General features: G+C 37.2%; 5 protein-coding genes and 1 long non-coding RNA gene across 10 annotated transcripts in view; 5 read left to right on the top strand and 1 right to left on the bottom strand.

Moving 5' to 3' along the window:
* Positions 1 to 4397: 4397 nt before the first annotated feature.
* Positions 4398 to 10603, top strand: LOC132632249 (TOM1-like protein 1). 3 transcript variants are annotated; one of them, XM_060348104.1, is made up of 4 exons: positions 4398 to 4735; positions 5235 to 5848; positions 6629 to 6874; positions 9921 to 10603. In XM_060348104.1, exons 2-4 carry the CDS (start codon positions 5327 to 5329, stop codon positions 10341 to 10343), a joined length of 1191 nt encoding a protein of 396 aa, XP_060204087.1. In that variant the 5' UTR covers positions 4398 to 4735; positions 5235 to 5326; the 3' UTR covers positions 10344 to 10603. The 3 variants fall into 3 exon arrangements, with proteins under 3 accessions (XP_060204087.1, XP_060204085.1, XP_060204086.1); XM_060348102.1 differs by having other exon boundaries at positions 4399 to 4617; XM_060348103.1 differs by having other exon boundaries at positions 4620 to 4758.
* Positions 10604 to 18745: 8142 nt separating this feature from the next.
* On the bottom strand, positions 18746 to 21020 carry LOC132634108 (uncharacterized). Its single transcript, XR_009580042.1, has 3 exons — positions 20836 to 21020; positions 19791 to 19914; positions 18746 to 19073 (listed from the first exon to the last, which is right to left on the bottom strand). It is a non-coding gene; the product is annotated as an uncharacterized LOC132634108 (long non-coding RNA).
* Positions 21021 to 42882: 21862 nt separating this feature from the next.
* Positions 42883 to 48890, top strand: LOC132632248 (probable arabinosyltransferase ARAD1). Its single transcript, XM_060348101.1, has 9 exons — positions 42883 to 43558; positions 43783 to 43956; positions 44972 to 45129; positions 45215 to 45356; positions 46288 to 46403; positions 46509 to 46647; positions 47351 to 47461; positions 47647 to 47715; positions 48504 to 48890. The coding sequence occupies exons 1-9, from the start codon at positions 43067 to 43069 to the stop codon at positions 48630 to 48632; spliced, it is 1530 nt and encodes a 509-aa protein (XP_060204084.1). The 5' UTR covers positions 42883 to 43066; the 3' UTR covers positions 48633 to 48890.
* A 3928-nt stretch (positions 48891 to 52818) lies between these two features.
* On the top strand, positions 52819 to 58569 carry LOC132632247 (cellulose synthase-like protein D3). Of its 3 annotated transcripts, none has more exons than XM_060348098.1 (4): positions 52819 to 53335; positions 53919 to 54823; positions 55400 to 56207; positions 56396 to 58569. In XM_060348098.1, the coding sequence occupies exons 2-4, from the start codon at positions 53952 to 53954 to the stop codon at positions 58145 to 58147; spliced, it is 3432 nt and encodes a 1143-aa protein (XP_060204081.1). In that variant the 5' UTR covers positions 52819 to 53335; positions 53919 to 53951; the 3' UTR covers positions 58148 to 58569. The 3 variants fall into 3 exon arrangements, with proteins under 3 accessions (XP_060204081.1, XP_060204083.1, XP_060204082.1); XM_060348100.1 differs by having other exon boundaries at positions 53898 to 54823; XM_060348099.1 differs by having other exon boundaries at positions 53887 to 54823.
* A 2276-nt stretch (positions 58570 to 60845) lies between these two features.
* On the top strand, positions 60846 to 64977 carry LOC132632246 (uncharacterized). The gene is made up of 4 exons (XM_060348097.1): positions 60846 to 62347; positions 62429 to 62575; positions 62822 to 63649; positions 64193 to 64977. The coding sequence occupies exons 1-4, from the start codon at positions 61157 to 61159 to the stop codon at positions 64865 to 64867; spliced, it is 2841 nt and encodes a 946-aa protein (XP_060204080.1). The 5' UTR covers positions 60846 to 61156; the 3' UTR covers positions 64868 to 64977.
* A 31537-nt stretch (positions 64978 to 96514) lies between these two features.
* Positions 96515 to 101353, top strand: part of LOC132631272 (zinc finger BED domain-containing protein RICESLEEPER 2-like) — a 7417-nt gene continuing 2578 nt past the window's right edge. Inside the window, exons 1-3 of the mRNA XM_060346866.1 lie at positions 96515 to 96685; positions 96800 to 96851; positions 100925 to 100990. Of these exons, the coding sequence (XP_060202849.1) occupies positions 96515 to 96685; positions 96800 to 96851; positions 100925 to 100990 (289 nt within the window). The remainder of the gene's footprint in view (positions 96686 to 96799; positions 96852 to 100924; positions 100991 to 101353) is intronic.

Genomic DNA, 101353 nt, shown 5'->3' with positions numbered 1-101353 from the left:
ATCATAGACATTAATGTTTATATTTTATACTTGCGTTATTATTTATACAGGTATTAATTAACTATATTTTAGTACAGTCTAACAGTGCACAGAAAATCGGAGTAATTAATTTTTTAACGCAGAGTAAAATCGGATCAAGTCAAGGTTTCATCATTTTGTTTTAAAAAGGGATTAAGGTAAGCATTGAGGAGACAAAAGGGTGCAATCTTCTATTCTTTGGACAAAACAGGGGCCATTTTGAATAATTATGAATAATTATGCTCTGCATCAGAATCCGACAAACACTTAAAAGAGTGTCTTTGTACTGCAGCTACAATTAATCGAATAGTTATGGCCGATGAAGAAATTTCCGTCGATTTCTAAGGCCTTCCATGTACAAAGACGGATTTTTATTTTAAGTTTATTCATTATTTTTAATTCATCCGATAATTATTTATTTTCTTACTAACATTTTTTATTAAGTCTCATGCAGGTATCTGAAGTTATTTTTTGGGAGATGGCACTCAAAAGAAGTTCAAATAGCTTCTTAAATTCTTTGTTTATATATATATTGTTTTTACATTTTTAAATTATGCAAGCATAAAATATAGTGAAACTTTACTTTTTAGGGTGTAGGCTAGTGGTATTTATTTATGATCTGCTTAGGTGATTTAAATTTTATGTGTTTTAGATAAATTAATATTAGACAGTTATTATTTTTGTAGTTAATATTCTTATAGTTATCATGTTTCGCTAGAGTTTTAATTTAGTAGCTTAGCACACTTAAGTAAATAAATAGGGTGATTTGCCTCAATATTTAGGTTTTAAAATGTATTCTCATAATTAATTGATTACGTGTACATACTTAGCTAGTTAAATTAGTTAACTCACCTTGAGTGCAAAATAATTTCATGTCCATTCCTTATACCCTTTTCACATACCCAAGCTTCTAAGTTGCACATAACTTTTTTTTTAATAATTATTATAACACATATGTATAAAATACGTATTGCATGATTATTTATGTGAATATTCATATTATTCTTTAGTCTAAATTCTATTAATTTTTGTAAATAATAAAGCCTTTTTACACATCCCTCGTATAGTTAAATTGGTCCAGCCGGGAACCACATTTGTGGATTCTGAAGGATGCCTAACACATTCCCTTCGGAATAATTTGAACCCTTACCTAGAATCTCACTTATTTTCGTAGATCATGTTAAGCTGCATATATTAATAATTTATAGGTACCCTAGTATACCTTAAATGCTAGGTGGCGACTCTGTACATAATTAACTATTTCAGAGCTCCATAAGTTGTGCTTTGTTTAGCCTTTGGTAAAAATGGGGTGCAACAGCTACTACACGACTCCTAAGTGGCTAGTTGCTCTCTTACCGTTAGATTAAACCTCAGGACTTGGGAGTACTCCTCCACCCCTATCTTTTGTTTCTTCATCTCCTCCTGATTTTTAGTAGGCATTTGGCCATGCCATGGTTTGAAACCAGCGTTTAGACATGCGTTTGAAACGATGGTTTGCGTTTGAAACCATGGTTTCAAACCCCAAATCATTCAAAAAGGCATGATTTGGGGTTTGAAACTATGGTTTCAACTTTTTTAAATATAAATTTAACCTGTAAGTTTATATTTTGTAAAAAAAGACTCATAAGTTGGTAGATATTTTTAACAATTACCCCCATCATCATTTACCAATCTCTTTAACTTCCACTAAATTTTATTTATGTCTACCAACCTTTTAATTTTGTAAAAAAAGACGCATAGTTTAATTTTATTTATTGAACTAAAATTTGGTCAATTGATATTGTATTTTTAGAAAGGTCTTCTAGTATTAATTTTGAGCCGGTTGTTATGAATTAGCGTATTAATTTTGTTATGAACTATGACTTGCTCATTTGGTAAGATTGTATTAGAATTGAGAATGTTTTGATTGTTTTCACAACTTGTGGTTTTTTTTTTATGGTTATAAGAGAAAATACTTCTTAAAATATCCAAATTGCATGTCCAAACGTGGTTTCAAACCATGTCCAAACGGGGCCTTATATTTTTAAGTTTTGTTTAATTAATTAGACAGATAAATCAAAATAGATGAAGTAGTATTATTTTCGGAAAAATTATTAAAAAAAAAAGGTGATAATTTTTAAAGTAGACGGTGATATCAGGTTGGCACTTGGCAGTGTGATTTGGTCTATTCTCGTGACGTGTGCAATGATATTGGAGGTCAATTCATGAAGTGGGAATATCCTTTCTTTTAAATATAAAACTGAAATAAATAGATCATTCCAATTTCGAACCATCTCAATGAATCAGAACTCATATTTGTTTTAATCTTCATTTTACTGAGATTAAGAAAGGCCGAGATAAACGAAATTAAAACAGGAAATAAATTGCTTAACTGTTCCCTCAAATTATATTTGTATGTGAAGTAAAACTTCCCTTCCAGAAGCCAATGCAAGTCATCCCTTCCAGAAGCCAATGCAAGTCATGCTCATTTTGAAATTATAAACAAATTTGATTGCCGTCGAGGCTGGGGTTGATTGAAAATGAAATATCACAAATTTGGCATCTAAAACTAAGAAATATGGACAAAATAGAGCAAAAGTCACAAAGACGCAAAATATGACCATCCCTTACGTTGAGGACCAATGAGGCAATACGCTCCAATTGAAGATTGCCGGCTTAACTCATTTTGTTTTCATTACGATTAAAATGTTTGAATTTGAATATTAAAAATTCAAAAATAAATAAATCAAGATAATTTATTTTGTCAATATTTAATATATAAAATTTGTTCTCCTTTAATAATTAATAAAAATAAAATATTACTAAATCTAATATTATACAAATTAAATATCATGGTGGTAATAGCTATGGTGGTCATCGTGAATCTTCATTGATTATGGTAATTGGTGGGAGGATAGCTGATAACGGTGATTGTGAGTAGTAGCTGACTGAAGTGATTGACGGTGATGATTAAGGGTTATCATTGGTTGTGGTATGATGGCGACAAATAATAGTAGTCGACTATATATATATATATATATATATATATGGGGTTTAGTGACGGATGGTGTTGATTAGTGGTAGTTATGGTATCCTAAATTGGGACATGCCTGGAGTTTTATGAAATATTGAGACTGATTCGTATAATTAAAGAAGATGACATATTTTATGTGGTTAACCTACCTACAAGATAGAAACTTGAGTTCACGCACAAATTTTATTTCAAAATTTGGACCAAAAGTGTCTAATAGCAACACTTTATGATGTGTTCAAGTACTTAATTGGAACAAGCTGTAGTTCGAGTGTCTAACTGAAATTTACTGGCAAGTTTGAGGAGGCTGTCAATGTACTGAGCCTTTTTGTAATTTCTTTTAAATAAATCACATCTTAATATCCATTAAGCTCTCGTTATAAATCTTAATCATTCAGATATATTTCATACCCTTTTTAGACAAAGATACCTTTTTCACTCTTTTCGGATGATAAACCTTTCTCAAAACATGGAATGTGAATCAAACCCATGTTTGAATTGAAATTGAGATGTTGATGCAAATTCTTCCCTTCTTAATCAAATAGATTCATATTTGAAAGAGGCTGACAATAATTTCTTGTAAAAGAAAAAAAATGCACTTAATAATTGACATACGAATGATTAAGATTCAGCACAAAAAGACAAACACACTAACCACAAAATTTAAATAATTAGGTTCAGACCTTCACTAAGTGTAAAATAAACGAGACCTAAAACAATTACACACATGCTTGTAAAAATCAAATGATATGAATAATACTTTAAAGAATATAGTAGTTCAAAATTTATCTATAATAAATTCGTACATCTATTGATAATAAAAATACATAAAAATTATAAATTTATTTCCGAGCTCCGACTATTATGTCATTAACAGAAAATTTTACTCTAAAAGAAAGAAATATGCAAGTACAAGATGCTTAATTGATTTTTTTTTTAATTTTCTACCAGATGTTCTATATCTGCGTTGAAGCATAATAAATTATTTGCATTGTTTGAATTAGTCTAAATATTTTGGTGAAACAAAAGAAGATCAAACGAATTGTAAAAAAAAAAAAAAAGAGGCTTAATTGCTTAAATGCATAAGCGACATTTTATTCCAAAAAAAATCACACAGGGAGAAGGAAAAAACCCATTGGGAGCCTGCCCCCAAAATGAACCGTCTAATGTGCCATCTGAATTTAGTCGGGTTCCATGCGGGCACCCGACACCCGTGAAAAAACAAAAAAAAAACAAATATATAGGGTGAGGGAAGAGTAAACAGCTCCACGGGGGGACCCTGTAGCGGTGTCGCATGATAAACAATCCCAAGAAATCGTATTTAAAGCTTAGTTGATAACGAAAATACGAAAAAGAATACGAAAATACAATAGTAACGCAATAAGCAATAGTGGAGTAGGTATAAAAGGCAAAGTAGATTATTACTTTAATAGTCGCCATAACCGAGGAACATCGGAAGACTCCTTCTTTCCATCTAGTCGAAAAGTCAGTCGCGTTTACGCGTCGTCTTCTCATAAACACGCAATCGAACGAACATTCTTCCATCTTAACTTTTTCAATTTCAATCCTTTCCCTCTCTTTCCTGATCGGTATATTCTCTTTTTTTCTTTCCTTCTCCTTTTATTATGCGATCTTGTTGCTGAATTTGTTCCTTTAATACATATAATTTTGAAGTGATATCGGAAAATTCATCTGTCTACCAGGAATGTTAGTTCAGCTCGCTGAAACTTGTATAAATTTGACCTTTTTTTTTTCAACTAGACTGCCCTTTGAATTGCTTTTCTTTTTTACAGTTATATTTCCTGTAGTTTCTCTCATGATAAAAAAAATAAATTCCCAGTGATATTGTCTACATGCCGGATATGCCTTTTGTTTGTTTTAAGTTTCGTGGATTTTTTGTTTCCTTATTGATTTCTCCATTTTTTTTTCATAAGTAAACCCTAGCAATTGACTATATCGGGTATTTGTGAAATCGTAGTAGTAGTTAGGTTCATCCATATGGATCATTAGCCAATCAATCAATCCTAAACTAGTTAGGTTCAACCATGTGGATCAAATGTCAAATTTACTCTACTCTACTCTAATCATGAAAGTTTTGGAGAAACTTATCTACTGTTTTTTTTCTTCTTCTTCTAACAAGAATAAAACTTATATACTGTTGTTGAGTTTGATCATTTCTGATTTTTACTTTTGTTTTCCTTTTCAGGATAACTCTGTGCCTGTTTAGCTGGAGAGAGTGTAGAGGCAAGGATTTGACGAATTTAACATAGGAGTGAGTTGCAGAAGATTTAATCCAAAATGAGTGACAATAATTTGTTGGATAAAGTCAGTGCTTTTGGGGAGAAATTGAAGATTGGAGGCACGGAGGTTGGGCAAAAGATCACTGCTGGAATGAGCTCGATGAGTTTCAAGATGAAGGAGCTTTTCCAAGGTCCAAATCAGGCTGATAAGCTTGTCGAGGAAGCCACAGCTGAAACTCTGGAGGAACCTGATTGGGCTATGAATCTTGAGCTTTGTGACATGATCAATCACGAAAGAATCAACAGTGTTGAACTGATACGGGGCGTGAAGAAAAGATTAATGTTGAAGAGCCCCAGGATTCAGTACTTAGGGTTGGTCTTGCTTGAAACTATTGCAAAGAACTGCGAGAGGGCATTCTCAGAGATTGCAGCTGAGAGGGTTCTCGATGAGATGGTGAAGTTGATTGATGATCCTCAGACTGTTATTAACAATCGAAACAAGGCCCTGGTGTTAATTGAAGCTTGGGGAGAATCATCGAGTGAGCTTCGCTATTTACCTGTGTATGAAGAGACTTACAAGGTATCATTTACAGGTTCTCAGTCTCACATTTAGTTCATAAAATTTTAAGAAGTCAATTGTGTCAGTTGTTTCTGTTGGACCATGATGAAACATGGGAATGCAAAATAATTTGGTCCCATACAATATTTAATTTTCTTTGATGATGTTTCTCGGTTCAGTGTTTATTTTTGGTAAGAGGGGAAAGGGATGGAGGACATCAGGGGGAGTGGAGAATGGGCCCAAAGCAAACATGTTTATCAGTCTATATCAATCGAGCTTTTCAGTTGATCCCAGTCTTAAAAGAACATTTACGTGCTCCATTATCTTTCGTTTTCCAAGGCAAGCATGCACATCACTACAGTCTTTTCCAATCGAGCTGGTCAGTTTAGCTAGTTTCCTAAAGAATTGACATGCCTCATTTTTCTTCCTAAAAGAAAAACTTCAGTAATTTCACTTCTCAATTGGTGTCTTGATCATTCTCTCTTTTGAATTCTGGACAATGCTTGTCAGGTCCTAAGAAATGTTTATTAACTACCTAATTGAAAATTTTGTTGTGGATGTTGGTCAGATTGTAGAATTATGTTTTGTTGACTTGGAAAAATACATTATAGCCTGGACTTTCCTCAAATATACATCTCCTACTTACAAACTACTACAATTTACACAAGGGCATTTTAGTAAATACATGCACGATGTCAATATGAATGATTCTTTCAACAATGGAAGATCAGATACATACTTGCTGATGTTCATTTCTTCACATTCATGTTTCATACATCCGTATTTTTGTTTTTGTTTTAGAGTTTGAGAGCAAGAGGGGTACGTTTTCCTGGTCGTGACCATGAAAGCCTAGCTCCGATCTTCACTCCTCCAAGAACAGTGTCAGCTTCAGAACCAAATGTTACTCTGGAGCAGCAAATGCAACATGAAATTCCACGGCAGAACTTTTCAGCTGAGCAGACGAAGGAGGCATTTGATGTGGCTAGAAACAGTGTAGAGCTTCTGACAACTGTTCTATCCTCTTCACCTCAGCAGGATGCTCTACAGGTACTTCTGTTTTATTATTGTCATCACATGTCAATCTCAGGAGCTGAAGTTATCGTCTTAATAAATCCTCAGGGTACAAGTGTGGATATCAGGTTCTAGGATTGATAATATTTGTGATCGAATGTTGTTCCATTAAGTTATTGATATGACAGTTTTCATTAACTTTACCTTATCAAAAAAAGAGTTATTCATTTGCCAGTTTTCATCTTGAAAGGTTATTAAGATAGGGGCTATAAATGAGCCGAGCTTTGTGCTCCATAACTCAGGCTTGAGCAAAATCTTATTTTTGTAGCTTAGCTTGTTCTTATATGTTATTGGAAATGTAAATTGATTAGTATTCTCTGGGGGAAAAATTGGGGTCTTTCGTTGATTTTTATATTTCAGTGAAATGGAATACGAGGAAATATTTGTACTGAGAGGAGAAAATGTGGGCCTCCTAAAACTTTAATGTCATATTCGGACTTGGGACACCATTTGAGGCTGATCACAAAGGGATGTAGGACTGTTTTATTGGGACTGATTAAGAAGCATACTATTGATTAAATCTTTCGAGTTATATAGCATGAGTTATCTAAGGGTTTTAAGAGAGGTTTATGAAGGTCTTCATCAAAAGAGAGGTTTATAAAGGTTTTGTGCTACTCCACCCATTGCTTTCATGTTTGGATGCTCAGCTTTTTCTTTCTCATGGTATCAGAGTGGCAGAGCCAAACCTTCAACAAGTCATTGTCACACTCGTAGTCTGTATTAAGAGTTCATATGTGAACCCAAATTTGGATTGTCTGACACGTCTGAGGGATCCCAAAGAAGTTTACAAATATTTTGGGTTCCTCCACGTATTGATTTAAGATTTTTGTTGGATGTTCATATTCCTTTTCTTTTCTTGATGACCGAGATATTTCCGGAGGCAAGTGTCACACAGTTTTGGATTCAGTGGGTAATGAGCCCCTCCCTCTACCTTTTTTCACTTAAATATCAGGCTTTTATATGTGGCATGATATGAACCTGTGATGTGTGCCTAACCCAAACCGCCAAACATTATACGTTGCACTCTTACTACTAGACCAAAGCCCGCTCATATTATTTCACAAATTCAAAATAGATTTTTGAAGTTGTTAGTGCCAAAGTTCTTAATAGTTTGAAGTGTGATTCTAAAATTGTTGGAATAAACATGTAGTTTGACTGTAAGGTGCTTCTACCATTCCTAGCCAAGCTTGAGCTCAAAGCAGAATTTATATAAGGTTCAGAATTTGTAGTCTGAACCTTCATTAGTGTTCCACTGAAAACTATTGTAGAGGTATTGGCTGAAGAAGGCGGTGCTAGTCCTAGGTAAAGGGAAACTTCAGTATTGTGGTGCCCAAGGGCTTGGTTTGTCGCCCACTGTGCGTACTCTAGATTGTTTGCATAAGTGTTCTTATCATTTCTTTTCATTTGTTTCCTTTTCTTCTTCCACATTTTGCTTTCTTTTTGATAGGAAGCGAGCAAATGATTCTTGGTAATTTCTTCAGAGGACATGGCTCTAGGTGTGTCATAGTGATTTTGCTGGCAAGTGAGTGCTCACTTTTGAGTGTTAGATATTACAATCTCTCTCGTTTGCAGTTGCATAGGTTGGACTGAAATATGGCAAGATGTAGCAAAAAGATAGTAATTACTCCCTCCGTTCCAGTTTATGTGACCCTATTTCCTTTTAGTCCGTTTCAAAGAGAATGACCTCCTAAGTTTGAAAGTAATTTTACTTAAACTTCCTGTTTTACTCTTAATGAGAAATTTTTATATCCTCACAAATGTTATGGGATGTTTAAGACCACAAGTTTCAAATTGTTTATAGCCACACAAATGTTGTGGCACTCTGTGCCCAGTCAACTAGGTTCACATAAATTGGAATGCAGGAAGTAATGTGTTTCTTTTATCATTGAGGTGTTCGATTCGTTTCTTATAAACTCCATCCTGAGTTGATTGTCTGGTTTAATTTTACGCTATTGTGAGGGTAAGAGTTGACATGTTGTTTAAGAATTTGTTTGGTAGGCGAATATGCTATATCCGGTTTTGGTGTTTATGGAATAGAATAAGATAAAAGACCTTATTGAGAAGAGTAAAAGTAGGACGCGTGTAGCTATTGGTGCAAAATAATTAGTGAGCCCAATGGCTTTTTTCTTAACATGGACGTTTATCAATTGTATGAATTGGACGAATTCCAGTGTTGTCTGAAGTTCATATCGCCTTCCATCACTTTGTGGCAATGTTTATGTTAAGTGGGCCATTGGCTATGCCCTTTTCTTGAAGTGCTGTAGACTTCTTAAAACTAAGTTCCCTAAACTCTAAAGTGCTATAGACCTGTGTGGACATTTCAAACAGCTGAATTTTAAATTAGTGATACGAGTAAATATTTAAGATTAATCATAGAAGCTACCCTGCAAGCCAAGAAAGACACACTAGTCATGTCTGTTATTCTCAGAGAAGGGGCTATCAGCATGAGCTGGGTTGTGGTCGTAAAGATGTAGTAGGCTAGATCTTTGTCAAGTAAATACTTATTTTGCTTAATATTGGAATTTTCTTTATTTTAATCCCTTCTACTATTCTGTTTGGTCTGCATCAGCATGCACATCTTTTCTGTCTCCGATTTTGCTTTCATGTTTCTCACCCACTTTAGGAGTTGGTTGTTGACTTTTACTGTTTCTTTTAATAGTTTAAGCAGAATTTGTCAAGGCCTTTATGGTTTTTGATTTTTTGGATTACTTAACTGGCCAGATCTTGAAATGTTTTTGGTATATGTTTTCGTAAAAGGAGTTTTCTCAAAAAAGGCCCACAGCTGGATGGAAAATGATTTTCGTGCCACCCCTTGTCACATTGTCTAATGCATGATAGAGCAATCTTCTTGCAGAAATTCACGATTGTGGATTTAGCCTCATGAATACTGGGGTCGTATTCCTCCGAACCTTTTCCTTTTCTCTTGATGAAACTGGTCCAATTCTCCTTGCAGCGCCATTACAAGCCCTTATAGTTTCCCTTTTTATTTTAATATTCTCCTCTCATTTTTGTTTATTTGCAGGATGACTTGACAACTACGCTAGCACAACAGTGTCGCCAGTCCCTCAATACTGTTCAGCGAATCATCGAGACTGTTGGAGATAATGAGGCTCTCCTTTTTGAAGCCCTGAATATAAATGATGAAGTCCAAAAGGCCCTATCGAAGTACGACGAAATGAGGAAACCTGCAGTTGTTTCATCAGAGCCAGAACCTGCCATGATTCCAGTTGCAGTGGAGCCCGATGAGTCACCCCGTGCCGGAAAAGAAGATGCTCTGATCAGAAAACCAGCAGGCTCCCGATCTGCAGTCCAGGGAGGTGGTAATGATGACATGATGGATGATCTTGATGAGATGATTTTTGGTAAAAAAGTGGGTGGCACATCTGAATCAGGAAATGACACAAAGAAGCAGCAATCACCAAAAGATGATCTCATCTCATTTTGAATTCCTTTCGGTGCGCGGGACAAATACTGGAAATGGACACTGGCTTTGGTGATGTTAATATCAGGCTTTTTCACATTCTATCCACTCTAGTGCTCATGATTGAACCTTCATAAATGAATGTAGAAACTTCGTTGATTTGTTCTCCACCATATACCTGAATTACTTACAGTTTTATTGTTTTAATTTTTGGGATTTAATTGCTTGGAAAGGGATCCTGCATGTTTTTCATGGATATTGGATGATATTTGTTCTTGATCTTACGTCAGTGCCTTGAGACGTGTCTGTGGTGGCTCCATTTCGGTTGTCTGGGTGCTGTTGTGTCATGTCTGTGATGTTGCTGCTTAAATTCAGTTTGAGAATTTGGAGAATGTTGTTATTTTACTTTCTTTTTTTGGTTGCAAATGCTTGCCTTTAGTTTATTGAGTTTCAAAGGTGTTTAGACCAAATTAATGGATGCATAACATGTATTTGAATACTTACAACTATCACTTAATCATGATTAAGTAACGTATATATTTGCTTTATAAAATTACTTAACCATTGAAAAATGCATTGGTTTGGTGTGAATACGAGGCGCGGGTAAGTTTATCCAACATCTGGCTTTGATTCCGGAAATCAACTGGTTTTTAGATCAGGAGCTTCCAGTTTTAGCTTCAACTACACAACTAGTAGCGTTTGCTTCCTGTTTAGTCTATGGATTTTTTGAAAACCAAACTGAGCTCTCTAAATTGTAAAGATTCCAAAGATGTATTTTTTAAAAAGATGGTCGTTCTACGGTTGAGATTGGAACGTCACTTTTAAGGGGTGGACTCTCGGTATTTCTAAAGTTCTGTAATTAGTAAGAAAACGATAATTTGATTTTCGACAAGATATATTCATAATTTGTCCAATATTTTGACATGTTAGCCTTTATAAAATTTCCACTCTCAAATCCTAATATTATGAATTTGGCGTCACGTGTCAATCAAGACATCCAACTCACTTTGTTAACGTTACCCACACTGGTGGATTCAATATTTTTACTAATGGGGTTTAAAAATATAAAAAAGTAACACAAAAAAATCAAGGGGGTTTAACTTCGTGTATAGGTATAAAAAAATAGTTTTAACCTTGTATATAGAGCCGTCAATGTGGGCTAAGGCCCGTGGGCTGACCCAGCCCAGTCCGTGATTTGATAGGGTTGGGCTTGAATTTTTGGAGCCCATTTAAGATCGAAGCTTTTTAGCTCAGCCTGAGTAAGCCCATTGGCCTATGGGCTTGAGCGGGTTTTAATTTAATATAGAAAAATAGAAAGAAAGTGAATATGTTAAGACAACCTTGTCACAAGCAGATTCAGATGTGCTTGATGAAGATGATGTGCTGATGTTGGATACGTCATAAGTGGAGCCCAAGACTTTTCTAACCCAAAAATAAATTTTTGGAACCAAAATAACCCATTAAAAAAAAAAAAAAACCTAAATAGGTTTTACACACAGATTATTGTGCGTAAAAGGACCAAAGTGTAGTTTTACACTTTAAGTCCTTTTACGAACAGAATCTGTGCGTAAAAGAGGTCGAGCCCCCCACCCCACCCTTTATTCTTTGGAAATCAAACTCAAAATTAAGCTTTTTTTCATACTTTGACTGAAAATTAGTCACGTTTCAAAACACCGGAATATAAATATTTTATATAGAACTTAATATCTTTTTTAGCGTACAATAATGTCAGCTCATTACATCAGGTATACATATATGTTTGGATCGTCGTTTTAGGGGTTGTAAAGTGCTCCGAAGTAAGTTTGGAAACTTGTTATCTTTAAGTTTTTTTTTTGGTACTTTGACCGAAGATTAGTCACGTTTCAAAACGTCAGAATATAAATATTTTATATAGAACTTAATAATTTTTTTTAGCATACAATAATGTCGTCTCATTACATCAAGTATACGTATATGTTTGGATCGTCGTTTTAGGGGTTGTAAAATGCTCTGAAGTAAGTTTGGAAACTTGTTATCTATAGGTTTAATTGTCATATTTTATAGGGTTTTAATTAATCTAGGACGTCGCATGAGTTATTAATAATCGACAATAAATACTAAAATGACTAATTATCATTAAAAAAAAATAATACCCAAAAATATATATAATATTAACATAAAATGTACATTTTATTTACAAATACATAATCTCCTAACGCCTAAGGCCAACCCCACCACCCTCACTATCAGAGGATCCTCTCTCCACCTCTTAATGACAGGATGATCTATGCCATGATCATCCTTTCTTCCCTTCTTCAGGCCCTGGGTGAAAATATGCTTCCTGTGGGAGACGGCGGCGGTCTCCACCTAAGATGCCTCAGGAGATGACTCAATCGGAGGAGACTGGACCACAGGCGCAGAAGAATGAACCTATAATACATGTAAATAATTTAGTTTAAATTAATAAAATAATTAATTAATACATTATTTTATTGTAAAAAAACAAACCTGTGTGTCGACGGGCTCCTGAGATGGCATGTGAGAGGGCTCCTAAGCGTCCCGCGGAGCCGGAGATGCAGATGGTGCCGTAGGCCCGGCTGTAGAACGAAGAAAGAAGTCATCGAAAATAATATCCAAGTCCTCATCTCCGCCTCCCATATATAGATCACCAACTGGCAACTGTGGAAATGATGACCAAGGATCATAACCTGGCGTATATCCAGGTCTCTGTGAAGTCGACGGCCTGGACGAAGAAGGGGTATCTGTAGCCGACGGAGCCTGACGGGCTATATCGTCAGGCTTATCTACTAGACCTCTGCCAGCCCAACCACCTCTGCCAGCCCGACTACTTCTGCCAGCCAGATCACCTCTGCCAGCCCGACCACCTCTATTAGCCCGCCTACCTCTATCAGCCCTACCACCCTCAGGAACACCCTCTGGTACATCCTCATCGACACGATGCCACTCCCGTGCCTGTGTCATACCAGTGTCGGTAAGATGAACTATCCGTGCTGCATATGCCGCTATCCCGGGGTCGGTGGACTCCGTAAGGGGAATGCTCTCATGGCGTATCATCAGAGTCATCTGTAGCTGCATATATTTGTAAATTTTAAGAATTGAATAAATTCATAAAGTTATACATAATAAGATGACGATTGAATAAACTTACTAGCGCCTCATACGCTCCCGAGAGTGATGCATATCCTAGGCCATAAGGACGTGGCGTCGAGGGGTTGACAATCAACGAGTGAGTGATATGCATGTACCACGTCATGTACTCATGGACCGGAGTGTCATGTCCGACCGCCGCTAGAGTCGTCATCCTCGCGTTTCATGCATTGACTTCCTGGTGCATACGCGCCCGCCATGCCGTACTATCGATCGAACGCTCGTCCCTGGTGTAGTGGTACTGCTCTCAATGTGTAGCCGCGGGTATGTTCTGCACATGTCCAAACTGCCGTAATACGTGGTCGGGTGCGTGATTCTCAACGATGTCCATATGGATCAATGGACACCGTGCAGTCCACATGTGCTCACCAGCCCTACAAAACGCCGGCAGCTGATCCAAAATTTGATCATACGGCGTCCATATGAAATCATATAAAGGAATTCAACTAGTTAACAATAAAAAACTAACAAAAATAACAAACTAATGTTAAATAAAAAAAACTTACCTCGGACGCCGTCATGCGATCTAACTGATCCCTAAACGGGAGAATGACATGGTGCGTCTCCACACCTCTGGTACGGCCTCTCGACTATCTCCGCGCGTATGGCATATCCTCGACAACATAGTCATCGGGAGGGTGAGTAGCTATGGGCTGAAAAGGTCTCAACCTAGTCCACAACCATATCTGTCATAGTGATAAAAAAAAAAATTATCAGTCGTCATTTTGAAAAAATATATTTAGTGTTTTATCTACACACATTTAAATATATTACCTGAAGAAGAGGGCTAAATGTAGCGACCTCAACCCTCTCGCCCATAGAGGCTCGATCAAATCCTCTGTACATGTAAGCCAGGACAGCGGCGCCCCAACTATAACATCCCAGCTGGTCTAGGTCCTCAATAAAGAGCAGATACCTAATGCTCATATCCGCACTTGACGTGTTCGGGAACATGATGCCCCCGAATATGATGAGAAGATATAAGCGAGCACGTCAGTCAACATCAACCTGAGGCGTCGCCTCGCCAATCGGATGTTGCAGATCTACGAGGCGCAAGTGAGCATGGAGGGAGGACCGCAACAACCGATTCCGTCCACGCATATCCCTCTGTAGAGGCTCGAAACCAGTGAGCCTAGCCATCTCCTGGCGATACGGCAGCATCCCCGGAGGCTCCACTCTATACAATGCCTGTCTATCAATCTGTAGACCATAAATCACCTCGACATCCTGCAGGGTGATGGTAGCCTCGCCAGTGCGGAGATGAAATGTATGGGTCTCCGGTCGCCAGCGCTCAATTATAGCCGTCACTATAGCCCTATCGTGCACAAGCCGACCAACCTCGATGCACCGGTAGATACCGCCCCGACGTAGTATATCTATGGCACGGGAATGTGGGGGGAATAGCCTCTAGAATATCCCATGATGACTCCCCCAAACGGGTACAGACCACTCTACTAGAGGATACCGGTGCATCCTATACATACTGGGACCTATGCTCATGCTGTAGATAAAGTACCTCTCTGTTGTCGACGGGTCCCGGCTCCATGGTGGTGTCCTATCTATTTTAGGCATTTTAAATTAATCATTAATACATGAAGTAAAGATTAAAGTGGTATATTTTTTACGCATTTTAAATTAATCATTATTTTTTTAATTAATCTCTAATACGTAGTATTAGTTATGTAATATTTTACCGAGAAATTATACAAATGATTGAATCCTAAACTAAGGATTTTCAATTTCTAATTAGCAAATAAATAAATTAACAATTAAAGATATAAAGATTAATAATTAACAAATCAAAAAATTAACAATTAGCTAGCAAACAATTAGCATATAATTAGTAAATAAACAATCAACTAACTAATCAAATAATAAAAAAATTAATTAGCATATAACTATTAAATAAAGCGAAAAGCTAACTAATCAAATAATTAACAAATTATTAACAAATAAACAATTGGCTTAGCAAAAACTAAATAAATAATTAGCTAGTCTAACAAATGAAATAACTAATCTTACAATTACCAAATACTAAATAAGCAACTAATAAACAATTAACAAATTAACAACAACTAAACAAATAAAACAAATTAAAAAAAAAAAAACGGGCTGAAAACAGCCCTTTTGCGGACAAAAAAAGTGCGTAATTTTTTTTTTTGTCCATATTCACACAATAGTAATGCTTAGGTTAATAAATAAACAATTAACAACAAATGAAGAAAAAAAATTAAAAAATGAAAAAACGGGCTGAAAACAGCCCTTTTGCGCACAAAAAAAGTGTGTAAAAGTATTTTTTTTGTCCACATTCCCACAATAGTAATGCTTAGGTTAATAATGTAATAGAAAAATCGTAGTGAAATACCTAGATTGAAGCTTTGATTTTGAGTTTTTGAATTGAATGATACGCCGCTTTATTGCGAAGAAACTTATTCCTAGAAAACGATATTTTTGATCGCGTGGGGCCTCGGAAAGGGACCTTTAATGGCTGATTTTCATTTTTTTTTTCGAATTCGGGGGGACCAATGGGGAAGAAGAAGGGCCCGATATATTTGGCTATTTTACGCACAGATTCTGTGCGTAAAAGGACTTAAAGCGTAAAACTACACTTTGGTCCTTTTATGCACATAATCTGTGCGTAAAGCCTATTTAGGCTCTTTTTTTTTTTAATGGGTTATTTTGGTTCCAAAAATTTATTTTTAGGTTAGAAAAATCTTGGGCTCTCATAAGTGCCATGGTAGTTTCTTTTTCTTTGAGAAGTTTATTTTTACTTTATGGAGGGAATATTGTCATTTTCATTTTCGTTTTGTTTAGATCTATTGGAAGAAAGCTAGGTAAATATTCCTATTTAACTAGTTGTATTGCTACTCATTAACTGTTTAGTTTGCTATTAATATCTCTATTCGGTTCGAATGATATCAGTTATTAATATGTTAAGCGTTAACAATGTCAAAAGTTATTCAGTTTCGCAGAAGGTTTGGTCTACAAGATCGTTTTCTTGTTCAGTTGTACCCAAAATATTTGCATTTACACCGAAGTCATACAATCAAATTTTTACTTGAAGCCAAACCTAATAAACACTATTAGAATTATTTTATTTGTGGATTTGAGACTTGATTAGCAAGTAAACACCATGTAAATATTGTTGTAAATATTTATGTTAGCATTTTTATATTATATTTTCAATTAAAGAATTATGAAAAATCTGTTTTTTTTAAAAGGTAGGGTGGCTTGTCTAGGCCTGCAGCCCACATAGTGATGGGTTGGGCTTGTTATTTAAAGGCCAATCAAAATGGTGGGCCAGGGCTGGCCCGTCAAATTCCAAAGGCCGTGTGGGTTGGGTCAGCCGGTTTTGATAGCTTTACTTATATATAGTTGGGACAACTACATATATATACATCTTAAGGAGAAATATTTACGAAACGTGGCGATAGTTTTATATTTACAAAACATAACATTACAAACCTTATACAAAACATGCTTTTTAAAAATAAAAAAAATTAAATATTTTTTTATTTAAAAATATATTTTTATATTTTTTATATATATTTTTCGCTCAAAATTTTATGTATGAAAGTTGTATGAAATGTGTATATATCTCGCTCAAGGCTTAAAAAGCTCGCTCAAAATTTAGTGTATGAAAAAGGTATGAAAAATGTATGAAATGTTTATATCTCATTCAAGGCTTTAAAAATCCTCTCAAAATTGTGTGTATGAAAACAGTATGAAATTTGTATCTCGCTCAAGTCTTAAAATTTCGCTCACATTTTTGCGTATAAAGTTCACATTAGATTTCTGTAAAATTAATACAACTACAACAATATTGTATACAACTTTGATACAACATTCAAGACTTAAAATAATCACTCAAATTTTTGTGTATGAAATGTGTATATCTTACTCAAGGCTTAAAAAGTTCACTCAAATTTTATGTATGAAGTGTGTATATCTCATCAAGGCTTAAACATTACACTCAAAATTTTATGCATGAGAATGGTATAACATGTGTATATCTTGCTCAAGACTTAGAATTTTATTCACATTTTTCGTATGTAATGTTCATATTAGGTTTCTGAAAAATTAATACAACTACAACAACATTGTAACAACTTTCATACAATATTCAAGGCTTAAAGTTTTCGCTTACAATTTTGTGTATGAAAATTATATTAAAAATTTCGCTCATACATACACATTTCATACAGCTTTCATACACAAAAATTTGAGGTAATTTTTTCAGCCTTTGAGCAAAAACATTTAAAAAAATATAAAATTATTTTAAAAAAAATATAAAATTATTTTAAAAAAAATATTTTTTAAATATATTTTTTAAAAATAATATATTTTCTGAAAAACAAAAACTAAAAATATATGAAAATCCGTCATGTTTCGTAATATATCGTTATGTTTTGTAAATAAAGAAAACTATCGTCACGTTTCGTAAATATTTCTCCTAAATATGTATATATATATATATATATATATATATAAGCCCCATAAAGGGACGAACACAGCTGCCCATGGTTGTACCATGGGCTTTAAAAATTGTACCCGCATTAAATTCTTGTACCGTGAGCTATAAAATTTGTACACTTTATCCAACTATTTTTATATCCCGTGTAGACATGTGTCATAGTACTTAATATTTATTACTTTCTCATGTATAGACGTATGCACTTTAAATTTAATTATCCGAAACATTTATTTTCTCCGTGAACTTTTACGTGTTCACTTTTGACTTTTCGTGTTCTAGCTGAATATTTATTCTCTTCTCATGTATAGACATATGCAGTTCAATTTTAATTCTCCTACGCAAATTTATTTCCTCCATACACTTTAATTTGTTCACTTTTGACTTTTCATATTCTTTGAGAATTAATAAATCCCACGCGGATATATGTCATAGCACTGAATATTTATTCTCTTCTCATGTATACACGTGTTGTAGCACCCCCCTTTGGGAGGACACTATTACTTAACAAAAGCTAATTTTACACTTACGTCGTTTATAAAAAAACTTATGCCGAAAGATATTCACAAATATATTTAATAGCGGAAAAGGCCCATGCGGAAAAATTTGGAAGTACGGCATTTTTTTTATTTATTTATTATTATTATTATTATTATTTTTCCACGGCGCCCTCGGAAAATTTTCTTAGATGAAATACAATAGCAGAGTATCATTTTAAAATGGTAATTCCCTTCTCAAATGGTCAACACATTTAAGAAGCTTCGTTTTGAAATTTTATTTCCAAATTAACACCATTACGGGTCCATAAGATGCACAAAACTCAAACTAGTGATTTTCACAAAACTATTATCATCCTTTGTACATAATTATAGGACAAAATACAAATTCAGTATATGGCATGACTTGGGTTAAAACACACCCTAAAATAGCAAAACCAGTCATCAAGTTTAAGTTACAAGCACATGGTCTTGTTTTCCACAAGCCTTCAAAATTTCATACGTAAGTGCCACACATGTATCATGTACAAGTCCCCAAAAATTTACAAAAACTAGATGCATATGCAGATGTGATCTTCACAAGGGCTCCCAAAAAGTCTACTCCAAATGGCCATCTTCATACCTCATCTCGCGCATTACCTACGATAGAAAACAACTATCGCTAAGCATGAAGCTTAGTGGTGTATAAACTTTGGGCTTGGAGCCATTAAATTCTCCAATTCCCTTGTTCGCCGTAGGTGGCTCAATACGGTAACAATAAGCCCAAGCGAACAAGTATATCAAAGTATCGAATACAAACCTTGGAGAGTTTCAAAATATCAATACTAATATTCTAAGGCTCAAGTATCAAGAAAGCTTATAATTCAATTCAAGAGAGTTGTCAAATAATCAATTTCGCCCAATATGTACGTCATGCCATCACACTAAGCACAATTAATATCAAGATGGGCCGAAGCCCCGAAATCAAGAAGGACCGAAGCCCATATCAAGAAGGGTCGTCACCCAATATCAAGAGAATCAAGAACCATGTTGAAAGTGGCTTTCCACTCGTACTCGAAAATGGACGAAAATCCATCGTCAAGACGAAATGTAAATCCAAAGTCAAGATGGGCAAGATCCGAATCGAGGGGCATGCCAATATAGATGACTAGTCACCATAACAAGAAGGACAAAGTCCCAACAAGAATGCAAAATGATCAAGCAATTCGTACAAGTGGGCGATTTAGCAAAAGTCTTGCAATACTTGAGATAATAACCATACAATAATATAAGATGAAGAGTAAAGAAATAACTCATCAAGATACTTCAAAATTCCAGAAAAATAAAGGTATTTTAAGTTCAAGTTTATACACAAACCTTGGCGTTTTACCACACAACAAGTTCTACCACAACTCGAGGAGTTCAAATCATCTACGCCATAGACCAATCAAAGTCCACTTCGTCAAATAATTCCTCTTAGCTTGTACAAGAGCATATATACCTTAAATACACAAATAAATATATACTTAAGTTCAAAAGTCCCAGCACATCACAACTAAACACGAAATCAACGGAAATCAGCCCAAACTATCAAAACAGAAATTCTGGACAGCGCTACTGTCTTGTATTGTTGCTCAGTTTCGAAGGGGTAAATGGAAAAACTGGACTTTGTGTCCTCAATGAAAGTTGTAGATATATGTTTTAGGGTCTCATAGAAATTCGAATCACCCCTACAGAAATTTTGTACAAAAAGATATGCTCAAAATACTAACAGCAGTCCATGTAGAATGTTCAAAACAGAAATCTGGACAGCACCTCCCCCTGCACTTCATCACCCCTTTTCGGGTAGCTAAAGGCAAAACTGGGTTTTACAGCCTTGATGAAAGTTTTAGGTCTATGAAATAGCTTTCCAGAACATCTTGAATCACTCAAAACGGAGCTGTATACAAGGAGTTATGCTAAAAACACTAACAGCAATCCCAATCCAAAAACGGGTTTGCAAAACAAAAATCTGGGCAGCAACTCCCTTGATATTCCATCCCACAAAACAATTCAAAACAACCACCAACCAGTCCCAAAATATTATCATAAACAGCCACAAAAAAAATCATATCAACTGCCCCAAAATATTATCACAAAACAGCCATAAAAATCATACAAAACAGCCCAGTATACGCTTTGTATACGATATTTTCATACACTTTCTTCTCCCAATTTCGAAAACAGCAACTTATCAACAACATCAACAATCATTATACATCATAACTCAACCAATTCCACCCATCTAAATCCAACAAAACAGCCCCCCAATCCATAAATTGCAATAAGGCAACAAACAAGTTTATAACGCTATTTCATCCGTTCTAATCCGTTAAATCTCTAAACAAACTTGTTAACAATGAAAAGGAGACCTCAATCTTACCTTAAGTATGCAGCAACCAAGTCACCACTCTCCTTCTTAGCTGATTTTTGGCTCAAAATGAAGGCAATGCAACGCACAACACTTTTCTCTTCACGAGCTTCGGAATTCGGGGCTCCGATTTTGGTCAAATCTTGTTTTTTTTTGTCTCTACTCTCTTCTCTCTCTTTCTCTAATATTTTGGAAGTTCCTAGATGTAAAATGATAAGCAATTTACTGAATTTTCCAGATATGTTAACATTAATGGGCCTCATGGGTCAAAATATACTCATGGGCCGAAATGTAAATGCTTGGGTTGGGTCTCAAGTTGCTGTTCCGCCAGCCCAACTTTCATCGTCCATATCTCCTTATCCAGATGTCATCTATAAGCCCATAATATATGGTTGGAAAGGTATTTCAATTATCTACAACTTTCATTTTATGAGTTTTCCCAAATTCCCAAATTCGGATGAGGTTACGACCTCCCGAAGTCAGGTCACCCGAAACATAACTAAAAAAAATATATATTTTTTTTTTCTAAAAAATTTGAGGTGTTACTTTCAAAAAAGAAAATTTTGGGGTGTTACACGTGTGCACTTCTATTTTAATTTTCTGACACATATTTATTTCCTCCGTGCACTTTTACTTGTTCATTTTGACTTTTCACGCTATTTAACAATTAATAAATGAAGTACTCCTTCCGTCCCATATTACTTGGCCACATTACTATATTTGACTTTTCACGTTCTTTAAGAATTAATAAAAATGAAGTACTCCCTTCGTCCATATTAACGTAGACATGTGTCATAGTACTTAATAATTATTCTCTTCTCATGTATAGACGTATGCACTTCAAATTTAATTCTCCGACACATTTATTTCCTCCGTGCACTTTTACTTGTTCACTTTTGATTTTTCATGATCTAGCTGAATATTTATTCTCTTCTCATGTATAAACATATATAGACATATGCAGTTCAATTTTAATTCTCCTACACAAATATATTTCCTCCGTGCAGTTTAATTTGTTCATTTTTTACTTTTCACATTCTTTGAGAATTAATAAATCTCACGTGGATATATGTCATAGTACTAAATATTTATTCTCTTCTCATGTATACACGTGTGCACTTCTATTTTAATTCTTTGACACGTATTTATTTCCTCCGTGCACTTTTACTTGTTCACTTTTGACTTTTCATGTTATTTAAGAATTAATAAATGAAGTGTTCCTTCCGTCCCATATTACTTGGCCACATTACTATACTTGACTTTTCACGTTCTTTAAGAATTAATAAAAATGAAGTACTCCCTTCGTCCATATTACTTGGCCACATTACTAAAAATATATGTCTAATTTTCTATTCTATATTTATCTTCTTTTCTATTTCTATTATCCCCATTTTCCTTCTTTGTTAATACTTTAAACGTGAAAAGAAGACGAACAATAGCAATGCAAATTTGTATCAAAAGTTATTTTAATACTCCTACACATAACTTGTTCACTTTTGACTTTTCACGTTCTTTGAAAATTAATAAATAAAGTATATATTATATCATAATATCCATACTTATTAGTATATAGTCTCAATAGCCTCAGAAAATGATTTGAAAATGAATAATTAATGTGAAGGGTAAAATAAAAAGAAGAATTTTTTTCCTTGATATGTTAACGTCGACAAGTAAAAGTAAAGGGAGGGAGTGACATTTATCCCCGTTTTCCTTCATTGTCAATACTTTACTTATTTACTTTCAATTGCAGTCTCTGATTATTGTTTCTTTACATTATAAAATGTATTACTTTATATTTTCATTTCAGAATTAAAATTTCTTGATTAATCATATAATATATATCTTTCTAATTTTGATTTATTTGTAACAATTAATATAAAAAATTATAGTATATTTTTTAATTAATTTAATAAAAATATTTTAATCCAATATATACAACAAAATGGTTCTTATGTTTGGATCTGAACAGTTACTTAATTGAAATGGATATTAACCTGTCGGTATACATATAAAATATTAAAGAATTTAAAAGAAAAAATTTAGAATCAAAATATTAATTTTCCCTCATATTCTTACTAATTTTCTTTTACATCAATGAGCAACTTTCATTGTCGTGATAATGATAAAAAAGTCCGACTCTTTCTATCTCAAAGACTTTTAATTACAACTAAAGTAATGGTACCTAAAATACATTTTGTATATATAACAACAATTAGAATGTTTTTACAAGTTATTTTCAAGATACAACCTTAAAAACTGGCTAATTAAAGTGAATAGACATGTTCGGCCTATGCATCGCACGGGCATATATTGCTAGTGTATATATATATATATATATATATATATATATATATATAGTCCGCCTGGTTACCCATGTCTATGGACGGATAGTTAAGTCACCAGGAAGATTTAACTAAAGGTGATCTTTTAGTTGTGAAATTAGTATAGGTGACTTGTGGGTACCACATCAAATCAAAACCCAATTAAATTTGGGATTAAGAAGATTGAGTCCAAAATGTATTTTTTTCAAACTTCTTAATCTTTTATAAAATACAAAAAGATCCCAACTTAATTCAAAAAAACCCACCAGCCCCCCTTCTCCTCCCCCATCCCTCCCCCCCCCCCCCCCCCAACCAATTTTTTTTTTAAAGAAAAGTTTGGATATTTTTATTTGCTTTTTCACCAGCACCCCCTCCTCCTCCTTCACCCCCACACACCCCCCAACCCCCCCCCCCCCCCCGCCCAATTTTTTTTTTTTTAAGTTTTGATTTTTTTTATCAATCCCCACTCTTCTTCATTCCATCCCTCACCCCCCGACCCCCCTCCCCTGCCCAAATATATATATATATTTTTTTAAGTTTTGTTATTTTATTTTCTTTTTCACCAGCCACTCCCCTCCCCCCTCCCCCAATTTTTTTTTCAAGTATTGATTTTCTTTATTTATTTTTTCAGCCCCCCCCCCCCCACGCCCACCCCCAAAAAAAATTTGATTTTTTTTACCGGTCCCCACTCCTCCTCCTCCCACCCCTCCCCCCTCCCCACCCCCACCCCCCTCCTCTCACAAAAAAAATTTGAAAATTTTTTCTTTTTGTTTTTTTACACCCCTCACCCTACCAAAAAAAAAATTGTTTTTTAAAAAAAGAAGTATTGAATTTTTTTTGTTTTTTCGCACCACCAACCCCCCTCCCCCCCCCCCCCCCATTTTTTTTTTTTATATTCTTGAAAAGAAGTTTTGAATATTTTTTTTTAGTTTCTTACTTCCCCCACCCACCACAAAATGAAGTTTTGAATATTTTGTTTTGGTTTCTTACTTCCCCCACCCACCCCAAAAAAAATTAATTTTGTTTTTTAAAAAAAGTATTGGAAAGTTTTTGTTTTTGGTTTCTTGCCCCCCCCCCCCCCCCTCCCATCCCCCTCAAAAAAAAATCTTGAAAGGAAGTTTTGAACCTTTTTTTTTTGGGTTTAGGAAAAGTTTGTTGTGAATAGATGGTTTTTCTGTTACTGTCTGGTATGATTCAGGGTTTAGAAAAATATATCGAACAGATAGTTTTTTTGTTCTTGTCCTGGTATTTATCCGATTATATTTGTAGAAGATAACCAACAGATTTGTAGTTATTACAACAAGTTCTACACTTTTTGCAACAAGTAGACAATATGTTGCAACGACTCACTAATCTGTTGGACATAGCTTTAGTTATTTGCTTCCGTTTGTAGAAGATATCTAACAGATTTGTAGTTGTTGCAACAAGTTCTACACTTGTTGTAATAAGTAGACAATCTATTGCAACAACTATAAATTTGTTGGACATAGCTTCAGTTATTTAATTATTTTTTTTTGTAGAAGATATCCTACAGATTTGTAGTTGTTGCAATAAGTTCTACAAATCTGTTGGACATAGCTTCAGTTATTTAGTTTTTTTTTTGTAGAAGATATCCTACAGATTTGTAGTTATTGCAACAAGTAGGCAATCTGTTACAACAACTACAAATCTGTTGGATATAGCTTCAGTTATTTGGTTCGGTTGGTAGAAGATATCCAACAGATTTGTAGTTGTTGCAAAAAGTTCTACACTTGTTGCAACAAGTAGACAATCTGTTGCAATGACTACAAATCTGTTGGACATAACTAGCTTCAGCTATTTGGTTCTGTTTGTAGAAGATATCCAACAGATTTGTAGTTGTTGCAACAATTTCTACACGTGTTGCAACAAGTAGACAATTTATTTATGAATCAGCAAATGTTGAGGAAAAATATAGTCAAATTGAACAAATTATTACTTAAGTTGTGGTATTTGGAGCCAAGGTTGCTGTTGAACAATTTCTGTTTTTTTTTTTTTTTTGTCCTTTATGTTATTTGTGAATGATGTTTATGAACTTATTTATTTTGATTAGTTGTGGCATTTGCAACTAAGGTGGCTGTGTTGACACCCAATTTTGTCCCTCCTTTATTCTAATATATTTCCTTAGGCTTCTAAAATTATTAACGAACTAAATACTTTATTTTCACTACTATTTTTATTTTCTACTACTTTCGATATTGTTACTTTCAATATTACAAGCATTACTTTATCACAAATTTTAAATGGTTCGTCATCGTTTCATTTTAAGATTTGTACTCGTTAAATTAATTTTCCTTTATTAAATCCTTTATTTTCTACATACTAATTATTAATCGTCTTCACATAGTACATATTGTACTAGTTATTAAATTAGAAGCCCAAAGAATAATTAAAATAGAGGAGAAAAGATCAACATTTTTCAGCCAATTAATGGCCCAAACGGACCAGCCCATTACCTTAGATTACCCGGACCAGCCCATTACCTTATATTACCCAACTCAAACTTTCAGCCAGCCCACTATCACTACCCGACCCGACCCGGTCCACTTCCATTCCTTTTCATCAGTTGAACCCAAACGAACCCTAAACAAAAAAGAGAATCGCGCCGCAGCTTCTCTCCTTCCTCTCTCTCTCATCTCGTTCTTTCCTCAGTAAAATCCAAACCGTGCTCAGCCATGGCAGAGCTTTGCCATGCCATTTTCGTGCAATCTGCTCTACACTCTCCTTTCTCCTCATCTTGTCGTCTTCTCCTCTTTCCCCTTTTAACAAAAATCCATTTCCTCTTTCACCATGAACAGACCTTACCACTCCATTTCCGTGCAACGTGTGACTATAGTCAACACAAATGGCCAAAAACTTTAAAATTTCTGCAAGAGGAGATCAACTTTAAAGATTTGATTCAGGGTTTCAACAGATTTTTCACTCAAAATCCTGCCCTAAATCTCAGTCCGTGACCCTCTTTCTAAAACCCTAATGTTGCATATAAATATCACTCTAAGTCTTCAGTGGAAGGGGACCTCATTTCAGTTCGAGTAAAAATCAACTTTATAAAAATTTCTATCGAGTCTAGGCTGTCTTTCCGGATCTTAATTTCTTTTCCTGTTTCCGTTCTGTTTGAGTGAGTTGAGGCTTTGGAAACAAAAGTTCGATTCTGTTCTGGATGAAAATCGCACTCAAAAGGGTCCTAGTATCGTTCTAGTTCGACTGTAGATCGGAGACTCAAGGTCCCACTTCGCTGCACCCGGAAAAGGTAAATCCCATTCCTTCCCTTTTATTTTTAGTTTTGTATGTTTATGTGCTTGTATGATTCAGTTTGGCGTTTAGCTTAGTTACTGTTGTTCGATGAGTCAATATTATATTTTAGCTTAGTTCAGATCTAGTCGAATGCTGCCGTTATCATCTGGTTTAAGCTATTAGCATGTTTGGCTCGGTGTGAACACTGTTTCTTTATATGTTGATAATGCAATCTAGCAAATTTTATAAATTTATTTAGGTTTCATTCCTAGTTAATTTGGTTAATAGTCAGTTAAGCATGTATGATCACTTGCTGTTTATAGTTGTTCATGTTAGCTTAATTGAGTTAAATCTAATCCAATATGACCTAGTCAATCTAGTATGAATCGGTTAAACAGTCATGTGGTTAGCTTAAGGGTATGAAACAACCTGTTTATTAATCTGTCCTTGTGTTGGTTAAATTCAAATCAATTAGTTATTGTGAATGGCCTGCCAAGTAGTCTTCTTCCATGTTTGTAAGGTTTGACTGGTGGAATATGGTTTAAATCCTGTTAGCAGTGCACTTGATAATTCACAAGTATGATTAAAGGATGTTATGTCTGATCACGTCTATGCTTATAAATGGGATAATATGAAAATGAGTCTGTCAACTTGTTTTACAAATTAGTGGGTGTCTACTTATGGATTTTGGGATAAAATTGGATCTGATTTAGGTTATAATACCTGTTGCGCTATGTGTTAAGGGGTATGAATCTGTCTAGGTCATTCCAGCTTATTAAAGGTTTGTTTTAGATGATTTCAGTGTAGCCAACACCAGTGGTCTGTGTTGTTAATTTGCTATTGGTTTTAGTATTTGAAGATCTCAGAATATGTTTCTTTAAAGGGATACAAGTATTTAAACTCAATTATGTCCTCTTTTTGTTGGTCTCTGTATTTAAAAGAATGAAATTTCAATTTGTTGAGGTTGCTGTTTCCTTAATGTGATTTGGTATTCTCCTACCTCTAGGTGTTAATGACAACCAAGACTTGTGTATGGCATGTATGCTGCTTGATTTCTTTTTTTTTTTTTTTTTGTGCATCATCCCTCCTCTGTGATCCTATACCTTAATTTAGCTCATTTCACTCTTTGCATGCTCTGATGTTTTCTTTATCTCTGAATTCATGGGGATCAGTTTTGGTACAAGGCTGTTTCTGTTTTCGTATGTGATCCTTTTGTTCTTGCTACTCATTTCCTTCGGTTCCCTCACATTTAAGCCAAGTAAAATTCAATAGATTAAGAGCATATTTGGTTTGGTTCAGTAGTCTGTTTCCTTCAAGTTTAAGTAGGAGTTTAGTTTAGCTTGTAATTAAAGATGCATATTTCAGTCCCTTTCCTCTGTTATCTTAGCGTAGGATAGATATAGCAGTGAGTTCTTTGTGCGTGTCCCTTCTCTAATCTGCTATGAATGGTCATGGAAATTATAGTGCAAGTAATTTATCTCTTGGAATGTATTTGAAGTGTTCTGTCTCGTAGAATAAAAAAATAGGAAATAATATAAGCAGCATGTGATATTATAGGCGGTGGGTGTTTTCATATGGAAAATATGTATATATGTGTATATTTAGAGTATGCTTAGATTAATACATTTATGGGGAGATTGGCCGGTCAGTATGGATTAAGCTTGAACCCTCCCCGAGGTTAGCCATGCCTGGGATTCATGAAATCCATTGGAACTTGTGCAACATCGGGAAGACGGGGGCAAAAGTTTTCCAATATTTACCTTCTAAGTATCCTTATGAATGTGTATACACGGGATATACTTAAATATACATAATATATGCATAATCCACTGGCCTGTTCTTTTTAAATTTACATTATATATGTTTAGTCTTATTCATTAATTGTATACTAATCCTTTTCCTTTCATTTTTATGCATGGCCTCCGCGTACGAGTCCGAGGCACTCTTCCTCCTCCGCATTCGTGTTGGGCTAAAAGCCCAACAAAAATAAAAAAAATATTCTGGGCCGAGGCCTATAACAGTGGCAGCGAACAACAGCAGTCCGAAATGGGCTGAGCCCATTTAAATCATTTTATTCCTCTATTTTATTTTATTTTATTCTGTGCATTTAATTTGTAATTACACGACTAACACTTTACTTGTTTTATTTGCCTAGATTAGGTGAACCTTAGCAGGATTAGTAGGTTAGTATGATGGGTAGTTAATTTAAAAGAGAAACCAACAATTAGCCCCATAGATTTCATTCCCTTTTTTATGTTAAAATGATTTATAGTCTATAATATTTATTTTTAAAATAATGGATTTTCAAAATAGCATGACTATATATTTTGAGTTAAAAGAATCATGATTCACTCTTACTATCTCAGAAGATTTAGGACGTCACTAATACGCAAATATGAACTCAAGTGTACTCTATAAACAATTTTCAAGATTTACCCAATTATACATATTTTTTAGCCGAAATTAATTAAATAAAGTTAATAAAGAAAGAGAAAGTAAAACTCACTTCTTTTGCATCCTACTTATAAAGATAAGTTTAGATTTTCTACATCACCATATCTATATGACATAATTTTATCTAAAGTCTTCTCTTAAAAGCTATTACTTATATGCAAACTATTATATTTTCTACAAGTCTTATTTTAAATAGCGTTCTTATATATTTATCTATAACTCTGGCAATACTTATAAATTATTTCTTAAATGTTATAAAATGATACGTTTACATTTTTAGCCTAATTAACATAAGTCCGGTCGGTTAACCATTGTTAATGGATCTTAGAGGATGCCTAATACCTTCCTTCTAGATTAGTTGAACCCTTACTTAGAATCGTTTGGTTTCGTAGACTTTAAAATAGAGTTGACTTTAGATAAATAACTTTAATAAACTTTAGGTGCCCTAATTCACCGTAAATAATTAGGTGGCGACTCCTAACTTTAATTAAACCCTGGAATTACCGGATTTTGTAAACTATTTTGACTCCGGTTAAAATAGGGTATAACAGACTGTTGAACAATTTTTGTTTATGAACTTATTTATTTTGCTTACTAATTATTGCAACAGATGCATGCAGTTGTTGAAGAAGTTGCAACAAGTTACTAATTTGTTTCAACAAGTTACTAATCTTTTTAAACAAGTTGCTTAGTTGTTGCAACAAATTATTCACCCTGTTGGAAAAAAAATCAAACAATGGCTTAAATTATTGCAAAAACTAAAAAATATGTCGCAACATATGAGTTAATTGTTGCAATAGATCATACACTTGTTGAAAAAGTTGCAACAAGTTATTAATATGTTTCAACAGATGGATCAGATGTTTAAGCAAGTTGCTTAGTTGTTGCAACAAATTTGAATTATTGCAACAACTTACTTATATGTTGCAGCAGATATCTCATATGTTGCAACAACTTACTCATATGTTGCAGCAGGTATCTCATATGTTGCAACAACTCCTCCATTGTTGCAACATATTCACGATATTGATCACATTGAACTCCTTTGTTTATACTAAATAACATTGAATTCATTTGTTTATCACTAAATATGGTTGAATTAAGTACTTTACATCAAAACACTCTAATGATCAATCGATTTAGTGTTGACACCTAATTTTGTCCCGCCTCTCCTTCGAAATACCTATTTACGCTTCTAATATTTTTGGAAAATTAAAAAATATATATATTTATATTTTTTACTATAATTATTAGCCTCTTATCAATACCGGCATTTCATTATTCTATTACAGTTACCAGCCATCATTATCATTATCATTATTATTATTATTATTATTATTATTATTATTATTATTATTATTATTATTATTATTATTATAATTCACATCTTTATCATTTTAGCATATTTTACCAGCTTACGCACACGCATCACATTTATATTTGCATAATTAAATAATAGTGTTTATTTACTGTGGATTTTCGAAATATTATTGCACGGCTATTACAACGCCATTTTTTATCTAAACACTAATAATTGCATATTTCATATTGAGCAATATTTTAACACAAGTTATTTAAACAGGTCTTTATTTAAATTTAGAAACCAAACTATTTTTTGTGCACTTAGTCCGTATTTTTGACTTACCGGACCCCAAATCAAAGTCCGATTAACTCTTAATATTTTTTGGACTAGACCATGTTTTTTATCTCAATTTTTAGACCAGTACATGTTTTAATTCACTAGTCCATCCTTTTAAAACCCAGTCTAAAATTGACCTGGTCCACAAATGGACCGGGTCCGATATATTTTCATCAAAATAAGGGAAACCTAAAAAGGGTTCCCCTCATTTTTTTCCGCTTCCGCCTCTTCTTCTTCCTTTCTCTCCATCTCTTTCCTCCTCTCATACCTCGCCGCCGCTCCCACTATTCCCTGTTCCCCGCCACCACCGCCGCCTACCCCACTCCCATTTTCCTCTGTTCCCCACTCATCTTCCGTCCCCCCGCTCCTCTCTTTCCTTCTTCAACGCAAAAAACCATAAGAACCCTATAAATAGTGGTGGAATGGAATCGAAAAAGGGGAGGATTTTTGGGATTCAGAAAATTCCCCCAAGAATTGAAGCGTTGGAATCGCAGAAACCCTCTAAGGACAGGTTCTGGAATCGCGAAAACCCCCAAGAACTTTTTTTTTTTTTTCCCGATTCAAAAATTCCCCAAAGAAATTGATTTTTTTTTAGGAAATCCCCAAGAATCAAAGCCTTTGAATCACCAGATTCACCTTTAAAATATAAGTCTTTGATTGTTCCAGTTCTTTTTTTTTAAAACATCGGTTTTCAATTTTCTCGGTATCGTCACAAAAATATCAAATCTTGTTTTGTTCTTGTCGAGTGTTCGTTTGAATTTGAGCATACGCGAGTTCGAATTTCGAAGTGTTTCGAGGTATATCGGAAGCTCGAATCCCATTTCGCTGCACCCCAAAAAGGTTTGTAATTCCCCTTTTTTTTTACTTTGCATTTTGTTCTGTCTCTTTGGTTATTTGTAGTTGATTATGTGTTAGGTTATCATGTTTTATGCGTTGTTTCGTTTAGCTACTATATGGCATGATTTTGATGTTATTAGTCTTAAATTTCATCAAGTACATGATTGGCTCTATTTCTGCGTATAGCTTTCTCAGGCATTTGTTATATTCCTATTACGATCCTGTTAGCATATTGGTTTACGTGTGTAAGTGATTAATTTGATCATATTGTGCCAGCTTGAATATCTTGTTTAGTCAGAATCGTTGAAAATGCTTATGTAGTATGTTTGATGGTTTACCTGATCCCTACATGACTTGTCAGTAACTGTTTGGTGTTTAGGAGCATAAAGTATTCTTTAAGCATGCATATATCTGGTTGCTAGTCAATATAGAGCTGTTATTTCAAATGATGTTTGGCTTTAGGAAGTTTAAATTTTGTTGTATGTTAAACCCTGATGATAAGTTGTGTACCAATTTGTATAAGGCTGCTTGGATCTAAAACTACGTTCAAAGAGACCAAAAAAAAAACATGTAACTTGGGTTATTAAACTGACCAAGAGCTTTGTAAACTCCTTTCCTTTGGTTTTAAGTTACATCATTCTGTATGTTTGTGTGTGTATAACATACTGTGTGTTTATATGTGTATCAGTCTAATCTTATTTAGTTGAGGTTTAGGCTAATATGCTGATCAAACCATATATGATCTACTTAGTCCTCAGTATGGATTTCTGTTCAGTCTTGCCTATGTTTAGTTTATCACATCTGTTTATGCTTCGCTTAGTTAATGGTTTGATCAAGTGATTCACCTGTGGGATAGCCGACTCTAATAGTGTTATAAGTAACTCTGTGTTGATATTAATTCCTTGATAAATGATTTAACTTGTTGTGGCAGTCTCACTGGTTGGCTAATGAAATGTCTTAAATGCTTGAAAGATGATTTGTATACATTTAACATTACTATTATTCCTTAATATGAACTCACATGCTCTGTGTGAAGTATGACCATATGGTAGGAATCCTATTAAGCTTCCTTATAACCCGGTTCATAATTGTTTGCTTCTTTGGCCATCTCCTTTATGTGTTATTACTTTTTTCTCTCTAAATCTCCTTGTTGCTCAAATGACAGTCACTGCATTTTAGAACTAAACGCATTTTAATTTCCAGAATCCTGCCTTGTCGAGTATTTGTTTGTTGAACTTTTGGAAATGAAACTGTGTGTTGCTTTAGTTTGACATCGCCAATAATGACTCTCTTTTGATCTCTAAAAATCTGGTCAATTTATTCCAATGGCAGATGATTCTTTGGTTTAAGTTTGATTTCATTTGATAGTGAACTTTCAGTTTCTTGGACTTATCGGATGCTTGCTTTTGCATTCCTTGATACTGTTTTGCTTACTTAAAGGGATACTAGACACCTCCATTTACCATGTTGTCATTGCCTCATGTTTGCTTGTGCATTCCAATATCTAAATCTCACCTTAACCTAAAATGTGCTTATGAATTATGTCCATTTATGCCTTCTTTATAATTGTGAATGAAATGTCTATCATGAACCAAAATGGTGATCCTGCACTGATGGCATTACACTGTCCCATAGATCTGTTTTAAATCACACATGTTGTCTCTGAATCACTTGGCTTAGCTATTTGTAGAATTATTGGGAACTTGCTTGTATTCTCTGTCTATATGTTGTTGTGATTCACCTAGCTTCATAATCTAAAAGAAACTTTGACAAGTCCCCGGATACCCCTTTGTGTGAACTTGCACTGCATAGACTCAACTTGTGTAGCTGTGTATGTCCAAGTAACTGGAGTGTTACTTGTTCTTCATTGTTTGATTCTGAACCCATCTAAAACATAAACTTATATTTAGCATGTTTTAGGTGGTTAATAGCTTCAAATGATGAAAGATGCCCAAACTGATTTAACATGGTGTTGTAGTGTTTCTTTGGCTAATGTACAAATTGTTCCTGAAATTTCCTTTTTTGGAATTGGCATGAACCTGCATGTTTTCAGTTAACTTTTCAGTTCGAATAAAGTAAAGGTAAAAAAAAATGAGTCTAAATAGGATCAACAAAATCTGAAAATCATGGGATCTTTTCTATTTGATTGAGATGTTATGCATATAGGGATATATCAAGTGTACTGTCCTCACATGTTTTGATATGTTACAGGTTTACATATTAAATATGCATTTGATATATCATCCCTCATTAAGTATGCATGACCTGTTAAAAGAATAAGAACATCGCTTAAGTCATTGTTCCTCTTTGTTTGAAGTTCTGGTTCTTTGTTTAAGCATGAAGGATCATAGATCTAACTTGATGGGATTTGTTTAGATCTAGCCTGTGTTTATTCCAAACTGTATAGAGTATGTTTGAAATAATTGAGAATAATGTTTGTCATGTACTACTCAGTTTACTACAATATTCTTGGACTGCCCCCCTTCTTGTTATATCTGCCATAACAGCTACTGCTTATGGCTATTTAACAGTGTTCTTGGTTGCTTCATTTTGCTGCTATCTAGCAGTTGCTTCTGGACTAAATTCACTATGTCTTTCAAACTGAATATATTCTTTCATAATATGACCCTTGTTTGCTATTCTCTTCCTGTCATTTTTTTTAAGAGATCTGAAAATACAAAACATGAACTGGTTGACTTCATCTCACAGCTTGCTCTAAATTCTGTCCAAGTTCAGATAAAAGGTCCTAATGTAGTTTGCTTTGAATTGGATATTTATTCCCTTCGTATCTGAAATATTCCTTTGGTTACCTCTCTTGGTTTGCTTCTACTCCCCTGCTTGCTTCAATCTCATTTCCTACGCAAACATGAGCAGTTGATATGTGTTTAGCCACTTAGTGTTTGCTTGGTGTTGCTGTTGGCAAGAAACTGTCTTCAGTTGTTTTAGTTTGTTTGCTTACTGTGGCAGCTGATAAGAAGCTGCATTTAACATTCAAATCTATTTGCTGGCATACAGTTGGGTATGAAGCCATGCCCAGTTATTGATCTTGTCCTGTGTGAGTGTTGCAGTTAGTGTAAAAATCACATTCAAAAGAGCACCATTTGTTTATTCGGTGGAGACTGTAGTCATGGTTTATAGAGTTACGGGCTGATATTTGATTGATCCTTTTGTTAACAGTGCATGGTTAAAATATGATGCCCATCTTGTCAAATAGAAAATGTTCAAATCTCTGTCTAGGCGCTACCACTGCCAAATCTTGATATTAGTTTTGCATCTGTGCTTGCTCAAGTTCATACGCACACGAATTGCATTTGATAAACCTCATATAATCACATGAATCAACTAAGTGTACCACCTCATATATATACTTGTTCAAATCTGGATAAACTGTTGACATTCTAATGTGTCCTATGGAGCATGTTCGGGTGTGTTTACTATATTGCAAGCATGTTAGGTTGGTTGTGCGTATGTACGTATGAGATATACATTAACTATACATGGCATATACATAATTTGCTTTGAGTGTATATCTTATGTGTTTGATCTTATTCGTTTGATTATATTCTAATCCTTTTCCTTTCGTTTTTATGCATGACCATCGCATGCGAGTCCTTCGGACTCGTCTTCTTCTGCATTTGGCGTTGGGCTAAAAGCCCAACATAAGCTCCTTGGGTCATCTTCCATGTCCAGCAACGTCCGCAGCAGCATATAAATTATTATTGGGCCAAAACCCAACAGCAGCCCCGATTGCAGCACTTCTTTTTTAAAAAAAAATGGGCTGAGCCCATTTAAATTATCTACTCTTCTATTCATTTTGTGCATTTCACTTGTATTATGCAACTAATCTTCTTGTTTGTTTTTGTTTTTCTCAGTTTAGATAAATCCCAATGAATTAGTAGGTTTAGTTTTAGCAACGGGTAGTTAGTTTAAGAAAGACTAACAATCAATTCCATAAGTTTATTCTCTTCTTTTTTATGTTAAAATTATTTATAACGTCTAATATTATTTTATTTGGAATAATTGATTTGCAAAAATAGCATGACTATATTTTGAGTTAAGAGAATCATATTTCATTTTTATCCTAAACACTTCGAAACGCCATTAATATGCAGGTATAAACTCAAGTATATTTTATAAATAACTCTTCAAGTTTGAATCAATCGTGCATATTTTAGCTAAGCATAGATAATGAGAAATAATAAAAAGAAAAAATAAAACTCACTTCCTCTTGAATTCTATTCATAAGCCTAGAGTTTTCTACATTGCTATATTCATATACATAATTTATCCAAAGATTAAAATTGCTAAATCTCTTCTCAAAAATTATTATTTATAGGTAAATTATCATATTTCCTACAAGTTTTATCTTGAATGGCATTTACTATACCTTCATATAAGGTTTTAGTAACCTTTTTTAGTTTTATTTTAAAAATCTTCTTTCATGCAAACAATCTTTTTATAAGTTTTATTGCTAAATCGCATTTTATTTAAAGCCTTAGTGAAGATTTACAAGTTTTATTTAAAATGGCATTCAAAGTCCTCTTTTATACAAATTCTCACCTTCATTAATTAACCTAAGTTTGGTCGGATAACCGTAAGTTAACGGATCCTAAAGGGTGCCTAATCCCTTCCCTTTAGGATAATATAGAGCCCTTACCTAGAATCACACTGGTTAAGCAGACTATTAATTAAGGTTTAGTTTAATTTTGCCTTAGTTAACATCTAGGTGTCCTAATTCACCGTTAAATTAATTAGGTGGCGACTCCTTAAAACAAAATAAATAGGAATCACCAATACGTCATACCCCTTAAATCCGAACCCCGGTTAAAATGGGGTGTGACATTTAGGAAGAATACACTTAGAATTGCCCATCTAATCTATGAAATTACTATCTAATCCATTAAGGATATTAGTAGATATATATATTCATCACTAAATATCATTTATTTCCTTTGCTTAACACTAAATATGGGTGAATCAAGTAGTTCGCATCAAATTACTTTAATGATCACTCGATTTAGTGCATACTGACTTAGTAGAACATCTTTCCTGACTCAATATACATCAAATTGATTAAGTATTATACAACAACAACAACAACAACAACAGCCCAGTGAAATCCCACATCTTGGGGTCTGGGGAGGGTATAATGTACGCAGACCTTACTCCTACCAAGGTAGGATGGCTGTTTCCGAGAGACCCTCGGCTCAATAGAAGCATAAAAAGGGGGTCAGATAAGGTTAAAAGATTTAAAACGATATTGCAATGAAATAATGCAAGCGACACAGTAAAACAGGATAATCAAGGAATTCAAAGCGATATGGAAATGCAAATCACGAAAGCGGCACAGATAAAATAGAGTAATCAAAGTACAGAAAGTAGCAAATAATAACATAAATCAAAGCACAAGAAATTATAATGCACTAATGCGCCTACTAATAAGGAAAGATAACGAGACTTATATACTAGCCTTCTACCCTAATGTGGGTCCTCCACACCTTCCTATCTAAGGTCATGTCCTCGGTAAGCTGTAACTGCGTCATGTCCTGTCTAATCACCTCTCCCCAATATTTCTTTGGCCTACCCCTACCTCTTCTGAAACCATCCATGGCTAACCTCTCACACCTCCGCACTGGGGCATCTATGTCTCTCCTCTTCACATGCCCAAACCATCTCAGTCGCATTTCCCGCATCTTGTCTTCCACCGAGGCCACTCCCACCTTATCCCGAATAGCCTCATTTCTAATCCTGTCGCTCCTAGTGTGCCCACACATCCATCTCAACATTCTCATCTCGGCAACTTTCATCTTTTGAACGTGAGAGATCTTAACTGGCCAACACTCCGCCCCATACAACATAGCCGGTCTAACCACCACTCTGTAGAACTTGCCCTTCAGTTGTGGTGGCACCTTCTTGTCACATAGCACTCCTGAAGCTAGCCTCCATTTCATCCACCCTACCCCAATACGATGTGTGACATCATCGTCAATCTCCCCGCTGCCTTGCATGATAGACCCAAGGTACTTGAAACTACTTTTCTTTTGGATGGCCTGAGCACCAAGCCTAACTTCCACGCCAACCTCCTGGAGTGTCTCACTGAACTTACACTCTAAGTACTCTGTCTTGGTCCTACTCAGCTTAAATCCTTTAGACTCCAAGGTATGTCTCCAATCCTCCAGCTTAGCGTTAACTCCGCTACGAGTCTCATCGATCAGGACTATGTCGTCCGCGAAAAGCATACACCATGGCACCTCACCTTGAATTTGTCGCGTCAATCTATCCATCACCAAGGCAAATAAAAACGGACTAAGAGCTGATCCTTGATGCAACCCCATCACAACTGGAAAGTGCTCTGAGTCCCCTCCTACTGTCCTTACTCTAGTTTTGGCTTCCTCATACATGTCCTTGATCACCCTAATGTATGCTACAGGTACACCTTTAGCCTCCAAACATCTCCATAGGATTTCTCTTGGAACTTTATCGTAAGCCTTTTCTAGGTCGATGAATACCATATGCAAGTCCCTCTTCCTCTCCCTATACTGCTCCACCAGTCTCCTCACAAGATGAATGGCTTCTGTAGTTGAGCGTCCCGGCATAAATCCGAACTGGTTCTCTGAAATAGACACGCCTCTCCTCACTCTCATCTCCACCACTCTTTCCCACACTTTCATAGTATGGCTTAGTAGCTTGATACCTCTATAGTTTTCGCAACTCTGGACATCCCCCTTGTTTTTGTATAGAGGGATCATTACGCTCTACCTCCATTCTTCGGGCATCGTTGCCGTCTTAAAGATGACATTAAACAACCTAGTCAGCCACTCCAAACCTGCCGAGCTCGCGCTCTTCCAAAATTCCCCAGGGATCTCGTCAGGTCCGGTCGCTCTTCCCCTGCGCATCCTACGGACAGCACCCTTAACCTCCTCAACCTTAATACTCCTGCAATACCCAAAATCGTGACGCCTCCCTGTATGCTCCAAATCTCCCAACACGATGTCTCTCTCCCCTTCTTCATTCAAGAGTTTGTGAAAATATGACTGCCATCTCTGTTTAACGAGAGTCTCCTCTACCAATACTTTTCCATGCTCATCTTTAATGCACTTCACTTGATCCACATCGCGCGCCCTTCTCTCCCGCACCCTGGCTAGCCTGAACAATTTCCTATCCCCGCCTTTCTCTTCTAGTTCAGCATAGAGGCGTTCAAAAGCTGCCGTTTTTGCCGTCGACACCGCCGACTTCGCCTCCTTCCTCGCTATCTTATAAAGTTCCCTATTCGTCCACATCTCCACCTCATCCTTGCTTTCTATCAGCTTCGCATACGCCATCTTCTTTGCTTCCACCTTCCCTTGCACTTCTCCATTCCACCACCAGTCCCCTCGATGCCGACCACGACTACCTGTCGAGACTCCCAACACTTCCCTTGCTACAACCCTAATACAACTAGCCGTCCTATCCCACATACTGGTCGCATCCCCACTACTATCCCAGGCCCCCATATCCTTCAATTTCTCTTCCATCTCCAGGGCACTAGCCGTGGTCAAACTCCCCCATCTGATCCTAGGTCGATCCTCCCCGACCCTCTTCTTCCTCGTCATCTTAATCCCTAAATCCATCACCAAGAGCTTATGTCGGGTTGTAAGGTTGTCCCTCGGAATGACCTTACAATCTTTACACAAACCTTTATCATCCTTCCTAAGAAGTAAAAAATCTATCTGAGTCTTAGCCGCCGAACTACGGAAGGTTACCAAGTGCTCTTCCTTCTTTGGAAAACTCGAATTGGCTATCACCAACCCAAAAGCTCTTGCGAAATCCAAAAGTGAAACTCCTCCTCCATTTCTGTCCCCGAAGCCAAAGCCTCCATGCACATCATCATAACCTCCCGAAATAGACCCGATGTGCCCATTGAAATCCCCTCCCACGAAAAGTTTCTCAGTAGGCGGTATGCCTCCCACTAACTCGTCCAAATCCTCCCAAAAGCGCCTCTTCTCCTCCTCGCGTAAGCCCGCTTGCGGCGCATAAGCACTAATAATGTCCAAAGTGGTCCCTTCAACGATCACCTTAATCGACATCATCCTATCGTTGACTCTCCTAACCTCCACCACCTGATCCCTTAAATTACTATCTACTAAAATGCCTACCCCATTCCTATACTTCGATCTACCAGAGAACCAAAGCTTATACCCGTCTACCTCCTTAGCTTTAGGTCCTACCCATTTGGTCTCTTGGACACAAGCTATATTAATCTTCCTCCACTTAAGGGTCTTAACTAGCTCTATGGACTTTCCCGTTAACGTCCCAATGTTCCAAGAACCTACTCTCAGTCTAGATGCTCCTTTAACCCACTTACTCCTCCTAACCCTCGTCCCCGTCCCCGTCCCTGAACGAGAACATGACCCTAGTCTACCATCAATATCCAAAGCCACGAAAACGCGTTTGAACTAATAAATTAGTCAAAGGTCTAAAGTCAGCAAATGTAGCTACAAATGTATGAACAAAGCATAGATATGAGAACCGGAGGTACCAACTCCAGTCGAAATGAACCTGTTCGCCGCCGGAAAATACTGTTCACGTCGGGGGTACTGTTCACGCGGAGTACTGTTAACGTCGGGAGTACTGTTCACGCGGAGTACTGTTCACGTCGGGGGTACTGTTCACAGCGAAAAACCAGAAAAGTTGCCGGAAAAATTCGCCGGCGACTGAGCAGCGGCTATCCGGCAGATAAAAAGGGAAAAAAGTAGAAGAGAAGAAGAAGAGGAGAAGAAAAAGGAAAAAGCGAAAGCAAAGTAAATGTAGCCGGAAAAGTCGCCGGCGTTACCTGGTCGCCGGTATTACCTGAATGTGATAGTGGCCGGAAAAGGATATGAAATATCAGATATCAGATCTAATCTGATCTAAATCTCAGATCTAATGGTGAAGGGAAGAGGAGAGAGAGGAGAGAGAGGAGAGAGAAAGTTAGAGAGAGGAGGAAAGTAGAGAGCAATGATTAAGTATTATACATTGATCGCTAAATATCGTTGATTTCCTTTGTTTATCACTAAACATGTGTGAATTAAGTAGTTCACATCAATTCACTCTAATGATAACTCGATTTAGTGCATACTGACTTAGTATATCATATTTCCTGACTCAAAATACATCAAATTGATTAAGTATATACATTGATCACTAAATATCGTTGATTTCCTTTGTTTATCATTAACTATGGGTGAATCAAGTAGTTCACAGTGCATACTGACTTAGTAGATCAACTTTCCTGACTCAAAATACCATCAAATTGATTAAGTATTATCTATTAATCACTAAATATCATTGATTTCATCTGTTTATCACTAAATATGGGTGAATTAAGTAGTTGATATCAATTCACTCTAATGATCATTGGATTTAGTGCATACTGACTTAGTAGATTAACTTTCCTGACTCAAAATACCATCAAATTGATTAAGTATTATAAATTGATCACTACATATCGTTGATTTCCTTTGTTTATTACTAAATATCATTGGTTTCCCTTTGTTGATCACTAAATATGGGTGAATCAAGTAGTATCTGTTGTAACTACTGTAATATCTATTGCAGCAAGTGTAGTATCTGTTACAACAACTGTAGTATCTGTTGCAGCAAGTGACATAGTTGTTGAACAAGGACTCTTGTTGGATAAACACAACAAGTTACCCAGTTTCTGCAACAAGTCACTCCACTTGTTGGAAAAACCCTAAAAATGTAACTTAGTTGCTACAACAAGGCCTGTCAGTTGTTGCAACAGATTGCTTACTTGTTGAAAATCTTTTAGCAGTTGGATAAAATCCAACAAGATACTAGTTGCTGCAACAAGTCCTGTTACTTGTTGGATAAAACACAACAAGTTATAGAGCTGTTGCAAGAGATTCATTAGTTGTTGGAAATTGTTCAGCAATTTATTAACAAGAATACACACATTTGTGATTGAACACGATCAACATATCATATAAACCAAGTTCACAAACACCAAGAACATAAATTATCATTCTAAAAAAGAACAACATTAAAATGTCATAAAGTTCCAACAAATAACTATTATTACAACACAGTGCAATTAACAATTATGGAGCATTTCAGTTTGGACATGTTGTTTTTTGTGCCAACTGTTTTGCATAAGGAGCATTTGTTTTTTCTCGTTCGCAATAATTCCCCGATTTCACGCCTCCTCTTTGTCCGCCTTCTTCTAGGTTTGCTAGGATCAACATATGAAGGAGGTATCTCTCTCTCTAATTCAAAACTTCTTTTCAAGTTTTGTTTTTGGGTGGGGTGGTGCAAAAAACAAAAAACAAAAAAATTTCAAAACTTTTTTTAAAACAATTTTTTTTTGGGGTGGGTGGGTGGAGTAAGAAACCAAAGAAAAAAAATTTCTTTTCAATTTTTTTTTGCTTTGGGGGGGGGGGGGGGGGAGGGGTGGGGGGGGTGCAAAAGACCAAAAACAAAATTTTTTTAAAACTTTTTTAAAAAAATAAAATTAATTTTTTTGGGAGTTAGGGGTGGGGGAGGGGGATGGTGCCAAAAACCAAAAACAAAAACTTTTCAAAACTTTTTTTTTTAAAATAAAATTAATTTTTTTTGGGAGGGTGGGGTGGGTGGTGCAAAAAAACAAAAAAAACTTTTAAAAATCTTTTTTAAAAAAATATTTTTTTGGTGGGGGTAGGGGGTGGGGGCTAGGGGGGTGTGGTGGGGGCTAGGGATAGGGGGTGGGGGTGGTGCAAAAAAAAAAAAAACAAAAAAAAAACTTTAAATTTTTTTTTTGGTGGGGGTAGTGGTGGGGGCCATGGGAGGGGGGCGTCGTGGGGGACAGGGGTAGGGGTTGTGCAAAAAAAAATAAAATAAAAAAAAAACTTTTAAAAATCTTTTTTAAAAAAATATTTTTTTTGGTGAGGGGTGGGGGTGGGGGTGGGGGGCAAGGGAGGAGGCGTGGTCGGGGGCTGGGGGTGGGGGTGGTGCAAAAAAATAAAAAAAAACTTTTAAAAATCTTTTTCAAAAAAACATTTTTTTTGGTGGGGGTGGGGGTGGGGGGTAAGGGAGGGGGCATGGTCGGGGGCTGGGGGCTGGGGTGGGCGTAAAGCGTCTGTAGATGGCTTTTTAAGTCCGCCATCGAATTCCAGGGCTCAACCCTGGAGAGGCGGTGGAAACTAACAAGCTGGAGTACGGTAGGGGCAGAGGGAATTTCCGGTAGAGCGGTGAAATGCGTAGAGTGGGGGTGGTGCAAAAAAATAAAATAAAAATTCAAAATCTTTTTCAATTTTTTTTTTGATGGGGGGTGGGGGGCAAGGGCAGGGGCGGGGTGGGGGCAAGGAGGGGGGTGGGGGCGAGAGAAAATATTAAAAATAAAATTTGAGAGCAAAGTGTTAAAAATAAAGTTGTTGACGGTCAAAGTGTCAAAAACAAAACTGTTGGGCAAGCTTAAAACCCTTAATCACTAATAAAAAATAATCACCTCTACTCAATAATTAAAACTTGAATCACCTCCGCTCAACTTTAAAACTTTAAAGTCCTTATATTTAAATGCCTCAGTCACCACATAGTAGTAGTTTCATACTACCAAATACCAATCAAGTAAAACTGAAATAGAAAAGAACAAAAAGAGAGGGGGCATTCCTTAATACACCAGGCAGTCTTGTACTGGCAGCAGAAAGGTGAATAACTAATTCTGCGATTTAACGATTGTGTATGTGAGTGTTGAGCAGTGGATGGGTAATTCATCAATCATCTAAAAATGGCCGGAAGACATCACACTGCTACTTCTACAACCTTCAAACCCAGATCTCCCGCACTACTTTTCCTCCTCGCATTCCTCACACTCACTCTCCTCTTCTACATCTTCTCCATCTCCTTTTCTTCCTCACCTCAATCCACGCGCCACGTCATCACCTCCCTTAACCCTAACTCAAATATCGATTACTCCTTCGTTACTTCACTCGACAAATTCCTAACCAAATCTCCACGATCTACAACGGACAGTCAGGATACTGTTTCAGGAACGACGTCAGTGGAGGATGCTAGGAAACTTGATGATTTAATTTGGAGAAATGAGAATCAAAGGCTTTATGACGAGCCGTTTTATCCTGCTTTTTCGAGACTCAGGGTTTATGTATATGAGATGCCGTCGAAATTTACTTATGATTTGCTTTGGTTGTTTCGTAATACGTATAGAGACACTTCCAATCTTACCTCTAATGGTAGTCCTGTTCACCGCTTGATTGAACAGGTAATATTGATTATGTTTTTCTTTAGTATTGTTTCTTTGTTTAGTTACATTTTTTTTTTCTGGGAAAAATTACAGCCAAATACCATTCGGCCATCTAGTTTACAAAATATGTACACAATGTATAGGTAGTTTATAGTTTATACTAAATATATGTATGTATATGCAGCCGAAGTGTATGGCTGAACTGTACAAATTCATAACTTTCCTATTTTTTGTGTGTGTAGCATTCAATAGATTACTGGTTGTGGGCGGACTTGATAGCACCAGAATCAGAGAGGTTACTGAAGAATGTAGTTAGAGTACATAAGCAGGAGGAAGCTGACCTGTTCTACATTCCGTTTTTCACTACCATTAGCTTCTTCTTGATGGAGAAACAACAATGCAAGGCTCTTTATAGGGTGTGAGTGCTTTTCTTCTATAATGCTTTTCTTTTTATTCCTACTGAACTTTTTACTAGCTCTGTTTGAACTCAAAATATGTGTTTTATTCACGATTTTCTCACTGAAATTTGCTTGACGTGATGTTTGTGAGTAATTCAAGCTACATTTAATCATTATAACTTTTGCTTCTGACTGAAGCACAATCCTAATATGTTTTGCGAGGCAACTCCGGTCCGATATTCTAGTAGCGCAATCAAAGTTGTACTTCTTTTCATGCTCTCATTTCTTAGGCATACTAATTCTTCTACTGCATTGGAGCTCTCAATTTCATAACCTAGTTGTAGGCGTTTTTATTGTGTTTGTTAGTGGACTGGAATCAAATAATACTATGATATGAGTGGAAGAAGCAGTTTCTTTGGTAACAAAACTGGGCATTTATTGTTATCCTGAAAGTTCTAAAGTTCCTTTCCAACTTACAGTTGGCATGTGTACAGCCCTTTTTTTCTTAATTTAACGGGGTTCCTTATCTTGTATGAAGCACATTAGCATCATCATCTCAATTAGGTACGACTTAGTAACAGACATGCTGCTCTATTTGCAGACTCGGGGAAAAGGAAAGAAAATCCTCCTGTTGGAAGGAAAACTTGTAGAGTTTGTTTCACAGTCGGTCGATTCTGAGTGGGGAAAACTAGTATCAGAAAGTATTTTTATCATATTGTTTCTTTCCCCTTCTCAGTTTACCATGCTCGAAACTTATACCTACACAAATTTTTTGGTATAGCCTATCATGATCAAATTCAAAAGAGTAACTGGCAAGTTTTCTAGTTTGCATTTCCTTATGGTTGAACACCTGAACAGATATCCTAAATTTTGATGCTTTTTGGTATCTATTTTAAATTGAACTTTGGATTCCGCGACAGGATTGAAGACTTTGTTATGTTAGTGGAATATGATGGAAGACTTTGTGTAGCAGTACTGTTGTCATTAGTCGATGTTCTTTATTGGAGTATTTCTTTTTTTCATTTAAATGTAGGAAGCTCTGAAATGGGTTATCGATCAACCAGCTTGGAATAGATCCGAGGGAAGAGATCACATACTTCCAGTTCATCATCCTTGGTCTTTCAAGTCTGTCCGCAAGTTTATGAAGAAATCTATTTGGTTGCTCCCTGATATGGACTCAACAGGGAACTGGTTAATATCTTCACTGCTAATTTCTGCAACAATTGAATATTATTGACGCTCTAACATCAACTATTGTGGCTGCTTTGAACTTCAGGTACAAGCCTGGACAAGTTTATCTCGAGAAAGACCTGATACTTCCTTATGTCGCCAACGTCGATCTATGTGATGCAAAATGTTTATCTTCATCAAAGAGAACTACGCTGTTATTTTTCAGGGGAAGACTTAAAAGAAATGCTGTAAGATTCACCCTGTTTTAAGCATCAAGTTTTATTCAGTTTGTGTACCACGTCACACTAATTTCTTGTTACTGCTCGCGCATCGGGTTGGTTAAAAGATGATATTTTTAGATGTTTTGGAAATTTTGGGGCCCTCCTAATGACAGTAAAGTGGGTTCTGTGCTACCATGTTGGCTTTAATAATTATCCCGACATCTGCAGATTTCCAAAATTTTTGAGGACAGGGCCATGGTGGAAAAAGAACTTTCAAGCTAGTTGATGACGCAGTAAAATATCAACTTCTATGCAATATGTGAAATCCTAGGATAACAAGTTATTTATTTCTTTCCATATTAAGACAAAATTACGGTAGGAACTAGTTGCTAAATCATATGAGGAACCGAGTTGCTTATTGCTATGGCACAACATGGGTAGTAAATGTTGTAACACTGTTATAAAGTAAAGAACTGAAGTTTCTATGTAGTTGATGCTACCTTGTAACCTTCGAAAGTTTCAGAGTACAAGAATGTTTTAGACTCCTTGTGAGAAGACATAGGAGTGGGAGTGCTTTTATTCACTCCCTTTTGTAATTATGGGGGACTTCCACAGTTTTCAGTGGTCAATCTTACTTTTAATATATATACATGTTATCCTATCAAAAAAAAAAAAAAAAAAGAAAAAAAAGAGAGAGAGAGAGAGAGAAGAAATTCTTGATGATAAATGAACAAGATGGTGAAAAGCATTAGGTTTAATTTGTTAGTTGTTGCTATAGTTACAATTAGAAGCAATGGATTTCCTTTGAATCTGCTTCACTTAAGTATCCCGTGCACTGTGTTTATCGGTTTCTTCAGAATGAGAAATTTTTTCCACATAGTGGTTAGAATTACGGTAGGTTGTGACTATCAACAAATAATTATGGCAGGTTGTGGCTATCTGATATCTTCCTTTGCAGGGTGGTAAGATACGTTCCAAACTTGTGGAATTGCTCCGTGATGCAGATGGAGTATCTATTGAGGATGGGACTGCTGGAGAAGGAGGAAAAGCAGCAGCACAGGATGGCATGCGCAAGTAAGGTTTTGATTGATTATCATCTTTAAATTCTTGAAGTGAAGGTTGTTCATCAGTTCAAACAGTAACTTGAGTGCTTTTATATTTATTTCCTTGGGTAAACAGGAGTATATTTTGCCTAAATCCAGCTGGTGACACCCCATCATCAGCCAGATTGTTTGATGCAATTGTCAGTGGCTGCATTCCTATCATAGTCAGTGACGAACTAGAGCTTCCTTTTGAGGGGATTCTTGATTATCGGAAGGTATTAGTTACTTTGGCATTCTAATTTCAATCTCTATCGATTTCTTGGAGTAGTGTTAAAAAGGTGATATAATTATCAAACCAAATTAGGATATGGTAATGGCTTCTCTTTTTGGAACATATTTTTTGATCCACGCTTTATGGAAACCCCTAATACAAAGTTAAGATGATCAATCGTCTTAATTGAAAAGCCCATAATAGGAAGTGTCAGTCAAGAAAGCTACAGTTCAAGGCCAGTCGTAACGTTGATGGTCTAAGAGGAAGTTACATCTGTCAATGTGGAGTAGTTTTTGGTTGTTTATGAGGAAGTTACGTCTTATCAATTTATATCAGCTTACTGGGAAATATCAGTTTCAGTGGAAAAATTGATATGTGATATGTTACTCGCCCTCTCATCACTTTTCTAGCCACTACCTATTCCACAAGTGCTGTATGTCATGGATCTGTTTTTATTGTAATTGCATTGAATCTTGAATTCATCTTTCTTTTCAATCATAATTACAATGCCTTTACCCAACAAAGTTCCTCCCTTCTCTTTAAAGGCGAGTGAATGTGGAGGGTCATCTTTCTTTTCAATCATAATTACCTATGCCTTTACCCAACAAAGTTCCTCCCTTCTCCTTAGAGGCGAGTGAATGTTGAGGGAAGGGATGAAGAAATGAAATTGCATACTGTGTATCTCTTACACTTATTTTCTTTGGCAGATTGCTCTGTTTGTCTCTTCTAGTGATGCTCTGCAGCCAGGATGGCTTTTGTCATTTCTAAAAAGTGTTAGTGCAGCTCAAATTAAAGAGATGCAAGTGAACTTAGCTAAGGTATGCAGATCTGTTTAGGTTGAGATTTTGAAGTAGCAGTGTCGTCATTCATAAAATGGCTGGGAACATAATTGCTTAATTTCTGTTTTTTGTTCTATTAGTGATGTTTTGGTCAAATTGTTTCAGTTAGTTATAAAAAACCCTCAGTTGATCTAACTTTTGAATCTTTTTCCTTATGAATGCAGTACGCAAGGCATTTTCTTTATTCTCATCCAGCTCAGCCGCTAGGTCCTGAAGACTTAGTCTGGAGAATGGTTCGACATTTACTTCTCTTTAGTTGGCTGTTATTTTTCTCTTTGCTACTGTGGGGGTTTTTTTTTTCCCCTTTTTTTGTGACCACTGGATTTTTTGGTTCTAACTTCTAACTAACTAAATTCTTTCAAGTATTGGTTTCCAGTACTATCGTTCTTTCATGTCATAGCTGAGGTGATCTAGTAAAACCGTGTGTTGCCAATAAACTGCTGTTTGGGCCTTAGATCGTGTCATATTAATGAAAGATAACCCCCACTCCCCCCCCCACCCCCACCCCCACCACACACACACCAAAAAAAAAAAAAAAATCGCAAACCAAAACTTGTTATCTCTTATGGATCAATCAAAAGTCCACTTTCTTTGAGGTCATTGCAATAAAACAGCTTATTCCGGTGAAATTGGATAAACACTCAAATGGATCAACTCTGGGCTTCAGCCCCATAATTTTTTTGACAATCTTCACATTTGTTGCAGTAATTTGCTTGTGTTAAGATTTGTAGCGTTGTTCAATTTTACTGCTCATTTTATTTCTTATCTTATAATTTGATTCACTTGTGATGCTTTATTGCTAAATATTTTATCGTGCAATTGGTGTTAGTCAGCATCTTGTGATGATAATTTGCTTCAGTAATGCTGGTTCATCTTGGTGAAAATGGGTTATTGTTAAGGTTCTTTTTCTGTTTGGCGGGGGTGGGGTCTTCATCTGTTTTGACTTTTCCATCTGTAAGTGCAACATGAGGTAATAGAGGCCTGAAATTTTGCTTCCTTTCATTTTCTGGTGATTCAACAGATGGCAGGAAAGTTGGTCAACACCAAGCTTCACACACGAAGGTCACAACGGGTGGTGAAAGGATCCAGAAGTGTGTGCACTTGTGAGTGCAGACGTCCCAATGTTACAAGCCCAAGTCCATTGTCTTGATTGTAGGTCACATGCGTTTGTCTTTTTTGTCACTTTTTGAAAAAATGTTTTCTCCTTTTGTCTTATATTATTTTGCTCTACAACATTTGGTATAGTTCTACGAGACTTGGCAAAATGTCTGATTGTGTGAGCAAAAACCAAGTAAATTTTTGTTATTCAAACTTGTGTCTAATTTTGTATGAAGAATATTAAGTTAGCTTGATGACAGGAACTCAATAACACAATTTCTATACACACCTTTAGTGGATTTCCGCAGAATCTTCAGTTTGTGATGGCTTGGATTGCTACTCGTAGAAATGATCGGCCTTGAGATTTTGAGGTGGTTTTGAATTTTGCGAGGCTTTAACTTTTTCATAGGAGTGGTGACATGTAGTAGTACAATTTATTGGCTTTCTCAATTCAAGCACGGATATTATATCCTTTACTGGTAAGAGAAATGATAGTTATGTTTGCTATTATATCTACAGATATTTGCCTCCTATTAGGAAATATCAGGTAATGGATACAGCTAATGAAGCGCTAAGATATTGAACTACTTGCTTAGATGTAAACACAGGAGGGAAAAAGAAAAAATAAGAAACATGATTTGTATTTCTTAAACAGTATAGACATGTGATGCGAGATGGACTGCACATGCTTTTTTTATTCCTCGCAAAGTGTAAAGGCGTGAGATGTTAGTAGCAAAGGTGATGGGTGCAATAACTACTGAGCAAGGCTGGCTTGGTATGGGACGTGCAGGGCATATATGATGATAATTTGCTTATTTGTTTATTCATGAAATCATCATGATCATCGTGCTCATGTTTTTGGATTGTTGCCTTCGCATGTTGCATGAACTGTGTCACTGGCAATTGTGTAGTTTCCTAGCAACTAGTCACCGACCTCCTTTTTTTTGTTTCTAGATGCCATCATAAATTATACTAGTACATATGATTCCCCTTACTCCCCCTCTCCCCCCCCCCCCCCCAACCCCAACCACACACTTCCTTTCTAGGTCCCATAACATATGGACCTCTTTTTCACACCATAAGAATGATTGTTTCCTCAGTGGAATCTCGGCTTTGGATTTGAACAACTTTGAAGTCGTGTTGCCATCACCTTTCTATTAACAGTAATAAAATTTGCAATGCATGCACTCTTTCTGCATCCCATACTAGTTAGACGGATGAGTTAGTACCATCTTGTAGGTTTCTGATATCCTTTCTTCATGAGTTAACTTTAGGGGTCATTTAGTTCAAACAAGGATATCTCACGATTATAATCCTTTCATTTTTATATGGGATAAGTTATACCAAGATTTTGGTATAAAAGTAATGTTGATTTTAGCTAATACCTCCAACCAAACACGGGATAAGTTTTACTTCAATATATATACCGGGATAACTCACATAATTCCTTGAACCAGTGGCTGATTGAGTTAGAATCAATGTCTATTTTCTAACACGTATGGTCCTGAGTTGTATGAAAATGTAAACTGCTGCTTAATCACACCAGCCGTTAGTAGGTACTTGGAAGACAAAATTACAATCCTAGACTAGTGACTGGGCAGAGCAAAACGAATCTGGTGCTAGTTAAAGATAGACAAATCTTCCTGTCGTAAAAAACACTATCACCTTTATAGTTTGAACTTTGAACTACTAGTCATTCCTGGATTTTGATCAAAAAGTTAAATCCAAAAGAACAGACACATGTTATTGGTTCACGTAAGTGAAGTCTAGTGGGTTAACTGTTAAGTTGGAGAAAGCGACATATATACTGAAAATAATGAAGCCACGATGGCAAGAATTAGCCAAAATTGTGTACGTATATAGACAGCTAGTAATACTAGTAGTGAAAGTGTAAGAACAAGAAAAAATCTATGACATTTAGAGTGGGTAGAGAGTTGTTGCCAGCTCAATTTTCCCGCGTTGAAACACAAATAGAATAGCATAAAAATTGGGCCACCATCGTAAAATTAGACAGAGGGTGATCGTGAAGTCCTTATGCGCTCCGCCAATTACGCGTTTACCATCATCTTGGCCCTGTTATGGCACTTCTGTAATTAGAGTACAACTCTATGTACTTTGTTTAAGGACTTTGCTTGTTTGACGACGACAAACGATTGATTAGATTTGACCACTCCTCCAAGTAGGACCCTTTCTCACAAAATACAATTTTTAAATGTTGTTTAGCTAAAAAGAAAGTGAGGAAACAGCTTGATTTCCAATTTGTTTGAACTCATTGCCAACACATCACTGATCACACAGTGCATACATTCTCATATAACTTATAAGGATATTACTATTTGATATAGCCAACCAAATGTTGCGTTCATACTATGTCAATTATTATCTTAGACGGTTAACCTAATACTGGTTATCTTGTACTACAAGATTTTAAAGATTAAACACTCCAATATCACAAACAAATGGTAAGTAAATGAAAGTAGTAAGAGAAATTTAACTCTAGCTATAGTTTAATAATGGGAAAAGGGCCTGATTTACCCCTCTACTTTGGAAAAAGGTTCACATTTACCCCTCGTTATACTATCAGGCCATTTATACCCCTACCGTTACAATAGTTGAAATATTTGCCCCTATTTTTAACGGAGGGGTAAATATGAACCTTTTCCAAAGTAGAGGGGTAAATAAGGCCCTAAAAAATAAAACACCCTAAAGTTTCCAAACAAAACTTACTTCGGGTACCTTTTCAACCCCTAAAATGACTATCCGAACGTATACATATCCTTGATGTATTGAGCCTACATTATTGTACGCAGAAAAAATATCACATTCTATATAAAATATTGACGTTTCGGAGTCTTGACACACCACTAATCATTGGTCAAAGTATGAAAAAAAAAACTAAATTTTTTCAACCAAAACTTACTTCGGGTACCTTTTCAACCCCTAAAATGACGATCCGAACGTCTACGAATCCTTGATGTATTGAGCCTACATTATTGTACGCAGAAAAAAATATCAGGTTCTATATAAAATATTGACGTTTCGGAGTCTTGACACACCACTAATCATTGGTCAAAGTATGAATAAAAAACAAAAATTGGCCAACTTTATTTTTTGCAACACTTAGTGTTATTTTCCATACTTTGACTAATAATTAGTCGTGTGTCAAGGCTCCGAAACGTCAATATTTTATATAGAACCTGATATTTTTTTCTGCGTACAATAATGTAGGCTCAATACATCAAGGATTCATAGACGTTCGGATCATCATTTTAGGGGTTGAAAAGGTACCCGAAGTAAGTTTTGGTTGAAAAAATTTAGTTTTTTTTTTCATACTTTGACCAATGATTAGTGGTGTGTCAAGACTCCGAAACGTCAATATTTTATATAGAACCTGATATTTTTTCTGCGTACAATAATGTAGGCTCAATACATCAAGGATATGTATACGTTCGGATAGTCATTTTAGGGGTTGAAAAGGTACCCGAAGTAAGTTTTGTTTGGAAACTTTAGGGTGTTTTATTTTTTAGGGCCTGATTTACCCCTCTACTTTGGAAAAGGTTCATATTTACCCCTCCGTTAAAAATAGGGGCAAATATTTCAACTATTGTAACGGTAGGAGTATAAATGGCCTGATAGTATAACGAGGGGTAAATATGAACCTTTTCCCAAAGTAGAGGGGTAAATCAGACCCTTTTCCCGTTTAATAATTATTAAAGGGACGAGTTGATCACTCAATTCCTCATGGGACTTGTTGATCACTCAATTTCTCAAATTGGAGATTTTCAAAAGCTAATTGCATTTGCTTATAAATCATTCGCATTATCATCAAATAAAAAATTTGTAAATTCTGCGAGGTCAATGAGACTGACTTCCATGTGGTCGTAGAAGCAGTAAAACTTAACTATCAACCAATGACATTTAATCTTAAAACATTTATGATTTTAACTGAACCAATCAATGTGTAATCACCTTTTACTACTTAGTCACTAAATCATGATTCCAGTTTCTTTTCAAAGGCCCTTATTATTTTACCCTTTTGGTGAAAATCCTTTTTCCCTTTCCGAGAATCATGTCTCTTCATCAGACACCAAGAATAACCTCCAAATTGCCAATAATATCGGATTTGCCCTTTTCCGACACCCCATCACCCCCGTTTGAAAAATAAAATCAGAATAGACTTTATTTTCCTCCTTCGTCCTTGCCTACAAAGTATTTAAAAATAAAATAAAAAAAGAAAACAACACGCCATTACAGAACATCTTTTAGTAAGACAGACAGTGAAACTTTATCTCTGTAAATTTTTTCCATACTTCTGCTTATTCCTATTTATTTAAAGCTAGAAACAGAGATTGAAGTGAAAAGATAAGAAAAAATGCTTTAAATTGAAAGTTAAGAGCCGCATTCGAACAACAAGTTCCTTTAATTTCTTCCCTTTTCTTTCAAAGGAACTTTGTGGCTTTTCAAGAATCTCCTCATATACTCATTATACATTTTCATTCTTTAGATTCATACATTTCTTTGTATATTTCTTTTTCTACCGGCTCATTCAAGCTAAAGGGTGTCTGAAAAAGCTTGGAGCTTTTGGGCTGACGAATCCTCTAGCTCTACTATATGCACAAAACAGTTGAAATAATTCATTGCCCATTTTGAAAAACTGTCAGATTTAGCATTGGATTTGAAAGATCCATAAACTCACAAGTTAGTAGTAAGCAAATCGAAAAAATGATGGCATAGCATTTGTTCTCTCATTGATAGGTACAGCCTGCTGTCTCTATTTACTGTTCAAGTCTTATTGAAGGTCTTTGCATTTTACTATTACTTGTCTGAGAGTGTTGCTTGAATTGCTTTAGTAGTAACCAATGGCTGAAGATGTTGTTTTTGTTATTTATTTATGTATTTTAGTTGCTGATGGTTTTTTATGAGGTGGTCTGTGGAAAGATCATTCGGATCTGTTCATCTTGATCTCATTAATCTGTTTATCTGAATGTGATTTTTGCTAGTTTCCTAGATTCTTGTGTACAATTGACTTGATTTTGACTTCATTTGAACTTGATGTTGATGTGCAAATTTTGAATCTATCTTTAAGTTGCAAGCTCACATGGTTTTCATTCAAGCCAAGTTTGTGAAAAGAAAAAAGCTAAGTTCTTGGAAAAATCTAATCTACCAATACCTCAAGACTACATAGCTTTTATCATTGGTAGTTATTTCTCATCATTAGCATAGTATTTCCTTTCAAGTATGCTTATTGAATTATGATCTCCTGATGATAGAGCATGTTGATAATGATAATTCCATATTAATTTCAGACTTGAACCAGGTTAATGTTTTCTTTCTTCAGGATCTCGGTTTAAATCTGAATTAGTCTTTGGATATGGCTTCAAAATCATTCAAAGCTAGTAGATCATCTCTGTCAAATTCCTCGGATTTGAACGATCCGCACCAGGGGAAACCTCCACTTCCTCCACATGTGACTTTCCAACGGCGGACTTCCTCAGGTCGATATGTAAATTATTCAAGGGATGATCTTGATAGTGAGCTTAGCAGCAGTGACTATATGAACTATATGGTACATCTCCCTACGACTCCTGACAATCAGCCAATGGATTCAATTTCTCAAAAGGTTGAAGAGCAGTACGTATCCAGTTCACTGTTCACGGGTGGCTTTAATTCTGTTACACGTGCTCATCTTATGGATAAGGTGATTGAATCAGAGGCAAATCACCCCCAAATGGCGGGTGCAAAAGGGTCGTCATGTGCTATCCCTGGATGTGATGCTAAAGTGATGAGTGATGAAAGGGGGATTGATATTGTTCCGTGTGAATGTGATTTCAAGATATGCAGAGACTGCTACCTGGATGCTGTCAAAACTGGTGATGGTATATGCCCGGGGTGTAAGGAGCAATATAAAGTCACTGACTGGGAGGAAGCGGCTAATGGAAATGATCGTCCGCTTCCTCTCCCTGCGCCAGCTGGAATGTCAAGGATGGAGAGAAGGTTGTCAATTATGAAATCAACTAAGTCGGCATTGGTTAGGAGCCATACTGCAGATTTTGATCACAACCGTTGGCTGTTTGAAACAAAGGGCACATATGGGTATGGAAACGCTATATGGCCAAAAGAAGGTGGATTTGCAAATGGAAAAGATAATGATGATATTATGGAGCCTACTGAACTGATGAACAAACCATGGAGGCCACTTACGCGCAAATTGAAAATTCCTGCTGCTATCCTAAGTCCTTATAGGTAAGACCCCCCCCCCCACCCCCCCCCCCCCCTCCCCTTCTTTTACTCTTCATGTTTTAATTGTGATACTAATAGCTGTAAGCTCTACTTAATCACCCTTTTCTGGGGTCTGAAGAATAACTAGCAGCTCGTTTGCTCTTCTGCGTTTGCTTCATCTGTCCCTGACACCTAGTTTTTCCTTGACCTCAGCTTCCTTTTACTTGATTATTTCCTTGTTTCTCTGCCAAATTTTAAATGCATGCATTTTTCTCGTAACATATGCTATATGTGTTTCAGAACTAGGTCAGTCTTGAATGACAAAATGCTAGTATATTGGAAAAAGAATTCCTTTATTCGTTTGCTATTACTTGAACCATTCAAGGTTGCAATATATCAAATGTTATATGTTTCAATGAACTATTACTTCCCAAGGAGAAAAGATCCCTGCTATCCCTATATTCTTTTAGTTGTAATAAGATATAAAAGAAAAAGGAAAATATGAATACTTTTCTTCTTTTCCTCACCTGAATAGTGCTATCACTATTCTTCTAGGGTTTACGTTGAAATCCCTGACATGTACTTTCTTTTTCTATTCAGACTTTTGGTTGTTGTTCGGTTTGTTGTACTTGGACTTTTCTTGGCATGGAGAATAAATCATCCGAACAATGATGCAGTTTGGTTGTGGGGGATGTCTGTGGTTTGTGAAATATGGTTTGCTTTCTCTTGGATTCTTGATCAATTGCCCAAGCTTAATCCTATCAACCGTGCTACTGATCTTGGTGTGTTGAAAGAGAAATTTGAATCACCTAGCCCAGGCAATCCTTCTGGGAGATCTGATCTCCCTGGTGTTGATATGTTTGTCTCTACGGCTGATCCAGAGAAGGAACCCCCTCTTGTGACTGCTAATACTATATTGTCCATTTTAGCTGCAGATTATCCTGTAGAAAAGCTTGCTTGCTATGTTTCTGATGATGGAGGGGCTCTTTTGACTTTTGAGGCAATGGCAGAAGCTGCAAGTTTTGCTAATATATGGGTACCCTTTTGTCGTAAACATAACATTGAACCTAGAAATCCAGAAAGTTACTTCAATTTAAAGAAGGATCCTTACAAGAACAAGGTAAAGCAAGACTTTGTTAAGGATCGTAGGCGGGCAAAGCGTGAGTATGATGAGTTTAAGGTCCGAATCAATAGCTTGCCGGAATCCATTCGCCGTAGGTCTGACGCTTATCATGCAAGGGAAGAACTTAAGGCCATGAAGCAACAGAGGCAGAAGACTGATGATGAACCTGTAGAGAATGTTAAGATCCCTAAAGCTACTTGGATGGCAGATGGAACCCATTGGCCTGGGACATGGTTGAATCCAGGACCTGAGCATTCCAAGGGTGATCACGCTGGAATAATACAGGTAATATTCTTTATAATATACACAATCAGTGTATAAATTTTGTATATTGGCTAGCGCCCGTAATTAATTTCGCCAACGGGCCATTAATGAAAACAGCCCTACTCTTTAAGAGTCTACTCTAAACTCCTTGGAATTTCACCTACAAACAAGTGAGGTTTTTGTAGCTATTAATGTGATCAAATATGCAGGTGATGTTGAAACCACCAAGTGATGATCCACTGCATGGTAACAGTGAGGATGGGGTTCTTGACTCGACTGATGTTGATATCCGTCTTCCCATGCTTGTTTATGTTTCCCGTGAAAAGCGCCCTGGCTATGATCACAACAAGAAAGCAGGTGCTATGAATGCCCTGGTTCGAGCATCTGCCATCATGTCCAATGGTGCATTTATTCTTAACCTTGATTGTGACCATTACATTTACAACTCCCAGGCTATCAGGGAAGGTATGTGTTTCATGATGGACAGGGGAGGGGATCGCCTTTGCTATGTTCAGTTCCCTCAGAGGTTTGAGGGCATTGACCCATCTGATAGGTATGCCAATCGCAATACTGTCTTTTTTGATGGCAACATGAGGGCCCTTGATGGGCTACAGGGTCCAATGTATGTCGGAACTGGATGTCTCTTTCGGAGGGTAGCCCTTTATGGTTTTGACCCTCCTCGCTCCAAGGAGCACCCGTCCGGTTGCTGTAGCTGCTGCTTTGGTCGCAAAAAGAAGCATGTCAATATATCATCAGAAGAGCACCGGGCCTTGCAACGAGGTGATTCAGACGATGAAGAAATGAACAACCTCTCACTGGCTCCTAAGGCTTTTGGGAACTCGGCAGTCCTTATTGATTCAATCCCTGTGGCGGAGTTCCAAGGTCGTCCTTTGGCAGATCACCCAGCTGTGAAGAATGGTCGCCCCCCTGGTGCTTTGACCATTCCTCGAGAGCATCTTGATGCATCAACTGTTGCAGAGGCCATCAGTGTCATCTCCTGCTGGTACGAGGAAAAGACAGAGTGGGGACAACGTGTCGGATGGATTTATGGTTCGGTTACTGAAGATGTTGTGACTGGATACAGGATGCATAACAGGGGTTGGAAATCAGTTTATTGTGTTACCAAACGTGATGCATTCCGCGGGACTGCCCCTATTAATCTCACTGATAGGCTCCATCAGGTCCTTCGATGGGCTACTGGTTCAGTTGAAATCTTCTTCTCCCGCAACAATGCCCTTCTCTCCAGCTCAAAAATGAAATTCTTACAGAAAATTGCTTACCTCAATGTTGGAATCTATCCCTTCACATCAATCTTCTTAATCGTCTACTGCTTCCTTCCAGCACTATCCCTCTTCTCTGGTCAGTTCATTGTCCAAACACTCAATGTCACCTTCCTTGTGTACCTCCTGATCATTACAGTCACCCTCTGCATGCTCGCTGTTCTCGAGGTCAAGTGGTCAGGCATCGAGTTGGAGGAGTGGTGGAGAAATGAACAGTTCTGGCTGATTGGAGGGACGAGTGCTCACTTGGCTGCTGTTCTTCAGGGGCTCCTAAAAGTTGTTGCTGGTATTGAAATTTCTTTCACCTTGACGTCAAAATCAGCTGGTGATGACGAAGACGATGACTTTGCTGATCTCTATATTGTTAAGTGGACATCTCTGATGATTCCACCAATCACAATCATGATGGTGAACTTGATAGCAATAGCAGTTGGATTTAGCAGGACAATATATAGTGTTATACCACAATGGAGCCGTTTATTAGGGGGTGTATTCTTCAGTTTTTGGGTTTTGGCACATCTCTATCCCTTCGCAAAAGGGCTTATGGGCAGAAGAGGCAGGACACCCACCATTGTCTTTGTATGGTCAGGACTTATTGCCATCACCATATCCCTTCTTTGGGTGGCGATTAATCCTCCAGCAGGCAATACCCAAATTGGAGGATCATTCCAGTTCCCATGATCAGATTCTCTTCCTCGGAAGTTCTCGGTTTGCTGGTATGTTCGATTCATCTCATATTAAAAGGGATTATGCCTTTTTAAGCTCACCACTGAAATTGGTGACTTACAAGCTGCTCAACTATTTTTATCATAGTGGAAGCAGAACAAAGCAAGTTTAGTTGAGTTGGACTTGAATAGAGGAATCACAGCATTTTTCATATCATCTTGGACTGGAAATATTCATTTAATTGTTTGATTTACGACAATCATTGATGTTAAAGGAATTGCAATAGACATTTTGGTCGTTGAAGTCTCCTCTTCACTTCTTTCTTCTGTTAATCATGGAAATTGAATTTCTGCCATCTGTTTTTGTAGCTGATTGAAACTGGAGCACAATTGACTCTAGATTTCCAAAGTAATGTTAGAAACTTTATTTTTTCTCTACACCATGAAATCTTCTTTCTTCTTTCTTCTCCCCTTTGAGAACTTGAATCATGTGATATTGGTCATTTATCTTATTGTTGGACATGGTAGAAAGAACTTAAATTAATATATAAAATGATCCCAAAAGGAAAAAAGATTATCATTCATGCAGGCGGAATGTAGTAAAGCTGTTGGAGCAGTAAAATTTGCTTGTTTTAGCCAACTTCCCATCTATAAAGTACAACACGTAATTACTTTACTTTACTGCTATATAGAAACATTGAAGAATTAACTCTAGGTGACTAAAAAGTCTTGAAATTACTAAAGGTGACGTGTAGGGCCCACCCCACATCAAAACCCAATTAAATTTGGGATTAAGAAGATTGAGGTTCAAAATGTAATTTTTAAAACTTCTTAATCTTTTACAAACTACAAAAAAACTCAAAACACCCGTCCATTATACTAAAACACCCACCCAATATTCAAAACTTCCCAAACCGTTCATCTCCATAACTCCCTCACACTTCTTCCATATTTCAAAATCAAACAGTTAATCTCCTTCACTTGGACGTCTCTCATCTCCCCTCTTTTCTTGTCATCTTCTTCTTCACCCTCGTCTATAGGTGCCGCTGTTGCTTCTTCTTTTATCAAGGTAAAGTTTTTGTTTCACTTGTTCCAAAAGTTATTTGGTAGAAATTGATGATTTTGGTTGTAGAAAAAGAAGAAGAAGAACATGGTTTTGTCTTCAATGTTGTTTATTTTGTTGTTCCTTGTTCGAGAAACCCTTATTTAGAGTATTTGTTTGACTTGTTGGGGTTTTTGCGTTTGCAAATAGCGTACATTGTTCTCAAATTATGATTTTTTGTGATGTTTTTGTTCTTGTTCTCCTTAAGATTTCGAAAAAATGGCTTGCAATCTTGTTGACTTTTTCGAACAGATGAGTAAGTTGTTGCAGCAACTTCAGCACTTGTTTGACAGTTGCAGACAGTTGCTGAGGTTGCTTGCTTTAAAAACCTCTATTTAGTGTATTTGTAGTGAAATACTATTGTTGGTGTTGGTGTTAGTGTTGGTGTTGATGTTGATGTTGATGTTGGTGTTGATGTTGATGTTGGTGTTGGTGTTGTCCTGTTATGGTATGGTTTAGGAAAAGAAAGGATAAACAATTATTGCACATACATTTGGTGTATTTTGTTTAACTTGTATGATTGTGTGTCTGTAGTAGACGATTTGGCTGTCGTCTTGGAAGTAGATGCTTATTGTTTTGGTTTGGTTAAGTGTTTAGGAAAAGCTTGGATAAAATCCATCTTGTTGTTGTTATTGTTGTTATTGCTGTTTTTGTTGTTGTTGTTGTTGTTGTTGTTGTTGTTGTTGTTGTTGTTGTTGTTGTGTGTTTGTAGTGAAAATAAATGTTTTTTTTCTGCTGTTGTCCTGGTATGGTTCAGGGTTTAGGAGTGGATATCCAATAGATGGTTTTTTTGTTCTTGTCCTAGTATTTATCTGGTTCTATTTATAGAAGCTATGTCCAACAAATTTTTAGTTGTTGCAACAATTTCTATACTTGTGCCAACAAGTAGATAATATGTTGCAACAACTACAAATCTGTTGGACATAGCTTCAGTTTTTTGGTTCTGTTTGTAGAAGATATCCAACATATTTTTAGTTGTTGCAACAAGTTATACACTTGTTGCAACAAGTATACAATATGTGTCAACAACTACAAATGTGTTGGACATAGCTTCAGTTTTTTGGTTCTGTTTTGTAGAAGATATCCAACAAATTTTTAGTTGTTGCAACAAGTTATGCACTTGTTTCAACAAGTATACAATATGTTGCAACAACTACAAATCTGTTGGACTTAGCTTCAGTCTTTGGTTCTGTTTGTAGAAGATGTCCAACAGATTTATAGTTGTTGCAACAAGTTATACACTTGTTGCAACAAGTATACCATATGTTGCAACAACTACAAATCTGTTGGACTTAGCTTCAGTCATTTGGTTCTGTTTGTAGAAGATGTCCAACAGATTTATAGTTGTTGCAACAAGTTATACACTTGTTGCAACAAGTATACCATATGTTGCAACAACTACAAATCTGTTGGACTTAGCTTCAATCCTTTGGTTCTGTTTGTAGAAGGTGTCCAACAGATTTATAGTTGTTGCAACATATTGTATAGTTGTTGCAACAAGTGTATAACTTGTTGCAACAACTACAAATCTGTTGGACTTAGCTTCAGTCCTTTGGTTCTGTTTGTAGAAGATGTCCAACAGATTTATAGTTGTTGCAACAAGTTATACACTTGTTGCAATAACTATACAATATGTTGCAACAACTATACAATATGTTGCACATTGCTTCAGTTATTTGGTTGTGTTTGTAGAAGATATACAACACCTTAATCACTTATTCAACAACTGAAGAATCTGTTGCAACAACCTATTCACTTGTTGCAACAGTTACATCATTTATTGCAACAAATTCTTCAGTTGTTTGGGAATTCTGTTACTTGTTGTATTTTGTTTTATCAAATGCTGCACTTATTATTATCTGTTTACTTTGAATGATGCACTAATCAGTTGAAGCTTTTTTTTTCCTCCTGTGTGTAGATAAAATGTCTCCAGCCAAAAGAAAAGTTGAGAAATCAACTGAGGGTCATAGAGATAATAAAAAAGCTAGAGTGCAATCATCATTAGAGAATCTTGCTGATTTAGCAAAATCTATTGTTGAATCAGCAAATATAGAGGACAGAGACAGCCAAACTGACAATCAATCCTCAGAAAGAGAGGAAGTACAGAGCCAAGAAGCAGTAGATATAAATGAACAAAGTGAAGAAGAATTAGAAGCTGAAGAAACTGCTGATGGAGTAGATGGATTGGATGAAGATGATGAAAAGGGCAGTGCTTCCAAAAATACAGTTCAATTGTCGACGTTCATAGCTGAATTAAGAACAAAGAAGAGAAATAGTGTGAATGCCAATTTAATTGCAGAATCTTCTAGTAGATTGGACATAGATCATAACAGACCTTCCATTGCTGAGGTCGTCAAGGTTTTCAGTATTGACAAGTATGCCGTGAGGATGCCATTGAATGAAAATAATGATTTGACCGTTGATCTTACGGTCAAATCAGGCATGAGCAAGAACTTTGATATGTTTAGGCTAATTCTTAAAAAGCAGGGGTTGGAGGATTTCTTTAGGAAAAGCTGTTTTGGGGTGTATGTGGATCTGCCTGAAGAGACCGGTGCACGGTTTCAAATGAAAATGGTATATGGGCTTATGAAGCGTAGAATTCTTTCGGATGCAAAGGATGAGCTTTGGATTAATTACTGTGGCATGCCGGTGTGCTTTGGCTTGAAAGAGTTTGCCATAGTTACTGGCCTTAGATGTCATCCTTGTGAGCTTCCTACTGTTGTATTGAATAAGCCAGCCCGGACTACCAAGACAGCCAAAGAAGCCAAGAAAGTAGGAAAGGGTGGAAAAGATAAGAATGAAACTGGTTTGGTGGAGTTAGTTGGAAAAAGCTACAAAGGAGATAAGCTCCTTGTAGATTTGCAGTCCAAAACCATGTCAAAAAAGCATAAGCAGTCCTTGTGTTTAGTTTGGTTTGTGCACTGTGTTCTTATGGCAAAAGATACAAGTCTGAACATACCACTTGGTTTGCTTAAACTTGCGGAGGACTATGAGGCATTCAACAACCATGGATGGGGCCGGGAAAGCTTCAAGTTGACTGTTGACTATTTATCGAAAGAGCTTAAGCCAACAGTGAAGACATTCAATTTATATGGCTTCCCTTTGGCTTTCATGGTAAAGCATTTGTAATGTCAATTTCTTGTACTTTTTGTATTTATATCATCATTCTGATTTTGATGGTATCTTGTTTTCTAGGCTTGGGCATTTGAAGCCATTACTCACCTCCGACAACAAGTGAAGGACTACCCTTCAGAAGTGTCTTTTCCAAGAATGCTTAGATGGCTGACTGCAAAGAGCAACACAAGATTGAGTGTTGATCTTTTTAACCCTCCTTTGGAAGAGGTAAGCCTTAAGACATATATATAGAATAAACTTGGTCATCTGTTGGATAATGTCCAACAAGTATGACACCTGTTGCAACAAGTTACTAATCTGTTGGACAATGTCCAACAAGTATGACACCTGTTGCAATAAGTTACTAATCTGTTGGACAATGTCCAACAAGTATGACACCTGTTGCAACAACCTAGTTATCTGTTGCATTTCATGATTTAGGACCATTTTAATATATCTACTTTTTTGTTATAGGTTGTGCACCCGTGGCTTGTCCCGACAGTACGGGAGTTGGAGATGCCATTCCTTGCTTCCTTTGAGCCATTACAATCTGTTCCTGATAAAATGATTGAGGGGATGAAATTAGAATTGGCTGGAGTGACAACCATCAAAAGGGAATCAGTTGTGGTAGATGTTGATGGTGGTGGTGTTATTGCTGGTGGTCAACCTACTGTTGATGACGTTGCGGCAGAAATTGCTGGTGAAAAAATAATAGATGATGATGTTGATTTTGGTAGACAAACTCCAATTGGTGGTGTTGTTGGTGGACAAACTCCAATTGGTGGTGATGTCGGTGGACAAACTCCAATTGATGGAGATGTTAGTTGTGGCGGATTTGGTGGTAGATTTTCCTTTGTTGGTGCCGACACATCGAAATGTGCTTGTGAATGCACCTATTGCAAGCAGCGAATGGATGATTTGATAAATAATGTTGAGGAGTTGGTGAAGGTACAAAAAGACACAAATTCTGCTTTACAAAGTTTGTTATCCAAGAGGGGTGTCAATCTATCCAAGAAGCTGACCTCACCCTATACTCCTATTCGCATTCGCAAGAAGGGAAAAGCAATTTCCAAGGCACTTGCCAATGTTAGGTCAAGGAAATCTTCTACACCCCACAAGGCAACTGATGTTGTGGATTTTAAAAAGGTAAATGTGTATAAGCATGCAGATGCTCAAAAAATGAAAAAGCTTGAAAAATTCGTCAATGCCAAGAAGAGCAAGGGTACGATGTATTCATTGCATGAATTTAAGGCCGATGACTTCAGGATAATGACAAGCATGGAAGCTTGGTGGCTGGCTAGTGTAAGTTTGAAAACAACAATTATTTTTGTTTAAACAAGTCTTATTTTGGTTGTATTAGTTGCAACAAGTTATATATTTGCTGCAACGAGTGGAACACTTGTTGCAACAAGTGTTGGTCTTGTTGCAACAACTCTCCTAGTTGTTGGAGTTTGCTTACAGCAGTTGGGGAGAGTTGTTGCAACAAGACCAACACTTGTTGCAACAAGTGCACACTTGTTGCAACAACTCTCCTAGTTGTTGGAGTTTGCTTACAGCAGTTGGGGAAATAGACTCAACTGCTGTAAGCAATCTCCAACAACTAGGAGAGTTGTTGCAACAAGACCAATACTTGTTGTAACAAGTGCACACTTGTTGCAACAACTCACTTAGTTGTTGGAGTTTGCTTACAGCAGTTAGGGAAATAGACCCAACTGCTGTAAGCAATCTCCAACAACTAGGAGAGTTGTTGCAACAAGACCAATACTTGTTGCAACAAGTGCACACTTGTTGCAACAACTCACTTAGTTGTTTAGGTGACTGACATTCCTTATACTTTTAATGCAGTATGTTGATGAAATTATGCTCTTAATGCGTGTGAGGCAAAGCACTTTCACTGAGCACTATGCTTCCACATATATAATCTTGGATCTCAACTTCTACAATATCATGCTCAAGCGATACACAAAGTTGTCGGATGAGAGCACACAGCCGGAAGCTATTCCATTCAATCAAATGCTTGATGATTTTATATGGGATGATGATGCTATCGCTTACTGTAGAGGTAGTGCACCAGCCAAAGGTGGTCGCGAGTGGGTTGGTGCCAAAAGGGTGCTTACTATCATGAACATAAATGTCAGACAGTTTGTCACCCTCGAATTCATAATTGAGGAGGAGGTGATAAATGTTTATGACTGCAACGTCCCAAAAATCCAAGAGGATGAGTTCTTCATCCACATCCAGCCAGTCATTGAATTATGGCCGAAACTACTGAAGCAGAGTGGCATGTTTGAACGCTTGCCTGAAAAGCTGCTCAACGAAGCTTGGAAATTTGTGCTGAAGGAGAATCTCCCCCGCAATGAATCTGCAATGGCATGCGGATCGTATTCACTTGCTTTTACTGAGCATTTGCTTATTGGCACTAACATGATGAAGCCTGAGACTTTATTGTGCGACAACTCAGTGGCGAGGATGCAGTGGCGGTGGGCAGTGGGTGTGATAGATAAATTTTTGGAGCCCTGAGCTGGCTGTTTAACAAATTACTACTTGAACAATTTTTTTTTTTTATCCTTGTTATTATTTATGAATGTTGTTGCAACAAATGCAACAGATAGTACAGTTGTTAACAAAGTTGCAACAAATTACTAATCTACTAATCTGTTTAGAAAAGTTGCCTAAATGATTGGAACAGGTCATAGTTGCTGAACAAGTTACTAATCCGTTCCAAACAAGTAACTAATCTCTTTAAAAAAGTTACTAATCTGTTGCATTAGATAATACATTTGTGAAAGAAGTTGCAACAAATTACTAATCTGTTTTAACAAGTTACTAATCCGTTCCAACAAGTAACTAATCTGCTGAAATAAGTTACTAATCTGTTGCAATAGATCATACTGTCGTGGAAAGAAGTTGAACCAAATTACTAATTTGTGCCAACAAGTTACTAATCCGTTCCAACAAGTAAATAATCTGCTGAAACAAGTTACTAATCTGTTGCAACAGATCATACAGTTGTGGAAAGACGTTGCAATAAATTAATAATCTGTTCCAACAAGTTACTAATCCGTTCCAACAAGTAAGTAATCTGCTGAAACAAGTTACTAATATGTTGCAACAGATCATACAGTAAAAAATTACTAAAAATTGCTTAAGTATATATATTGATCAATAAATATGATTGATTTCCATTGTTTATCACTAAATGTGGGTGAATCCCATCAATTCACTTCAATGATCACTCCATTTAGTGCGTATTAGACTTAGTTGATCATCTATCCTGACCCAAAACACCATGAAATTACTTAAGTATATATATTAATCAATAAATATGATTGATTTCCATTGTTTATCACTAAATGTGGGTGAATCCCATCAATTCACTTCAATGATCACTCCATTTAGTGCGTATTAGACTTAGTTGATCATCTATCGTGACCCAAAACACCATGAAATTGCTTAAGTATATATATTAATCAATAACTATGATTGATTTCCATTGTTTATCACTAAATGTGGGTGAATCCCATCAATTCACTCCAATGATCACTCCATTTAGTGCGTATTGGACTTAGTTGATCATCTATCCTGACCCAAAACACCATGAAATTGCTTAAGTATATATATTAATCAATAACTATGATTGATTTCCATTGTTTATCACTAAATGTGGGTGAATCCCATCAATTCACTTCAATGATCACTCCATTTAGTGCGTATTGGACTTAGTTGATCATCTATCCTGACCCAAAATACCATGAAATTGCTTAAGTATATATATTGATCAATAAATATGATTGATTTTCCACTGTTTATCACTAAATGTGGCTGATTCCCCTTATTGATCACTAAATGTGGGTGAATCAAGTAGTATCTGTTGCAACAGATGTAGTATCTGTTGGAGCAAGTTTAGTATCTGTTGCAACAGATGTAGTATCTGTTGGAGCAAGTTTAGTATCTGTTGCAGCAAACTGAGTAAGTTGCTAAACAAGTCCTTACTCTTGCTGGATAAGACGCAACAAGTTACCCATTTTCTGTAACAAGTCACTCCACTTGTTTGATTTTCATTGTTTATCAGTAAATGTGGCTGATATGCATTGTTTATCACTAAATGTGGCTGATTCCCTCTATTGATCACTAAATGTGGGTGAATCAAGTAGTATCTGTTGCAACAGATGTACTATCTGTTGGAGCAAGTTTAGTATCTGTTGCAGCAAGTGTAGTATCTGTTGTAGCAAATTGAGTAAGTTGCTGAACAAGTCCTTACTCTTGCTGGATAAGACGTAACAAGTTACCCATTTTTTGTAACAAGTCACTCCACTTGTTTGATTTCCATTGTTTATCACTAAATAAAAATTTCAGCTTACGTGTCAATTTTTAAGCATAAAAAAATAAAAAACTGATTTTTATTTTAAAAAATTTATTTTTAAAACCGTTTAAAAAAAAAAAAAAAACTGAAAACGCGAATTAAAAAACTGAATTTTCTTAAAAAAAATAAATTTAAAACCCTTTTTTTTTAAAAAAATAATTTGAAAATTTGATTTTTTTTAAAACCCATATGTTTTTTAAAAAAAAAAAAAAACTGAAAACATGATTTTTTTTTTTTTAAATATGGAAAAATGGATTTGTTAAAAATATGGAAAGCTTGATTATTTTTTTTAAAATGTCTTGATTTTCATGTTTTCATTTTCTTAGGACACTTTTATTTTTCAAATAAAATCCGAAAAAATTGTTTTTCTTATCAAAATTTGAAAAAAAACTGATTTTATATAAAATTTTGAAAAAATTAATTATTTTTTTAAAATGTGTAAAACTAGATTTATATTCATATTTTAAGAAAATATGTTTTTTTTAAGAAAAAAATTAAGTTTTCCCGTTTTTTATGTTTCTCACTCTCTCAAAGAGAGTGAAACACACTCTCCTTGCCGCGTCAACCTGAAGGGGGTAAAATATTACGGTTTTAAATAGTTTAGGGGGTGATAGGACCAAAAATTAGGTAAGGTGTGTCGTAGCAAAAACGTTAGTAGGTGAGGGGGGTAATGATGCCTTATCCCTAATTAAAACTTGAGTCACTCCACTTGTTAGAAAAAACCCAATATATAACTTAGTTGTATCTGCTTAAAAACTCCGATTTTTTGTGATATGTTCAACGACTTACTAGTTGCTGCAACAAGTCCTGTTACTTGTTCGATAAAAACCAACAAGTTACAGAGTTGTTGCAACAAATTCATTACTTGTTGGAAACTGTACAACAATTTATTAACAAAAATATTTACATTAGTGATTTGAACACGAACATATCATATAAACCAAGTTCATAATCACCAAGAATATAACTTACCATGTTAAGAAATAATAACATTAAAATGTCATAAAGATCCAACAGGTAACAATTATTACAACACAATGCAATCTACAACTATGGAGCATTTCGGCTTGGACATGTTGTTTTTTTTGTGGCCAACTGTTTTGCATAAGGAGCATTTATTTTTCCGCATAGCCCTCTTTGTCCACCTTCTTCCGTGTTTGTTAGAACTTAAAATCTTCACATCCCTTGGCCACCACTTGCACTTCAGATGTTCACACCTAAAGCAATACACACTTCACGAATTGAATGACATTCCTTTATAAAAACCTATTTCGTCATCTTGAACATGGCTAGACTGTGATGATTGTGCAGCACACGGTGTATTACTCGTAAGTTCGGGTATAGGGATCGGCTCACCCCCACTTCCATGGGGCTTCGCACTTCTATTATCTGGAATATCCATATCCACCCCTTCCAATTTATCATTTAATACATCTTGTTGGTCTTGAGCTAAATTATGATTCTCGACCGGGCTTCCAACCACGTATACTCTTAAAATGGGCCTAGCTACATCTTTCAAATAAGTACGCAAACGACTCTGATCAGTTATCTTAAAAGGCAAGACCCTCTGATTTTCAAAAGAGCTATGCATGTAAGTGATGACAAGGTCTTTCGGTTCACAAGTTAATTCACAATAGTTAATGATTAAGTTCACAAAATCATCAAACTCGACATCTCTTGGGACAGTCATTGCTATTGTCTCTAACATGTGACTACCCTTCCATCGCCAAATATATCAATTGTTCACCTTGATCCATTCACCATGGAAATCAACACCTATTATTATTGAGTCCCCCATTAATGGTGCCTGAAGTTATTTTGTTTTAAGAAAATCAGTCATGACCAGCGCAAGTCAAAGGCCACTTAAATTTATGATTAAGTTCATAGTTGAGTGGTTTTTTCCTGTAATTTTGGACCCAAATTAGTTAACTTAATCACAACTTTGAGCGGCCTTTGAGCTTGGATGTTCAAAGTTGTCACAACTAGTAATTACAATGCTTGAATGTCAAGTGTTGAAATTACTCTAGGTGACAGCTTTGACCACCCCAAGCCCAAAGGCCACTTAAATTTACGATTAAGTTCATAGTTGAGTGGTTTTTTCCTGTAATTTTGGACCCAAATTAGTTAACTTAATCACAACTTTAAATGACTTTTTGGAACAAATAACTGACTTGTTGCAACAAGTAGGTTACTAGTTGCAACAGCTCGCTTATTTGTTGGAGATAGCTTCATTTTTTTCTGTCTCATATCAAAATGGAACAACTATATGACTTGTTGGAACAACTAACGTACTTGTTGCAACAAGTATGTAACTTGTTCCAACTACTTGGTAACTTGTTGGAGACAACTTCAATTTGTCTGTTTGATAACAAAATGCAATAACTAAGTGACTTGTTGGAAAAAATAACTGACTTGTTGCAACAAGTAGGTTACTAGTTGCAACAACTCACTTATTTGTTGGAGATAGCTTCAGCTGTCTCTGTTTCATAACAAATTGGAACAATTATATGAATTGTTAGAACAACTAGCATACTTGTTGCAACAAGTATGTAACCTGCTTCAACTACTTGATTACTTGTTGGAGACAGCTTCAGTTTTTGTCTCTTTCATAACAAAATGCAACAACTAAGTGACTTATTGAAACAAATAACATACTTGTTGCAACAAGTAGGTTACTAGTTGCAACAGCTCACTTATTTGTTGGAGACAGCTTCAGTCTCAGTTTCATCCAACAACTGTAAAATATGTCCAACAACTGCTGTAATTGATGCAGCAAGTATCATACTTGTTGCAACAAGTAACTCAATTGTTGGAAAGAGTAGGAGCTCTCCAACAGATTTCACAGTTATTGCATAAAGTACAACAACTGTTACAAATTATTTATTCACATTTTTTGTATTGTTGCAACAGATTAGTAAATCAGTTGCAACAACTTCATAATTTATCAACAACTCTTGCAGAAACTCTAGGACCACAACAGCTGATGCAAAAAGTTCAGAAGCTCTTACACAACAGCTTTAGAACTTGTTGCAACAACTATACTGCTGTAACTACAAATCTGGGAAAATCAGCAAATAAGGCAACTATACCCAGATGAACAATTGAAAGAAACAGTATTGTTTAACTTACCAATGGACCCGAAAACACTTATGAAGTAATGCCAGTGCTACACCAATGACATTCAATCAAAAAATTGTAAAATCAGATGATTTTTTTTTCTTGAGCAATGGCGGATGAAGAAGAAGAAGAAGAAGAAGAAGAAGAAGAAGAAGAAGAAGAAGAAAGCAGGGGCGAACCAAGAAGAAGAAGAAGAAGAAGAAGAAGAAGAAGAAGAAGAAAGCAGCATGAAGAACAGATGGGAAGAACAAAAATGGAGGAAACGACGCTGAAGAGGATTTTTTTAATTTTCGCCGATTTTTGTATTTTAGGGTTTATAGTGGTTGGGTCAAAGTGTTAAAAATAAAACTTTGGGGCAAAGTATTAAAAGTAAAGTTTAGGGTCAAAATGTTAAAAATAAAACTTAAGGGCAAAGTATTAAAAATAAAATAGAGGGCCAAAGTGTCAAAAATGAAACTATTGGGCAAGCTCAAGGCCCCTTAATCACTAATCAAATTTAGTCACCTCTACTCAATAATTAAAACTTGAATCACATCCCTTCAATTTTAAAACTTAAAAGTCACTTATAATTAAATGCCCCTAGAAACATGGTTTCTATACATGGATCGTGTCAGTCCTTTTTTTTTTTTTTTTTAAAAAAAAGAAGGTGGTCCCCAATCTTCCTTAATAGTAGAAAAATTGTAAAAAAAAAAAAAAAGGATGGGCCCCAATCTTCTTTAATAATAGAAAAATTGTAAAAAAAAAAAATTAAGGTGGAGCCCATCTTATATAATAGTAGGAATGAAAAATAAAAACAAATTTAAGATGGGCCAACTCTTCTATAATAGCAGAGATTAAAAAAATTAAGTTGGGGTCTGCGTGGAGAGTTATGAGACAATTGCAAAAAAGTAATAATAAGGTGGGGTCCACGTGAAGAAGTAGGAGACAATTGCTAAGGGGAAAAAAAGTGGGGTCCACATGAAGACGTAGGAGACAATCGCAACAGAAAAAAATAGGACATTTAAATAATGATAGTAAGTTCAGAAAATGGTAAAGGTACGCTTAGAGAAAATTTAAAGAGGAGAAATTCAGGAAAAAAGAAATGACGATTTAAATTGAACACAAAAACTGTCAAAGAAGTGATAAAACCAAAAGATTTAAAACTTATACCTTTGGGTATAAGTTTAGACACATATGTCTCACACAAATAAAGAGAAATAACATTAAAAAGACGAAATATAAACGGTCAAGAAACGTATACACGTATTTTTTTAAAATGACAAAGTTGATCTATACTTAAAAATTTAAGACTGCAACAGATGCTAACACATAAAAGCGTTTTTCAGTGTTGTTGAGTAGAAAGAGATAATGGCATGAAACTCTGTAGGAGAAGGTGTATTTCAAATCTTTCAATTGGAGAACCAAACCAGGAAAGTCATATATGGGAGAAGCGGACTAAGTAAAATAATTTATTGATATTTTCAATTAATTGAATTATAATACTTTCAGTAATAAAAATTTCATAATTATATTACTAAAAGGTACTCTCTGTCCTAATTTATGTGACATAATTTGTCTAGACACGAAGTTTAAAAAAGAAAGGAAAAATCTTTGAAACTTGTGGTCTCAAACAAGTCATCGATATTTGTGTGAATTTAAATCATTTCATTTAAATCAAGTTAAATGAATTCTAAACATAAAAATATATCATTACTTTTTAGTCAGTCTAAAAAAAATGTGGTACTATTTTTTACCTCTAACTCATGTGAAAATAAATAAATTATGGACCCCATATTAAAAAATAGACAATATCAAAAAAACAAAAAAAATAGACATGGACCCCATATTAAAAAATCAAGCAATATCCATGTAATTCCGAAAGTATCCCCTATTAAGTCAATAATGGTGGATTTATTCAGTTGAATTTTTATACCACGAGCTGCATTTGCAGTATTTCTGAATGACTGTCCAACAAAAGTGGCCCCCATTGTTGGTAGATCAAAGTATTCACTTTCTCTTAATGCGTTGTTTTTCTAAAAGTTTTATTGGATATTCCATATTTTATTTTTAGAAATTTATGGATAACATGTGTTATATCTTCTGATGTCAGCTTAATACAAAACTCCTTCCTTCCCCAAACAAAAATTGATAGAGGTGGTTTTGTCGTCCATCTCCAACTCATGTGAAAAAAAAGGTGGGTCCACCTCCTACTCATGTAAAGAATAAAAAAAATAAGGTGGGGATCCACATGTGCTGTGGGCCCTACCAAAACTTTCTCCACATTTTTTAGGCTTATTGTCACTTATGCCCTTATTTTGTGTTGTCTAATTTTTGTCCCTAAAAAATAAAAAAAAATTGTGGATTATAAATTTATATTTCTACATCATAATATCTCACAAGTTATATTCCGCACCATTAAAAACGTATGGCCACTAGGCATAAAATTTAGGAAAAATAACAACATATTTCTATTTGGAAAAAATATTTACCTGAAATGACTCAGATTTTTAATATTACCCAAAATAACCCTTTTATACATTATTATACACTTTTATATAAAATGACACATTATTTACAGTAAGTCTATAATGTTGTATATCGTGTGTATAAACACCTTTGTTAAAAAAGTTGGCTATACAGATGTAAATTAAAAATATAACTACGTGGATATAATATTTTATGTTGGATTGTATATTATTGAAATTAATCCTAAAATTAATTGCTAAAGGCAAAAATTAAATACCAGCCCATTTGAAGGACAATTCGTGCAATTTCTTCCATTGTTTTAGTTTTTTAATTTGTAATAAACAAATTCCCTTTTTTAAAACTAAACTATATAACTCACAACTAAACTATATAAAAGCATGAGTTGAAGAAGTGGATTGTCGACCAAGGGCAATTTGGTCAAAGCACTTGCTAGGGGTGTTCATGGTTCGGTTTGGGTCGGTTATTGATTAAAACCATAACCAAACCAATTTAGTCGGTTTTTAAATGTCTAAAACCATAACCAAACCAAATAAAATAATAACTACCGGTTTGGTTATTGTCGGTTTGGTTGGATTTTTCGGTTTATGACTAGCAGCCATGAGACTTATCAGTAAAACATTAAAAAGTTGAAAAAGACATGTCTTTTTTTTTTGTTCAAACGATAACTTTTATTTTTCGTTTAAGGTGGAACATACATCATAGAAATATTTTCACTATTAGTGATAGTGTCATACTCAAGTTACCCAAAGTTGCTAAACTATTACATATTGATGAGTCGTGAAATTACGGCATATTCGACACCAACTACTTAGTCTTTTGCACATCCCCAAGTACTTTTGATGTTGTTTCTCGTGTTTTTGTGACAATTTGTAGAATAACATGTGCCGGAAGTAACTTAAAGCAAAATGAAACAAAAATCCAGCTGAACTGAACAAGGGCATCACATGCGAGTCGCATGTGCTACATGCGAATCGCATGTGATGCAGCATCTGCTGACAGAAAGAGGCTAAAGAAGAAACCATGTGTGACACCACATGCGAGTCGCATGTTGCACATGCGAATCGCATATGGTGTCGCATATGCTGCTCAACAGACGACTGAAGATGTCACACATGCGATAATTTGGTGCAACATGCGACTCACATGTTGCACTTGCGACACCAAGTGCGAGACGCACCTGATGCACAGGGGCATTTTTGTCTGGAAATTGTTCCCGTTTTTGACATGCTATAAATAGGTTTTCTAGGGTTTTGGATTGATTATTCTGCAGTTTTTAGCATAAACTCTTGTGGAGTTCATTTATTGTTGGTTGGTGAAGTATTTAAGAGATTCTTTTGGCTTTTGTTATCTTCTCCATCTAACACCTCTGTAAGATTTATGCATACATTGTACTTGATTGTTTTATCTTTAATGAATATTAGTAGCTAATCCTCCAACTAAGGTTGTGGGATCAAATGTGTTAGTTATGTGATTGGGTTTCATATTCATACTACATTTATATGCTAGTGGTGTTTTCTATTAGCTCTTCAAGCATTAATGTCTTGTGATGGTATACAACATTACTTGTGCCTTAATACCATTACTTTGCTTGGAAAAGAAAGTAGAGGTTAGGAAAAGAGTTAATAGCAACAATTTGGGTCATTAAATCCATCTAATAGCTTGAGCTAGGAATAGGAAAGCTAGTTGAGGCTACATGGGAGTTCTGTTAAAGGAAACATTCTAGGGCTTGGAAAAGCCTAGGATGAAATTTGCTGATTTGGTTGGAAAACTTTTGGCAAGAATCACGTAACCCTTGGCTTAACGCACCTAGGCATATAAATAAGTTGAATTGATACCCAATCGTATTACTTTCCATTTGAACCACAACCTTAGCCCCATTTACCAATTGTTTACATTCTATAACCATTCTCAGTTTTTAATGAACAAACTACAATCAAACTTTTATTATATTTCCCTTCCCCTGAAAATATAGACTAACAGTCGGGTGTTACACTTATTAAGTATTCTTCTTCATCGTATTCTTTGTGGGATTCGACCCCAACCTTGTTGGGTTCTATATTTGACAACGACCGCTTACTCCTGATTTTTAAGGTGTAATTTGGGCGTATCAAATTTTGGTGCCGTTGTCGGGGAATACGGTCTGGAAATTTATTAACTAGTGTAAAACTTTACTTTTGGTCTTTATTTTCATTTCTTATTTCCTTTTGTTGTTGTGTGTTGTGAAGGCAATATGGATGAGGACGGTATCCAGGTCCAAAATCCACCAGTAGCGATTGGTGAAGAAGCTGCGGGGGTAGGCTATGCAGCTGCAATTCATCCCCCGCCTTTGATTGGAAATTCGAGTTTCCATATAACCAACACAATGCTGCACCTGCTCAACACCAAGGGCCTGTTCGGTGGTCTACCCAAAGAAGACCCGAATAGGCACCTTAGGAACTTTCTTGGGGGCTGTTCTACCAATGTGCATCCGGGCGTCTCAATTGAAGCAGTCAGGCTACGGCTCTTCCCGTACTCTCTAACGGGGTATCCACAGCTTGGTTAGATGATCTTCCTTTCGGATCCATCACCACTTGGGAGGAACTGACCGAAGCATTCCTCAAGAAGTTCTTCCCTCCATCTCGGATGTTACAACTCCGTGACGAAATCAACAACTTTCGTCAACTTCCTGATGAGGCTCTCCATGAAACTTGGACTCGTTTTAAAAAGAAAGTCAAAAGTTGTCCCAAGCATGGGTTGCCCGATGGTGTGCTTCTACAAACATTTTATAGATCTCTAGATTCGGTCAACAAATCAGTGGCGAACAACATTGCAGAGGGGTCTATTATGGATAACTCCTATGCCACCGTTTGTGAATTGTTGGATAAATTGACCGAGACTAATGAAGCATGGCACACTAGAGATTCGGAAGTGGGTGGAGGAAGTTCCTCCAAACATGTGCTCACTCGTGAGATGATTAAGAAGGAGGAAGAGAGAGATGAGTCCATGGCAAAGCTTGTCACCCAAATGGACCTTCTAACCAAACATGTCATGGGTGGCGGAAGCAAAAAGGTGAACGCGGTAGAAACCTGTGAAGGGGGTCCTCCGGATGAGCAATGTTTCCAAATGCATGATGAGGAGGCGAGTTATGTCAACTATCTAAGGGAGGGTTCCCGTCCGAACTACCAAGGTCCGAGTCAAGGATCTTGGCGACAAGGTCAAGGGAATCAAGGTTGGAACAAAGAACAAGGTCACTCTAATTGGAGAGATAATCGTGACAACAATCAAGGGGGTTACAACAGCAATTACAACAATCATCGGAGCACAAATCCGTATGTCCCTCCAAAGGGAAATCAAGCAAGCGCTGGTCAACCGCCCAATAGTGACTCTGCTAATTCAAAAATTGAAGAGATGTTGTCAAGGGTATTGACGAAAGTGGAATCCACCGACACCTTTTGCAAGGAGACTAGAGTGGTCAAATCCATGGGTCAAATTGTTAGTTCACACTCTACCTCCGTTAAACAATTGGAGTCTCAACTTGGCCAAATCTCGGCAATCCTAAACCAAAGGCAGAAAGACTCACTCCCTAGTGACACAGTTGCAAATCCAAGGAACGATGGTGAACATAAATGCAATGCAATTACTACTAGGAGTGGCAAAACAATTGGGGAGAATGCGTTGGCGAAAGAAAATGTTTTGGATGATGGAGAGAAAATGGTTGAATAACCCATGGTTATTGAAGAAGAAGCAAACCCAACGAATAAGCGGGCTGGTATTGAAGAGCCCATCGCTAACAAAGACCTTCCGGAAATCAATGATGCCTCGGAAAGCAAGGAAGCGGCGGAGGAGGCACCAAGGGCTTCACCGCCCGTTATGAGGCCTCCCCCTCATTTTCCCCAACGATTGGCAAAGAAAGCGGAAGATGGAAAGTTCCTCAAGTTCATCGAACGATTAAAGGATCTCTCAATAAATATCCCATTGGTTGAGGCACTTGAACAAATGCCCGGTTATGCGAAGTTCATGAAAGATCTAGTTACCAAAAGAAGGAGTCCTGGCATCGAAACATTGGGGGGCACTCATCATTGTAGTGCAATCGTCACCAAAGCTTTGGTGCACAAAAAAGAAGACCCTGGAGCATTCACAATTCCATGCACCATCGGTAAATACAAGTTTGCTAAAGCTTTATGTGATCTTGGAGCAAGCATCAATTTGATGCCGCTTTCTATATTCAACAAGTTGGGATTGGGCACCCCCCGTCCTACCACGATGAGATTACTTATGACGGATAGAACCGTAAAGAGGCCCATTGGTATTCTTTATGATGTGCTTGTAAGAGTGGATAAATTTATTTTTCCGGCCGATTTTGTGATCTTGGATTGTGAAGTTGACTTTGAAGTTCCCATAATCTTGGGAAGACCATTCTTAGCCACAGGGCGTGCCCTCATGGATGTGGAAAGAGGTGATCTGAAATTTAGAATGAATGATGAAGAGATCACTTTCCATATTTGCAAGTCAATGAAACAACCGGCGGATATGAGTTGTGTCGGTTATTGACACAATTGATGAAGCAATGGAGACAACCATAGAACATGAGCATATAGGTGATATGTTGGCTGCGGTGATAATGAATTATGAATGGGATGACGAAAAAGAATTTGAGGAGATGGTCAATGCACTGATTGGAATGGGGTCTTACCACCTCAATCCAAAAAGACTCGATCTTGACTTGGAAAACCGAGCAACTCCTCCTGCAAAACCTTCAATTATTGAGCCTCCTACTTTGGAACTCAAACCTCTTCCTTCACATTTGAGTTATGATTTTGTTCGACTCAACAACACATTGCTTGTGATTATATCTGCCCGGTTGATGGATGAGCAAAAAGAGAGGTTGATGGTGATCTTGAGAAGATACAAAAAAGCTATCGGGTGGAGTATTGCGGATATTCAAGGGATTCCACCCGGTATTTGTACACATAAAATTCAGCTTGATGAAGACTGTGAGCCAAGCGTTGAACATCAAAGGAGGTTAAATCCTCCCATGCAAGAGGTCGTAAAGGTTGAGATAATCAAGTGGTTAGATGCCGGGGTTGTGTACCCCATTTCGGATAGCTCATGGGTGAGTCCGGTTCAATGCGTACCAAAAAAGGGTGGGATCACCGTGGTTGCAAATGATAAAAATGAGTTGATTCCCACTCGCAAGGTTACCGGATGGCGTGTTTGCATGGATTATCGGAAGCTGAATAAGTGGACCAAAAAGGACCACTTCTGAATGCCATTCATGGATCAAATGCTTGATAGGCTTGCGGGCAGAGATTATTATTGCTTCCTTGACGGGTATTCCGGGTATAACCAAATCACCATTTCACCCGAGGACTAAGAGAAAACTACCTTCACTTGTCCTTATGGGACCTTTGCTTTCAAAAGAATGCCTTTTGGGTTATGTAATGCACCCGCAACATTTCAACATTGCATGATGTCTATTTTCTTCGATATGGTTGAGGAGTCCATTGAAATCTTCATGGATGACTTTTCCGTGGTTGGAGATTCCTTTTATGAATGCTTTCAGAATCTTGCCCAAGTATTGAAACGATGTGAGGAGACAAACTTGGTTCTGAATTGGGAGAAGTGCCTCTTCATGGTTAGAGAAGGCATCGTCTTAGGACACAAGATTTCGGAAAAGGGGCTTGAAGTCGACCAAGTTAAAATTGAGGTTATTGTTAAGCTTCCCCCTCCAATTTCCGTTAAAGGTGTTCGCAGCTTCCTTGGGCATGCTGGGTTTTATAGAAGATTCGTCAAGGATTTTTCGAAAATATCCAACCCTCTATGCAAATTGTTGGAGAAGGAGTTGAAGTTTGTATTTGATGATGCTTGTTTAAAGGCATTTGAGGTGTTGAAAGAGAGACTCACATCGGCTCCTATCATCATTGCCCCGGATTGGTCTCAACCCTTTGAGTTGATGTGTGATGCAAGTGGATTTTCAATGGGGGATGTTCTTGGTCAAAAGCGTGATAAGCTCTTCCACCCAATTTACTATGCAAGCAAGACTCTGAACAGTGCCCAAATGAATTACACTGTCACAGAACAAGAGTTGCTGGCTATTGTATTTGCTTTCGAGATGTTCCGAGCTTATCTTTTGGGCACTCGTGTGATTGTTCACACCGATCATGCAGCCCTACGTTACCTCATGACAAAGAAAGATGCAAAAACGAGGTTGATACGTTGGGTCCTTCTCTTGCAAGAGTTTGACTTTGAAGTCAAAGATAGAAAAGGGTGTGAAAATCAAGTGGCGGACCACTTGTCTCGTCTTGAAGAGGGTGGGCGTCCATTGGATGGCCTAGAAATTAATGAGTCATTTCCGGATGAGCAAGTAATGGCGGGGTCGCATGACATGATCCCTTGGTATGCCGATTTTGCTAACTTCCATGCAAGTGACATCATGCCGGTGGATTTGAACTTCCACCAAAAGAAGAAATTTTTGAGTGATGCCCGGAAATTCTATTGGGACGAACCATATCTATTCAGGGTTTGCGCCGACAACATCATAAGGAGGTGCATACCCGAAGTAGAAATGATGCCCATCATCGAAGCTTGTCACTCATCACCGGTTGGTGGACATCATAGTAGCTCAAGAACGGCGGCTAAGGTTTTTCAGAGTGGTTTTTATTGGCCGACAATCCATCAAGATGCTCATGACTTTGTGAAAGCTTGTAATCAATGTCAAAGGCATGGGGGCATATCAAGAAGGCATGAGCTACCAATAACACCGATTCTCGAAGTTGAATTATTCGACGTATGGGGCATTGATTTTATGGGTCCATTTGTAAGCTCCTACAGCAACAAGTACATTCTTGTGGCAGTAGACTACGTATCCAAATGGGTGGAGGCCGTTGCGCTCCCCAACAATGAAGGAAGAAGTGTCACTGCATTTTTAAAAAGGGTTATCTTCTCAAGGTTCGGAACTCCAAGGGCAATCATTAGTGACGGGGGCTCTCATTTCTGCAATCGATTATTCAAGACTCTTCTTGAGAAGTATGGGGTTAAGCATAAAGTTGCCACCCCGTATCATCCCCAAACAAGTGGCCAAGTTGAGGTCTCAAATAGAGAAATTAAGAGCATCCTTTCCAAAACAGTGAATGCTAACCAGACTGATTGGTCAAGGAAATTGGATGATGCTCTATGGGCATACCGAACAGCCTACAAGACACCAATTGGCATGTCTCCATATCAATTGATATTTGGAAAAAATTGTCATTTTTCGGTAGAACTCGAACATAAGGCATTGTGGGCCTTGAAAAAGTTGAATCTAGAATGGGGTGATGCCTCAAACTTGAGGTTGGAGCAGATTAACGAACTCGATGAATTTCGACTTCAGGCATATGCGAGTTCTTCACTCTACAAGGCCCGCATGAAACACTTCCATGACAAGAAGATCTTGCAAAGAGAGTTCAGCATCGGGGATCGGGTATTGCTGTTCAACTCCAGGCTCCGGTTGTTTCCCGGAAAGTTGAAGTCCAAATGGTCCGGCCCGTTTGAAATCACGCAAGTGTTCCCATCTGGAGCAATTGAACTTGTTTGCCCAAGTGGTAATAAAATCAAAGTGAATGGGCAAAGGGTGAAACATTACTGGGGATCTCAGAATGAAGCAAAGATTATCGAGGTCTTCATCCTCAACGAGCCATAAAAGGGTTAAACAGGTACCAACGTCATGCTGCGACGTAAAATCAAGCGCTTCTTGGGAGGCAACCCAAGTTTCATTTTCATGTGTTTATTGTTATTACTTTTATGATGTTTTGATGTGTGTCCAAGTGTGTAGGAATAAAGTGTGCAAAAAGAAGAAGAATTGGAAAAATGCCAACTGACATGACATGCGACACCACATGCGAGTCGCATGTGGTGTTTGCCATGGCATATGCGTCTCGCATCTGATGCTAAAATTCATTCATTGAGAACCAAAGTTTCTGTCAACATATGCGACGGAGTGTCACAACATGCGACTCGCATATTACACATGCGACAGCATATGCGAGTCGCATGTTGTGCAGGTAGGCAAAAAATCGCGGGTCGACCCGACCCGTCGGGAATCAAAGTGTTTTAAATAAAAAGAGAATTGTTGTTTTTCAGTTATAACTTTCACGATTCCCTCTCCTCCTTTTCTCTATTCTCTCCTACATCATCCCATAGTTCCATTACACTCCAATCACTCTAATTCACATCACCAAATCTTGAATACTGATCCCATTCCTTTTACCCTGAATAAGATTTCAAGGTTTCCAATTTTCATTGATTCTCAAGGTATGTCAACTTTGCTTTTCTTTACATTAAGTGGTACTTACTAACTGCTCTATCCCATGTATTGTCATGCCATAACACGTGATGTAATTAATTAGTTGATTAGATTTATCGTATGTGATTATGTGGGTTGTTAGAAATTGATGAAAAATGGGGAATTCTTGAGTACCCGTGATTGTGTAGTCCTTCTAGGAATTTGTTGTTGATGACGAATGAGATAATGACTGGGGAATTCTTGAGTACCCATTTGTTGTAAGAATTGTTAGTTCAGGCTCGCTCGCAACTCATGTGATTAAATGCCTAAATGACCCTTTGAATGTTTGGATGTTGCGGAAATATGATCGTTCGCCAAAATGGGGAATTCTTGAGTACCCATAACACATTACCTGTGAAATAGGACCCGTGATGCCTTTTGAATTACAAAGTGTCATTGTCTGTTGTGAGGAACAATCATCGAACATAGGTATGTGTGAGTAATTGAATAGATTCTTCCAACGATAGACGGGGGAAAACGCTCTTAAGGGAAAAAGTTACGGAAACATGTTTTTGTTTGTGTGCATCTGTGTCGTTTTTTTTTTTTAAAAAAAACAAACAAACAAACAAACTCAAGTGACTCACATGCGAGCATCATATGCGATGCGCATGTTGCACATGCGAATCGCTTATGCTGCAGCATGTGGTGACAGTGAGACACTCACAAGTAGTGATCTCACTGTCATCATATGCGACACCATATGCGAGTCGCATGTCACACATGCGACTCGCATGTAGTGTTTCGCATGTCACACATGCGACTCGCATGTAGTGTTTCGCATGTGGTGCCACCCCTTCAATGCTTTGTTTCTTTTTATATACCTCGTCGTCGTTGCTAAAGGAACACCATAAATAATGGGTATATTTTTGTATGTTGTGCAGGATGGCTCGATCAAACCAACCTCAAGGTGGAGGAAAACGAGCAACACGAAGACGAAAAGACAAGGGACCTGCTGATCCTGTCCCCCAGTCTGAAGAGGGGACACATGGGACTTCCTCTCCTGAGCCCGAGGATGCTGTTACCAGAGGTCAACGGAGGGAAGCAATGGAGCAACGGTTCACTGTGCCTGGATCTAGGGAACTATATAAGACTTGGAATACAATTAAGCCTGATGGGAATCCAGTCCGGGGCTTCATTGTCGAAAAAAGAGTCACTCTCCAGGGGCTGCACGATCAATGTCCGGGCATCATTCGCAAGCTTGAAACCTTGAGATGGAATTATTTCATGCAGCCCGCTGTATATTGCCCGGCCCTGGTAATGGAATTCTACGCAGCTTATGCAGCCACATTGAATACGAAGATGTCGCGCCGCCAACCAAAGAAAACCTTGGCACATTTGTGTTGGGTTCCGGTTCGGGGGAAAGAGATTGAGTGTGCTGCCGATACCATAACATCGATCCTATATGAGCAACGCAGCGAAACAGACCCTGTTGAAGGTTGGCCTCCGGTGAGTTCGGAATATGATTTGAAGATGGAGAACCCGGAGGAGCATCGAGAGTGGGCTGCTTCAGGGATCGCCTCTGGGACTCCACCATGGCTAGATCCATCGGTCACAATTGAGAAGAACACTTTCAACCGCGAAGCCAAGTTTTGGCTGTCTCTCGTATCATCGCGGGTGATTCCTTCCAAGAACAACACCAACATACCTATTGCAAAGTGTATTCTCATTGCTTCGCTCATGTCGGGGCATCTTGTCAATGTGGAGGAAATTATCCGAGACCACATCAAGAATTCGTCCACTCAGAAGGGTACATCGCTCCCTTTTCCCTGTTTGATTACTGAATTATGCCGCTGAACAGAGGTTCGTGATATTCCTTGGGTGGACAGAAATGTACCGGCTGATCAAATGATTGATTACACCAAATTGGAACCGGGAACTAGGAAGCGAAAGCGGGTGAGCACAGAGCCGAGAGCTTCGGGGACACTACTTGATGCTCATATTCTTGAGTCCGAAGACATGGCCACCGTTGATGAGGAGACCACTCCTAGCACAGCCCCTCGAGCACCGAGGTCTGACCTTCAGATTTCTTCCACTACAGTTCCTACTGATACGGTTCTGCCATCCACCACAGCAGCTCGTGGAGTGTCTGCCGAGGGTATGCGAGTGCTCCGGGCAGCAGATGCTAAAGTTAATTGGTTGGTTGAGCGGCTCCTCAATTTTGTGAAGGAGGCGATTGAGGCAGCAATGGCACCCTACACTCAGGCGATCACAGATATTAGAAAAGAGTAGGATAGAATTAAGGAGCATGTTCGCTACATTGATCGTCGGTTGGAGCAGATTGAGGGGGGGGGGCAGTGCAGGCGGCCTTCCTGCCATTCGGGCGGACCTAGCTAAAGTCAAGAAGGACATTCGGGTATTGAAAGCCCATGACATTGAGCTCAGTGCACCCATTCTACCATTCGGTGCCTCCTTATTCTCCACTGGGCCCACAGCGCCTGCCATGCCTTCGGAAAAAGGGGTGGAGGAGTCAGCTGGGGAGGACGATGAAATTGAGGAAGAAGAGGAAGAAGAGGGGGAAGAAAGCGAGGAAGAGTTTGATGAGGAGTTGGAGGTTGACCCAGCTGTTGAGGAGGCACGTACTTCCGCCCGAGCTGCTGGTATCGCTGAAGACGAGATAGACACATATGTGGCCATGCAGCAGTCCCTTGAGGCGAGCAGAAAATCCAAGGGGGCCTCTCGACCCCCGAGGGCGGGTGAGGCCAGTTCATCCACCGCTCCTCCTGCTGACACACGATTGCCCCCGTCTGTGGGACCTGAGATATTGACACCCGGGAGGGAGGGTGATGTTGCGACGCTCCCATTGATAATACCTCCGTTGGAGGTCCTCCCTGCTGATCAGACACCATCGGACGCCAGGCGTCCATCGTGAGTTACTCATCCCTTGTACTACATTTGATGTATTAGGGACACTACATATTCCTTTTGTTGGGGGTAGGACAGCTCACGCGGCATATGTTTGTTTTTATTGTTTTAGGATAGCTCATGTTTAAGTTTGTACACTTGTACTTTGTCATTGCCAAGTATAATAGTGATGGTTGATCGGTTTATAAATTTTTCTTGTTTCGCTTTTCCATCGTATTTTGATAACACCCCTCCCAAAATTCTTGCATATGTACTCAGAGGGGGGGAATAACACTAACATGACTCATTTGGACACACAAATGTTTTGCAAGTATAGAATGATGGGTTGAGAAGTAGTTAGAAGTTAGCAAAGTAATCCATGTGCCATGTGTGTGAAAGGTTATTGTTCTAAGTCTTGTGCATAATTGTGATCTAGAACTTGCCCGGAAAGTATCTCAAGGCGAAATACTGAACTACACTTGTTTGAAAAAGGATATTAGGCTCTCTTTGGACCGCCACTAAACCTAAAAACTCCTACTCATTGCATTGATATCCTAGTTAACCCATTTTTTAGCCGTAACTTTGTTTTTCTTTTCTTTCATTACAACCATGTGACATGCCCCATTCCTTTTACCCTTGTTTATCCATCTTTTAGCACCCTATCTCCCTAAGAAAATCGAACACGCTACAATAGGCTAAAACGCATAAGTTTGGGGGTGGTAGCTAACAAAAAAAAGTATATGTGGATATTTGTGTAAAGAAAGGTGTGTATATGTACACATAAATCGTAGGTTTAGCAGTGAACGCAAGGGTGTGAATAATGGTTGTGATGTAAGGAATAAGTGGGGAAACTAGAGAAGCAATAACGATAATGGCAAAAGGAGTCATGAATTGGCGGATAATGCATGAATGTTGAAGAAGGTACGGATTAGGTGAAGGGAGCGTGCTCGAAAATGCTTAGGGAGACGTCAAGTCACTCCTACCCAAATTTCACCCCACCTTAACCCCGAACCTTAGCTATGACCCGCAAGTCCTAATTGATTTTGAACAAGTGTGTTTACATTAGTGGAGAAATACTTAAAGGGCAAGCTTATGGCACCACATTTTTTGTACTTGTACATGTTCTTTTCTGAGTGTGAGTGGTTCTCTCCTTATTCGTCTTTTGTCCCAGTTGCTATTCGTGAGTATGTGTGTGTGGGACTTTCTTTGGTCTTTTTGTGAGGGCATGTGGATTACTAAGCTCAACGAAAGAATTACTTCTTGACGCTTCATTTGAAGCCGTTTCTTTTAAAAGATAGAGTAACCTTGTGTCATCAAGTGTAGCAGTTGGTTAATTCCCACCTTTTGAGGAAAGACACCATGTCTCGCAACAAGAGGGAGGGGAACTCGTATTTTGAATAACTATGTTTTGACTGATCACGATCATCATTGTAGTACCTAGCAATTGGCATATGTTGTAGTTCTGTTTTAAATGCTTGAGGACAAGCAAAAGTACAAGTTTGGGGGTGTTGATGAGTCGTGAAATTACGGCATATTCGACACCAACTACTTAGTCTTTTGCACATCCCCAAGTACTTTTGATGTTGTTTCTCGTGTTTTTGTGACAATTTGTAGAATAACATGTGCCGGAAGTAACTTAAAGCAAAATGAAGGAAAATGAAGCAAAAAGCCAGCTGAACTGAACAAGGGCATCACATGCGAGTCGCATGTGCTACATGCGAATCGCATGTGATGCAGCATCTGCTGACAGAAAGAGGCTAAAGAAGAAACCATGTGTGACACCACATGCGAGTCGCATGTTGCACATGCGAATCGCACATGGTGTCGCATATGCTGCTTAACAGACGACTGAAGATGTCACACATGCGATAATTTGGTGCAACATGCGACTCGCATGTTGCACTTGCGACACCAAGTGCGAGATGCACCTGATGCATAGGGGCATTTTTGTCTGGAAATTGTTCCCATTTTTGACATGCTATAAATAGGTTTTCTAGGGTTTTGGATTGATTATTCTGCAGTTTTTAGCATAAACTCTCGTGGAGTTCATTTATTGTTGGTTGGTGAAGTATTTAAGAGATTCTTTTGGCTTTTGTTATCTTCTCCATCCAACACCTCTGTAAGATTTATGCATACATTGTACTTGATTGTTTTATCTTTAATGAATATTAGTAGCTAATCCTCCAACAAAGGTTGTGGGATCAAATGTGTTAGTTATGTGATTGGGTTTCATATTCATACTACATTTATATGCTAGTGGTGTTTTCTATTAGCTCTTCAAGCATTAATGTCTTGTGATGGTGTACAACATTACTTGTGCCTTAATACCATTACTTTGCTTTGAAAAGAAAGTAGAGGTTAGGAAAAGTGTTAATAGCAACAATTTGGGTCATTAAATCCATCTAATAGCTTGAGCTAGGAATAGGAAAGCTAGTTGAGGCTACATGGGAGTTTTGTTAAAGGAAACATTCTAGGGCTTGGAAAATCCTAGGATGAAATTTGCTGATTTGGTTGGAAATTTTTTGGCAAGAATCACGTAACCCTTGGCTTAACGCACCTAGGCATATAAATAAGTTGAATTTATACCCAATCGTATTACTTTCCATTTGAACCACAACCTTAGCACCATTTACCAATTGTTTACATTCTATAATCATTCTCAGTTTTTAATGAACAAACTACAATCAAACTTTTATTATATTTCCCTTCCCCTGAAAATATAGACTAGCAGTCGGGTGTTACACTTATTAAGTATTCTTCTTCATCGTATTCTCTGTGGGATTCGACCCCAACCTTGTTGGGTTCTATACTTGACAACGACCGCTTACTCCTGATTTTTAAGGTGTAATTTGGGCGTATCACATATAGAGCTAAAAACTAATTAAGTAGTGGCTGCACCATTTTTGTCATCTTAATACACATACCTGGAAATAAAGTAGAGCATAAGAGCTTTTAGTTGTTGTTACAAACATACATATTAATTAAACATAAAGACTACCTCAAATTAAAATGAAAATATATGAAATAAAAAAACTTTGTGTAATGATCCCAAACTTTGGGGCAATACTTGCATTTTGTCCTCAATTCTCCCATTTTATTAAAAACACTTTGTGTAATGATCCCAAACTCCATATGTTTTTCTATTATTATCCCCGGGGCTAGGGTCTCGACTACAAAGAGTTGTTCTTTTCTGCCTTTTAGGAGGATTACCCACGGAAGAAGTATTAGGGCATTACCATGTGCTTGAGTTGCAGCAAATGCTGATGTTACTGGAGTATCTTCTATAGGAACTTCCAAATCTACAACCTCTGTCCTTTTCATATGAAAAATATTAGAAGTTTAGGACCCATTCAGACAAGAAAAAAGAAAGGTATAAATTCGGGAAAAAAAGAAGAAACAACCTAAAATCAAATGGCTGACAAAGAAAGACTAAAAATTTAAGTTAAAGACATTAGACTCTAACGTGAGTTTCTGTTAGTAGGTTTACACTTAACACTTAAAGAGTTAAAAGACTTCAAGACATGGGCTTGGACATATTCTTAAAAACATGGGCCTTAAAAAATCATGTGAAATAAGTAGACCAAAAATCAAATTAATGATTAAAAGATATAAAATATTTATAATTATTTATGAAAAACTAATATTATACATATAAATAATTATAAAATTTATGTATATAATTTATCGGTTTGGTTCGGTTATTTATTCGGTTATTTTTTAATATAACCATAACCAAACCAAATATTATCGGTTTTTAAAATTTAAAACCAAATCAAACCAAACCAAACCAAATGTTGGTTTTTTTATTCGGTTTGGTTAAATTTTTGGTTTGGTTTTGATTTTAACCAAAACCGTGAACAGCCCTAGCACTTGCCATTGAATAATTCTGTTAGTTAAAAGTAGAATCTTATTGTAGCTTAGTATTAAATATATTCGTACTTTCCCTATTTTGCCCCTGCTCATAAAAATTGCATCAGAACAGATGATGTCATTTCAAGTGGCAGATATTAATTATGTTTTTGGCCACGTGTCACTCTTTTATCATCCTCACATAATTACACTTGATAGACAAATAACATTTGTGTATGTGTATTAATGTTCATCTATATATATGCATCGACAGTGCAAATTTAGGTATGTTTATTAACAATATAAAATATAGGCCAAAGTCATAGATGGACCCCTGAACTTGTCCTGATTTTTCATTTAGACCCCCAACTGAGGGTCGTACCATATGAACCCTTCAAGATAACTGTTAATGTGTCATTTAAACACAAAATAAATATGCAACAACACACAAATGGTGCGTGTAATTCACATGCAAAAATAACAAATAAGACGGAGCCACGTAGATTTTAGCTTTAAAAAATAAAAATAAAAGGATTTTACAAAAAAAAAAAAAAGAAGTAAAAACAAAAATATGTCGATGGGTCCGATAATGATGAACAAGAGGCCCATTGCTGGTCATCTTCTTCAGCTCCCCCCCCCCCCCCCCCCCGCCTCCCCCCTCCTCTTCTTCAGCCCCCCACCGCTCCTCTCCTTCCTCTCTTTTTCTTCTTGCTCCACTAGCCATCCGTCGTCCTCCCACTCCCAACGAATTCTTTTCCTTCTAAACAATTTACTTTAAAAAAAAATAAACATCAATAGCAGCAGCAGGAAGAAAGAGGAAAAACAAGAAAAGTAAAGGGGTGTGTTTGGATGAAGGGTTTTTTTGTGTGTTTATTTCAAAGGACTATTGATTTTTTTGGTCCATTAATGGAGAAATCATGGACTATTGATTTTTTTGGTCCATTAAGGGCTCGAATTTGCTGTATTTGAACAAAGCAAAAGAGGAGCGACGCCGACAGCTGCGGTGGAATCTGGCTTCACCGGAAAAAATTGACGGCGGCTGTGGATTCCGGCTTCGAATGGGGGGGGGGGGGGGGGTGATGGGTTTTAGGATTTTTTTTAAATGTTTTTTTTATTAGTTAAATGTTTTTCTGTTGACACTTGTCAATTGGGATCCACATCAATAGCATTGAAATGCTTCTCACGCTCCTTAAAAAAAGTGGGCAGCACGCACAGTGACATGTGTCTATATGGCACAATAAACGCCTTCTTGGAGGGTTCAGATGGTACGCTGCTCAGTTGAGGGGTCCAAATGAAAAATATGGACAAGTTTGAGGGTCTATCTATGACTTAAGCCTAAAATATATATACTATCACTAATCAATACATAAATCTTTATAATTGTATACAACTACATACACATAGATACACTATATAATATAAAGTGTTGGGCCCGTGCCGCCATCTAGTTTCTTTGATAAACATAAGATCATCAAGTGCTTCTCCCTTAAAGAATCCAAAGTCAAATCCACTCACTGGCACACAATAAACCAAAACATGGCTGATAATCCTTCCACCTTGTTCTTCTTACTCCTAACAATGGTAATTTCATAAGTCTCTGCCACAATCACGACCTCACAAAGCATAGACATTGTTGAAGTCATTGATGAGATGAGTAAAGCCAATTACTTCATGTTTGTCATGCTCATTAACATGGCCCCTCCTGATTTTATTCAAGGAGAAATCACTTTCTTGATGCCAAAAGACAGGATACTCTCTCAAACCTCAATCTCGCAAAATGATGTTGCAGACTTCTTGCTCCAACATTCTACCAGTCCCCATTACTTTTCGACCACCTCCAACATTTTCTAACAGGTTCTATGATACCAACTTCAAAACCTGACCTCGTACTTAAGTTGAACAATTCTGGTAGAGTAACACTTCTTTTTTCAACAATGCTAGAATAGTTAGTTAAATTTACTAGTTTCAAAAAAAAAAAAAAAAGTTAGTCCCAATATATGTGCTAGAGTCAGTTCTATCAAAATGCCATGGCATTGATCAAGTCCTGGAACCTACCACCTTGCCATCTGATCATCACACCTTACAATTTCACCCCTCCCATCCCATTGCCCCAGTGCCACAGTTCGTGGTGGCAGCCCCTCCTCCTGTGATGACACCACCATCGCTGGTGGGGCCAGTAAGGAGTGGAACCTTTAATCTGACTCCGTCGCGGAACCCACCAATGAAATCTGGTGCTCAGTCTATACCGCAGTTAAGAAACCAGTAATAATTGTGGTGATATAGCTGCTGTTGGTGACAGGGTGCGTCTGTTGGTTTAGTGTTGGTGATAATACAATGAAATTACAATTACAAAAGAAAAATAAAATGAACAAATAAAAATATCTTCGGTTGAGGTGCGGATATCTCGCTCTTTTTAAGGAGATTCAAGCCCACTGCAGCAAATCTACCGGTCTAGCAGTAATCTTTCTGACTTGTCCCCTCCAGGATACAACAACCCGATCACGTCGTATAACTCAACAAACTCTGGACAAGATGTTGAGTTCAAAGCTCCACAAAAAAGAAGAACACCTTTCTTCAACTAATAAACTCTCTTCTATTTTCCTCACTTTTTAAGAACTCTTTAAAGTATATATTTTTCTCTACTTCCACAAAATAAAGATGACAAACTATTTATAGTTGAAAAATTCATCCTTGAATTGAATTGGATGAAAGAGTGGAATAATGGGGTATTAAGATGGTGTAAATATGGAGAATATGGGAGAATTATGAAGAGGAGGTTACAAAAGAAAATAAGACCACATTCATCCGTAACTCATATGAATAATGAGATAATTAAAAACAAAAGTAATGGCCAATTAAAGGCACAAAAAACGTGAGGAAAGCAGACCACTTCTGCCAACTTTATGGCCACAAAGTGTAGGAGTAATTAGGACTAAATGAGGCACTTTAATATATTAATAAAATAATATTAAAATTCTCCAAATGTCCTTCAATCCCCCACTCATTTTAATATTAATATAAGAGAGTGTACCAGCTGAAGGTAGATTATTATGCGTAATGAAGGTGTGTTCTGCATTGAACCTCCACTTAGTAAAACAATAATCTTTACTCCAGAGTCGTAGTGGTCTCAGACATGAACTATGATTGCTTAAGGGAAATAAAGAATTATTGCTCACACATAATAATCAAGGTGTTGACATGAGCTTTCACAGCCAGCATATTACGGCCTTGTGCTATCCCGATTTCATGAGTGCTTTTGAGAACGAGCCCAATTCTCATAGGAAGCGGCTTACTTCCACACTCATATAGGTGAAATCTGTCAAGGGTGCTTCTGTAACTTAACACCCCACTCATACGAGCTACAGAGTTTCATTAAGAGTTTATAAACTCAACCTCCACAAACTGTTACAGAATAATGCACTCACACCATAGGAAGGGAATAAATAAAATAGTGCATTTTCTCAATAAGTCATCATATGATTCGTTTTTCCCATTGAACCTGGTTATAGGATCTCTAGTCCCCAGGTTGGGTTTCCTCATCCACGACTCATGAATTTATGGGCTTCAATCCCATCCCCCTCGATGTGCTCCAGACCTTTTCTCTTGCCAAGGCCTTGGTTAGTGGATCTACAAGATTATCACAAGATTTGACATAATCAATGTTAATGGTACCACTTGTCAAATATGATCTCACAGTACTGTGTTTTCTCCTTATAGGTCTGGATTTACCGTTGTAATAACGGTTTTGAACTCTACCAATCGCAGCGGTGCTATCACAATGAATTAAAATAGGAGGAATTGGTTTTTCAAAATAAGGTATTTGAAATAATAAATCTCTCAACCAATTCGCCTCTTCACTAGCTGAAGCTAAAGCAATTAGTTCATCCTCCATGGTAGAGTTAACAATAATAGTTTGCTTTTTTGATTTCCAACAAATAGCACCACCTGCCAACGTAAAAATATAACCAGTGGTAGAACAGGAATCACCAGATAAAGTGTTCCAATCTGCATCAGAAAAGCCTTCAAGTACAGCAGGATATTTTTTTACCTGGCTTGCTTGTAAACCTGCTAAGTACTCCAACTGCATACGCAATATCAGGCCTAGTGCAATCAGTCACATATCTCAAACTTCTAATTAAGATAGCATATTCCTTTTGATTTATCACATCATTTTCACTTTGAACAGGAAACAAGTGAACACTTGAATCAAAAGGAATTACAACATGCTTGCAATCAAGAAAGTTATATTTTTTCAAAATTTTCTCAACATAATGTGACTGGTCAAGGAAAATTCCATCACATGTTTTAGTAATTTTTATTCCAAGAATAAAATTTGCCTCACCAAGATCTTTCATGTCAAAATGGCTTCTAAGAATATTTTTAGTTTCACCAATAACATTCATGTTTGAGCCAAAGATCAACAAATCATCAACATAGAGGCAAACAATAACATGTGAATTATTTCAAGACTTATGATAGATGCACTTATCACACTCGTTTGTTTTAAAACCATTTTCGATCATGCAGGAATCAAATTTCTCATGCCATTGCTTTGGTGCATGTTTCAAACCATATAGGGATTTAGTAAGTTTACACACTTTGCTTTCTTGGCCTACTTCAACAAAACCTTCAGGTTGTTCTATATAAATTTCCTCATTTAAGTCCCCATTTAAAAAAAACAGTTTTTACATCAATTTGGTGAATATGCAAATCAAAAATTACAGCAATAGCAATTAAAAGCCTTATGGATGTAATTCTAGTTACCGGAGAAAAAGTATCAAAACATTCTAGGCCTTCTAGTTGTTTAAAACCCTTAGCAACTAGTCTAGCCTTATATTTATCAACAGAACCATCCGGTTTTAACTTTTTTCTAAGGACCCATTTACACCCAATTGTTTTACAACCCGGTGGTAAATCAACTAACTTCCAAGTTTTATTGGAAATAAGTGATTCCATTTCATCATTTACAACCTCTTTCCAAAAAATAGCATCATGTGAAGATAAAGCTTTTTGTAAGGTGATAGGGTCACCTCCAACATTAAAAACATAAAAATCAGGACCGAAATCTTTTTCTACTCAGCTCTTTTAGTTCTTCGTATTTCAAAATCATCATTTTCTTTATTTTTCAAAACAGAAGTAGAAGAACTAGGTAGTGACAAAATATTTTCTTCAGTCTTATGACCCCCACTATTTTTATAATTAAATGGAAATTTATTTTCATGAAAAATAACATCACCTGATTCTATTATTATATTATCTTCAAGACTAAAAAATCTATAGGTTGTACTATTCGAAGCATAATCAAGAAAAATACAAGTAGTAACTTTTTTACCCAATTTACTTATTTTGGGATCCATTAGCCTCACATAAGCTAGACAACCCCAAATTCTTAGATATCCCAAATTTGACTTGTGACCTTTCCACAACTCAAATGGTGTTAATTTAGTCTTTTTATGAGGCACACGATTTAACACATAACACGCAGTTAAAATAGCTTCACCCCAAAAATTTAGAGGTGCACTAGACTCAATAAGCATGTCATTTGTCAACTCAACTAAAGTTCTATTTTTTCTCTCCGCTACACCATTAGACACAGGAGAATAAGGTGAAGTAGTTTCATGAATTATTCTCAATGATCTAACAAAAGAATTAAACTCATTAGACTCATATTCTAGGCCTCTATCACTTCTAATTCTTTTTATTTTTCTACCAAACTGATTTTCAACTTCATGGAGATAAATTTTAAAAATTTCAAAAGCATCACTTTTATTTTTCATCAAGAAAACATATGTATACTTAGAAAAATCATCAATAAAAGTGATAAAATATCTATTTCCTCCACGAGTTAAAATTCCTCCAAGTTCACAAATATCAGTATGAATTAACTCTAATAATTCAGTTTTTCTTTCAACTTGAAAGTGAGGTCTTTTTGTGATTTTGGCTTTACTACAAGCCTCACATTTTTCAAAATCCTTTTTAATTATTGTGATTAATCCTAAACTACTCATGATTCCCACATAACGATTATTAATATGACACAAACGAGCATGCCAAAAATTAGTAGAAGAAAGCATGTAAACATAATTAGTAACTTTATTCATTTCAACATTCAACTTGAACATCTCATCACAAACATACCTTTTCCCACAAAAATACCTTTTTTTACTATTACATATTGATCACCGTCACAAGTGGCTCTTCGGTAACGTTCGCCTGAGGTGTAGGATCACGTTTCCGAAACTTGCAAAATCGAGCAATATGCCCACTCTTGCCACAGACAAAGCATGGTCCTCCATTTTGTGCTTGTTGATTTTGTGCTTGGTTGTTACCCCCATTATTTTTCTTGGGAGGTCTGCTATTATTTTTCTTGAATATTTTCTTCTTAGGCTTCATAGAGGTATTTTTGTTAGGATTAGGAGCAGCATTATTTGAAGTAATTAAATTTACCTTGTTTGTGACGGGTTGTAAGTTGCTCTCTTCCGTTTGCAAAAGTGCATCTTGGCCCCTTGCCTCTTCTTCCATGAGGATTCACATAATCAACATCTCAAGAGAGGTTTCCTTTTGTTTGTGGCGCATAGTTTTTTGAAATTCCTTCCATGAAGGTGGAAGTTTATCTATTATGCCACAGACAATAAGGTTATCTCTAATTTTTATCTCCTCGGACCTGAGCTCTCTAACGATCATTATAAAGTCTTGAGCTTGGTCTACCACTGATTTGTTGTCCACTATTTGGAAACGAAAAAATCTACTAGCAGCATATTTTTTTCGCTCTAGCCTTCTCGGTATCATATTTACTCTGCAACGCTTTCCAAATTTTCTTTGCAGTAGAGTAAGTTCTATCATAATAATCATAAACATTATCTGATAGACAATTAAGTAAATAATACCGACACTTGTATGAACCTTCCTCGTACTTTTCAATTTTTTCTTGAAGAGAAATAAGTTCTTCATCATTCATGGAAGAGTTGTCTACTTTATTTTGATTATTCTCAGTTAACACATATGAACATTGAGAAGACTTAAGTAGAAAAGTACTTTACCCTTCCATCTCTTAAAATGAGTTCTGTTGAACCGAAATGGCTTGTTAAGATCTCCCACTTTGACATCCGCGGATTTTTCATTTGTAGCCATTTGAATCTCCTTAAAATTGTTGGTGATAATACAATGAAATTACAATTACAACTGAAAAACAAAATGAACAAATAAAAATATCTTCGGCTGAGGCGCGGATATCTCGCTCTCTTTAAGGAGTTTCAAGCCCACTGCAGCAAATCTACCGGTCCAGCAGTAATCTTTCTGACTTGTCCCCTCCAGGATACAACAGCCCGATCACATCGTATAACTCAACAAACTCTGGACAAGATGTTGAGTTCAAAGTTCCACAAAAAGAAGAACGCCTTCCTCCAACTAATAAACTCTCTTCTATTTTCCTCACTTTTTAAGAACTCTCTAAAGTATATATTTTTCTCTACTTCCACAAAATAAAGATGACAAACTATTTATAGTTGAAAAAATCATCCTTGAATTGAATTGGATGAAAGAGTGGAATAATGGGGTATTAAGATGGTGTAAATATGGAGAATATGGGAGAATTATGAAGAGGAGGTTACAAAAGAAAATAAGACCACATTCATCCATAACTCATATGAATAATGAGATAATTAAAAACAAAAGTAATGGCCAATTAAAGGCACAAAAAACGTGAGGAAAGCAGACCACTTCTGCCAACTTTATGGCCACAAAGTGTAGGAGTAATTAGGACTAAATGAGGCACTTTAATATATTAATAAAATAATATTAAAATGCTCCAAATGTCCTTCAGTTAGTGTCACTTATGATCTCCAAATTTACTCTTTGTAACACTAAAGTCAGAAAGCTAGTTTTGGAATACTTAAATCACAAAATTAGTTGTTTGTAATAGTAAAGTCACTAAACTATGTGTTCGTTGCCCAGAAAATACAAATCCCTGGAAAGTAAAACTTTTGGTGCCAAATAAATGTTACTATATAATTGTCCCATCATCATTTTTCCACTGTGTACATACTCGTGAGAAAAAAAGAATTATCACAAAATTGCACCTTTCGGTAACTTATATTTTAAACATAAAAATTTTTAAAACATAAAGTTCAAAAGAAATGAAAAGGAGGGAAGCAAATCATACGTACAAAAGGAGAATTTTTATTTTTTCAATTTCATGGTAGAATCAGAACTGCTAGGGCCTTCGATTTGCCAAATTACTTTTAAAGCTGCAACTGGAATCTAACCCCAATGCCAGGAAACTCTCCATGGAATTTCAGGAAAACAAAATCATGTGGCATATATACAATGACAATGATGATGTTGTATACGGTGAAAATCGGATGTATGTGACACCGGTAAGACCCGGAACTGAGGGTAGGAAGATACAAGCACGAGCATGAAGTTTTTCCTCCAGACCGGGGGGATTGCACAGATGCGGTTGATCCGAGAAAAGTGGAGTACATCTGTTTGGTCCGGTATCTCCGGACCAAACTCTGCATCGTCATTAGTCCGATTTTTCCATGACCGAATTGATCGTGGCCGTTAATTCGGTTTCTCCATGACCGAGTTGATCGTGGCCGTTAGTCCGGTTAATCAGTTACAAAATTGCCACGCGTCAAGACCGTTCTGTCACATTGTACTGACAACCGTACGGGTGGCAGACCGTACGGCCCAACCTTATCCTTTTTGGGTTTTTCTTTATTCTAAAAAGGCTTTATGTTGTATGCAAGGCCCATAAGGCAAAACTATAAATATGGGGCATTTTCCTACTTTTGAGGGTTAACTTTTTTGAGATCAAGAACATTGCAGTAGAAAATATATATTGGAGCTCTTTCTTTTGGTCCGGATCAGTGGCATTTTATGCTTATTCCTCCAACATATGGATCAGTGGCATTTTATGATTATTCCTACAACATAGTTGGCTTAATTATAAACATTCGTATCTTTATTTAAATCATTAACGCACATATTCACACACATATATATATGTTATAGCACGCAAATCCATAATTGTCTCTCATAAACCCAAGATAGATTAAAGTTTATCACATATCCTATATCTCACTTACAAATTCAATTGACTACCTAAATTCAGGGTAAACAGTTTGGCGCCCACCGTGGGGCTAGGATAATAGTGGTTTTTTAATCTTGGCACCTATTTATTCCCGTTAGATTCAGAAATATTATGCTCACCTCTGTGAAAATGGTCTAAATGGCAAGTAGTGGGCAATCCGATCATGTCAACGACAACGAAATTGTGGCAAAAAACGAGAACAGTGGGCTACGGGACCTACCAACAGATCCCATCGACCCAAATTCTGTTGATTCGAGGGAAGGCCTCAACCGGCAGAACACCGTGAACTGGGAGAATGCCACCCAGCCGGTCACCGATCCCTTAAATACTCATAATTCAATTACTTTATCCCGGGCACAAGGCCGGCAAGTACCGGATACCCCGGATGAGGTTAACTTACATTTAATTTTTGAAATGTTGCAGGAACAGAGAGCTGCCATAGCCAAACAGGGAGTTGCAATAGCTCAGCTACAGAGCAAAAATGATAACCCCCCCCCCCCCGGAAAGGCCAAAAGGCGTCACTGAACCAAGAAAGGATGAAACACGGAGAGTCGAAGGTAATGGGTCTGGAACCGGTTCATCCACTGAAGTTCTGAGGATGCTCGAGACCTTGGCAAAACGGGTAGATTCAACAGAGAAGAGGGTGAAAACATATAACTCTCGGGTGGATCAGATCCCGGGGGCTCCGCCTATTCTAAAAGGACCAGATTCAAAAAGGTACATTCAAAGGCCTTTTCCTCTGAGTGCGGCTCCGAAATTGATCCCGAAGAGGTTCAAAATGCCGGATATCCAGAAATATGACGGCATAACGGATCCACAGGAGCACGTGACTTCATACCCCTGTGCCATAAAAGGCAATGACATCGAAGAGGATGAAATTGAGTCCGAATTGTTGAAAAAGTTTGGGGAAACCCTATCGAAGGGAGCATTGACTTGGTATGACCATCTTCCCGAGCATTCAATCACTTCTTTCGAAATGCTCGCGGATGCGTTCATAAAAGCCCATGCTGAAGCTAAAAAGGTGCAGGCCCGCAAGGCAGATATTTTCCATATAGCCCAAAGGGACGATGAGTTATTACGAGAATTTGTCAACCGGTTTCAGAGGGAACGGATGGAGCTGCCTCCAGTTCCGGAGGAATGGGCTGCACAAGCTTTTACCAAAAGACTTAATCCTCAGAGCTCAATAGCCTCGTTCAAACTAAAAGAAAATTTGTTGGAATACGAGGCTGTGACCTGGGCAGATGTCCATAACAGATACGAATCAAAGATTCGGGTAGCGGATGACCAATTCGAACTTTCCCCGGGGCCCGTAAATACGAACAACAGCTTTAAGAGATCGAGGAAAAATTACGAGTCAGAGTCAAGGTCATCGAGGGACAGGTATCGGCCATACTCTCATTCGGAAAAGCCAGGCTTCGGGTCGGAAAAATCGAGGGTTGGTCCTAGTCAGTTTTTCCGGTCGGGGTGATAAACGGACCGAGCGCCCGTTGAACAGTCGAGGTCTCTCGTTTAGGAGTGATGCTGGAAGCTCGGCTAGCAACAAAGATTTGCCAAGGATATCGTAGTACAACTTCAATGTCAACACTTCAGACCTCATCTCGGCTATTGGCCGTATCGCAGAAGCAAGATGGCCGAGACCACTAAGATCAGACCCGGGTCAACGGGACCCAAGTGTGATGTGTGAATATCATGGAACCCATGGGGACAGAACTGAGGACTGTCGCCAACTAAGAGAGAAAGTGGCTCGGTTACTGAAGAATGGCCACCTTCGAGGATTCCTGAGTGAACGAGCTAAAAGCCACTATAAGGAAAAGGAATCTCACAAGCGGGAAGAAGCGGTGGAACCTCAACATATAATTAATATGATAATCGGGGGCACAGACGCTCCCCGTGGATCGGTGATAAAACGGCCAAAGATTTTCGTTGTGCGTGAAAAACGCAGCCGGGATTACGTTCCCGAGGTCTCCATCTCTTTCAGCAATGAGGATGCTGAAGGCATCATTCAACCGCACAATGATGCGTTGGTAATTTCTATTCTTATTTTCAAATCATAAGTTAAATGTATTTTGATTGACCCAGGTAGCTCGGCCAACATCATCCGGTGGAGAGTGGTCGAATAGCTAAGGATACTCAATCAGATTGTACCGGTTGCCCGAGTGCTCAGTGGGTTCAATATGGCAAGTGAAACCACGAAGGGGGAGATTTCTTTGCCGGTCAACATTGACGGCACCATTCAACAAACAGTGTTCTATGTCATTGAAGGATACATGAAGTATAATGCATTGCTGGGTAGACCGTGGATACATAGCATGAGGGTCGTGCCATCGACATTACATCAGCTGCTGAAATTCCCCACCCCGGAGGGGATAAAAACAATCCAAGGTGAACAGCGCGCTGTAAGGGAGATGTTCGGGGTCGCGGAAGCGCCACCCCTTCCCAAAAAACTGAATAAAAAAGAAAATGAATCAGTCGGTGGTAGGACTCTAAATAGCAACTAAGGTATACGGGTTCAACAGAGGAGCAGCAGGGGTCGGACCCGGGGTATGAAGAGGATAATTTCGGTGTACCCAGATCTTTCGTTTTGCCGAATGAATCGGATGCAACCAAGTCTACAGTGGAGGAGCTGGAGCAAGTCATCTTATTCGAATATCTACCGTATAGAATGGTATACCTGGGCACGGGGTTAACCTCGGAGCTCAGGAACAAGTTAATTAAGTTTCTTCAAGCTAATGCTGATTGTTTCGCATGGTCCCATATAGATATGACAGGTGCGCCACTGGAAGTAACAGCTCACAAGCTCAGCCTCGACGGGAGATTTCCCCCAGTGAAACAGAAGATGAGGCCTATGGCAGAGCCAAAGCACGCCTTCATAAAGGATGAGGTAACAAAGCTTTTGAAAATAGGCTCTATCCAGGAAGTAAAATACCCGGATTGGCTAACTAGCGTAGTGGTGGTGCCGAAAAAAGGTAATAAATTTAGAATGTGTGTTGATTATAAGGATTTAAACAAAGCATGCCCGAAGGATTCGTTTCCGATGCCTTACATCGATAGAATGATCGATGCGACGGCCGGGCAAGAGATGTTGAGTTTTCTCGACGCTTACTCCGGGTATAACCAAATCCGGATGCACCCGGAGGATCAAGAGAAAAATCCTTTATTACCCGGTACGGAACTTACTGTTACAATGTCATGCCCTTCAGATTAAAAAATGCTGGTGCAACTTATCAACGCCTAGTTAATGGAATGTTCAAAGAACAGATAGGAAAAACTAAGGAAGTTTATATTTACGACATGGTAGTCAAGTCCCTGGAAACAGAGGACCATTTAAAGCATTTGTAGGAAACTTTCGATGTACTCCGTAAATACAACATGAAGCTTAACCCGGAGAAATGTGCCTTCAGTGTCCAATCGGGCAAGTTCTTGGGTTTCATGGTGTCCAACCGGGGAATTGAAATCAACTCGGACAAGATCAAAGCCATCGAGGATATCGAGGTGGTAAATAATGTTAAAGGAGTGCAAAGGCTCACCAGAAGGATAGCAGCACTGAGTCGGTTCATATCGAGATCGTCGGATAAAAGCTACCGTTTCTTCTCTTATTAAGGAAGAGGAATGACTTCATTTGGACACCGGAATGCCAAAGAGCCTTATAGGAATTGAAAAGGTACTTGTCCAGCCCACATCTACTGCACACACTGAAAACGGACGAGCAGTTGTTTCTCTACCTTGCCGTATCCGAGGTAGCGGTAAGTGGTGTTTTGGTCCGAGAAGAATCAGGTACGCAATTCCCTATATATTATGTGAGTAGAACTTTAGGGGATCCAGAGACCCGTTATCCCCACATTAAAAAGTTGGCATTGGCATTGGTAAGCGCTTCTAGAAAGCTCAAACCTTACTTTCAATGCCATCCGATATGTGTAGTGACTACTTATCCTCTAAAGAACATCATGCATAAACCGGAATTGTCGGGTAGACTAACAAAATGGGTCGTAGAGATTAGCGGATATGATATTGAGTATAAACCTCGGACGACCATTAAGTCCCAAATCTTGGCCGATTTTGTGGCAGATTTTACCCCGGCTAAGGTCCCCAAGGTTGAGAAAGAACTTCTGCTGACCTCGGGAAAGGGTTCGGGTATTTGGTCATTATACACGGACGGACCCTCGAACCTCAAAGGTTCCAGGCTAGGAATCGTCCTTAGAACTCCCGCCGGGGATGCCATGCTACTAGAGCTGTCAAATTGGGCTTGGCCCGTGAGGCCGGCCCAACCCAGCCCTTTAATTAAGTGGGGTTGGGCTAGGCATTTTGCAACCCATTTAGAAGTGAGGCTCAAAAGCCCAGCTTCACTTGACCCTTCAGCCTCAGAGGCTGGGCCGAGGCCAGCCCGTGAGGCCCAAAATTAATTAATTAATTATTAATTTAAAATTCTAAAATAACTAAACAAGAAAACATAAAAGAAGAAAAATAGGTACGAATACATAAAACATAATACATAAGCCTAAAAAAGAAACTAGGGTTTTCTTAACATCACTTTCTTTTCTTCTTGCGCAGCTTTCTTCCACAGTTCCACACTTCCACTGAGTCGAGTGAAGAAGAAGCACAATAAGTCAAAACCTGGTAAGTAATTTTTCTTCTCCATACATAAAGACTAAAGAGTGTTATTTTTGACTTTGTAAATTGATTTGATTTTTTATAATCGATTTGGGGTTTTCGTTATCAAGATCTTCTTTTCAGTTTCTTCTACATAATGAGACCCTTTTGTGCAGCTATGTCTGCTATTAAGTTAAAAGTCTTGTTTGATTAGATGTTGGTTGGAGCATATGTAAAATTATAAAGTACCTTTTTCTATAAAGCAAAATTATCAACGAGAACTTCCATTGTGTTTGATTAGATGTTGGTTGGAGCATATGTAAAATAATAAAGTACCTTTTTCTATAAAGCAAAATTATCAAAATTCCACAAACTACTGTAGATACTCTC

The sequence above is a fragment of the Lycium barbarum genome, chromosome 3 (assembly GCF_019175385.1).
Source record: "Lycium barbarum isolate Lr01 chromosome 3, ASM1917538v2, whole genome shotgun sequence".
NCBI lineage: Eukaryota > Viridiplantae > Streptophyta > Magnoliopsida > Solanales > Solanaceae > Lycium > Lycium barbarum.
Note: the sequence above shows the minus strand (reverse complement) of the source record. Positions and strands in the feature narration are given on the sequence as shown.

Excerpts from the sequence above, each read along its gene's own strand:
- LOC132632248 (XM_060348101.1), top strand. The coding sequence starts at position 43,067 with ATGGCCGGAAGACATCACACTGCTACTTCTACAACCTTCAAACCCAGA. Across the intron at positions 43,559-43,782 it reads TTCACCGCTTGATTGAACAG|CATTCAATAGATTACTGGTT; the intron begins GTAATATTGATT and ends TTGTGTGTGTAG. Across the intron at positions 45,130-45,214 it reads ATGGACTCAACAGGGAACTG|GTACAAGCCTGGACAAGTTT; the intron begins GTTAATATCTTC and ends TTTGAACTTCAG.
- LOC132632246 (XM_060348097.1), top strand. The coding sequence starts at position 61,157 with ATGTCTCCAGCCAAAAGAAAAGTTGAGAAATCAACTGAGGGTCATAGA. Across the intron at positions 62,576-62,821 it reads TTAACCCTCCTTTGGAAGAG|GTTGTGCACCCGTGGCTTGT; the intron begins GTAAGCCTTAAG and ends TTTTTGTTATAG. Across the intron at positions 63,650-64,192 it reads AAGCTTGGTGGCTGGCTAGT|TATGTTGATGAAATTATGCT; the intron begins GTAAGTTTGAAA and ends CTTTTAATGCAG.
- LOC132632249 (XM_060348104.1), top strand. The coding sequence starts at position 5,327 with ATGAGTGACAATAATTTGTTGGATAAAGTCAGTGCTTTTGGGGAGAAA. Across the intron at positions 5,849-6,628 it reads TGTATGAAGAGACTTACAAG|AGTTTGAGAGCAAGAGGGGT; the intron begins GTATCATTTACA and ends TTTTTGTTTTAG. Across the intron at positions 6,875-9,920 it reads CTCAGCAGGATGCTCTACAG|GATGACTTGACAACTACGCT; the intron begins GTACTTCTGTTT and ends GTTTATTTGCAG.
- LOC132632247 (XM_060348098.1), top strand. The coding sequence starts at position 53,952 with ATGGCTTCAAAATCATTCAAAGCTAGTAGATCATCTCTGTCAAATTCC. Across the intron at positions 54,824-55,399 it reads GCTATCCTAAGTCCTTATAG|ACTTTTGGTTGTTGTTCGGT; the intron begins GTAAGACCCCCC and ends TTTTCTATTCAG. Across the intron at positions 56,208-56,395 it reads ATCACGCTGGAATAATACAG|GTGATGTTGAAACCACCAAG; the intron begins GTAATATTCTTT and ends TCAAATATGCAG.